Source organism: Rattus norvegicus, chromosome 1 (genome assembly GCF_021556685.1).
Source record: "Rattus norvegicus strain SHRSP/BbbUtx chromosome 1, alternate assembly SHRSP_T2T, whole genome shotgun sequence".
Taxonomy (NCBI): Eukaryota; Metazoa; Chordata; class Mammalia; order Rodentia; family Muridae; genus Rattus; species Rattus norvegicus.
In genome coordinates, this window is record NC_141534.1 from 252,104,228 (window position 1) to 252,208,492 (window position 104,265).

General features: G+C 38.3%; 1 protein-coding gene across 12 annotated transcripts; it reads right to left on the minus strand.

Annotated features, from left to right (window-relative positions):
- Positions 1-10,802: 10,802 nt before the first annotated feature.
- Positions 10,803-91,278, minus strand: Cyp2c13 (cytochrome P450, family 2, subfamily c, polypeptide 13). Of its 12 annotated transcripts, none has more exons than XR_015653155.1 (11): positions 91,026-91,278; positions 89,743-89,905; positions 89,434-89,583; positions 86,504-86,664; positions 85,208-85,384; positions 44,692-44,833; positions 35,057-35,244; positions 25,790-25,931; positions 24,991-25,048; positions 18,138-18,196; positions 10,803-11,221 (listed from the first exon to the last, which is right to left on the minus strand). XR_015653155.1 is itself a non-coding variant. In XM_087609100.1 (11 exons), exons 1-9 carry the CDS (start codon positions 91,191-91,193, stop codon positions 24,993-24,995), a joined length of 1,347 nt encoding a protein of 448 aa, XP_087465226.1. In that variant the 5' UTR covers positions 91,194-91,278; the 3' UTR covers positions 10,803-11,221; positions 13,151-13,187; positions 24,991-24,992. The 12 variants fall into 12 exon arrangements, 8 of the variants coding, with proteins under 8 accessions (XP_087465226.1, XP_087465127.1, XP_087464981.1 ...); XR_015653186.1 differs by lacking the exon at positions 18,138-18,196 and adding an exon at positions 13,151-13,187 and having other exon boundaries at positions 24,904-25,048; XR_015653163.1 differs by having other exon boundaries at positions 24,904-25,048.
- Between the last annotated feature and the right edge of the window lie 12,987 nt (positions 91,279-104,265).

Genomic DNA, 104,265 nt, shown 5'->3' on the forward strand with positions numbered 1-104,265 from the left:
TGGTCAATTTTGGAGAAATTACCATGAGGCAGTGAGAAGAAGGTATATCCTTTTGTTTTACGATAGAATGTTCTGTAAATATCTGTTAAGTCCTTTTGCTTCATGACTTCTGTTAGTCTGTATATGTCTCTCTTTAATTTCTGTTTCCGTGATCTGTCCATTGATGAGAGTGCGATGCTGAAATCTCCTACTCTTATTGTTTGAGGTGCAATGTGTGCTTTTAGCATTAGTAAGGCTTCTTTTATGTATGTAGGTGCCCTTGTATTTGGAGCATTGATATTTAGGATTGAGAGTTCATCTTGGTGGATTTCTCCTTTGATGAATATGAAGTGTCCTTCCTCATCTTTTTGGATGACTTTTAGTTGAAAATCAATTTTATTCGATATTAAAATGGCTACTCCAGCTTGCTTCTTCAGATCATTTGCTTGGAAAGCTGTTTTCCAGCCTTCCATTCTGAGGTAAAATCTGTCTTTGTCTCTGAGGTGTGTTTCCTGTAGGCAGCAGAATGCAGGGCCCTCATTCCTCATACGCATCCAGTTTGTTAATCTATGCCATTTTATTGGGGAGTTGATACCATTGATGTTGAGAGATATTAAGGAATCGTGGTTATTGCTTCCTGTTATATTCATATTTGGATGTGAGATTATGTTTGTGTGCTTTTCTTGTCTTTGTTTTGTTGCCAAGACGATTAGTTTCTTCCTTTCTCTAGGGTGTAGCTTGCCTCCTTGTGTTGGGCTTTACCATTTATTATCCTTTGTAGCGCTGGATTTGTAGACAGATATTGTGTGAATTTGGTTTTACCATGGAATATCTTGGTTTCTCCATCTATGTTAATTGAGAGTTTTGCAGGATACAGTAACCTGGGCTGGCATTTGTGTTCTCTTAGGGTCTCTGTGACATCTGACCAGGATCTTCTGGCTTTCATAGTCTCTGGTGAGAAATCTGGTGTGATTCTGATAGGTCTGCCTTTATATGTTACCTGACCTTTTTCCCTTACTGCTTTTAGTATTCTTTCTTTGTTTTGTACATTTGGTGTTCTGACTATTATGTGACGGGAGGAGTTTCTTTTCTGGTCCAATCTATTTGGAGTTCTGTAGGCTTCTGTTATGTTTATGGGCATCTCTTTCTTTAGGTTAGGGAAGTTTTCTTCTATGATTTTGTTGAAGATATTTACTGGTCCTTTGAGCTGGGAGTCTTCACTCTCTTCTATACATATTATCCTTAGGTTTGAACTTCTCATTGAGTCCCGTATTTCCTGTATGTTGTAGGCCAGTAGCTTTTTCTGTTTTACATTATATTTGACCATTGTGTCGATGATTTCTGTGGAATCTTCTGCTCCTGAGATTCTTCTTCTATCTCTTGTATTCTGTTGGTGATGCTTGTATCTACGGCTCCTTGTCTCTTCTTTTGGTTTTTCTATATCCAGGGTTGTTTCCCTCTGTTCTTTCTTTATTGCTGCTATTTCCTTTTTTCATTCCTTCAACTGCTTGATTGTGTTTTCCTGGACTTCTTTCAAGGATTTTTGTGATTCCTCTCTATAGGCTTCTACTTGTTTATTTATGTTTTCCTGTGTTTCTCTAAGCGAGTTCTTCATGTCTTTCTTGAAGTCCTCCAGCATCATGATCAAATATGATTTTAAATCCAGATCTTGTTTTTCTGGTGTGTTTGGATATTCAGTGTTTGCTTTGGTGTGAGAATTGGGCTCCGATGATGCCTTGTAGTCTTGGTTTCTGTTGCTTGGGTTCCTGCGCTTGCCTCTCGCCATCAGGTTGTTTCTGGTGTTACCTTGTTCTGCTAATTCTGACAGTGGCTAGACCGTACTATAGGCCTGTGGGTCAGGAGTGCTGTAGACCTGTTTTCCTGTTTTCTTTCAGCCAGTTATGGGAACAGAGTGTTCTGCTTTCGGGCATGTAGTCTTTCCTGTCTACTGGTCTTCACCTGTTCCTGTGGGCCTGTGTCCTGAGTCCACCAGGCAGGTTCCTTGGAGCAGAAAAGTTGGTCTTACCTCTGGTCTTAGGTCTGGAGTCACTTCTTAGAGTGCAATTTCAGCTCTGTGAGGGCAGCAACCAGAAGGGCCTGCCCTGCCTTCGCTCTGGACCCTGTGCACAGTTGGCTCAAATTGCACTGGGTGTTTTTCTCTAGTGTCAGAAATGTGAGCAATGAGTGGTCTCCTCTGGTTTCCCAGGCATGTCTGCCCCTCTGAAGGTTTAGCTCTCCCTCCCATGAGATTTGGGTGCAGAGTACTGTTGACTGGGTCCCTTCAGGTCCGGAAGGTGTCTGGGTCGCCAGTAAGGTTTTTTTATGTGTGTAGGTGTCCTTGTATTTGGAGCATAGATATTTAGGATTGAGAGTTTATCTTGGTGAATTTTTCTTTTGATGAATATTAAGTGTGGTTCCTTATCTTTTTTGATGACTTTTTTTGAAAATCGATTTTATTCGATATTAGAATGGCTACTCCAATTTGCTTCTTCAGACCATATGCTTGGAAATTTGTTTTCCAGCCTTTTTCTCTGAGGTGGTGTCTCTCTTTTTCTCTGAGGTGTGTTTCCTGTAGGTAGCAGAATGCTGGGTCCTTGCTGTGTATCCAGTTTGTTAATCTGTATCTTTTTATTGGGGAATTGGGTCCATTGATGTTGAGAGATATTAGGGAATAGTGATTGTTTCTTCCTGTTATCTTCATATTTGGAGGTGTGATTATGTTTGTGTGCTTCTCTTCTCTTTGTTTTGCTGCAAAAAGATTAGTTTCTTGCTTTTTCTAGGGTGTAGCTTTCTTCCTTGTGTTGGGCTTTGCCGTTTACTATCCTTTGTAGGGCTGGATTTGTAGAAAGATATTGTGTAAATTTGGTTTTCTCATGGAATATCTTGGTTTCTCCATCCATGCTAACTGAGAGTTTTGCTGGACACAGTAACCTGGACAGGCATTTGTGTTTTCTTAGGGTCTGCATGACATCTGTCCAGGATCTTCTATCTCTTCTTCATTGTCTTCTTTTTCTAGCTAGCACTTCATGCACTATATTGAATATATATGGGGATAGTGGGCATCTTTCTCTGGTTCTGGATTTTAATGTGATTGCTTCGATTATCTCTCCATTTAATTTGATATTGACTGTTGGTTTGCACTAACTAACTTTTATTATGATTAGTTATGGCCTTGAATTCCCAATCTTTCCAATACTTTTAACATGAAGGTGTGTCACCATGATTAAGTAGGCTTCATCCCAGGGATTCAAGATTGCTTCAATGTACAAAAATCCGTTAACCTAATCCTTTAAGTGAACAAACTCAAAGAAACAAATCACATGACCATCTCCTTATATGCAGAAAGGCCATTTGAAAAAATACAATACCCCTTCATGTTAAAAGTAATTCTTTAAAACCTCATGCCTATTGCTCACTTCAGGTCTAGAGTTCATGAACACTTTTTCTTCCCCATCCAGAAAAGAAGGTTGACTGGTTTATTCTTATGCAGATCTTGTGGTGATAAACTCAGAGTATGTGAGTTTGTGAATGCAATTGCTTTCATATGCAGAAGATAAAATACTAGGAAATACATTTCCAGATGAAATAGATATGAATTCATCATGATAATACTGTCTGTGATTCTCTTTACATTGCATTTAACATTTGCTGATTTGCATATGTTTTAGAACTAAGCTCTTTGATGAAACTGACTTGATCATTGTGTATAATCATGTTGAAATTATCTTTTTCTTTCTTTTATTGGATTTTTTATTTACATTTCAAATGTTATTCCCTTTCCTGGTTTCCTGGATATAAGCCCTATATCCCATCCCCATTTCCTTCTTCTACAAGGATGTTCCCCCTCACCATTCAGCCCCCTTTCCAGCCCCCACTGACATTCCCCTATACTGGGGGTCCAACCTTGGCAGAAACAAGGGCTTCTCCCTCGATTGGTGCCCAACAAGGCCATCATTTGCTATATATGAAGTTGGAGCCATGGGTCAGTCTATGCATAGTCCTTGGGTAGTAGTTTAGTCCCTGGGAGCTCTGGTTGGTTGGCATTGTTGTTCTTATGGAGTTGCAAGCCCCTTCACCTCTTTCAATCTTACCTTTAATTCCTCCAGTGGGGGTCCCTTTCTCAGTAAAATGTTTTGCTGCTAGCATATGCCTCTGTATTTGACATGCTTTGACTGTGTCTCTCAGGAGACATCTATATCCAGTTCCTTTCAGCATGCACTTCTCAGCTTCATCAATCTAATCAATCAATCTTTAGATAGATAGATGATTGATAGTAGATAGATAGATAGATAGATAGATAGATAGATAGATAGATAGGGATATGGATATAGACATAGATATAGATATGGATATAGATATAGATATAGATATGGATATAGATATAGATATAGACATAGACATAGACATAGACATAGACATAGACATAGACATAGATATAGATATAGATATAGATATAGATGACATAGATATAGGTGATATAGATATAGATATAGATATAGATGGACCACAAGTGAGGCAGGCTCTGAATGGTCATTCCTTCAGTCTCTGCTCCAAGCTTTTCCTCTATATCCACTCCTGTGAATATTTCTGTTCCCCCTTATAAGAAGGACTAAAGTATTCACCCTTCGGTCAGCCTTCCTCTTGAGCTTCATTTAGTCTGTGGATTGTATTATGGGTATTCTGAGCTTTTGGGCTATATCCACTTTTCAGTGAGTGCATACCATGTGTGATTTTTGTGATTGGGTTACCTCACTCAGGATGATACTTTCCAGTTCCACACATTTGCCTATGAATTTCAGGAAGTTGTTTTTTTTAATAGCTATGTAGTACTCCATTGTATAGAGGAACCACATTTTCTGTACCATTCCTCTGTTGAAGGTCATCTTGGTTCTTTCCAGCTTCTGGCTATTATAAATAAAGCTTCTATGAACATAGTGGATCATGTGTCTTTGTTGTATATTAGAACATCATTTGGGTATATGCCCAGAAGTGGTATAGCTTGGACCTCAGGTAGTGCAGTGTCCAATTTTCTGAGGAACCCCTAGATTGATTTTCAGAGTGATTGTACCAGCTTGCAATTCTACCATCAATGGAGTAGTGTTCATCTTTCACCACATCCTCACCTGCATCTGTTTTCACCTGACCATTTGGTCTCAGTCATTCTGACTGGTATGAGGAGGAATCTCAAGATTTTTTTGTTTTGTATTTTTCTGACAGCTAAAGACGTTGAACATTTCAGCCTTTTGATATTCCTTGGTTGAGAATACTTTGTTTAGCTCAGTACCCCATTCGTTTATTGGGTTGTTTCTCTGGATTCTAACTTCTTGAGTTCTTTGTATATATTGGATTTTAGCCCTCTAGCAGATGTAGGATTGGTAAAAATATTTTACCGGTCTGGTTTTGTCATTTTGTTCTAATGACATTGTCCTTTGTCTTACAGAAGCTTTGAAATTTTATGAGGTCCCATTTGTCAATTCTTTATCTTAGAGCATAAGCCACTGATGTTCTATTCAGAAAAATTTCCCCAGTGCCAATGTGTTTGAGGCTCTTCCCCACTTTTTCTTAGTTTGAATGTTTTTGGTTTTATGTGCTGATCTTTCATCCACTTGGACTTGAGCTTTGTACAGGGCAAAAAGAATGGTTTGATTTGCATTCTTCTACATGCTGACCTCCAGTTGAAACAACAAAATTTGTTGAAAATGCTATCTTTTTTCCACTGGATGGTTTAAATGTTTGTCAAAGATCAACTGACCATAGGTGTGTGCATTCATTTCTGGGTCTTCTATTCCATTGTTCCACCTATATGTTTCTGTACCAATACTATACAGGTTTTATCACTATTGCTCTGTAATATAGTATAAGGTCAGTGATGGTGTCTAGTCCCTGATTTTACTGGGATTCCTTCAAGTTTCTCTTGATTTAGTTTGATATTGGCTGGTTTGCTGTATATTGCTTTTACTATGTTTAGGCATGGGCCTTAAATTCCTGATCTTTCCAGGACTTTTAAGATGAAGGTGTGTTGAATTTTGTCAAATGCTTTCTTCACATCTAATGAGATAATCATGTGTTTTTTTTTTCCTTTGAGATTTTCTTGTAGATTATGTTGATGGATTTCCATACATTGAAGCATCCCTGTATCCCTTGGATGAAACCTATTTGATTATGATAGATGGGTGTTTTGATGTGTTCTTGGATTCAGTTTATGAGGATTTTATTGAATTTTTTGCATCGATATTCACAAGGGAAATTAGTCTGAAGTTCTCTTTTTTGTTATTTCTTTTTGTTGTTTAGGAATAAGATTAATTGTGGCATCATAGAAGGAATTGAGCAGTGTTCCTTCTGCTTCTATTTTTTGTAATAGTTTGGACAATATTGGTATTAGGTCTCCTCTGAAGGTCTGATAGAGTTCACCATAAAATGCATCTAGTCCTGGGCATTTTTAGTTCCAAGACTTTTAATGACTGCTTCCATTTCTGTAGGAGTTATGGGTTGTTTAGATCGTTTATCTAACACTGATTTTACTTTGATACCTGATATCTGACTAGAAAATAGTCCATTTCATCCAGATTTTCCAGTTTTGTTGAATATATGATTTTGTAGTAGGATCTGATGATTTTTTTAGTTTCCTCATATTCTGTTATTATGTCTTATCATTTCTGATTTGTTAATTTGTATACTCTCTCTGTGCCCTCTGGTTAGTCTAACTAAGGGTTTATCTACCTGGTTGATTTTCTCAATGAGCCAACTCCTGGTTTTATTGATTCTATGTATAGTTCTTTCTTTATCTACTTAATTGATTTCAGCCCTGAGTCTGATTATTTTCTGCCATCTACTCTTCTTGTGTGTATTTGCTTCTTTTTGTTCTAGAACTTTTAAGTGTGCTGTCAAGATTCTAGTATATGTTCACTCCAGTTTCCTTTTGGAGTCACTCAGAGGTATGACTTTTCCTCTTAGTACTGTTTTCATTGTGTCCCAAAAGTTTCGAAATTTTGTAGCATCATTTTCATTGAATTTTAAAAAGTTTTTAAATTTTTCCTTACTTCCCTGACCAAGTTATCATTGAGTAGATATTTGTTCAGCTTCCACGTGTATGTAGCATTTCTATTGTTTTGTTTACAATGAAGACCAGCCTTGGTCCATGGTAGTCCAATAGAATAAATGGGATTAATTCAATATTTTTGTATCTGTTGAGGTTGGCTTTATGTCCAAAACTATGGTCTACTTTTAGACAGTAATGTGAGGTGCTGAGAAAGTAAATACTTTTGTTGTGGGGTGAAATGTTCCATAGATATCATGGATCAATCCATGTGGTTTATGACTTCTTTTAGTTTAAATGTGTCTTTGTTTACTTTGTGTTTCAATGATCTATCCAGTGGGGGAGAGTGGGCTGTTGAAATTTTCTATTATTGTGTGAGGTTCAATGTGAACTTTGAGCTTTAGTAATGATTCTCTTACAAATGTGGATGTCCTTGCATTTGTGGCATAGATCTTCAAAATTGAGAGTTCATCTTGGCAGATTTTTTTGTTTGAGGAGTATGTAGTGTCTGTCTTCATCATTTTTTATAATTTTTGGTTGGAAGTCTATTTTGTTGGATATTAGAATGGCAACTCCAGCATGTTTCTTGGAACCATTTGCTTGGAAATTTTTTCCCATCCTTTTATGTTGAGGTAATTTCTGTCTTTGACTTTGAAGTGTATTTCCTGTATGCAACAAAATTCTGGGTCCTCTTTATGTATCCAGTCTGTTAACCTATGTCTTTTTATTGGGAAATTGAGTCCACTGATGTTGAGAGATACTCAGGACCAATGATTGTTTCTTCCTGTTATTTATGTTGTTAGAGGTGAAATTGTTTGTGTGTTCTTTTCTTTTGCGTTTGTTGTAAAAATATTAATATCTTGTTTTTTTCTTGGATGTAGTTTCCCTCCTTGTGTTGGACATTTTATTCTATTTTTCTTTATAGGGCTGGATTTGTGGAAAGAAATTGTTTAAATATGGTTTTGTGGGGAATACCTTCATTTCTCTGTATGGTAATTGCTAGTTTTGCTGTGTATAGTAGCCTGGTCTGGAATTTGTGTTCTCTTTCAGTCTGCATGACCTCTGCCCAAACTCTACTGGCTTTTTGTGTCTCTGTTGAGAAGCCTGGTGTAATTCTAATAGGCTGCCTTTATCTGTTACTTGACATTTTTCACTTACTGCTTTCAATATTATTTCATTGTCCTGTGCATTTGTTTTTTAATTATTATGTGATGAGAGGGATTTCTTTTTAGGCTCCATCTTTGGTGTTCTGTAGGCTTCTTGTATGTTTATGGGCATTTCTTTCTGTAGATTAGGAAATTTTTTTCTATAAGTTTGGTGAAGAAGTTTCCTGGTACTTTGAGTTGGGAATCGTCACACTCTTCTATATGTATTATTCTTAGGTTTGGTTTTATCATTGTGTCCTTGATTTTTTGAATGTTTTGAGAGAGGAGCTTTTGGCTTTTTGTATTTTCCTTGAGTGTTGTGTCAATGCCCTCTATTCTATCTTCTGCCATTAAAATTTTCTCTTCTATCTCTTCTATCACCTTCTGTTGGTGTGCTTGCATGTGTATTTCTTGACCTCTTTCCAAAGTTTTCCATCTCCATGGCTGTATCTTTTTGAGTTTTCTTTAATGATTCTATTTCCACTTTTAGATATTGGACCGCTTTTGTTCAATTCCTTCACCTATTTGATTGTGTTTTCCTCTATTTCTTTAATCTATTTATGTGTTTCCTCTTCAAGGGATACTACTTGTTTGCTTGTGTTCTCCTGTATTTCTTTACAGGGGGTATTTATGTCCTCCTTAAAGAAATTTATTATCTTCAAGAGATAGGATTTTAGGTGAGCTTCCTGATTTTCAAGTGTGTAGGTATATTCAGGTCTTACTGTGGTGGGAGAACTGGGTTCTGATGATGCCCATGTATATTGCCTTCCATTGCTTATGGTCTTGCACTTACCTCTATCCATATGGTTATCCCTGGTGTTTGCTGGTCTGGGTGTCTCTGTCTGGAATCTACTCCTTTTGTCCCTGGGTTGCTTCAGGTCTTCTGGTAGGTCTGTGGCCCTGACTGCAGTAAGCTTCCTGTGGGGCCTTCTGACTATGGTGTTTTCAGAGGGGCATAGAAACTGCTGGCCTGTTGCCCTGGCTTCAGCAAATCTCCAGAGATGCCTTCAGACTATTAGGTCTTCAGAAGAGCAGTGAACTTGTTCTCCAGTGTTGTCTACAGACTGGTTTCTGTTTCCTGTGTGATCAGAACTCCAGGGAGGCTTTTACTCTGTTGGGTCAGTTGCCTTGCATCCAGCAGAGCCACTGGGAGGTCATCAGACTGTGCTGTTTGTTTCCCAGTTGCCTTGTGTGCATTGGCACTCCTAGGATGCCTTTAAGCTGTGGTGTCTTCAGGACAGTAGACAAGTCAGTGATCAGGTGCCCTGTTTACAGCAGATCTCCTGGGATGCCATCAGGCTGTGGTGTCTTCAGAGAAGTAAACAAGCTGGCAGTCTGCATTGGCAGAAGGTGCTGGCTGGGAAGGGAGTGTAATTTGTTGGGCATTGCTTTTTTATTGGATATTTTATTTATTTATAATTCAAATGCTATACACTTTTCTGGTTTGCGCTCTGGAAACTCAACATCCCATCTTCCCTCCTTCTGTAGTTGTTACATGTAGAACATGACCATCAACATACCCCTAAGATATATTATATTCTATTGAAGAATTTTATTACAGACTACCAGAAAATCAGTTCCCAAATTGGGAAGTGACCTCCTCCTTCAAAAGAAATTATGTTGGCTACCAGATCTAGCCTCCAACTACAGTGGATACCCCTTACTCAACCTGAAAAGAAACAGAAACCAAGGAACAAAAGACCCATTCAGTAAAGAAAACCATAGAAATCCGTATTTAGATATATAATCACAACAAACGCAGATGCCTCGACACCAGGATAAAATTAAGTCAACACCTAAAGCATTATGTCACAAGTGGACCCCAGCTAGCCTACTACAGAAAGCTCTGAATATTCTAACATAGCTAAAGCACATAATGCAGAAAGTTGCTAAGAATAAAACCTGCAGAGACCAGAACCCAAAAGTTAGAGATAGGACAGTGATCGTAACAATCTGCTCAGCTTTGCTGGAACTGTGTAAAACATCTGAGCTGATTTCATGGCTCTTGCCCTTTCTAGCAGATTTGCTTTTGTTAATAACTTCTCATTTAATAAATTTCAATGCTGACCGAAGGTATTATAGCAACTCAAAATAATAAAATGTAATACTTTCTGTGACAGGTATTCTTGCTAGAATAAAGAAAGGAGCTTAGAGACAAGGTAAGCAATATGAAAGCAAAACACTTATTAAAGTTAACATGGAAGACAAATTTAAAATGCTTTTAAAATTTTAAACAGATTTAAAATGTTCTAATTTTAATCTGTGTAACAACAAAACAGAATGGTCCTCACCCTGCCAGTGTATCCCACCCTTGTTTTTGTAGAGTGTGAACCTACTCCTGGACACAGTCTCCTGGAAACAGTACATCTATTTCAAATGTAAATAGTTCCAGTAACTTTAGGTGATGCCTAGCTAAAGAGATTTCTCATATCTTCCTCACCAATAAATTTGCTTACATATATATTTACAGGAAAAGAAAATAGGCAGTGTGTGTGTGTGTGTATTTGTGTGTGTGTATTTGTGTGTGTGTGTGTGTGTGTGTGTGTGTGTGTGTGTGTGTGTGTAGAGGCATATATGGAGGTAAGAGCACAACTTGTTTTTTTCCCCTTAGGAGCTCCCAAAATGTGTTTATAAACAGGGTATCACAGTAGAACTCTTTTATTTGAAGTGGCTTCTTTATCAGGATCTTTTACATTGAGTTTAGGAACTATATAATGCAGAACTATTATCCTTGGACAAATAGAGAACCGAAGCTGTGAGAAGAAGGAAGGATACAGTGGCATTTCTATGACAGTAGTAAATGAAGGCTTCTGTGGGTACCTTCAGAAAACAAAACAGCAGGATCTTTCCTCATCTTCATTTCTGTTTTCTGGTTTTCATTAGAGAGGGATGAAGCGCATCTGGAAAGTGGGAGGAACTGAAGAAAGTGAAGAACATATTGGGGTTGTATTGATGTCCTTTGGGTCAACCAGAGATTTTAGTTTGAAATTCTGTAAAATGGTTGTCAGGAATAGAAACAGCTCCATGCGGGCCAGGCTCTCTCCCAAACACATCCGTTTTCCTGTGGGAAATAAAGAGGGAAAGAAGGTAACTATGCCAAGTACATAAGTGAGTTTGAGATTTTTTTCTGTGTTTTTAACTGACATCAGAGGATAAAATTTAATGAGTTATTGAATAAGCAGTTAGATGTATTGCTGGTTGAATGGAAAACTACTTAAACAAGTTAAAAAAGGTGAAAAATATATTTCCCTGATAACATATGATGTTAAGAAATAAATTTTTGCCAACAGTTTCCATATGTCACCAGAAAATGATCCTAGGCCACAGCCTTCCCCACCCCAATCCTGCCTAGAGATAACTTGTCCCCCATGAATGCTGACACACCTAAGCTCATAGGCTCACAGGCTCACACAGGGAATGAGCTCCAGTCAGAGACACGAAGACCAGCTAACACCACAGAAAACCAGATAGCAATAGGCAAGTATAAGAACATAAGAAACAGAAACAAAGTCTACTTGGCATCATCAGAACCCAATTCTCCCACCACAAGTCCTGGATACACCAACAAACCTGAAAAGAAAGATTCTGACCTATAATCATATCTCTTGCTGATGAAGATAGAGGACCTTAAAAAGGACATAAATATCTCCCTTAAAGAAATACAGGAAAATATAGGAAAACAGGTAGAAGGCCTTAAAGAAGAAAAACAAAACCTTTTAAAGAATTTCAAGAAGATACAACCAAACAGTAAAAGGAAATGAATAAAACAATCTAGGATCTAAAATGTGGAATAGGAACAATAATGAAACCACAAATCAAAAAACCCTGGAGGTAAAAAACATAGGAAATAGATCAGGAGTCATAGATACTAGCATCACCAACAGAATAAGAGTGATAGAAGAGAGAATCTCAGGGGCAGAAGATACCATAAAATACATTGACACAACAGTCAAAGAAAATGCAAAATTTAAAAAATTCCTAACCCAAACATCTAGGAATTCAAATACACAATGAGAAGACCAAACCTAAGGATAATAGGTATAGAGGAGAGTGAAGATTCCCAATTCAAAAGGCTAGTAACTATCTCCAACAAAAGCATAGAAGAATACTTCCCAAACTTAAAGATAGAGATACCCATAAATATACAAGAGGCTTACAGAACCCAAAATAGATATGACCAGAAAAGATATTCTACCTGTCACATAATAATCAAAACAACTAATGTACAAAACAAACAAAGTGGTAAGGGGAAAAGGTCAAGTAACATATGAAGGCAGACCTATAAGAATTATACCAGACCTCTTAACTAAGACTCTAAAGGGTAAAAGATCCTGGGCAGATGTCTTACACACCCTAAGAGAACAAAATTGCCACTGCAGGTTAATATACTCAGCAAAACTCTCAACTACCATAGATGGAGAAACAAGATATTCCATAAAAAAGTCAATTTACATAATATCTTTAAAACTCACAACTCTAATATAGATAATAAATGGACAACTTCAACAGAAGGAGTGAAACTATACAAAAGTGCCGGCATCTTCTTTCTTGTCAGTTCTTCTTGAGACAGCAGAGGGGGAAAAGAGTCAGCAGAGGGTAAGATTTTGTCTTACTAGATATTTAGGGTTGCAGAATAATAAAAAGTTTACTTATCTAAGTCTAAGTTACTGTATTACTGGAGCTGACCTGTCTTTTGTGTTCCTCTGAGGCCAGAAATTGCAATCTCTGGCACTTAGCATCAGCTTCCTAAAACAGCAAGGGATTAAGTAAATAGTCTTGGTACTATCTCAGCAGGAACTGCTGGGCTCTAACTTTCAGGCTGCTAATTGAAGGTCACAAGAAGAAAAGTTATGTATGTTTAATAATAACAGGAAAAACATTAATAGCAGGAATCTTTCCTAAAATATATTCCCTTACAGCCTTGCTGAGTAAGGGCAAACCTGTCTCAGATTATATAATAGCTCAAAGTAGGCCATCTCAGGGAGATTACCTGCTTCTTATTTGATTGTCACATCACATTACGGCTCCTGACACACAAGAAAAAGCATGAAATTAATCTTCTTGCAACAAACCAAAAAGAAGATAGCCACACAAACATAATTATACCTATAAAAATAAAAATAACAGGAAGAAAATAAAATTGGTTCCTAATATCTCTTAACATCAATGGACTCAATTACCCTATTAAAAGACATGAACTAAAAAAATGAATATGTAAACAGGGCCCATCATTTTGCTGCATACATGAAACATACCTTGGTGAAAAAGACAGACACTGCCTCAGAGTAAAGAGCTAGAAATTTTTTTCCAAGCAAAGGGTCACAAGAAAGAAGCTAGAGTAGCCATTCTAATATTGAATAAAATCAACTTTTAACCAAATGTTATCAAGACAAATGAGGAAGAACACTTCATACTCCTCAAATAAAAAATCTTCCAAGTTGAATGCTCAATTATGAACATCTATGCTCCAAATGCAAAGAAAATCATATTTGTAAAAGAAACCTTATTAGAGCTAAAGCACACATTGAACCTCACGCAATAGTAGTGGAAGACTTCAACATCTCACTCTCATCAATGAACAGATCATGGAAAGAGAAACTAAAGGCAAACACACTGAAATTAAAAGAAACTGTGAACAAAACAGAACGGATATCTGTAGAACATTTTACCCTAAAACAAAATAAAATACCTTCTTCTCAATACCTCATACCTTCTTGAAAATTGACCATATAATTTGTCACAAAATAACCTTTAATGAACACAAGAAGATTGAAATAATTCCATGCACACTATCAGATCATCACAGACAAAGGCTGGTCTTCAATAACAACAAAAACAACAGAAAACAAAAATATACATGGAAGCTGAGCAACTCTCTACTTCATGATAACTTGGTCAAAGAAGAAATAAAGAAACCAATTAAAGAATTTTTAGAATTCAATGAAAAAGGAAGATGCAAATTATCCAAAGTTATGGGACACTAAAGCAGTGCTAAGATGAAAACTCATAACTAGGAGTGCCTCTAGAAAGAAATTAGAGAGAGCACACACTAGCAGCTTAAGAGCACATCTGAAAGCTCTAGAACAAAAAGAATCAAAAACACTCAAGAGAAGTAAGTGGCAGGAAATAATCAAACTTGGGGCTGAAATCAACTGAGTAGAAACAAAAAGAATCATACAAAGAATCAACAAACCAAGAGCTGGTTCTTTGAGAAAATCACCAAATAAATAAACCATTAGCCTGTCTAAGCAGAGGGCATAGGGACAGTTTCAAAATTAATACCAATAGAAATGAAAATGGAAACTTAACAACAGAACCTGAAGAAATTCAAAAAATCATTAGATCCTACTACAAAAGCCTATACTCAACAAAACTGGAATACTTTGAAGTGGATAATTTTCTAGACAGATTCCAGATACCAAAGTTAAATCAGGATCATATAAACCATCTAAACATTGCCGTAACCACTAAAGAAATAGAAACATTCATTAAAATTCTCCCAACCAAAACCAGTCCAGGACCAGACAGTTTTAGTGCAGAATTCTATCAGAACTCCAAAGAAGACCTAATAACAATACTCTTCAAATCATTCCACCTAATAGAAAAATAAGGAACACTACCTAATTCATTCTGTGAAGTCACAGTTATTCTGATAACTAAACAACACAAAGAGCCAAGAAAAAAAGTTACCTTCAGACAAATTTTCTTTATAATTTTTGATGCACAAATAGTAAAATTCTCACAAACCAAATCCAAGAACACATCAAAATGATCATTTATTGTGAACAACTAGGCTTCATCCCAGGAATACAGGGATGATTCAAGATATGGAAATCCATCATTGTAACTCACATTAAAAAGAAAATAAAAGAAAAAACAAATGATCATCTCATTAGATGCTAAAAAAGCATGAACAATATATAAGTCCACTTCATGTGAAAAATCTTAGAAAGGTCAGGAATTCAAGGCACAAACCTAATCATGATAAAAGAAAAATGCAGCAAACTAATAGCCAACATCAAACAAAATGGAGAGAAACTTGAAGCAATCCACTAAAATCAGTGACTAACCAAGGCTACCCACTTGTTCCCTATGTATTCAATATAGTATTTGAAGTTATGGCCTGAGCAATTCAAAAACAAAAGGAGCTCAAAGGAATATAAATTGGAAAGGAAAAAGTAAAGATATCACTATTTGCAGATAATATAATGGTATACTTATGTGACCCCAAATATTCCACCAGAGATCTCCTATAACTAGCTGATAAACATCCTCAGTAAAGTGGCTTGAAATAAATAGGAAAACAAAACCCTTCACAAGAGTCATAAATACTATAAACTACCTTGGTGTGACTGTAACAAAGCAAGTGAAAGATCTGTATGACAAGAACTTCAAGTCTCTGAAGACCTCAGTCAATCAAAGAAGACCTCAGAAGGTGGGATGATCGCCCATGCTCATGGATCAGCAGAATTAACATAGTAAACAATGGCCATCATACCAAAAGCAATCTACAGATTCAATGAAATCCCCATCAAAATTCCAAGGCAATTCTTCACAGAAATAGGAAACAATTCCCAAATTTTTTGGAACAATGAAAAATCCAGGATAGCAAAAACTATTGTCAGCAATAGGAGAAATTCTGGAGGAAACACCATCTGACCACAAGCTCTACTGCAGAGCTTTAGTGATAAACTCTACATGGCATTGGTACAGTGACATACAGGTAGATCAGTGTAATAGAATTGAAAACCCAGAGTTAAACCCATACATCTATGATCACCTTATCTTTGAAAAAGAAGCCAAAATTATCCAGTGGAAAAAAGACAGAATATTCAACAAATGGTGCTAACTTAAGTGGTGGTTGGCATGAGGAAAAATGTAAATTCAACCATGCTTAATTCCCTGTACATAGCTCAAGTTCACATGGATCAAAGACATACACATAGAACCAGATATACTAAAACTAACAGATGACAAAGTGGGGAGGAGCCTTGGACATTTAGCACAGAGAAAAATTTACTGAACAGAACACCAATGGTCCAGGCTCTCAGATCAAATATAGACAAATAGGATTTTATAAAATAATTGAATAATTTCTGCAAGGCAAAGGACACTGTCATCAGGACAAAATGGCAACTTACTAATTGGGAAAAGACCTTTACCCATCTTACATATGATAGAAGGCTATTATCCAATATATACAAAGAACTCAAGAAGTGAAACTCCAGAGAACCAAATAAGCCTATCAAAACTGGGGTTATGGAACTATAAAAAGAATTCTCAAATAAGAAATCTCAAATGTCCATGAAGCACCCAAAGAAATGTTCAACATTCTTAATCATCAGGAAAAGGCAAATCAAAACAACCATGAGGTTCCACCTCATACCAGTCAGAATATCTAAGATCAAAAACTCAGGCAACAGCAGATGCTGGTGAGGATGTGGAGAAAGATGAACACTCCTCCATTGGGGGTGGACTTACAAGCTGGAACAACCTCTCTGACAATCAGGCTGAAAAGTTCCTTAGAATATTGAACATAGATCTATGTGAAGATCCAGCTATACCATTCCTGAGCATATATTCAAAAGATGCTCCAACATATAACAAAAACACATCCTCCACTATGTTTATAGCACCCTGATTTATAATTGACAGAAGCTGAAAACAAACCAGATGTCCCTCAAGAGAGGAATGGATACAGCAAATGTGGTACATTTACACAGTGGAGTATTACTCAGCTTTAAAAAATGACTTCATGAAATTCTTAGGCAAATAGATGAAACTAGAAAATATCCTGACTGAAGTAACCCAGCCACAAGAGAATGCACATAGTATGTACTCACTGATAAGTGGATAATATGCATAAATCTTGGAATAGCCACCATCCAACTCACAGACCATATGAAGCTCAAGAAAAAGGAAAATCAGCATTTATATGCTTCAGTCCTACTTAGAAGGGGGAACAAAATAATCCCAGGAGGTAGAGGGAGGGGGCATTTGGGAGGGAGAGAGGTGAGGGAGCAAAAAGGGGGAGTACAGGACTTGGTGTGGGAGGAGTCAGGGGAGATGTACAGAGAATCATGAAATTGAACTGAGAGGTATAGCAGTGAGAGATGGGAAACTGGGTGCAACTACCAGAAAGTCCCAGAAGCCAAGAAAGCCAGAGGCTCTCAGGACCCAACTGGGATGACATTAGCTGAAATAGCCAACAAAGGGGAAAGAGAACCTGTAAAGACCATATCCAGAGGTTAGGCATGGGGCCACCCACCCATCACAAAAATATAAAAATTTAGACAGATTTGCTGCTGTCTAAAGGTAATAAAGGGACAAAGAATGGAACAGAGTCTGAAGGAAAGACCATCCAGAGTCGGCCCCACCTGGGGACTTATCGCTATGCACATACCAAAGCCAGGCACTATTGCTGATGCAAAGAAGTGATTGTTGACAGGATCGGGATATACCTGTCTCCTGAGAGGCTCTGCCAGAGCCTGACAAATACAGACATGGATAATTGTATCTAAACATCAGACTGATCGTGGGGATCCAAATGGAAGATTTAGGGAAAGGACTGAGGTAGCTGAAGGGGTTTGCAACCCTATAGGAAGAACAATATTAATCCACCAAACACTCTAGAGCTCCCAAGGATTAAACAACCAACCAAAGTTTACACATAAAGGGATATATGACTCCAGCTGCATGTGTAGCAGAAGATTGCCTAATCTGGCATCAATGGGAGGGGAGAACATTGGTTCTGTGAATACTCAGTGCCCCAACATTGGAGAATGCTATAATGGTAAGGCAGGAATTGGTGGGTGGGTGGGTGGGAGAGCACTCTCATAGAAGCAGTGTAGATGAAAGATATGAAGGGAAACTGGAAATTGAACAATGCTCTACTCAATGATAACCTAGTCAAGGAAGAAATAAAGAAAGAAATTAAAAACTTTTTAAAATTTAATGAAAATGAAGGTACAACATACCCAAACTTATGGGACACAATGAAAGCTGTGCTAAGAGGAAAACTCATAGCGCTGAGTGCCTGCAGAAAGAAACAGGAAAGAGCATATGTCAGCAGCTTGACAGCACACCTAAAAGCTCTAGAACAAAAAGACGCAAATACACCCAGGAGGAGTAGAAGGCAAGAAATAATCAAACTCAGAGCTGAAATCAACCAAGTAGAAACAAAAAGGACAATAGAAAGAATCAACAGAACCAAAAGTTGGTTCTTTGAGAAAATCAACAAGATAGATAAACCCTTAGCCAGACTAACGAGAGGACACAGAGAGTGTGTCCAAATTAACAAAATCAGAAATGAAAAGGGAGACATAACTACAGATTCAGAGGAAATTCAAAAAATCATCAGATCTTACTATAAAAAACTATATTCAACAAAACTTGAAAATCTACAGGAAATGGACAATTTCCTAGACAGATACTAGGTACCGAAGTTAAATCAGGAACAGATAAACCAGTTAAACAACCCCATAACTCCTAAGGAAATAGAAGCAGTCATTAAAGGTCTCCCAACCAAAAAGAGCCCAGGTCCAGACGGGTTTAGTGCAGAATTCTATCAAACCTTCATAGAAGACCTCATACCAATATTATCCAAACTATTCCACAAAATTGAAACAGATGGATCACTACCGAATACCTTCTACGAAGCCACAATTACTCTTATACCTAAACCACACAAAGACACAACAAAGAAAGAGAACTTCAGACCAATTTCCCTTATGAACATCGACGCAAAAATACTCAATAAAATACTGGCAAACGGAATTCAAGAGCACATCAAAACAATCATCCACCATGATCAAGTAGGCTTCATCCCAGGCATCCAGGGATGGTTTAATATACGGAAAACCATCAACGTGATCCATTATATAAACAAACTGAAAGAACAAAACCACATGATCATTTCATTAGATGCTGAGAAAGCATTTGACAAAATTCAACACCCCTCCATAATAAAAGTCCTGGAAAGAATAGGAATTCAAGGCCCATACCTAAACATAGTAAAAGCCATATACAGCAAACCAGTTGCTAACATTAAACTAAATGGAGAGAAACTTGAAGCAATCCCACTAAAATCAGGGACTAGACAAGGCTGCCCACTCTCTCCCTACTTATTCAATATAGTTCTTGAAGTTCGAGCCAGAGCAACCAGACAACAAAAGGAGATCAAGGGGATACAGATCGGAAAAGAAGAGGTCAAAATATCACTATTTGCAGATGATATGATAGTATATTTAAGTGATCCCAAAAGGTCCACCAGAGAACTACTAAAGCTGATAAACAACTTCAGCAAAGTGGCTGGGTATAAAATTAACTCAAATAAATCAGTTGCCTTCCTCTATACAAAAGAGAAACAAGCCGAGAAAGAAATTAGGGAAACGACACCCTTCATAATAGACCCAAATAATATAAAGTACCTCGGTGTGACTTTAACCAAGCAAGTAAAAGATCTGTACCATAAGAACTTCAAGACACTGAGGAAAGAAATTGAAGAAGACCTCAGAAGATGGAAAGGTCTCCCATGCTCATGGATTGGCAGGATTAATATAGTAAAAATGGCCATTTTACCAAAAGCAATCTACAGATTCAATGCAATCCCCATCAAAATACCAATCCAATTCTTCAAAGAGTTAGACAGAACAATTTGCAAATTCATCTGGAATAAGAAAAAACCCAGGATAGCTAAAACTATCCTCAACAATGAAAGGACTTCAGGGGGAATCACTATCCCTGAACTCAAGCAGTATTACAGAGCAATCGTGATAAAAACTGCATGGTATTGGTACAGAGACAGGCAATGGAATAGAATTGAAGACCCAGAAATGAACCCACACACCTATGGTCACTTGATTTTTGACAAAGGAGCCAAAACCATCCAATGGAAAAAAGATAGCATTTTCAGCAAATGGTGCTGGTTCAACTGGAGGTCAACATGTAGAAGAATGCAGATTGATCCATGCTTATCACCCTGTACAAAGCTTAAGTCCAAGTGGATCAAGGACCTCCACATCAAACCAGACACACTCAAACTAATAGAAAAAAAACTAGGGAAGCATCTGGAACACATGGGCACTGGAAAAAATTTCCTGAACAAAACACCAATGGCTTACGCTCTAAGATCAAGAATCGACAAATGGGATCTCATAAAACTGCAAAGTTTCTGTAAGGAAAAGGACACTGTGGTTAGGACAAAACGGCAACCAACAGATTGGGAAAAGATCTTTACTAATCCTACAACACATAGAGGCCTTATATCCAAAATATACAAAGAACTCAAGAAGTTAGACCGCAGGGAGACAAATAACCCTATTAAAAAATGGGGTTCAGAGCTAAACAAAGAATTCACAGCTGAGGAATGCCGAATGGCTGAGAAACACCTAAAGAAATGTTCAACATCTTTAGTCATAAGGGAAATGCAAATCAAAACAACCCTGAGATTTCACCTCACACCAGTGCGATTGGCTAAGATCAAAAACTCAGGTGACAGCAGATGCTGGCGAGGATGCGGAGAAAGAGGAACACTCCTCCATTGTTGGTGGGATTGCAGACTGGTACAACCATTCTGGAAATCAGTCTGGAGGTTCCTCAGAAAATTGGACATTGAACTGCCTGAGGATCCAGCTATATCTCTCTTGGGCATATACCCAAAAGATGCCCCAACATATAAAAAAGACACGTGCTCCACTATGTTCATCGCAGCCTTATTTATAATAGCCAGAAGCTGGAAAGAACCCAGATGCCCTTCAACAGAGGAATGGATACAGAAAATGTGGTACATCTACACAATGGAATATTACTCAGCTATCAAAAACAACGGCTTTATGAAATTCGTAGGCAAATGGTTGGACCTGGAAAATATCATCCAGAGTGAGCTAACCCAAGCACAGAAAGACATACATGGTATGCACTCATTGATAAGTGGCTATTAGCCCAAATGCTTGAATTACCCTAGATGCCTAGAACAAATGAAACTCAAGACGGATGATCAAAATGTGAATGCTTCACTCCTTCTTTAAAAGGGGAACAAGAATACCCTTGGCAGCGAAGAGAGAGGCAAAGATTAAAACAGAGACTGAAAGAACACCCATTCAGAGCCTGCCCCACATGTGGCCCATACATATACAGCCACCCAATTAGACAAATGGATGAAGCAAAGAAGTGCAGACTGACAGGAGCCGGATGTAGATCGCTCCTGAGAGACACAGCCAAAATACAGAAAATACAGAGGCGAATGCCAGCAGCAAACCACTGAACTGAGAATAGGACCCCCGTTGAAGGAATCAGAGAAAGAACTGGAAGAGCTTGAAGGGGCTCGAGACCCCATATGTACAACAATGCCAAGCAACCAGAGCTTCCAGGGACTAAGCCACTACCTAAAGACTATACATGGACTGACCCTGGACTCTGACCTCATAGGTAGCAATGAATATCCTAGTAAGAACACCAGTGGAAGGGGAAGCCCTGGGTCCTGCTAATACTGAACCCCCAGTGAACTAGACTGTTGGGGGGAGGGCGGCAATGGGGGGAGGGTTGGGAGGGGAACACCCATAAGGAAGAGGAGGGAGGAGGGGGATGTTTGCCCGGAAACCGGGAAAGGGAATAACACTCGAAATGTATATAAGAAATACTCAAGTTAATTTAAAAAAAAGAAAAGAAAAGAAATAACATCCAGAAGATGTAAATGGGAAGAAACAATCAAATTCAGGGCTGAAATTAGAAAAAAAAAAAAAAACAACAACAACAACAACAAAACAATACCAAGGATCAGTGAAAGGAATTATTGACTCTTTGAGAAAAATAAGATTGATAAACCAATGACAAAACTAACCTAATGATGAAGGGACAAAATCCAAGTTCATAAAGTCAGAATTGAAATTGGGATATGAAAATAGACAGTGAGAATATCCAGAGAATTATAAAGGAATACTATGAGATACTGATGTGGACCTGAGAGAGGTAAAGAGGGTCAGCAAATAGAATGAAAATATGTAGCACTGGGGGTGAGGAACTGGGGATAGCTACTAGAGCGCCCATATGCCAAGGGAATGAGAGACTCCCAGGAACCAACAAGGATGAGTTTAGCTGAAATGCACAGAGAAGGTGAGATAAAAACTGTTGAGACCACCTTCCATAGATGGCCAGTTGAGAGATGGAAAACCCACCCATCTCAAAATTTTATACCAGAATATTCCCATCCAAAGGAAAGACAGGGACACAAATAGAACAGAGACTGAAGGAAGAGCCATTTGCAGACTGCCCCATTTGGATTTCCATCCTATCTATAGACGCCAAACATGACACTGTTGCCTTTGCCAAGAGGTACAAGCTGAGAGGAACTTGGTATGGTTGTTCCTGGGGAGGTACTGCTAGCAACTGAATAATGTAGATGTGAATGCTTAGAGCTAAACATCAGATTGTGCTCAAGGACCCAGTGGGGAGCTGGCAGAAGGACTAGAGGAGCTGAGGGGGATGACAACCCCCTAGGAAGAAATTGCCTGCCAGACCAACCACTGATCCTAGGGACTAGACCACCAACTAAGGGGGGGTATGGGGAGGGATCCATGTCCCGTAATTAAAAGTCTCATAATAAAACAAGCCCAGGGTCCGAGGGATTCAGCAAAGAATTCTACCAGTTTCAAAGAAAATTAAAGTCAATAATTCCAAAATCATTCTTCAAAATAGAAGCAAAAGAAACTACCTAATTCACGTTATAAGGTCACAATTACCTGGATGCCTAAACCACCTAAAGACCCAAATATAAAAGAGAATCATAAACTAAATTGTCTTATAATCATAGGTATAACAATTCTCAGTAAAATTACTTGCAAACCAAATACCAGAATACTGAAAAATATTATCAAGAAGGCTTCATCCCAGACATGTAGAGATGGTTTGATATATAGAAATCAATGTGAAGCACAACGAAAGCATATTAAAAGGTAAGAACATCATGATCATCTCATTAGAAGAGGCTTTCACTGAAACACAGTGTTCCTTCATGAGAAAAGTCATGGAGAGCTTAGAAAAAGAAGGAACTTTACTCAACACAATGCAAGTTATTTTAGAGCAAACCTATAGCCCAAACATCCTAAACAGAAAGTCTATAAGCATTTTTCGAAAAATCAGGAATAAGAAAAGAATGTCCATTATCTCAATATTCATTCAATATAGTACTTGAATCTATGCTAGAATAATGAGACAGTTGAAGGAGATCAAGGTATAAAAGTAGGAAAGGAATATTTCAAATTATCCTTAATTGCAGATGATAAGATTTTATCTATAAAACCCTAAAATCTATACTAGGTAATTTCAACAGCTGATACCTCTTTAAGGAAGGTACCATCATACAAACTTAACACAAAACCAACAGGCTCTCTTTATACAAACAACAACTGTACTGAGAATCAGAGCAACAATACTTTGCACAATTTTAACAACAAAAAACATCTTAGGGTAACAAACAAGTGAAAGAATTAAAAAACAGAAAATTAAAATATTGAAAAAAAGTTAACTGAAGAGATCAGAAGATGGAAATATCCCCAAATGCTCACAGATCAACAGGATTAATAGAGTGAAAAGTGATTATCTTACTAAAATCTACAGATTCAACACCAACCTCATTGAAATTCAAACACAATGAATTATCAGCATAATATAACAGAAACACAAAAATCCATGATAGCTGAAACAATCCTGAATGATAATAAATGGACAGTGACCATCACTATAACTGACCTCAAATTGTACTACAGAGCTATAGTAATAGAATCAGGATGGTGTTGACACAAAATCAAACAGACTGAAGGAATTAAGTTATGAGTTTGTTACCAAAATCACTTCATGACTGAACATGAGTCCACAGTCAACAGCCTAAACATAGACTTTAGGTAAGAAGATGTGATATTCATAAAAAAGTATCCTCATTGAGAGAGCAGTAGTGAAGCTCATGATCCCAGCGTAGTCTCCTGTCACAATTACAAGGACCTCATGGGGAACCTAGAAGTTTCTTACATCTAGACCTAGAAAGTATTGTATATGTATGTTTCGTTATCTTCTTTTGCAAAAATAAATGTATATAGCATTTGCATGTGTGGGTGACTGAATGTCAAAGTTAACTAGGGAGTTCAGAAGAGTCCTCAAGGTCTCCTGGAAGAAGAAATACAGGTTGTTGTTAGCACCCAAAATAGGTGCTAGGCATTCAACTCACATTTATGGAAAGAGCTGCGTGTTCTCTTAATAGCTGAGCCATTTATCAAGTCCTTTATTAGCTTTATAAGAAAGTCAAACACCAGCCAAATTTCTAGTAATTGCTGGGAATGTGCTCACAAAGCCTCTATCCTAATGAAGATTTACTGACAGCTGCATGCTACTAAGACAGGGAAAGCCAGTTTTATTCATCATAGGCCATTTGTGGGTTACTTATTATCCAGAGGTTGTCAATAAACAAATGAACTTATAACATGACATTGTGCACAAAGGTGTGCAAAATGCGCAAAAATGTGTTGAAGTTGGAAAGACAATTCTGCCGAACATGTATTAAGGACACATGAAGGTTGTGTACAAATATTGGTATTGTTTGATCTAAAACCTTCTACACATGTATGAAACTGTTGGGAGCATTTATCTATAGCACTGACATCTAGTGGTCGCTTGTATTACTACCGCCTTTAGCTTTCTTCTGACATCTTTACTAGGTCATAGTTGATAAGCATGTTAATAAGATGTCTTTACTCCACCAATCCCCCGAGGACAAGTCCTTAGCCATGCTGTCTGTTTTGTACTTAAGGCAAGTGCCTTTGTTCCCCGGGGTCCCCGTACTATCAATGAGGTGTTCCTGCAATAAAGGCTGATTGAGAAGGATCCAACGGTGTTGCGTCTTCCTTGCCGGTCGAGGTGGGCGCGACATGAAACCAAAACAGTAAAAATTAGATCAGAAAATATTATCCTTTTTTTCTGCTGTATATCACTTATATTCTTTTTGGCAGGTAGAAATTTCTCAATTATAGTGTTGATTCACTTTACCATTTTAAATTTGAGGTATCAGAGAGCAAAAATTATGGAGAATTCTCCCAAGTACCAGGGTTTTTCAGTCATATGTAATTCTTTCCAACCACAAGACCAACTGTATGAGCCTGTTTGCTCCTTCACTTCTCTACATATACTTTATGCATATTGGAGCATTTTTGATGTCTTTATCTTATTTATTTATTTTTTTACCTTTTTAATTTTTTATGGATAGCTGAGCCTGTAGTAGAGTGACACAACAAAGGCATGCACTCAAATTATGGTTGATTCTTTGTCTTAATGGTGATTGCTCAAAGGCTGAGTAGCATTTAGTCTCTAGAATAAGGTATTTTGCATACCCAAGATGTACATTAAGGAAAATTGCAGATGTATAATGACTAGGATGGCTAGGAAAGTTTGAACAAATTTAATCCCTAATATTTGATTCTGTCAAGGAAACAGTGTCATCATTATCAAGGACAGCAAATGGACACTGGGAGTAATGCTTCTGATCATGCACAAATTGCAAATCCACAAGCAATTGGGAACCAATATAGAAGTCACCACAGATCCTCACTCAAGTACTGGAGCCCTTGGAATGAGTTTCTATTACCTGCTGAGAAAGGAATGAAGTAGTCACTTTTCTTAAAGTTTCCATTCTCATCTAGAAAGTGACCTGGGTCAAACATCTCTGGGTTGGGAAACTCCTTGCTGTCATGCAGCACTGATGTAAGTGATGTTAGTACTGCTGTTCCCTGCAAAGAACACACAACAAAGAAAGCAATGTATGAATATATCAGAGTGCTAAAAGATAAGGGAAATAATATTGTTCACCTTCTCCTCCATAGAGGAAGTACAAAGAATAGTAAGGACATTTCAATATACAACATATGCAAGGGGCAGGAAGGATTCTGAGATTAGCCGCACTGGTGTGAGGAAGGCATATTCAGTGACATTTGAAGTTGGAATTGGAGATTTGGTGCTATTGTTGGTTACTCTTTTTTCCTGAAGGTTTATCTCATCACCTGCTGCTGATCTAGCTTTTCAACTGCTTTTCTTTTCTTTCCTTTTTATTTTCATCTTTATTAACTTGAGAATTTCTTATTAACATTTTGATTGTAATTCCCCTTCCTGGTTTCCAGGCCAACTTCACCCTAAATTCTCCCCCTCCCCTCCTCTATGGGTGTTACCCTCCCCATCCTCCACCCATTACTGCCCTCACCCCAGCAATCACATTCATTGGGGATTCATTCTTGGCAGGACCAAGGGCTTCCCCTTCCACTAGTACTCTTACTAGGCTGTTCATCGCTACATATGCAGTTGGAATACAGGGTCAGTCCATGTATAGACTTTGGATAGTGGCTTACTTCCTGGAAGCTCTGGTTGGTTGGCATTGTTGTTCATATGGGGTCTCAAGACTCTTCAAGCTCTTTCAGTCCTTTCTCTGATTCCTTCAACAGGGGTCCCATTCTCAGTTCAGTGATGTAATGATGGCATTCGCCTACGTATTTGCTGTATTCTGGCTGTGTCTCTCAGGAAAGTTCTATATCCGGTTCCTGTCAGCCTGCCCTAATTTTCGTCATCCATCTTATCTAATTTGGTGGCTGTATATGTATGGGCCACATATGGGGCAGGCTCTGAATGGGTGTTCCTTCCGCCTCTGTTCTAAACTGTGTCTCCATATTGCCTCCCAAGGATATTCTTGTTCCCCTTTTAAAGAAGGAGTGAAGCATTTGCATTTTGGTAATCATGCTTGAATTTATGTGTTCTGTTTCTCTAGGGTAATTCAAATATTTGGACTAATATCCACTTATCAATGAGTGATAACATGTGTGTTTTTCTGTGATTGGGTTACCTCACTCAAGATATTTTCCAGTTCCATACATTTGCCTATGAATTTCATAAAGTCATTGTTTTTGATAGCTGAGTAATATTCCATTGTGTAGATATACCACATTACCTGTATCCATTCCTCTGTTGAAGGGCATCTGGGTTCTTTCCAGCTTCTGGCTATTATAAATAAGGCTGCTATGAACATAGTGGAGCATGTGTCTTTGTTATGTGTTGGGGCATCTTTTGGGTACATGCCCAAGAGAGGTATAGCTGGATCCTCAGGTAGTTCAATGTCCAATTTTCTGAGGAACCTCCAGACTGATTTCAAGAATGGTTGTACCAGTCAGCAATCCCACCAACAATGGAGGAATGTTCCTCTTTCTCCACATCCTCGCCAGCATTTGCTGTTACTTGAGTTTTTGATCTTAGCCATTCTCACTAGTGTGAGGTGAAATCTCAGGGTTGTTTTGATTTGCATTTCCCTTATGACTAAAGATGTTGAACATTTCTTTAGGTGTTTCTCAGCCATTCGGCATTCCTCAGCTGTGAATTCTTTGTTTAGCTCTGAATCCCATTTTTAATAGAGTTATTTGTCTCCCTGCAATCTAAGTTCTTGAGTTCTTTGTATAATTTGGATATAAGCCTCTATCAGTTGTAGGATTGGTAAAGATCTTTTCCCAATCTATTCACTGCCGTTTTGTCCTAGCAACAGTGTCCTTTGCCTTACAGAAGCTTTGCAGTTTTATGAGATCCCATTTGTCTATTCTTGATCTTAGAGCATAAGCCATTGGTGTTTTGTTCAGGAAATTTTCTTAAGTGCCCATGTGTTCGAGATGCTTCCCCACTTTTTCTTCTATTAGTTTGAGTGTATCTGGTTTGATGTGGAGGTCTTGATCCACTTGGACTTAAGTTTTGTACAGGGTGATAAGCATGAATTAATCTGCATTCTTCTAAATGCTGACCTCGAGTCGAACCAGCACGATTTGCTGAAGATGCTATCTTTTTTCCATTGGATGGTTTTGGCTCCTTTGTCAAAAATCAAGTGACCATAGGTGTGTGGGTTCATTTATGGGTCTTCAATTCTATTCCACTGATCTTTCTGTCTCTTTTATTTTTGAGGATAGTTTTAGCTATCCTGGGTTTTTGTTATTCCAGATTAATTTGGAAATTGTTCTGTCTAGTAAAAGCCATATACAGCAAACCAGTAGCTAACACTAAACTAAATGGAAAGAAACTGGAAGCAATCCCACTAAAATCAGGGACTAGACAAGGCTGCCCACTCTCTCCCTACTTATTCAATATAGTTCTTGAAGTTCTAGCCAGAGCAATCAGACACCAAAAGGAGATCAAAGGGATACAGATTGGAAAAGAAGAAGTCAAAATATCACTATTTGCAGATGATATGATAGTATATTTAAGTGATCCCAAAAGTTCCACCAGAGAACTACTAAAGATGATAAACACCTTCAGCAAAGTGGCTGGGTATAAAATTAACTCAAATAAATCAGTACCCTTCCTCTACACAAAAGAGAAACAAGCCAAGAAAGGAATTAGGGAAACAACACCCTTCATAATAGTCCCAAATAATGTAAAATACCTCGGTGTGACTTTAACCAAGCAAGTGAAAGATCTGTACAATAAGAACTTCAAGCCTCTGAAGAAAGAACTTGAAGAAGTCCTCAGAAGATGGAAAGATCTCCCATGCTCATGGATTGGCAGGATTATTATAATAAAAATGGCCATTTTACCAAAAGTGATCTACAGATTCAGTGCAATCCCCATCAAAATACCAATCCATTTCTTCAACTGCTTTTTATAAGTCACATCGGTTATGTTTTCAAATGGAGACTTATTTTCTACGTAAAACAAATAGGAAGTCATTCATGTTGGTAAACAAGCAAGGTCTAGGAAGACAAATCTTACTCATTTTCCCTCACGAACATAGTTCATGTCTTACATGCCATGGATGGATGGAGAGAGAGTTTGCTCTCACGCACAGAATTTATGTATATAAAGGAACATGCAAGGGAGACTGTGGAATGAAAGAATCTAAACATAGGAAGCTATAGACCTGTCTTCCTCCTTTTTCTTTGTATTTATTCTTCTCTCATACTATACATCCTGACAGGATCCTCCCTTCCCTCCACTCCTAGTCTTCTCACTAGCCTCCTAAAAAGAACGTTTCTTCTTACTAAGTCGAACAGGGAAAAGTGAAACACATCCCAGTCCCACTGTTACAGGTCCCAGTAGAACACCAATCCAATCAACCATAATGTATTTTCAGAGTACCTAGTGCAGACCCATGCAGGCTCTAAGATTGTATCTAATATGTCTGTTAGTAAATAGGAGCCCCACTTAGTTGATTCTGTGTGTCATGTTCTCCTGGTGTGTTCATCCACTCTGTCTCCAACAATCTTATCTTGCCTTCTCTTGTGGTGTTTCCCAAGCCCTACATAATTTTTGATGCTGGATCTCTATGTCTCCCCTATTCACTGCCTTAGTAATCCTCAATGATGACAACTAGACTAGGTACTAATATAGCAGAATATTATTAGAAATAACTCAATTGATTTCTTTTTTGCCAGTTGGGTTCATCTTTACTATGGTTCCCTGGGATGTTCAACATTCAGGTTTGCCATCTACACCTAAACAGTATCCAGTCAATGCCTCCTGATTTGGCATGGGTCTCAATTTACACCAGCCAGTAGTTGGTTACATATTCTGAGTTTTCATTACTTTAGAACATTTCCAGGAGGACAAATTGTAGCTTGAATGTTCTATGTCTTGATTAGTGCCCTAATCCCATAGGAATTGTCTCTCATGCGATTGATATTGTGTATTCTGACAGATGTAAAATGGAATCTCAGAGCAGTTTTGATTGCATTTTCCTGATTGCTAAGGATGATGAACATTTATATTCTTCAACTGTTCTTCAGCCATATAAGATTCCTCTACTGAAAATTCTTGGTTTAGATCCTTGCAGTTTTTTTTTAATAATTTCATTATTTGGTTTGTTGATGTCTAGTCTTTGTTTATACATTTTAGATATTAGTGCTCTGCCAGATGTTAGGTCTGTGAAAATCCTTTTCCCATTTAGAAGGCTGCCATTTTGTCCTATTGACCATGTCCTTTGCCTTAAAGTTTTCTTTTACTTTCATGAGGTATCATTTATTAATTCTTAGTATTAATTCTCAATTAAACCTGCAATATCAATGTTCTGTTTAGGAAACTGTCTCCTGTGCCAAGGCATTCGAAGTTATTCCCTATTTCTTCTTCTTTCAAATTTACTATGTCTGTTTGCACGGTGATGTGAGTCCACATCTCCACTGTTGCTAGGCACAGCCTTGTGAGTAGGTGGAACATGGGGAGTTTGTCTGTGCTTATCCCACTCCATTGCCAGAGCAGGTGCTGGGCTGTAGGGAAGCACCAAGACACCAGGGTGGGAAATCACAGTCTGAGATGCAGCACCCTGGGGCCTAGGGGATTCTCTGACTCTTCAACTTTCAGTTGCAGAGAGCAGAATCAGTGCCCACAAGCTGCAGGCATTTTCTAGCCTGGGGCCTGGGGAAAGAGGAGATCAGACTTGTTCCAGTGTTAACTCCTTAGCTTGGTGGCATTTGTTGCTAGGAGCACAGAGAAGCCTTCTACTGGAAAATTAAGTTGAGGTTCTGTAGGTGAATGCCTTCTCCATAGCTCCTCAAAATGGAACTTGATGAAAGAGACAGTCCACAATTCAAAACTCTTTATTGACTGTTTATTGTGTAGAATGGTTACATGCCAGGTAGTTCCCACTTCTTAGAGTGGGACTGAGGAAAAATAACTTTTGCAGGGAGGAATGTATGGGAAGGGAAGCTTACTGGATAAGCCCTCTGGACCATTACCTGCCTGATTACCATGGAGAACTCTGTTCTGTGTCCATGTGACCACAGGTCACATTTCTGTCTGTGAGGAGTGTGGCACATGTTCCATGCCAGGAATCTGACAGAGGGTGAGGAGTCACCTAAGTCTCTGGTGTGTGCCCACTGAATCTCCAGGTCTCAACAAGCTCTACAATTACCAAGGGTCCTGGCATGGGTTTGCCATTCAAAATTTACGTTCACTCTTGTAGGGTGATAAATATGGATCTATTTGCATTGTTCTATGGTATGGCAGCAATTAAGTCAACACCATTTATTAAGGATGTTTTCTTTTTCTGTTGTATGTTTCTAGCTTCTTTATCAAAAAGTCAGGTAGTCATAGGAATATGAATTTATGTCTGGCTCTTCAATTTGATTCCACTAATGAACATGTCTGTTTTATATAATTACCAGATGTATTAATTACTATTTCTCTGTATTACAGCTTGAAGTAAGGAATGGTGATAACATTAGAGGTTTTACTATTTTTCAGGATTATTTTAGCTCTCAGGGGTTTTTTGTTTTTCTATATGAAATTGATAATGGTACTTTTAAGAACTGAAAGGAATTGAGTTGGAATTTTGATAGAGAGTGCATTGAGATTGGTCTTTTGTGCATTGGACATTTTTACTGTGTTGATTCTAGCAATCTGTAAGTATGAGAAACCTTTTCATCCTCTTACAGCTTCTATTTCTTTCTTCAAAGACATGAAGTTTATCATAGAAATTTTTTATTTACTTGGTTACAGTTAGCCCAAAGTTTTAATATTGTTTATAGCTATAGTGAAAGGTACTGTTTCCCTATTTTCTTTCTCATTCCATTTGCACTTGTATGAAGGAGGGTTACAGATTTGTTTCCAAGTTAATTTCATATCACTTCCCTAAAGGATTTTATTAGATGTAGGAATTTCCTTGTTGCTTATACATCCTATCATGACAACTTCAAGTAAATGTAAACTGCTTCCTTCTTTTCCAATATATACCCACTTGATTTCCATATTTTATTATTGTGCCTAGATCTAGTTCCTCATTCTAGTGGGATTTCTTTTAGATTCCCTACCTTTAATTGGAGGATAACTATAGGCTTGATATAAATTTCATTTATGTTTTTGTATGTGCCTTGGATAGCTAATCTCTCCAAGACTTTAATCATGGAAGGGTGTTGTTTTGTCAATGTCTTTTCTGGTATCTAATGGGATGATCATGGGATTTTATCTTTCTATTTTTTAGGGTAGATAATTTTGTCTAATTTTTGTATGTTGGACCATGTTTACATCCCTAGTATGCAGCCATTCATAATGGTGAAAGATCTTTTTTAGTTGATCTTGGATAAATGTTACAAATACCTTATTGAGTATTTTTACATCTATATTAATAAAGAAAATTGTCATATAAAACTATTTGTTAAATTTTTGTGTGGATTTTATATCAAGATGATTGTACCCTCAAAACATGAATTTTCTGATGTTCCTTCTGTTTCAATTTTGTGGAATGATTCGAGAGTATTTGTATTAATTAGTTTTTGGATGTCTTTAAAATTCTGTGCTAAAACACTTTTAATTAAGACCTCTATTTCATTATGTATTATAGGTCTTTGTATATTGTATATCTGATCTCAATTTCACTTCAGTAAGTGATTTCTATCAAGTAATTTTGTGGAGAACAGGTTTTTTTTTCTTTTCTTAAATTTTTTTATTAGATATATTTCTTTACTTACATTTCAAATGCTGTTCCCCTTCCTGGTTTCCTATTCATAAGACCCCATCCCCTATAATCCCCCTCCCCCATATGGGTATTTCCCCCGTACATCCCCTTACTGCCCCCCATATTCCACTGCACTGGGGGTTCAACCTTGGCAGGACCATGGGCTTCCCCTTCCACTGGTGCCCCAAAAAGGCTAATCTATGCACATATGCAGTTGGAGCCCTGGGTCAGTCCATGTATAGTCTTTTGGAAGAACAGGTTTTTAAAGTATGACCTGATGAGTCTTTGAACTTCCTTGCTATCTGTTGTCATGTCTCCTGTCTCATTTCTGATTTTGTTAATTTGGATAGTAACTCTCTTTTTTTTTATCTTTATTAACTTGACTATTTCTTATTTACATTTCAATTGTTAATCCCCTTCCCGGTTTCCTGGCCAACATCCCCCTAACCCCTCCCCTTGATGAGGACTTTTCTATGTTCTTGTTTTCCTCAAAGAACGAAATCTGTTTCATTGTTTCCTTGTATTGCTACCTTTGTTTTCATTTTACTAATTTCAGCCCTCAGTTTTATTATTTAATTCCACCTACTCCTTTTGGGTTTGCATACATTCTTTTCTTACTTTTATACTTTTATTTGTTCTAGAGGTTTCAGATGTAATGTCAAATTGATAGTGGGAGATCACTTCATTTTTTTCTATAGGCACTTAGTGCTATGAATTTTCCACTTAGCCTTCATTGTGTCCCATATATTTAGGTATGTGGGGCATGTATTTCCATGGATACCTAAAAGCCTTTAATTTCTTTCTTTTTTCCTTCTTTCTTTCTTTCTTTCTTTTTTGTCTTACACACTTTTCAGTCAGTAAAGAGTTCTTCAGTTTTCAGGTGTTTGTAGCCTTTCTGTTGTTTGTGCTGCTGTTGAAATCAAGCTATAATCTATAGTGGTTTTGGTTAAATTTAATGTTTTTTATCTTTTGAGACTTGCTGTATGAACCAATATGTGTTCAATTTTGGAGAAATTTCTATGGGGTGTTGAGAAGTCTTATACTTTTGTGTTTTAGGTAAATGATCTTTAGATTACTTGTCAGGATTGTTTAGATAAAACAAAAATCTCTTAGCATTACTATTTCTTAATTAGTGTTCATCTGAATGGCCAGTTACTTGGTAAAAGTTGGATATTAAAAGTCTCCTACCACCAATGTATGACTGTTAACATGTTGGTTAAACTTTAGAAATTTCCTTTAACAAATAAGGTACACTTTTGTTTGGGGCATAATAGTTAAGAAATAAAACGCCATCTTGGTGCATTACGCCTTAAATGAGTAGAAAGTATCCTTCTTCATCCCCATTTGAGTCTATTTGTTAGATATTAGAATGTCTATACCAACTTGCTTCTTAGGTCCCTTTGCTTGGGAGATATTTTTCCAATTGTTTATTCTGAAGCAATGTCTGTCTTTGATGATGAAGGGTGTTTATCATATGCCCCTGCAGAAGGATAGATCCTGCTTTTTCATTAATTCTGTTAGTCTAAGTCATATGGATGAGGGTTGAGTCCATTAATATTGAGAGATATAAGTGACCAATGATTGTTAATTATTGTTACTGTATTGTTGTGTGGTGGTATTCATGGTGTGTGTGTGTGTGTGTGTGTGTGTGTGTGTGTGTGTGTTTCTGAGATGGGAATCTTTCCTTATTATGGTTTTGCTGGTGTGAGGTTATATATTTTCTGTGTTTTCATGGGTATAGTTAACCTCCTTGGCCTCGAATCTTCTTTTTAGTATCATCTGTAAGACTAGATTTGCACATAGATCTTGTTTGAGCTAATTTTTAGCATAGAATATCTTGTTTTCTTTATGATGACTGAAAGAATTCCTAAATCTAGTAGTTTGGGCTGAAATCGTTGGTCTTTTAGCTCTGCAGTATACTGCTCAGTCCATTCTCCCTTTTCTCCCTTTTAGAGTCTCCACTGAGAAATTAGATATAATTCTGAGAACAAGTCTATATTTATAGGTTACTTGCCTTCCTTGACTGTACCTCTTAATATTACTTCTTTATTCTGCAAATTTAGCATTTCAATAATTATGTTGAGAGTAAATTTTCATTTCTGATGAAATATGTTTCATGTCAGATTCCTTGTCTTCTTGTAAGCATCTCCTTTTTTAAGTTAGGAAAAAAATTCCTCTGTGATTTAGTTGGAAATATTTCCAGGGGTGATGGTCTTTGCACTAATTTTTCTCCTATTCCTATTATTATTTAGTCAATTACATTTAGCCTTTTTATACTACTGCAGAATTCCTGAATGTTTTGTTGTAGGAATTTTTTTATAAATTTTACCTTTTCCTTGACTGATGAACACATTTTTATTGTATTGCCAATGCCTGAAGTCCATTCTCCCACCCTTGTTGGTGAGAACAACAAGAGCACAGAAGCATAGCAGAGAGAAATAAGCTTACCTTCGGTATGAAGTAGTTTCTGAATTTAGTGTCACAGGTCACATCATGAAGCAGACCATTTGGACCAATGTCAATGTATCTCTGAACCTCGTGGACCATGGCATTTGTGTAGGGCATGTGGCTCCTGTCCTGCATAGAGGGGCTGCGGTGTCTCCCAATCACATGGTCAATCTCTTCCTGGACTTTAGCTGGATAAAAACAATGACAAATATTGGAATAAGAAAAATGTAGCCTGTATCTCCCATTAATGCCCATCTAACTAGGCCATGGAGAAACTGGCCCAATAGTATTTTCAACATATATTTCACACTGAGGAGTAAACTTAGATACATAGGATTATTCTAAGGTAGATTTCTACCATTATATTATAACATAGCTAACATGATTCATTATTATATGCTAATTGTTTTATTCATGATATCAAATAATGAGATATAGTTAAATATTGATAACAATAAAAAAGGTTCAATTAATTTGACATTATAGACATTAATAAAGATATCAGAAATAATATATTAAATTGAGGAATATATTACTGAATATTTTCTTTTATTGGATATTTTTATTTACATTTTAAATGTTATTCCCTTTACTGAGGTATGTGAAGGTCTTTATGCAATTTTATTCTGCCCAGCTCATTTTTTATGGCAAAATATTATTTTATTTTATTTTTTATTAATTTTTTATTAACTTAAGTATTGCTTCTATACATTTCGAGTGTTATTACCTTTCCCAGTTTCCAGGCCAAAATCGCCCTAACCCCTCCCCCTCCCATTCTTTATGGGTGTTTCCCCTCCCCATCCTCCCCCCATTGCCGCCCTCCCCCCAACAATCATGTTCACTGGGGTTTCAGTCTTAGCAGGACCGAGGGCTTCCCCTTCCACTGGTGATCTTACTAGGCTATTCATTGCTACCTATGAGGTCAGAGTCCAGGGTCAGTCCGTGTATAGTCTTTAGGTAGTGGCTTAGTCCTTGGAAGCTCTGGCATTGTTGTTCATATGGGGTCTCGAACCCCTTCAAGCTCTTCCAGTTCTTTCTCTGATTCCTTCAATGGGGGTCTTATTCTCAGTTCAGTGGTTTGTTGCTGTCATTCGCCTCTGTATTTACTGTATTCTGGCTGTATCTCTCACGAGAGTTCTACATCCGGCTCCTGTCGGCCTGCACTTCTTTGCTGCATTCATCTTGTCTAATTGGGTGGCTGTATATGTATGCGCCACATGTGGGGCAGGCTCTGAATGGATGTTCCTTCTGTCTCTGTTTTAATCTTTGCCTCCCTGTTCCCTGCCAAGGGTATTCTTGTTCCCCTTTTAAAGAAGGAGTGATGCATTCACATTTTGATCATCCATCTTGAGTTTCATGTGTTCTATGCATCTAGGGTAATTCAAGCATTTGGGCTAATAGCCACTTATCAATGAGTGCATAACATGTGTGTTTTTCTGTGATTGGGTTACCTCACTCAGGATGATATTTTCCAGTTCCGACCATTTGCCTATGAATTTCATAAAGACATTGTTTTTTTTTTCTTTTTTTCCGGAGCTGGGGACCGAACCCAGGGCCTTGCGCTTGCTAGGCAAGCACTCTACCACTGAGCTAAATCCCCAACCCCAAGACATTGTTTTTGATAGATGAGTGATACTCCATTGTGTAGATGTACCACGTTGTCTGTATCCATTCCTCTGTTGAAGGGCATCTGGGTTCTTTCCAGCTTCTGGCTATTATAAATAAGACTGCTATGAACATAGTGGAGCACGTGTCTTTTTTATATGTTGGGGCATCTTTTGGGTATATGCCTAAGAGAGGTATGGCTGGATCCTCAGGCATTTCAATGTGCAATTTTCTGAGGAACATTCAGACTGATTTCCAGAATGGTTTTACCAGTCTGCAATCCCACCAACAATGGAGGAGTGTTCCTCTTTCTCCGCATCCTCGCCAGTATTTACTGTCACCTGAGTTTTTTATCTCAGCCATTCTCACTGGTGTGAAGTGAAATCTCAGGGTTGTTTTGATTTGCATTTCCCTTATGACTAAAGATGTTGAACATTTCTTTAGGTGTTTCTCAGCCATTCGGCATTCCTTAGCTGTGAATTCTTTGTTTAGCTCTGAACCCCATTTTATATTAGGGTTATTGGTCTCCCTGTGGTCTAACTTCTTGAGTTCTTTGTATATTTTGATATAAGCCCTTTATCTGATGTAGGATTGGTAAAGATCTTTTCCCAATCTGTTGGTTGCTGTTTTGTCCTAACCACAGTGTCCTTTGCGTTACAGAAGCTTTGCAGTTTTATGAGATCCCATTTGTCGATTCTTGATCTTAGAGATAAGCCATTGGGGTTTTGTTCAGGAAATTTTTTCCAGTGCCCACGTGTTTGAGATGCTACCCTAGTTTTTCTTCTATTAGTTTGAGTGTATCTGGTTTGATGTGGAGGTCCTTGATCCACTTGGACTTAAGCTTTGTACAGGGTGATAAGCATGGATCAATTTGCATACTTCAACATGTTGACCTCCAGTTGAACCAGCACCATTTGCTGAAAGTGCTATCTTTTTTCCATTGAATGGTTTTGGCTCCTTTGTCAAAAATCAAGTGCCCATAGGTGTGTGGGTTGATTTCTGGGTCTTCAATTCTGTTCCATTGTTCTATCTGTCTGTCTCTGTACCAATACCATGCAGTTTTTATCACTATTGCTCTGTAATACTGCTTGAGTTCAGGGATAGTGATTCCCCCTGAAGTCCTTTTATTGTTGAGGATAATTTTAGCTATCCTGGGTTTATCGTTGTTCTAGATGAATTTGCCAATTGTTCTGTCTAACTCTTTGAAGAATTGGATTAGTAATTTGAAGAGAATTGCATTTAATCTGTAGCTCGCTTTTGGTAAAATGGCCATTTTTACTATATTAATCCTGCCAATCCATGATCATGGGAGATCTTTCCATCTTCTGAGGTCTTCTTCAATTTCTTTCTTCAGATTCTTGAAGTTCTTATTGTACAGATCTTTTACTTGCTTGGTTAAAGTCACACTGAGGTACTTTATATTATTAGGGTCTATTATGAAGGGTGTCATTTCCCCATTTTCTTTCTCAGCTTGTTTCTCTTTTGTGTAGAGGAAGGGTACTGATTTATTTTAGTTTATTTTATACCGAGCCACTTTGCTGAACTTGTTTATCTGCTTTAGTAGTTCTCAGGTCGAACTTTTGGGATCACTTAAATATACTATCGTATCATCTGCAAATAGTGGTATTTTGACTGCTTCTTTTCCAACCTGTATCCCCTTGATCTCCTTTTGGTGTCTGATTGATCTGGCTAGAACTTCAAGAACTATGTTGAATAAGTTGGGAGAGAGAGAGCAGCCTTGTATAGTCCCTGATTTTAATGAGATTGCTTCAAGTTTCTCTCCATTTAGTTTAAGGTTAGCAACTGGTTTGCTGTATATAGCTTTTACTATGTTTAGGTATGGGCCTTGAATTCCTATTTTTTCCAGGACTTTTACAATGAAGAGGTGTTGAATTTTGTCAAATGCTTTCTCAGCATATAATGAAATGATCATGTGGTTTTGTTATTTCAGTTTATTTATATAATGGATTATGTTGATGGTTTCTGTATATTAAACCATCCCTGCATTCCCGGATGAAGCCTACTTGATCATGGTGGATGATTGTTTTGATGTGCTCTTGGATTCGGTTTGCCAGAATTATATTGAGTATTTTTGCGTCGATATTCATAAGGCAAATTGGTCTGAAGTTCTCTTTCTTTGTTGGGTCTTTGTGTGGTTTAGGTATAAGAGTAATTGTGGCTTCATAGAAGGAATTCAATAGTGCTCTATCTGTTTCAATTTTGTGGAATAGTTTGGATAATATTGGTATGAGGTCTTCTATGAAGGTCTGATATAATTCTGTACTAAACCCATCTGAACCTGGGCTCTTTGTGGTTGGGAGTCCTTTTATGACTGCTTCTATTTCCGTAGGAGTTATGGGGTTGTTTAACTGGTTTATCTGTTCCTGATTTAACTTCAGTACCTGGTATCTGTCTAGGAAATTGTCCATTTCCTCCAGATTTTCAAGTTTTGTTGAATATAGGCTTTTATAGTAAGATCTGATGATTTTTGAATTTCCTCTGATTCTGTAGTTATGTCTCCCTTTTCATTTCTGATTTTGTTAATTTGGACACACTCTCTGTGTACTCTCGTTAGACTGGCTAAGGGTTTATCTATCTTGTTGATTTTCTCAAAGAACCAACTTTTGATTCTGTTGATTCTTTCTATGTTCCTTTTTGTTTCTACGTGGCTGATTTCAGTTCTGAGTTTGATTATTTCCTGCCTTCTAGTCCTCCTGGGTGTATTTGCTTCTTTTTGTTCTAGAGCCTTTAGGTGTGCTGTCAAGCTGCTGACACATGCTCTCTCCTGTTTCTTTCTACAGGCACTCAGAGCTATGAGTTTTCCTCTTAGCACAGCATTCATTCTGTCCCATATGTTTGGGTATATTGTACCTTCATTTTCATTAAATTCTAAGAAGTCTTTAATTTCTGTCTTTATTTCTTCCTTGACCAGTTTACATTGAGTAGAGCGTTGTTGAATTTCCACGTATATGTGGGCATTCTTCCCTTATTCTTATTGAAGACCAGCTTTAGGCCATGGTGGTCTGATAGCATACATGGGATTATTTCTATCTTTCTGTACCTGTTGAGGCCCGTTTTTTGACCAATTATATGGTCAATTTTGGAGAAAGTACCATGAGGAGCTGAGAAGAAGGTATATCCTTTTGCTTTAGGATAGAATGTTCTATAAATATCTGTTAAGTCCATTTGGTTCATGACTTCTCTTAGTCTGTCTACGTCTCCGTGTAATTTCTGTTTCCATGATCTGTCCATTGATGAGAGTGGGGTGTTGAAATCTCCTACTATTATGTGTGAGGTACAATGTGTGTTTTGAGCTTTAGTAAGGTTTATTTTACGTATGTAGGTGCCCTTGTATTTGGGGCATAGATATTTAGGATTGAGAGTTCATCTTGGTGGATTTTTCCTTTGATGAATATGAAGTGACCTTCCTTATCTTCTTTGATTACTTTTAGTTGAAAATTGATTTTATTTGATATTAGAATGGCTACTCCAGCTTGCTTCTTCAGACCATTTGCTTGGAAAATGTTTTCCAGCCTTTCACTCTGAGGTAGTATCTGTCTTTGTCTCTGAGATGTGTTTCCTTTAGGCAGCAGAATGCAGGGTCCTCATTGTGTATCCAGTTTGTTAATCTATGTCTTCTTACTGGGGAATTGAGACCATTGATGTTGAGAGATATTAAAGAATAGTGATTATTGCTTCCTGTTATATTCATATTTGGATGTGAGGTTATGTTTGTGTGCTTTTCTTCTCTTTGTTTTGTTGCCAAGACGATTAGTTTCTTGCTTTTCTATGCTGTAGCTTGCCTCCTTATGTTGGGCTTTACCATTTATTATCCTTTGTAGCGCTGGATTTGTAGAAAGATATTGTGTAAATTTGGTTTTGTCATAGAATATCTTGGTTTCTCCATCTATGTTAATTGAGAGTTTTGCAGGATACAGTAACCGGGGCTGGAATTTGTGTTCTCTTAGGGTCTGTATGACATCTGTCCAGGATCTTCTGTCTTTCATAGTCTCTGGCGAAAAGTCTGGTGTGATTCTATTAGATCTGCCTTTATATGTTACTTGACCTTTTTCCCTTACTGCTTTTAACATTATTTCTTTATTTTGTGCATTTGGTGTTCTGACTATTATGTGACGGGAGGTGTTTCTTTTCTGGTCCAATCTATTTGGAGTTCTGTAGGCTTCTTATATGCCTATGGGCATCTCTTTTTTTAGGTTAGGGAAGTTTTCTTCTATGATTTTGTTGAAGATATTTACTGGTCCTTTGAGCTGGGAGTCTTCACTCTCTTCTATACCTATTATCCTTAGGTTTGATCTTCTCATTGAGTCCTGGATTTCCTGTATGTTTTGGACCAGTAGCTTTTTCTTCTTTACATTATCTTTGACAGTTGAGTCGATGATTTCTATGGAATCATCTGCTCCTGAGCTTCTCTCTTCTATCTCTTGTATTCTGTTGGTGATGCTTGTATCTATGGCTCCTTGTCTCTTCCTTTGGTTTTCTATGTCCAGGGTTGTTTCCATGTGTTCTTTCTTCATTGCTTCTATTTCCATTTTAAATTCCTTCAACTGTTTGATTGTGTTTTCCTGGAATTTTTTCAGGGATTTTTGTTATTCTTCTCTGTAGGCTTCGACTTGTTTATTTATGTTTTCCTGTGTTTCTCTAAGGGAGTTCTTCATGTCTTTCTTGAAGTCCTCCAGTATCATGATCAAATATGATTTTGAAACTAGATCTTGCTTTTCTGGTGTGTTTGGATAGTCCTTGTTTGCTTTGATGGGAGAATTGGGCTCTGATGATGTCATGTAATCTTGGTTTCGGTTGCTTGGGTTCTTGCACTTGCCTCTCGCCATCAGATTATCTCTAGTGTTACTTTGTTCTGCTATTTCTGACAGTGGCTAGACTGTCCTAAAAGCCTGTGTGTCAGGAGTGCTGTAGACCTGTTTTCCTGTTTTCTTTCAGCCAGTTATGGGAACAGAGTGTTCTGCTTTCGGGCGTGTAGTTTTTCCTATCTTCAGGTCTTCAGCTGTTCCTGTGGGCCTGTGCCCTGAGTTCACCAGTCAGGTCGCTTGCAGCAGAAAAGTTGGTCTTACCTGTGGTCCCCAGGCTCAAGTTTGCTCGTGCGGTGTTGCTTATAAGCTCTCTGTGGGGACAGCAACCAGGAGGACCTGCCCTGGTGCACCAGAGTCCCAGATGGCGTTTGGTGTTTTCCTCTGGAGTCAGAGATGTGGGCAGAGTGTAGTCTCTTCTGGTTTCCCAGTCGTTTCTGCCTCTCTGAGGTTCAGTTCTCCCTCCCACAGAATTTGAGTGCAGAGAACTGTTTATCTGGTCGGTCCCTTCAGGCTCCGGCAGTGTCTCAGATGCAGGGGACCTGCTGCTCCTGTCCCTTATCTCCAGGAACCCAGAGGCACTATACAGTTTCCTCTTGGGCCAGGGATCAGGGCAGGGGTGGGCAGTGCTGGCGGTCTCTTCCACTCTGCAGTCTCAGGAGTGCCCACCTGTCAGGGCGGAGATCTCTCTCCCACGGTGTTTGGGAGCAGTGAGCTGGAGGCAGGGAGTGTGAGATTGGGACTCCCGCTAAAAACTGGAAGTGTCCAGTCCTAGAAGAATTTTGCCTCTGTGTGTCCCGAGGCCACCAGTCAGGTCACTTGCAGCAGAAAAGTTGGTCTTACCTGTGGTCCCCAGGCTCAAGTTTGCTCGTGGGGTATTGCTTATGAGCTCTCCGTGGGGACAGCAACCAGGAGGACCTGCACCGCCCTTTCTGGGAGCCCCCGTGCACCAGAGTCCCAGATGGCGTTTGGTGTTTTCCTCTGGAGTCAGAGATGTGGGCAGAGTGTAGTCCCTTCTGGTTTCCCAGGCGTGTCTACCTCTCTGAAGGTTTAGCTCTCCCTCCCATGGGATTTGGGTGCAGAGAACTGTTTATCTGGTCGGTCCCTTCAGGTTCCTGCCTAGCTTATTTTTAATTATCAGTGTGCAGGTTCATCACAAGCAACTACTTAGAAATATATTTTAAACAGTAACTTTGCTAAGTACTCAATCATATACAATCATACACAACTATTGAGATATTGGTAGCAGAAAATAACATAGCAGTTATGCCTGTATCTTATTTATAAATATATATCTGCAAGTAGATAATGAACATATATACATACATATATACATACCATATACACATGAATGCACACACATATATCATTCTTAGATTACCATATTTAGTAATATGGAAAATTGTGGAAGGAGTTGAAGATATATAAAATGATTCTCTATCTCCAATATAAGAGATAGTTTACATTATTTGTATACTTTTTGATTAATGCATGCTGTTCACTTTAGGTTGTAATTTTCCCTTTCATGATTTAGAATTACTTGTCAGTATTCAAGGAGTGTTTCACTGCCTAGAATAAATGTGCATTTAATGAAGACATCAGAAGACACATTACTTCTGTGCTGTTCCTCATTTTCTGTTCATTCCTGCAGCATCTATCAGGTAAATACCAAATCTGGGCTTTTCTAATTCTAGTGCTCAGAGCACTCTCTGAAAGTATCAACTTCTCTCATAAATTATACAGGTACCTTTAGTTAATTGCTTCCTAGAGGAAAGTTGCACTAGTCAATTGGGTGAAAAATCTCCTCCAAGGATTCATAAAGAAAGCAAAATAGGGAGCAAAATTTACTGTTGAAGATCTATCTTTACATTTTTGCTTTTTCAATGCAGAAGACGATCACCACCCGCTCTTGAGAATTCTGTTGTGTTGTCAATATTTTAAGTGTGGTTGGGGATAAACTTGAACATCTTTGTTCATTCATTCCATTTTTTACATTCTGGTCTTTACATTATTTCTGATGGATATGTGGAGGAAAAAGTCTATGCAAAACACAGAGATGTTTAGAGTGCATTGAACGTGGGTGGTAGACCCAGATTGTTATATTCATGAGAGAATGGAGAAAAGAATTTTGAGATTCTATTTAACATTGTCAGTTTTCCACTTTCAGCCTCTACATTATTCTTTCCCTGTCAAACATTCAATGTTCTTTTAAATATGGATTTCTGTTTATTTTTTATATAATTCTGTTTATGTGTTGGAAACTCTCACGTGAAGGATAAAATAATTAAGGTAAAAGTGGGCTGAGTAGCTTCCGTTTCCCAACCTGGTTTTCTACTTAAAAATGTTCAATACAAAGAAGGGCCCTTAGGGACACTGGAGAGGCACAGTATGCTTTTCTTATTCTATGGCAATTCTTCAAGAGTATGTTAACCTATCACCTTCCAGGATCTTCACCCCACCCACTCTTCACTACTAATGTATTTTAGTTATATTATGAAGGATTCTGTTCTCTACTGTTGTCTTCATTTGCTAGCCTAAATGAATAAATTCTGTCTCATAATTATGCTATTTCTGCAGATATTGACAGACAGTTGAAGGTATGTTTAATGTCGAACTACTGGCTCAACTTAAATTTACAATAATGTTATTTGTAAAATGAAACTTTTTCATATTTTGTGGAAAATATTATTGATGATAATTTTTATTGGCCATAATAAAGTATTCTATAACTTTGACATCATAACCTTGACATGAAGAGCAATACAACTATTATGAACCAAACAATTTAAAATGCTTCACAGAGTAAAATATTTTCCAATAAAACACATTAAATACTGGACTTTATTCTATACTTTAATGATCTGAGTTTTTTTCTACACAAGAATTATATTTATCAAAATGAAGTAAGCAACTGCAAGAATTCACCTGCTCAGAAGGCCTGATTTAGGTGAAGAAAACATGCAATCATGGCCCAGCATTTGCTCAAGGTGCTTACCACAGACCATCTACTAGAGAACTCAGACAAAGGACTAGCCTTGATGGCTTTTTCAACAGCTAAGTTCTCTTAATTTTATTCAGTCCTCATTCTTATTGAACCAATGGAACAGAAAGGTAAATACTGACATTTTGAATAACAACCTGGAGGATACAAGCTGCATCTTCCCAGCATCTTCCAGGTCTGCTGTGCTTCAGCACCTATGTGCTTACCTGTGACGTGTGGGTACTTCATCAAGAGCAGGAGAGCAAATCTCATTGTTGAGCTTACTGTCTCTATTCCAGCAAAAAACAAATCAGTCACCATGATTGCCAGGTGTTCAAGTGTATAGTTCATCCACTGATTGGCATTTTCCTAAGAATGGATTGGTACAATTTTGTGATAAATATTGTTCTTGAACAATCAACTACAATTGAATAGACAAGATTGGACAAATCTATATTGTTGATTACACAGAATCTAGAATGTTCATCAGTGTCAAACTATTATAGCATTTTAGAAACTGTGATATAAATGGTCTAAACTTCATTATCTACACTTATTTCTCCTGTTTGTCAAAACTGCATTCCCAAGTTTATGTTCTCTCTCTCTCTCTCTCTCTCTCTCTCTCTCTCTCTCTCTCTCTCTCTCTCTCCTCTGTATTTACATTACATAAGTATACAGAAAATATGAAGAGAAGCTATTTTGTTGTCTATTTCTCAGAATGAGAATATTTCATTTCTCAAATAAAAGCAAATGTAAGGAAAGATTTAGATTTTATTTGGGCACAGGACATGCATTTATTTAAAGAAAGCCTACACACTTAACATGGGAAAAATATTGAAAGGCACTTGACTCTATTGCTTTACATCTTCTTCACTATATCAACACAGGTTACAATGAGTTTCTTTGTACCTGACTTCCATTAATCCTTTATAATTTAAGGTATCTAAAGCTAGACTTCCCCTTATTTGTTAGGAAGCATAAATTATTTTTTATTATTTACATTTCAAATGTTATTCCCTTTCCCATTTTCCTGTCCATAAACCCTCTATCCCCTCCAACTCTCCCTCCAGCTCCCCCATAAAGGTTCCCCCATCCATCTCCCCTTACCACCACCTTCCCCACGACATTCCCCTGCACTGTGGGTCCAACCATGGCAGGACCAAGGGCTTCTACTTCCACTGGTGGCCAGCAAAGTCATCCTGTGCTACATCTGCGGTTGGAGCCATGGGCCAGTTCATATCTAGTCTTTGCGTAGTGGTTTAGTTTCTGGAAGCTCTGATTGGGTGGCATTGTTGTTCTTATAAGGCTTAAAGCCCCTACAGCTCTTTCAATCCTTTCTGTAATTCCTCCACTAGGGATCCTGCTCTCAGTTCAGAGGTTTTTCTCTTAGCATTCACCTCTGTATTTGATATGCTTTGTTGTATCTCTCAGGAGAGATTTATCTGGTTCCTGTCAGCATGTACTTCTTAGTTTCATCAATCTTATCTAGTTTTGGGGTGTGTGTGTGTGTGTGTGTGTGTGTGTGTGTGTGTGTGTGTGTGTGTGTGTGTCTGTGTGTGTGTGTGTGCCACATGTGGGGCAAACTCTGAATGTCCATCCCTTCAGTCTCTGCTCTAAACTTTACTTCCACATACCCTCCTTTGGATATTTGTGTTGCCCCCTTTAAGAAGGAGTGAAGCATCCACATTTTGGTCATCCTTTTTGAGTTTCATGTGGTCTGTGGATTGCATCTTGGATAATTCTAGTGTTTGAGCTAATATCCACTTATCAATGAGTGCATACCGTGTATGTCTTTATGATTGGGTTACCCCACTCAGGATATTTCCTAGTTCCACCAATTTGCTTATGAATTTTATGAAGTTATTGTTTTGATAGTTGAGTAGTACAACATTGGGTAGATACACCACATTTTCTGTATCCATTCCTCTCTTGAAGGGCATCTGGGTTCTTTCCAGCTTCTGGCTACTATAAATAGGCTGCTAGGAACATAGTGGAGCATGTGTCCTTGTTGTATGTTAGAGCATCATTTGGGTATATGCCCAGGAGTGATATAACAGGGTCTTTAGGTAATACAATGCCCAATTTTCTAAGAAATCTGCAGACTGATTTCCAGAGTCATGGTACAACATTGCTATCCCACCAAAAATGGAAGAATGTTCCTCTTTCTCCACATCTTCACCAGCATCTGTTGTCACCTGAGTTTTTGTTCTTAGCTGTTCTGACTGGTGTGAGGAGGAATCTCAGGGTTGTTTTGATTTACATTTCCCTGATGGCTAAATGTTGAACATTTCTATAGGTACTTCTCAACCATATGATATTCCTCAGCTGAAAATTCTTAGATTAGCTCTGTACCCTACTTTAATAGGGCTACTTGGCTCTCTGGAGTGTAACTTCTCTGTATATTTTGGATATTAGCCCTCTATCAAATGTAGGATAGGTAAAGATCTTTTCCCAATCTGTTGGTTGCCATTTTGTCCTAATGATGGTATACTTTGCGTTACAGAGGCTTTGCAATTTTATGAGGTCCCTCGTGTCCATTCTTGATCTCAAGGCATAAGTCATTGGTGTTTTGTTCAGGAAATTTTCCCCAGTGCCCATGTGTTTGAGGATCTTCCCCACTTTTTCCTCTATTTGTTTGAGTGTATCTGGTTTGATGTGGAGGTCCTTGATCCACTTGGACTTAAACTTTGTATGGGCAATAAGAATGGATCAATTTGAATTCTTCTATGTGCTGACCTCCAGTTGAACCAGCACCATTTGTTGAAAATGCTATCGTTTTTCCACTGAATGGTTTTAGTCCCTTTGTCAAAGATCAAATGACCATAGGCGTGTGGGTTTATTTCTGGATCTTCAATTCTGTTCCACTGATCTATCTACCTATCTCTATACCAACACCATGCAGTTTTTATCACTATTGCTCTGTAATACTGCTTGAGTTCAGGGATGGTGATTACTGCAGAAGTTCTTTTATTGTTGAAGATAGATTTTGCTATCCTGGGTTTTTTTGTTCTTCCAAATGAATTTGCAAATTGCTCTTTCTAAGTCTATGAAAAAATTGAGTTGGAATTTTGGTGGGGATTGCTTTGAGTCTGTAAACTCCTTTAGGAAAAATGGCCATTTTTACTATATTAAACCTGCCAATCCATGAGTATGGGAGGTCTTTCCATCTTCTGAGATTTTCTTCAATTTCTATCTACAAAGACTTGAAGTTCTTGTCATGCATTTCTTTCACTTGCTTGGTTAGAGTCACACTGAAGTATTTTATGTTATTTGTAACCATTGTGAAAGTTGTCATTTCCCTAATTTCTTTCTCAGCCTGTTTATCCTTTGAATAGAGGAAGTGTGATGATCTGTTTTTATATTTAGCCACTTTCCTGAAGTTGTTTATCAAGGTTAGTAGATCTCTGATGAAACTCTTGGGGTCCCTTATGTATACTATCGCATCATCTGCAAACAGTGATATTTTGACTTCTTCCTTTCCAATTTGTACTCTTTGACCTACTTTCATTGACTGATTGTTCTGACTAGGATTTCGAGTAATATATTGAATAAGTAGGGAGGAAGTACATGTGTCCTTTTTTTCTCTCAATTCAAACATCTATGCTCCAAATGAAAAGGCATGTAAATTCATAACAGAAACCTTATTAAGCCTCAAAGAAGAGACACCGCCCAGACCTGAAGGGATCAATCAACAGTTCTCTACAAACAAATCACATGGGAGGGAGAGCTAAAATTTGAGAGGAACAGACACGACTGGGAAGCCAGAAGAGACTACACTCTACCCACATTTCTGACTCCAGAGGATAACACCTAACACTATCTGGGACCCCAGTACACGGGGGCTCCGGGAAAAGGTGGTGCAGGCCCGCCTGGTTGCCACATCCACGAAGAGCTCAAAAGCAGCACCCCAGGAGCCACTTCAGCCATGGGAAGCAACCTGCCTGGTGGACTCAGGGCATAGTCCCACATGAACAGCTGAAGACCAGTAGGCAGGAAAGGCTACACGCACAAAAGCAGAACACTCTGTTCCCACAACTGGCTGAAAGAAACCAAAAAAAGAGGTCTACAGCACTCCTGACACACAGACTTATAGGAAGGTCTAGCCACTGTCAGAAATAGCATAACAAGGTAACACTAGAGACAATCTGATGGCAAGAGGAAAGCACAGGAACCAAAGCAACAGAAACTAAGACTACATGGCATCATCGGAGCCCAATTCTCCCACCAAAGCAAACACTGAATGTCCAAACACATCAGAAAAGCAAGATCTAGATTTAAAATCACATTTGATCATAATGATGGAGGATTTGAAAAAAGACATGAAGAACTCACTTAGAAAAACGCAGGAAAGCGTAAATAAACAAGCAGAAGCCTATAGAGAGGAATCACAAAAATCCCTGAAAGAATTACAGAAAAACACAATCAAACAGGTGAAGGAATTAAAAATGGAAATAGAAGCAATAAAGAAAGGACACAGGGAAAACACCCTGGATATAGAAAACAAAAGGAAGAGACAAGAAGCTGTAGATATAAGCATCAAAAACAGAATACAAGAGAGAGATGAGAGAATCTCAGGAGCAGAAGATTCCATAGAAATCATCGACTCAACTGTCTACGAAACTGTAAAACTGAAAAAGCTACTGGTCCAAAACATACAGGAAATCCAGGACTCAATGAGAAGATTAAACCTAAGGATAATAGGTATAGAAGAGAGTGAAGAATCCCAGCTCAAAGGACCAGTAAATATCTTCAACAAAATCATAGAAGAAAACTTCCCTAACCTAAAGAGAGATGTCCATAAGCATACAAGAAGCCTACAGAACTCCAAATACACTGGAGGAAAATAGAAAATCCTCCCATCAAATAATAGTCAAAACACCAAATGCACAAAACAAAGAAAGAATATTGAAAGCGGTAAGGGAAAAAGGTCAAGTAACATATAAAGGCAGACCTATTAGAATCACACCAGACTTCTCACCAGATCTATGAAAGTCAGAAGATCCTGGATAGATGTCATACAGACCCTAAGAGAACACAAATGCCAGCCCAGGTTACTGTATCCTGCAAAACTCTCAGTTAACATAGATGGAAAAACCAAGATATTCCATGACAAAACCAAATTTACACAATATCTTTCTACAAATCCAGCGATACAAAGGATAATAAATGGTAAAGCTAAACATAAGGAAACAAGCTACATCTTAGAAAAAGCAAGAAACTAATAGTCTTGGCAACAAAACAAAGAGAAGAAAAGCACACAAACATAATCTTACATCCAAATATGAATATAACAGGAAGCAATAATCACTGTTCCTTAATGTCTTTCAACATCAATGGTCTCAACTCTCCAATAAAAAGACATAGATTAACAAACTGGATACTAAATGAGGACCCTGCTTTCTGCTGCCTACAGGAAACAAACCTCAGAGATAAAGACAGACACTACCTCAGAGTAAAAGAATGGAAAACAACTTTACAGGCAATTGGTCTGAAGAAGCAAGCTGCAGTACCCATTCTAATATCGAATAAAATCGATTTTCAACTAAAAGTCATTAAAACAGATAAGGAAGGACACTTCATATTCATTAAAGGAAAAATCCAACAAGATGAACTCTCAATCCTAAATATCTATGCTCCAAATCCGAGGGAAACTACATACATAAAAGAAAGCTTACTAAAGCTCAAAGCACAGATTGCACCTCACACGATAATAGTAGTAGATTTCAACACCCCACTCTCATCAATGGACAGATAATGGAAAAAGGAATTAAACAGAGACATAGACAGACTAAGAGAAGTCATGAACCAAATGGACTTAACATATTTTTATAGAACATTCTATTCTAAAACTTAAGGACATACCTTCTTCTCACCACCTCATGGTACTTTCTCCAAAACTGATCTTATAATTGGTCATAAGACAGGCCTCAACAGAGACAAAAAAGACAGAAATAATCCCATGTGTCCCTTCAGAATACCATGGGCAAAAGCTGGTCTTCAATAACAATAAGGGAAGAATGCCCACATATACATGGAAGTTGAACAATGCGCTAATCAATGATAACCTTGTCAAGGAAGAAATAAAGAAAGAAATTAAAGACTTCTTAGAATTTAATGAAAATGAAGTACAACTACCTAAACTTATGGGACACAATGAAAGCTGTGCTAAGAGGAAAACTCAAAACTCTGAGTGTCTGCAGAAAGAAACAGGAGAGAGCATATAAAAGCAACTTGACAGCACACCTAAAAGGTCTAGAACAAGAAGAAGCAAATACACCCAGGATGAGTAGAAGGCAGAAAATAATCAAAGTCAGAGCTGAAATCAGCCAAGTAGAACCAAAAAGGAACATACAAAGAAACAACAGAACCAAAAGTTGGTTCTTTGAGAAAATCAACAAGATAGATAAACCCTTAGCCAGTCTAACGAGAGTACACAGAGAGTGTGTCCAAATTAACAAAATCAGAAATGAAAAGGGAGACATAACTATAGATTCAGAGGAAATTCAAAAAATCATCAGATCGTACTATAAAAGCCTATATTCAAAAAAACTAGAAAATCTGCAGGGAATAGTCAATTTTCTAGACAGATACCAGGTACCGAAGTTAACTCAGGAACAGATCAACCATTTAAACAACCCCATAACTCCTAAAGAAATAGAAGCAGTCATTAAAGGTCTCCCAACCAAAATGAGCCAGGTTCCAGGCGGGTTCAGTGCAGAATAATATCAGACCTTCATATAAGACCTCATACCAATGCTATTCAAATTATTCCACAAAATTGAAACAGATGGAGCGCTACCAAATTCTTTCTATGAAGCCACAATTACTCTTATACCTAAACCACAAAAGACCCAACAAAGAAAGAGAACTTCAGACCAAATTCCCTTATGAATATCGACACAAAAATACTCAATAAAATTCTGACAAACCGAATCCAAGACCACATCAAAACAATGATCAACCATGATCAAGTAGGCTTCATCCCAGGCATGCAGGGATGGTTTAATATACACAAAACAATCAATGTAATCCATTATGTAAACAAACTGAAAGAACAAAACCACATGATCATTTCATTAGATGCTGAGAAAGCATTTGACAAAATTCAACACTCATTCATGATAAAACTCCTGGAAAGAACAGGAATTCAAGGCCCACAACCTAACATAGTAAAAGCAATATACAGCAAACCAGTTGCTAACATTAAACTAAATGGAGAGAAACTTGAAGCAATCCCACTAAAATCAGGGTCTAGATAAGGCTGCCCACTCTCTCCCTACTTACTCAATATAGTTCTTGAAATTCTAGCCAGGGCAATCAGACAAAAAAGGAGATGAAGGGGATAGAGATTGGAAAAGAAGAAATCAAAATATCACAATTTGCAGATGATATGATAGTATATTTAAGCGATCCCTAAAGTTCCACCAGAGAACTACTAAATCTGATAAGCACCTTCAGCAAAGTGGCTGGGTATAAAATTAACTCAAATAAATCAGTAGCCTTCCTCTACACAAAAGAGAAACAAGCTGAGAAAGAAATTAGGAAACAACACCCTTCATAATAGACCCAAATAATATAAAATACCTCGGTGTGATTTAACCAAGCAAGTAAAAGATCTATATGATAAGAACTTCAAGCCTCTGAAGAAAGAAATTGAAGAAGACCTCAGAAGATGGAAAGATCTCCCATGATCATGGATTGGCAGGATTAATATAGTAAAAATGGACATTTTACCAAAAATGATCTACAGATTCAATGCAATCCCCATCAAAATACCAATTCCAATTCTTCAGAGAGTTAAACAGAACAATTTGTAAATTCAACTGGAATAACAAAAAACCCAGGATAGCTAAAACTATCTTCAACAATATAAGGACTTCTGGGGGAATCACTCTCCCTGAACTCAAGCAGTATTACAGAGCAATAGTGATAAAAACTGCACGGTATTGGTACAGAGACAGACAGATAGACAAGTGGAATAGAATTGGAGTCCCAGAAATGAACCCACACACCTATGGGCACTTGATTTTTGACAAAGGAGCCAAAACCATCCAATGGAAAAAAAGATAGTATTTTCAGCAAATGGTGCTGGTTCAACTGCAGGTCAGTATGCATACAGATCCACGCTTATCACCCTGTACAAAGCTTAAGTCCAAGTGGATCAAGGACCTCCACATCAAACCAGATACACTCAAACTAATAGAAGAAAAACTAGGGAAGCATCTCAAACACATGGGCACTGGAGAAATTTTCCTGAACAAAACACCAATGGCTTATGCCCTAAGATCATGAATCCACAAATGGGATCTCATAAAACTGCAGTGCTTCTGTAAGGCAAAGGACACTGTTGTTAGGACAAAACGGCAACCAACAGATTGGGAAAAGGTCTTTACCAATCCTACAACTGATAGAGGGCTTATATCCAGAATATACAAAGAACTCAAGAAGTTAGACCGGAAGGAGGCAAATTACCCTATTAAAAATGGAGTTCAGAGCTAAACAAAGAATTCACAGCTGAGGAATGCCAAATGGCTGAGAAACACCTAAAGAAATGTTCAACATCTTTAGTAGTAAGGGAAATGCAAATCAAAACAACCCTGTGATTCCACCTCACACCAGTCAGAATAATGGCTAAGATCAAAAACTCGGACAATAGCAGATGCTGTCGAGGATGTGGAGAAAGAGGAACACTCCTCCATTGTTGGTGGGATTGCAGACTGGTACAACCATTCTCGAAATCAGTCTGGAGGTTCCTCAGAAAATTGGACATTGAACAACCTGACAACCCAGCTATACCTCTCTTGGGCATAGACCCAATATGCCTGAGTATACAAAAAAGAAACATGCTCCACTGTGTTCATAGCAGCCTTATTTATAGTAGCCAGAAGCTGGAAAGAACCCAGATGCCCTTCAACAGAGGAATGGATACAGAAAATATGATACATCTACACAATGGAATACTACTCAGCTATCAAAAACAATGTCTTTATGAAATTCATAGGCAAGTGGATGGAACTGGAAGATATCATCCTGAGTGAGGTAACCCAATCACAGAAAAAACACACATAATATGCACTCATTGATAAGTGGCTATTAGCCGAAATGCTCGAATTACCCTAAATGCACAGAACACATGAAACTCAAGAAAGATGACCAAAGTGTGAATGTTTCACTCCTACTTTAAAAAGAGAGCAAGAATACCCTTGGGATGGAATCAGGAGGCAAAGTTTAGAACAGAGGCTGAAGGAACGCCCATTCAGAGCCTGCCCCACATGTGACCCATACATATACAGCCACCAAACTAGATACGATGGATGAAGCAAAGAAGTGCAGACTGACAGGAACTGTATGTAGATCTGTCCTGAGAGACACAGCCAGAATACCGCAAATACATTGGTGAATGTCAGCAGCAAACCACTGACCTGAGAATGGGACCCCCGTTGAAGGATTCAGAGAGAGGACTTGAAAGAACTTGAAGTGGCTTGAGACCCCATATGAACAACGATACCAACCAACCAGAGCTTCCAGGGACTAAGCCAGTACCCAAAGACTATATATGGACTGACCCTGGGCTCCAACTTAGGTAGCAATGAATAGCCTAGTAAGAGCGCCAGTGGAAGAGGAAGCCCTTGATCCTGCCAAGACTGAACCACCAGTGAACGTGATTTTTGAGGGGAGGGCAGTAATGGGTGGAGGATAGGGAGGGGAGCACCCATATAGAAGTGTAGGAGTAGTGTTTAGGGGCAGGTTGGCCTGGAAACCATGAAAGGGAATAACAATTGAAATGTATAGCCAGTTGTGGTGGCACACGCCGGTAGGATTTGCTGATGGAGGCAGAGGCAGGAGGATCGCGATTTCAAGGCCAGCCTGGGCTACACATTTCGGGGTTGGGGATTTAGCTCAGTGGTAGAGCGCTTGCCTAGGAAGCACAAGGCCCTGGGTTCGGTCCCCATCTCCAAAAAAAAGAACCAAAAAAAAAAAAGAGAGAGAAATGTATATAAGAAATACCCAGTTTAATAATAATGGAGAGAAAAAAGGATTAAAAGCTGCTTTTTAAAAAAAGTTCTTTAGAAAGTCTTTCTAGACGCTCATATTCCGGTTAACATGGGCTCCACAGAAATTTTGGTTTGAAATCCTAGTTAGACAAGCTACTTCTTAATGACAAGAATTACTAAAAGGTGATGTAATTTCTTTTTAGAAAGAAGAGAGTAAAAGGATTGCCTAAATCAGGTGAAGATTTTCACCCATGGTTCAGAGCTTAGATAAGGAGAAATTAGTCACTAACTCCAAGTAGAAAGTTGTGATAAATGTCTGTAACACCAGGCGCAGTGAATGCAGACATATATTGTAAAAGTTATTAAGGTTAAATAAAAAAAATCTGTGGCTCCGGGTAGAGAGCTTAGCCGATTCATATATTTTGGGCTAAAGCCCTGAGTTTTAAGTTGCTTATTGGTATTATAATTGATAGAAGGTGTTTAGCTTGTTTTAAGGAGAGAACAGTGATTACCTGAATCACATAGGGATTTTCATCCATGGTTCAGAACTTAGATAGGAAAAAATCAGTCACTGACTCCAAGTAGAGTATTGTGATATTTACAAGTTATTAAGGCTAATTAAAAATCTGTGGCTCCGGGTAGAGAGCTTAACAGATGGATATATTTTGGGCTAAAATCCTGGTTTGATATGTTGCTTATTGATATTGTAATTGATAGAAGGTATTTGGTTTGTTTTATAAATTACCCTGCTTAAGGTTATATGTCTTCTTGATGTGGGCTAGCAAGGGTTTGTGCTTACTTTTGATATTTACCACAACAGGAAGCTTGGATTCTCTTAACATGGGCTCCACGGGAATTTTGGGTACATTTTCTGATATCATAAAGTACAAAAGCCTAACAGGTTCATTGTTTAGCTTACTTCCTTTTTTAAAAAAATTGTTTAATCTTCATAATGGGTGTGACTTTGAGTTTTATGGTTATATTATTACTCTGGGAAAGAGTGCAAGATATAAGCTTATCTGGTTACAGACTAAGGAACATAGTATTTTGGGAAAAGATTTTTGTCTTTGTGTTTTTAAAAAGTGTGATTAGGCTCTGGAAACCTCACAGAGTCATACTGATCAGATTTGATAGAGTTAGACCGCTTGAAAAAAGTAATTTATGAGAATCAAACAAAAAGATATCTCAATTCTAAACTTTTGTCTTGAGAGTTTTATTTTACAGAATGTGCCTACTTGGATTCCTGGTCTCAAGGACTTTCAGCTGGGTCCAGTCAGGACACATCGGCTACAGCATTTGCTTCATTCTTCCTACTCCCTACCCCCAAGGATATCTCAACGACCATGTACAGCTTGAAGAAGTTATGGAGGAGTCATTGCCCCAATTCCCTGGACTTTTGGAGGGCTGAAAATGGTTATTCTAAAGTTGTTTTTATGAGGAATTTAGAAATGGTTGCAATTTAACAGGGAGGAATCAGCTAGATTGAGTTGTACAGTCATAATCTCATTTGGTAACTAAGCTAAAATCCTATCTTTGCTTTGGTATGGAATTTATTTGACAAAGTTTAAAAGTACAAGGTCTAGAGTCAGTCTATGGATGTCACTACAAATTTCTGAGTTGATTACACCTGTGAGTTAAGAGCCAAATAACAAATGCATGGCTCTGAGTTTGTGAGAATATTTTCAAGATAATATTTAGGATATGGAGACAATAGTACAGATTACTTTATATAAATAGATGGTTTTCAAAAACATCATAAATCCACAAAATTTGAGATTTAAAGTTATTTATCTTTTGTTGAGACATATCTGCTCCTAACAAAGGGGAACCATTGGTGGATTTAATGAAGAATTTAAACATCTCTACCTCCAGGTGAGGCAATACTTTGTGGCTAGGCAGCCACTGGACAAAGCTGCCTGTTTCTTCTGCAGATTAATACTGTCCAGAAAAGGACAAATTATGCAGAATTGTTGAGTGATAAGCTCTGCCAAGACAGGGTGATCAGCCCTTCAAAATCTGTATTTCAAGAGTTTGTCAGTTGATTTTGGGCCAGAAGACTGAAGACTTGCGCTCACATGTTGCTAACAGGGGACTATGCTAGAGGAGATTTGTCTCTACAACCTCTCAGTTCTGGAGGCCATGTTAGGCTTCCTATGTGTATAGATATTTGGTCATTCTCAGATTTCTGACAGGGTTGAAGACTGATTATAACCTCATAGTCTATCAGACTAACTCTAGAAATACATATTTTATTGGAAAGTTATCAGATAGTATACAAGCTAGCCAAGATATATAACATAGGTTTTAATTAAGCCTTTCTTAAGCTGGAATGGATAACTAAATGTACTGCTTAACTGAAAGTGTTGGACTGGGTGTTAGTTATAGTTTATGCTTTTAATTACAAAATAATAATAGTTGTGCTCAACTTATATTTGAGAAAAACTTTTTTTATTGGACAAAAAGGGTGAAATGTGGGATGATGTCAGAGGTGAGGCAGGTACAAGATAGAATGAAGCCTGTCATTGGACAAGAAGGAAAGATGGTCAGGAGAAAAGTTTGAAGGAAGAGGAGGAGACTAGAACAGAAAGAAGAAGAGACAGGAGGGAGAGGGAGAGAAGCCATGGCAGGTGATGTTAAGATTCCACTCTGTGTATTTACAGGTTGTTATTAATGTTCTTAAGGGATGGATGGCTCTGCATGTTTAGGTGGGCAATTATATCTATCAACTGGATCTAAAAAAAAAGAAAAAGAAAAAAGAAGGGAAAAGAAAGCCTACTGACAATAATTGGGCAATCAGAGCAAGGGTACATATGGAGCTGCATGCATTATATGACTGAATAGTTACAAAGTATTAACCCCAGTAACGAATTAGTAAGATCCAAAATACATTCACAAACACTACCTTTTATCTTGGTAAACAAAACTTTATGATCACAAAGTTTCAAAATTGCTGTATTTGAATATTAAACTTCCAAAATAAATCAGTATTGTTCTGGCTTTATCCCTTGATGGATTGGTGATATTTAGGTGAGTAAAACAATACAGAAATACTTTATTAATTGCTGCCTGTTTATTTCATGACTTCCTTGCTTACATTTCATCAATCACTAATCTCATTATTATAGTCAATATTTTCATCAACTTTGAGAGAATTATTATTTATACTAATGACCGAATCCAAAATTCACTATTGTAATTAATGCTGAAGGAAAGTACTGGCTGAGACTGTCCATAAAAGCTTAAGTTACCATGTACATTAAGGCCTGGAACCTTCATTCCCAAAACAGAAAAAAAATTCACAAAACGTCAAGCTAAATAAATCATAATTATTAAATATTATAGTAAAAATTTCAGCCTACAAATTAAAAAATAAATAACATTAAATATTTTAGGAATTTAAATCTAATTATCTATCATTGAATTCCACTTAGTTTCAAATTGAAAGAATTGATAACTTACTTGACATACTATGTTGAAATAAATATATCAAAAAAACTTGAGAATAGTAGAAATGACAGCATTCCAAATTCCCTTCAAGTGCCATGTTGCAATTATCACTCTAATTGATACTTATTTCTAAAATGAATAGTGCAAGAAAGAAAAACTGGATTCTCAGTTTTTCTGGGAGATATTTTAAAAGGCAAAAATCTAACTGCAGATATGTGAGGTAGACAGACTCAGATGGAGGAGTTAAAGAAAGGACTATAGGAGCTGAAGGTATTTTCAACCCCAAGGGAAGAACAATATTCAGCAACCAGACATCTAGAACTCCCAAAGACTAAACCACCAACAATAGAAGAAACATGGAGGGACCCAAAGTTCCAGCCACATATATAACAGAGAATGGGCCTTGTCTGGCATCAATGGGAGGGGAGACCCTTGTAAGTGGGAAGGCCCTGTGGCCCAGTATAGGGGAATGTCATGGCAGGGAGACAGCAGGGAGTGGGTGGATTGATGGGGGAGCACTCTCAAATAAGCAGGGTGAGTGAATGGGATAGAGGTTTCTGGAAGGGAATAACATTTGAAATGTAAATAAAAAATTCAATAAAAAGAAGAAAAAGAAAACATTCCTCTTGTCACATAATAATCAAAAGATCAAAAGCACAAAACAAAGAATATTAAAAGCAGTAATGACAAATCCTGGTATGCCTTCAAGCTGTGGTTTCCTGAGTGCAGTGGATCTCATGAGATGTCTAATGCTCTGGTGTCAGGTTCCCCGAGTGCAGCAGATTTCCTAGGATGCCTGAAATGCTATATCAAATACCTCAAGTGCAACAGATCTTCTGGGATATCTCCAGATATGATATCTTGCAGGGATCAGACTACCAACCAATCTGCTAGCAGAAAGAACCAAGTGTAAAAGGAGTTGTATTCGAAGGTCAAGGGTTATGTGGTATGATGAGTCCCTGAGACCATTGGGATCCCAGTGGCAGCTGTGAGACTTTGAGAAAATTTATACCAAATGCTCTGAGTGCATTGGATCTTCTGGGATGCCTTAGGATATTGTCTTCCAGGAATCAGACTAGCTAGCTGTCTGTCCCAGCAGAAAGGCCCTTTAATTATATTTCTCAACAGAGACACTAAGAGCCAGTAGAGCCTGGACAGAGGTCATGCAGACTCTAAGAGAACACAAATGCCAGCCCAAGAAACAATACCCAGCAAAACTCTCAAGCAACATAAATGGAGAAACCAAAATATTCCAGACCAATACCAAAGTCAAACAGTATCAACCTACCAATCTAGCCCTACAGAGGACAGTAGAAGGAAAAGTACAACACAAGGAAGGTACCTATACAGAGGGAAAGACAAGATATTAATCATCTCACAACAAAGCCAAAAGGAAAGAACTACAAATACATAAAGCCACCTACATAAACAAATAAAACAGGAACCAACAGTTCTCTGTCCTTGATATCTCTCAATATTAATGGACTCATCTCACATATAAAAAGACGTAAGCTAACAAATTGGATAAGCAAACAATGTCCAGCGTTTTGCTGCATGTGGGAAAAACATCTCAATAACAAAGACAGGCACTATCTCAGAGTAAAAGGACTTTTAAAAAAAAAGACGTCCAAACCCTCGGTTCCCTGTCCGCAGCAGCTCGCTCCTCCCAAACCCCGTGGGAGAGAGACCTCACTGCCTGGATAGGTGGGCACTCCTGAGACTACAGAGTGGAAGAGACCACCAACACTGCCCACCCCTGCCCACATCCCTGGCCCAAGAGGAAACTGTATACTGCCTCTGGGTTCCCTTGGATAAGGGCACAGCAGCAGCAGGTCCCCTGCATCTGAGACACTGCTGGAACCTGAAGGGACCGACCAGATAAACAGTTCTCTGCACCCAAATCCCGTGGGAGGGAGAGCTAAACCTTCAGAGAGGCAGACACGCCTGGGAAACCAGAAAAGACTACACTCTGCCCACATTACTGATTCCAGAGGAAAACACCAAACGCCATCTGTAACCCTGGTGCACGGAAGCTCCCGGAAAGGGCGGCGCAGATCTTCCTGGTTGCTGCCGCCACGGAGAGCTCATAAGCAACAACCCACGAAAAAACTTGAGCCTTGGGACCACAGGTAAGACAAACCTTGCTACTCCAGGCAACCTGCCTAGTGAACTCAGGACACAGGCCCACAGGAACAGCTGAAGACCTGTAGATAAAAAAAACTACAGGCCCGGAAGCAAAACACTCTGTTCCCATAACTGGGTGAAAGAAAACAGGAAAAGAGAAACCCTAACACACGGGCTTATAGGAGAGTCTAGCCACTGTCAGAAATAGAAGAACAAAGTAACACTAGAGATAATTTGATGTCGAGAGGCAAGCACAGGAATCCAAGCAACAGAAACCAAGACTACATGGCATCATCAGAGGCCAATTCTCCCAACAAAGCAAACACGGAATATCCAAACACACCAGAAAAGCAAGATCTAGTTTCAAAATCATATTTCATCTTGGTGCTGGAGGACTTCAAGAAAGACGGGAAGAACCCCCTTAGAGAAACACAGGAAAACATAAATAAACAAGTAGAAGTCTATAGAGAGGAATCACAAAAATTCCCTGAAAGAATTCCAGGAAAACACAATCAAACAGTTGAAGGAATTAAAAATGGAAATAGAAGCAATCAAGAAAGAACACAGGGAAACAACCCTGGATATAGAAAACCAAAGGAATAGAAAAGGAGCCGTAGATACAAGCATCACCAACAGAATACAAGAGATAGAAGAGAGAAGCTCAGGAGCAGAAGAATCCGTAGAAATCATTGACTCAACTGTCAAAGATAATGTAAAGCAGAAAAAGCTACTGGTCCAAAACATACAGGAAATCCAGGATTCAATGAGAAGATCAAACCTAAGGATAATAGGTATAGAAGAGAGTGAAGACTCCCAGCTCAAAGGACCAGTAAATATCTTCAACAAAATCATAGAAGAAAACTTCCCTAACCTAAAGAAAGAGATACCCATAACCATACAAGAAGCCTACAGAACTCCACATAGATTGGACCAGAAAAGAAACTCCTCCTGTCACATAATAGTCAAAACACCAAATGCACAAAATAAAGAAAGAATATTAAAAGCAGTAAGGGAAAAAAGTCAAGTAACATATAAAGGCAGACCTATCAGAATCACACCAGACTTTTTGCCAGAGACTATGAAAGCCAGGAGATCCTGGACAGATGTCATACAGACCCTAAGAGACACAAATGACAGCCCAGGTTACTGTATCCTGCAAAATTCTCGATAAACATAGATGAAGAAACCAAGATATTCCATGACAAAACCAAATTTACACAATATCTTTCTACAAATCCAGCGCTACAAAGGATAATAAATGGTAAAACCCAACATAAGGAGGCAAGCTACACCCTAGAAGAAGCAAGAAACTAATCGTCTTGGCAACAAAACAAAGAGAAGAAAAGCACACAAACATAATCTCATATCCAAATATGAATATAACAGGAAGCAATAATCATTATTCCTTAATATCTCTCAACATCAATGGTCTCAATTCCCCAATAAAAAGACATAGATTAACAAACTGGACACGCAAGGAGGACCCTGCTTTCTGCTGCCTAAAGGAAACACATCTCAGAGACAAAGACAGACACTACCTCAGAGTGAAAGGCTGGAAAACAAATTTCCAAGCAAATGGTCGGAAGAAGCAAGCTGGAGTAGCCATTCGAATATCAAATAAAATCAATTTTCAACTAAAAGTCATCAAAAAAGATAAGGAAGGACACGTCATATTCATCAAAGGAAAAATCCACCAAGATGAACTCTCAGTCCTAAATATCTATGCCCCAAATACAAGGGCACCTACATACATAAAAGAAACCTTACTAATGCTCAAAACACACATTGTACCTCACACGATAATATTAGGAGATTTCAACATCCCACTCTCATCAATGGACACATCATGGAAAGAGAAATTAAACAGAGATGTAGACAGACTAATAGAAGTCATGAGCCAAATGGACTTAACAGATATTTATAGAACATTCTATCCTTCTTCTCAGCTCCTCATGGTACTTTCTCCAAAAGTGACCATATACTTGGTCAAAAAACGGGCCTCAACAGGTACAGAAAGATAGAAATAATCCCATGCATGCTATCAGACCACCACGGCCTAAAGCTGGTCTTCAATAACAATAAGGGAAGAATGCCCACATATACGTGGAAATTGAACAATGCACTACTCAATGTAAACTGGTAAAGGAAGAAATGAGAAAGAAATTGAAGACTTCTTAGAATTTAATGAAAATAAAGGTACAACATACCCAAACTTATGGGACACAATGAAAGCTGTGTTAGGAGGAAAACTCATAGCGCTGAGTGCCTGCAGAAAGAAATAGGAAAGAGGATATGTCACCAGCTTGACAACACACCTAAAAGTTCTAGAACAAAAAGTAGCAAATGCACCCAGGAGGAGTAGAAGGCAGGAAATAATCAAACTCAGAGCTGAAATCAGCCAAGTAGAAACAAAAAGGACCATAGAAAGAATCAACAGAACCAAAAGTTGGTTCGTTGAGAAAATCAACAAGATAGATAAACCCTTAGCCAGACTAACGAGAGGACACAGAGAGTGTGTCCAAACTAACAAAATCATAAATGAAAAGGGAGACATAACTACAGAATCAGAGGAAATTCAAAAAATCATCAGATCTTACGACAAAAGCCTATATTCAACAAAACTTGAAAATCTGCAGGAAACGGAAAATTTCCTAGACAGATACCAGGTATCGAAGTTAAATCAGGAACAGATAAACCAGTGAAACAACCCCATAACTCCTAAGGAAATAGAAGCAGTCATTAAAGGTCTCCCAACCAAAAAGAGCCCAGGTCCAGATGGGTTTAGTGCAGAATTCTATCAGACCTTCATAGAAGACCTCGTACCAATATTATGCAAACTATTCCATAAAATTGAAACAGATGGAGCACTACCGAATTCCATCTATGAAGCCACAATTACTCTTATACCTAAACCACACAAAGACCCAACAAACAAAGAGAACTTCAGACCAATTTCCCTTATGAATATCGACGCAAAAATACTCAATAAAATTCTGGCAAACCGAATCCAAGAGCACATCAAAACAATCATCCACATGATCAAGTAGGCTTCATCCCAGGCATGCAGGGATGGTTTAATATACGGAAAACCATCATGTGATCCATTATATAAACAAACTGAAAGAACAAAACCAGATGATCATTTCATTAGATGCTGAGAAAGCATTTGACAAAATTGAACATCCCTTCATGATAAAAGTCCTGACAAGAATAGGAATTCAAGGCCCATACCTAAACCTAGTAAAATCCATATACAACAAACCAGTTGCTAACATTAAACTAAATGGAGAGAAACTTGAAGCAATCCCACTAAAATAAGGGAATAGATAAGGCTGCCCACTCTCTCCCTACTTATTCAATATAGTTATTGAAGTTCTAGCCAGAACAATCAGACACCAAAAGGAAGTCAAGGGGATACAGATTGGAAAGAAGAAGTCAAAATATCACTATTTTCAGATGATATGATAGTATATTTAAGTGATCCCAAAAGTTCCACCAGAGAACTACTAAAGCAGATAAACAACTTCAGCAAAGTGGCTGGGTATAAAATTAACTCAAATAAATCAGTAGCCTTCCTCTACACAAAAGAGAAACAAGCTGAGAAAGAAATTAGGAAAACGACACCCTTCATAATAGACCCAAATAATATAAAGTACCTCGGTGTGACTTTAACCAAGCAAGTAAAAGATCTGTACAATAAGGACTTCAAGAATCTGAAGAAAGAAATTGAAGAAGACCTCAGAAGATGGAAAGATCTCCCATGCTCATGGATTGGCAGGATTAATATAGTAAAAATGGCCATTCTACCAAAAGCGATTTACAGATTCAATGCAATCCCCATCAAAATACCAATCCAATTCTTTAAAGAGTTAGACAGAACAATTGGCAAATTCATCTGGAATAACAAAAAACCCAGGATAGCTAAAACTATCCTCAACAATAAAAGGACTTCAGGGGGAATCACTATCCCTGAACTCAAGCAGTATTACAGACAGATAGACCAATGGAACAGAATTGAAGACCCAGAAATGAACCCACACACCTATGGGCACTTGATTTTTGACAAAGGAGCCAAAACCATCAAATGAAAAAAAGATAGCATTTTCAGCAAATGGTCCTGGTTCAACTGGAGGTCAACATGTAGAAGAATGCAGATCGATCCGTGCTTATCACCCTGTACAAAGCTTAAGTCCAAGTGGATCAAGGACCTCCACATCAAACCAGGTACACTCAAACTAATAGAAGAAAAACTAGGGAAGCATCTGGAACACATGGGCACTGGAAAATATTTCCTGAACAAAACACCAATGGCTTATGCTCTAAGATCAAGAATCGTCAAATGGGATCTCATAAAACTGCAAAGCTTCTGTAAGGCAAAGGACAATGTGGTTAGGAAAAACAGCAACCAACAGATTGGGAAAAGATCTTTACCAATCCTACAACAGATAGAGGCCTCAAGATATACAAAGAATATACAAAGAACTCAAGAAGTTAGACCACAGGGAGACAAATAACCCTATTAAAAAATGGGGTTCAGAGCTAAACAAAGAATTCACAGCTGAGGAATGCCGAATGGCTGAGAAACACCTAAAGAAATGTTCAACATCTTTAGTCATAAGGGAAATGCAATTCAAAACAACCCTGAGATTTCACCTCACACCAGTGAGAATGGCTAAGATCAAAAACTCAGGTGACAGCAGATGCTGGCGAGAATGCGGAGAAAGAGGAACACTCCTCCATTGTTGGTGGGATTGCAGACTGGTAAAACCATTCTGGAAATCAGTCTGGAGGTTCCTCAGAAAATTGGACATTGAACTGCCCTAGGACCCAGCTATACCTCTCTTGGGCATATACCCAAAAGATGCCCCAACATATAAAAAAGACACGTTCTCCACTATGTTCATAGCAGCCTTATTTATAATAGCCAGAAGCTGGAAAGAACCCAGATGCCCTTCAACAGAGGAATGGATACAGAAAATGTGGTACATCTACACAATGGAACATTACTCAGGTATCAAAAAGAATGACTTTATGAAATTCGTAGGCAAATGGTCGGAACTGGAAAATATCATCCTGAGTGAGGTAACCCAATCACAGAAAAACACACATGGTATGCACTCATTGATAAGTGGCTATTAGCCCAAATGTTTGAATTACCCTAGATGCCTAGAACACATGAAACTCAAGATGGATGATCAAAATGTGATTGCTTCACTGTTCTTTAAAAGGGGAACAAGAATACCCTTGGCAGGGAATAGAGAGGCAAAGATTAAAACAGACGCAGAAGGAACACCCATTCAGAGCCTGCCCCACGTGTGGCCCATTTATATACAGCCATCCAATTAGACAAGATGGATGAAGCAAAGAGGTGCAGGCAGACAGGAGCCGGATGTAGATCTCTCCTGAGAGACGCAGCCAGAATACAGCAAATACAGCGTCGAATGCCAGCGGCAAACCACTGAACTGAGAACGGGACCCCCAAGGAAGGAATCAGAGAACGAACTCAAAGAGCTTGAAGGAGCTCGAGACCTCAGATGAACAACAATGCCAAGCAACCAGAGCTTCCAGGGACTAAGCCACTACCTAAAGACTATACATGGACTGACCCTGGACTCTGACCTCATAGGTAGCAATGAATATCCTAGTAAGAGCACCAGTGGAAGGGGGAGCCCTGGGTCCTGCTAAGACTGGATGCCCAGTGAATGTGATTGTTGGCGGGAGGGCAGCAGAAATGGGGGGAGGATGGGGAGGGGAACACCCATAAAGAAGGGGAGGGGGAAGGGTTAGGGGGGTGTTGGCCCGGAAACCGGGAAAGGGAATAACACTCCAAATGTAAATAAGAAATACTCAAGTTAATAAAAAAAAAAGGACTTCCAAACAAATAATCCCAGGAAACAAGCTGGAGTTGCCATCCTAATATCCAATAAAATAGATTTTCAACCAAAAATTATGACATATGATGAGGAAAGACACTTCATACTCATCAAAGTAACAATTCATCAAAAGAATGTTTCAATTCCTAACATCTATGCCCAAATGCAAGGGTACAAATATTCATAAAAGAAACTTAATTAAAGCTCAAAACACACACTGAACCCCACATAGTAATATTGGGAAACTTCACTACATGACTCTCACCAATGGATACATCATTGAAACAGAAAATAAACAGAGACAGGTGAAACTAATACAGATTATGAACCAAATGGAATTGACAGATATCTAAAGGACATTTCACCTTAAAAGAGAAGAATACGACTTCTTCTCAGCCCTTCGTGGTTACTTCTCCAAAATCAACCATATAATTGGACACAAAACAACACTCAACTAATACTAGAAGATTGGAAAAAATCCCTTGCATCCTATCAGACCACCATGGCCTAAGGCTGATGTTCAATAACAGCAAAAACAACAGAAAGTCCACAGACAAATGGAAAAAGAACAACTCTCTACTCAATGTAACTTGGTCAGGGAAGAAAGAAAGAAAGAAATGAAGAATTCCTGGAATTTAATGAAAATTTTGACATGTCACATCCAAAATTATGGGACACAATGAAAGCAGTGCCAAGAGAAAAACTCATAACACTAGCTCCCCTGGTAAAGAAACTGGAGATTTTACACAAGCAACTTAACAGCACTCCTGAGAGCTCTGGAACAAAAAGAAGCAAGCACACCCAAGAGGATTAGACAGCAACAAATTGTCAAACTCGGGCCTAAATCAACCAAATAGAAACAAAGAGAATGATAAAGAAATAACAAAACCAAAAGCTGATTATTTCAGAAAATCAACAAGACAAATAAACCCCAAGGCAAACTAACTAAAGGGCCCAGAAACAGTATCCAAATTAATAAAATCAGATTAAAAATGAGACCTAATAACAGAAACTGAGGAAATTGAAAAAAAATCAGATCCTACTACAGCACATCTGAAAGCTCAAAAATAAAAATTAGTAAATAGTGTGAATAGCAGTGAATAAAAATAATCAAACTCAGGATAAAATCAACCAAGTAGAAGCAAAGATAACTATACAAAGAATCAACAAAACTAGAAACTGAATATTTAATAATATCAACAAGATCCTTAGCCAGAATAACCAGGGGTCACAAAGACAGTATCCAAATTAACAAAATCAGAAATGAAAAGGGAGCCATAACAACAGAAACTAAAGAAATTTTAAAATTCATTAAATCCTACTGCAAAAGCCTATACTCAACAAAACTGGAAAATCTTGATGAAATGGGTAATTTTCTACAAAGGTACTAGGAACCAAAGTTTAATCATGATTAGGTTAAACCATCTAAACAGTCCTATAATTCTGAAAGAAATAGCAGCAGTCATTAAATCTCCTAAAGAAAAAGAGCCCAGGACCAGACAGTTTTAGTACAGAATTCTATCAGAGCTTCAACGAAGACCTAATAACAACATTCTTCAAACGAGTCCACAAAAGTCTTGGAAAGATCAAGAATTCAAGGCCCATACCTAAAGTTAATAAAAAGTAATATACAGCAAATCAACACCCAACATAAACTAAAGGGAGAGAATCTTGAAGCAATCTCTATAAAATCAGAGATTAGACAATTCTGCCCACTCTCCCCCTATCTATTCAACATAGTACTCGATATTCTAGCCAGAACAGTAAAAACTAGACAGTAAAAATAAGTCAAAGGGATAAAAATTGAAAAGAATAAAAATATCAATAATTGCAGATGATATTATACTATACTTAAGTGAGCCCAAAATACCAGTATAGAACTTCTAAAGCTTATAGACACCTTTTAGCAAAGTGACTGTATATAAAATTAGCTGAACCCTTCCAGCCTAAACTAGTGCCTGAGCAGACCTTGGGCACTGACTCGAAACCTAGTCCCACAAAACCCAGAGAAAGACCAACTCCCAGGTGCTCTAACATAAAAGTGATCGCAGAGGCATGCCTTTCTTCAAGTTTCAACCTGCACCCAGAGCAGACCTGGGACACTGGCTCTGCATCCACTCTTATAAGGCCCAGAGGGAGCCCAAATTCCAGGTGCTCTGAAATGCCCAGGATCACAAGTTCACCAAGGAAGACGTAAACAGGAGCACTGGAACTCCACCAGACTCAAGATCACAGTTGAGGCCACATCTTTCCAACACCCAGCAAATTGGGACTCCCACCAGCCAGAGTCATGTGTTCCTTCCAGCTTGCACCTATGTCTGTAGAAAATCTCTGGCTCTGGCTTCCCACCCACTCTTGCAACACCCTGAGAAAACTTGAGGACAACAAAGTATGACAAAACAGGATCTCAGGAGCTTGATCACACAAGGATTTCAGAATCCTAGAGGCATCTGGACTCCCAAGAGCTCTGACACACCCAGGATCTCAGTACCCCAGAATCATAAGATCACAGAGAGAGCAGGACTTTGAGGAGTTCTCAAACAACAAGGATAACAAGAGGGACAGACATTCTAATATCAAATAAAGTAAACTTTCAAACAAAAGATATCAAGAAGATAAGGAAGGACACACCATGTTCTTCAAAAGAAAAATCTACCAAGATGAATTCTCAATTCTGAACAACTATGCTCCAAATGCAAGGGTACCCACATTCATAAAAGAAACTTTACGTACGACCTATGGGAACCAGTAGATAGGGGCACTGGAGCTGCAAGTCCCATGCGCCCCAGATGCCACTGGAACTTGAAGGGAACGGATCAACAGTTCTCTGCACCCAAATCCCATGGGAGGGAGAGCTAAACCTTCAGAGAGGCAGATACGCCAGGGAAGTCAGAAGACACTACACTCTGCCCACATTTCTGACTCCAGAGGAAAACACCAAATGCCATCTAGGACCCTGGTGCACGGAGGCTCCCGGAAAAGGCAGCACTCCTGGTTGCTGCCCTCTCAAAGAGCTCAAAAGCAACACCCACGATCAAACTTGAGCCGCAGGACCACAGGTAAGACCAACTTTTCTGCTCCAAGCGACCTGACTGGTGGTCTCAGGACACACAGAAGCAAAATTCCTCTGGACCGGACACTTCCGGTTTTTAGCTGGATTCCAACCTTACTGATCCCCGCCTGCAGCTCACTGCTCCCAAACCCCGTGGGAGAGAGAGCTCACCGCCCTGACAGGGGGGCACTCCTGAGACTGCAGGGCGGAAGAGACCGCCAGTACTGCCTACCCTTGCCCACATCCCTGGCCCAAAAGGAAACTGTATAGGGCCTCTGGGAACAGGAAGATAGGGGCACTCAATGCTGTGGTCCAGACACTGACCGGATATGAAGGAACCTGGTCAAACAGCACCCAAATCCCATAAGAGGGACAGCTAAATCTTCAGAGAGGCAGACGGCCTGGGAAGCCAGAAGATACTACACTCTGCCCACATTTCTGACTCCAGAGGAAAACACCAAAAGCCATCTGGGACACTGGTGCATGGGGGCTCCCAGAAAGGGCAGCGCAGGTCCTCCAGGTTGCTGCCCTCCCGGAGAGCTCATAAGCAACACCCCACGAGCAAACTTGAGCCTCAGGACCACAGGTAAGACCAAATTTTCTGCTCCAAGAGACCTGCCTGGTGAGCTCAGGACACAGACTCACAGTAACAGCTGAAGACCTGTAGACAAGAAAAACTACACGCCCTAAAGCAGAACACTCTGTTCCCATAACTGGATGAAAGAAAACAGGAAAACAGGTCTACACCACTCCTGACACACAGGCTTATAGGACAGTCTACCACTATAAGAAATAGCAGAACAAAGTAACACCAGAGATAATCTGATGGTGAGAGACAAGCGCAGGAACGAAAGCAACAGAAACCAAGACTACATAACATCATCGGAGCCCAATTTTCCAAGCAAAGCAAACACTGAATGTCCAAACACACCAAAAAAGCAAGATCTGGATTTAAAATCATATTTGATCATGATGCTAGAGGACTTCAAGATAGAAATGAAGAACTCCCTTAGAGAAATGCAGGAAAACATAAATAAACAAATACAAGCAGACAGAGAGGAATCACAAAAATCCCTGAAAGAATTCCAGGAAAACACAATCAAACAGTTGAAGGAATTAAAAATGGAAATAGAAACAATGAAGAAAGAACACAGGGAAACAACCCTGGATATAGAAAACCAAAGGAGGAGACAAGGAGCCGTAGATACAAGCATCACCAACAGAATACAAGAGATAAAAAAGAGAATCTCAGGAGCAGAAGATACCATAGAAGTCATCGACACAGCTGTCAAAGATATTGCAAAACGGAAAAAGCTACTGGTCCAAAACATACAGGAAATCCAGGACTCAATGAGAAGATGAAACTTAAGGATAATAGGTATAGAAGAGAGTGAAGACTCCCAGCTCAAAGGACCAGTAAATATCTTCAACAAAATCATAGAAGAAAACTTCCCTAACCTAAAGAAAGAGATGCCCATAAGCATACAAGAAGTCCACAGAACTCAAAATAGATTGGAATAGAAAAGAAACTCCTCCCATTACATAATAGTCAAAACACCAAATGCACAAAATAAAGAAAGAATATTAAAAGCAGTAAGGGAAAAAGGTCAAGTAACATATAAAGGCAGATCAATCAGAATCACACCAGACATTTTGCCAGAGACTATGAAAGCAAGAAGATCCTGGACAGATTTCAAACAGACCCTAAGAGAACACAAATGCCAGCCCAGGTTACTGTATCCTGCAAAACTCTCAATTAACATAGATGGAGAAACAAATATATTCCATGACAAAACCAAATTTATACAATATCTTTCTCCAAATCCAGCGTTACAAAGGATAATAAATGGTAAAGCCCCACATAAGGAGGCAAGCTACACCCAAGAAAAACCAAGAAACTAATCGTCTTGGCAACAAAACATAGAGAAGAAAAGCACACAAACATAACCTCACATCCAATTATGAATATAACAGGAAGCAATAATCATTATTCCTTAATATCTCTCAATATCAATTATCTCAATTCCCCAATAAAAAGACACAGATAAAAAAACTGGATATGCAATGAGGACCCTGCATTCTGCTGCCTACAGGAAACACACCTCAGAGACAAAGACAGACACTACCTCAGATTGAAAGGCGGGAAAACAATTTTCCAAGCAAATGGCCTGAAGAAGCAAGCTGGAGTAGCCATTCGAATATCAAAAAAAATCAATTTTCAACTAAAAGTCATCAAAAAAGATAAGGAAGGACACTTCATATTCATCAAAGGAAAAATCCACCAAGATGAACTCTCAATCTTAAATATCTATGTTCCAAATACAAGGGCATCGGCATACATAAAAGAAACCTTGCTAAAGCTCAAAACACACATTGTACCTCACACAATAATATTAGGAGACTTCAACACCCCACTCTCATCAACGGACAGGTCACGGAAAAAGAAATTAAACAGAGACGTAGACAGACTAAGAGAAGTCATGAACCAAATGGACTAAACAGATATTTATAGAACATTCTATTCTAAACCAAAAGGATATACATTCTTCTCATCACCTCATGGTACTTTCTCCAAAATTGACCATATAATTGGTCAAAAAAACAGGCCTCAACAGATACATAAAGATAAAAATAATTCCATGTGTCCTATCAGACCACCACGGGCTAAAGCTGGTCTTCAATAAAAATAAGGGAAGAATGCCCACATATATATGGAAGTTGAACAATGCTCTACACGACAATAACCTAGTCAAAGAAAAAATAAAGAAAGAAATTAAAAACTTCTTAGAATTTAATGAAAATGAAGGTACAACATACCCAAACTTATGGGACACAATGAAAGCTCTGCTAAGAGGAAAACTCATAGCTCTGAGTGCCCGCAGAAAGAAACAGGAAAGAGCATATGTCAGCAGCTTGACAGCACACCTAAAAGCTCTAGAACAAAAGAAGCCAATATACCCAGGAGGAGTAGAAGGCAGGAAATAATCAAACTCAGAGCTGAAATCAACCAAGTAGAAACAAAAGGGAACATACTAAGAATCAACAGAACCAAAAGTTGGGTCTTTGAGAAAATCAACAAGATAGATAAACCCTTAGCCAAACTAATGAAAGGACACAGAGAGTCTATACAAATTAACCAAATCAGAAATGAAAAAGGAGACATAACTAAAGATTCAGAGGAAATTGAAAAAATCATCAGATTCTACTACAAAAGCCTATAATCAACAAAACATGAAAATCTGCAGGAAATGGACAATTTCCTAGACAGATTCCAGGTACCAAAGTTAAATCAGGAACAGATAAACCAGTTAAACAACCCCATAACTCATAAAGAAATAGAAGCAGTCATTAAACATCTCCCAACCAAAAAGTGCCCAGGTCCAGACAGGTTTGGTGCAGAATTCTAACAGAGCTTCATAGAAGACCTAACACCAATACTATCCAAACTATTCCACAAAATTGAAACAGATAGAGCACTACCGGATTCATTCTATGAAGCCACAATTACTCTTATACCTAAACCACACAAAGACCCAACAAATAAAAGAGAACTTCAGACCAATTTCCCTTATGAATGTCAATGCAAAAATACTCAATAATATTCTGGAAACCGAATCCAAAGGCATATCAAAACAATCATAAACCATGATCAAGTAGGCGTCATCCCAGGCATGCAGGGATGGTTTAATATACGGAAAACCATCAACATGATCCATTATATTAACAAACTGAAAGAACAAAACAAGGCCCATACCTAAACGAAGTAAAAGTCATATACAGCAAATCAGTTGCTAACATTAAACTAAATGGAGAGAAATTTTAAGCAATCCCACTAAATCAGGGACTAGACAAGGCTGCCCACTATATTCCTACTTATTCAATATAGTTCTCGAAGTTCTAGCCAGAGCAATCAGACAGGAAATGGGGGATGAAGATTGGAAAAGAAGAAGTCAAAATACCACTATTTGCAGATATGATAGTATATTTAAGTGATCCCAAAAGTTACACCAGAGAACTACTAAAGCAGATAAACAACGTCAGCAAAGTGGCTCGGTATAAAATAAACTCAAATAAATCAGTAGCCTTCCTCTACACAAAAGAGAAGCAAGCCGAGAAAGAAATTCGGGAAACAACAACCTTCATAATAGACCCAAATAATATAAAGTACCTCGGTGTGATTTAACCAAGCAAGTAAAATATCTGTATGATAAGAACTTCAAGCATCTGAAGAAAGAAATTGAAGAAGACCTCAGAAGATGGAAAGATCTCCCATGCTCATGGATTGGCAGGATTTATATAGTAAAAATGGCCATTTTACCAAAAGCGATCTACAGATTCAATGCAATCCCTATCAAAATACCAATCCACATCTTCAAAGAGTTAGACAGAACAATTTGCAAATTTATCTGGAATAACAAAAAACCCAGGATAGCTAAAACCATCCTCAACAGTAAAAGGACTTCTGGGGGAATCTCTATCCCTGAACTCAAGCAGTATTACAGAGCAATAGTGATAAAAACTGCATGGTATTGGTACAGAGACAGACAGATAGACAAGTGGAACAGAATTGAAGACCCAGAAATGGACCCACACACCTATGGGCACTTGATTTTTGACAAAGGAGCCAAAACCATCCAATGGAAAGAAGATAGCATTTTCAGCAAATGGTGCTGGTTCAACTGGAGGTCAACATGTAGAAGAATGCATATCAATCCAACCTTATCACTCAGTAAAAAGCTTAAGTCCAAGTGGATAAAGGACCTCCGCATCAAACTAGATACACTCAATCTAATAGAAGAAAAAGTGGGGAAGCATCTCGAACACATGGGCACTGGAAAAAATTTCCTGAACAAAACACCAATGGCTTATGCTCTAAGGTCAAGAATCAACAAATGGGATCTCATAAAACTGCAAAGCTTCTGTAAGGCAAAGGAAACTATGGTTAAGCAAAACGACAACCAACAGATTGGGAAAAGATCTTTACCAATCCTACAACAGATAGAGGCCTTATATCCAAAATATACAAAGAACTCAAGAAGTTAGACCACAGGGAGACAAATAACCCTATTAAAATCATATGCATTCAATATCTTGCTTCTCCCTGCTGCCACCATTGGGAACCACCACTCTCCTCTCTGAATTTATTGGTTTCATTTGTTAGATACTTCTGACAAATATAAATCTGTCTTCTTCATCCCAATGAGACAAGGAGGTGAGTAGGTTTTCCCATCTACAACTAGAATTCTTAATTGTCTATTCATAAGAATTAAATCTAATAACAAGTTTTATGAAGACCTCAATTAGCTACTAATTATAAATTACATTTTGCTCAAGGATTTTCCTCTGTTCTTCTAACAGTATAATGCTCAATGAACATTATTATTTTTGCCTATAGCCACCCTAAGACAAGCACTATACTTATTCTCTTAATTTTCCTCTGCCATAATGCAGTCTAGTACAGTACCTTGGAGCCAGTGTTTTAATGAGCGTTTGTTGATCTGACTTGGTCTTCAATAGTCTAAGAGAAAAGACCTATTTTTTTCTTCTTATCGCTTCATTCAGAAAAGTTCAAGTACTTTTTTTAAACATGGTGTACGACAGGAATTTTACCCTAATTCTGTGTTGTTTACTGGTAGGCTACAGAAATGCTTTATTTCTGCTGACAGATCTTATATTCATTGATCTTATATAACTCACTGTTCTGCACTAAACTTTAGCAGATTCCTTAGGGTCTCTTCCATTTATAATAAAATTCCATCTACAAAACAAAAAAGAAAAAAAGAAAAGTTCAAGTACCTGGGGAGAGGTACAAGCTGTCTATGTCATATCAACATTTTAAAGATATTTAGGTTTTACTCTAGAAAAGTAAAATTACTATTTTTTTAATTCATTGGTAACTCTGTAATTTGGGAACTTCTTACAATACAAAGAAAGATTTGAATTTTACTTTAAAGAGAAAAATACTGTCTTACTTTTAAAAAGAATGATTTTTAATTCTTTGTCTGAGTAAGTATTGCTGCAGAAGCCAGACAAGAACAAACGTGCACCTGGACTGTCAGGTATACATGACTCGTGTAACACAACTGCCATGAGACATATCTGTGAAATGGACGGTGTCTATCGAAGAGTTAACTGAGACTGCGGCCCATCTTGTAAAAAACAAAAAATTTATAAAGATGCCATCTGGGGAAAAAAATCCCCACTCTCTTAACATTTTCCTAAAAACCAAGTATGTACTGAACGTTGTATTCTGCTCTCAAAAGTTGCATCTTGATAAATACTAGCAACCTGCGAACACGAAACCTCGAGGCCCCATATGAACAACAATGCCAACCAACCAGAGCTTCCAATGCCAAACAACCAGAGCTTCCAGGACTAAGCCACTACCCAAAGACTATACATGGACTGACCCTGGACTCTGACCTCATAGGTAGCAATGAATAGCCTAGTAAGAGCACCAGTGGAAGGGGAAGCCCTTGGTCCTGCCAAGACTGAACCCCCAGTGAATGTGATTGTTGGGGGGAGGGCGGTAATGGGGGGAGGATGGGGAGGGGAACACCCATCGAGGAGGGGAGGGGAAGGGGGATGTTGGCCCAGAAACCGGGAAGGGGAATAACAATTGAAATGTAAATAAGAAATACTCAAGTTAATAAAGATGGAAACAAAAAGAAAAAAAACAGTTCACTCCATTACCACTAGAGGGAGGAAGAGCGTCGATTTCCCTCATTTGCAGGGGAGCTGCTCTGTTTGCTTGATAACCACTCTCCTCATTACACACAAACTGCACAGCCGGGAAAAACAACAGTAGTTCCTTTCATTTTTATTTAAATGCCGTCTCTAATGGGAAAACAAAGGACAGACTGAAGAACATTTCTAGGTCAAAGTAGCAAGTCTTTCGAAGTGGCTAATTTCGTGCTTCAAGAATTCTAAATACAGCCCTGAGGTCAGAAAAATATTCAAAGAAAGGCCATGGTGATCACGGGGCTCAATCTCTTTAATAGTTGTGGAAAATGAGGCCCAGAGAGAGACCTGCCCTGCTCTGGGTCATATAATTTGTAACAGCAGATGCATGCCGGAGTAATAAATTCTGCAACTCATAAAAAAAAAAAAATGGAGTTCAGACCTAAACAAATAATTCACAGCTGAGGAATGCCGAATGGCTGAGAAACACCTAAAGAAATGTTCAACATCTTTAATCATAAGGGAAATGCAAATCAAAACAACCCTGAGATTTCACCTCACACCAGTGAGAATGGCTAAGATCAAAAACTCAGGTGACAGCAAATGCTGGTGAGGATGTGGAAAAAGAGGAACACTCCTCCATTGTTGGTGGGATTGTAGACTGGTACAACCATTCTGGAAATCAGTCTGGAGGTTCCTCAGAAAACTGGACATTGAACTACCTGAGGACACAGCTATACCTCTCTTGGGCATATACCCAAAAGATGCCCCAACATATAAAGAAGACACGTGCTGCCCTATGTTCATCGCAGCCTTATTTATAATAGCCAGAAGCTGGAAAGAACCCAGATGCCCTTCAACAGAGGAATGGATACAGAAAATGTGGTACATCTACACAATGGTATATTACTCAGCTATCAAAAACAATGACTTATGAAATACATAGGCAAATGGAGGGAACTGGAAAATATCATCCTGAGTGAGGTAACCCAATCACAGAAAAACACACATGGTATGCACTCATTGATAAGTGGCTATTAGCCAAAATGCTTGAATTACCCTAAATGCACAGAACACATGAAACTCAAGACGGATGATCAAAATGTGAATGCTTCACTCCTTCTTTAAAAGGAGAACAAGAATACCCTTAGCAGGGAATAGGGAGGCAAAGATTAAAACAGAGGCAGAAGCAACACCCATTCAGAGACTGTCTCACATGTGGCCCAGACATATACAGCCACCCAATTAGACAAGATGGATGAAGCAAAGGAGTGCAGGCTGACAGGAACCAGATGTAGATATCACCTGAGAGACACAGCCAGAATACAGCAAATACATAGGTGAATGCCAGCAGCAAACCACTGACCTGAGAATGGGACCCCCGTTGAAGGAATCAGAGAAAGGACTGGAAGAGCTTGAAGAGGCTCGAGACCCCAGATGAATAACAATGCCAACCAACCAGAGCTTCCAGGGACTAAGCCACTACCCAAAGAGTATACATGGACTGACCCTGGGCTCCAACCTTATAGGTAGCAATGAACAGCCTAGTAAGAGCACCAGTGGAAGGGGAAGCCCATAGTCCTGCTTAGACTGAACCCCCAGTGAACGTGATTGTTGGGGGGAGGGAGGCAATGTGGGGAGAATGGGGAGGGGAACACCCGTATAGAAAGGAAGGGGGAGGGGTTAGGGGGATGTTGGCATGGAAACCGGGAAAGGGAATAACATTCAAAATGTAAATAAGAAATACTCAAGTTAATAAAGAAAAAAAGGGGAAAAAAACTTTACTAAACTCAAAGCACACATTGCACCTCACAAAATGATAATGCTAGACTTTAACACCCCACTTGCATCAACGGGCAGATCATGGAAACAGAAACTAAATAGAAACACAGGGAAACTAACAGAGGTTATGAAGCAAATGGATTTAACTGATATCTATAAAACATTTGATCCTAACACAAAAGAATATACCATCTTCTCAGCATGTCATGGTATCTTCTCCAAAACTGACCATATCATTGGTCAAAAAACAGGTTTCAACAGATACAAGAATGCTGATAATCCCATGCATCTTATTAGACTAGGACAGACTAAGACTGGTCTTTGATAACAACAAAAACAACAGGAAGGCCACATGCACATGGAAGATGAAAACCATTCTAATCAAAATAACTTGGTCATGGAAGAAGTAATGAAATTAAAGACTTTTTAGAATTTAATAAAAATGAACGCACAACATAGCCAAACTTATGGGACACAACGAAAGCAGTGCTAAGAGGAAAACACATAATTCTGAGTGCCTCCAAAATAAAACTGGAGACTGCATAAGCTAGTAGCTTTTAGAGCACGCCTGAAAGCTCTAGCATAAAATGAAGCAAATACAACTAAGAGGAGTAGAAAAGGAAATATTCAAACTCAGGGCAGAAATCAATCAAGTAGAAACAATAAGAGCTATACAAAGAATCAACAAAACCAGGAACTGGTTCACTGAAAATCAGCATAATAGATAAACCTGTAGTCAGACTAAACAGGGGGCACAGAGACGCTATCCAAATTAACAAAATTAGAAATAGAAAGGGAGACATAACAAAAAAAGCCGAGGAAACTAAAAAAAAATTAGATCCTACTACAAAAAACTATACTCAACAAAACTGGAAAATCTGGATGAAATTGACATATTTTTAGACAGATAGCAGGTAATAAGTTAAATTAGAATCAAATAAACCATCTAAACAATCCTATAACCACTAAAGAAATAAAATCAGTAAATTAAAAGTTCCCCACCCAAAAATGCTCAGGACAAGGTGGGTCTAGTGCAGAATTCCATCAGACCTTCATAGAAGATCTAATACCAATACTGTCCAAACTATTCCACAAAATATAAACAGAAGGAACACTACCTAATTCATTCTATGAAGCTAAAATTATGCTTATTCCTAAACCACACAAAGGCCCAACAAAGAAAGAGAACTTCAGACCAATTTTCCTTATGAATATTGATAACAAAATGTTCAATAAATTTCTCCCAAATCAGATGCAAGTATGCATTGAAATGATCATCCATCATGATTAAGTAGTCTTTATCTCAGGGATGCAGAGATGGTTCAATGTACTGAAATCCATCAATGTAATCCACTATATAAACAACTCAAAGAAAAAAACCACATGATTATTTCATTAGATCCTGAGAAAGCATTGGGCAAAATTCAACACCCCTTCATATTCAAAGTCTTGGAAATAGAAGGAATTTCATACCTAAACATACTATAAGCAATATAGAACAAAACAGTAGCCAACATCAAACTAAATGGAGAGAAAATTGAAGAAATCCCACTAAAATAAGGGACTACATAAGGCTGCCTACTCTCTCCCTACCTGTTCAATATAGTGCACAAAGTCCTAGCCGAAGCATCTAGACAACAGATGGAAGTCAAAGGGATACAAATTGGAAAGGAAGAAGTTAAAATATCACTATTTGCAGATGATATGATAGTATACTTAAGTGACCCCAAAAGTTCTACCGGGGAACTATTAAGCCTGATAAACAACTTGAGCAAAGTGGCTGGGTATAAAATTAACTCAAACAAGTCAGTAGCCTTACTCTACTCAAAGGATAGACAGGCTGAGAAAGAAGTTAAAGAAATGAAATCCTTCACAACAGTCACAATTAACATAAAATGCCTGGCTGTGACTCTGACCAAATAAGTGAAAGGTCTGTTTGACAAGAACATTAAGTCTCTGAAGAAAAATTCAAAGAAGATCTGAGAATATGGAAGGACCTCCTATGCTCATGGATTGGCAGGATTAATATAGTAAAAATGCAATCATGCCCAAAGCAATCTATGGATTCAATCCAATCCCTATCAAAATTCCAACTCCATTCTTCACAGACTTAAAAAGAGAAATTCACAAATTCATTTGGAATAGCAAATAACGCAGGATATAAAAACTATCCTCAACAATGAAAGACCTGGTGGACACAGCATCCCTAACTTCCAGCTGTCTTAAAGGGCAATAATGACAAAATACTGTGTGGTATTGGTACAGAGACAGGCAGGAAGATCAATGGAATAGAACTGAAGATGCAGAATGAACTCACACACCTATGGTTCTTCGATCTTTGAAAAAGGAGCTAAAAGTATCCAGTGGGAAAAAGATATTTTCAAGAAATAGTGCTGGTTCAACTGGTAGTCAGCATGTAAAAGAATGCAAATCAATCCATCATACCTCATTATACAAATCCCAAGTCTAAGTGGATCAAGGACCTTCACATAAAAACAGGTATACTAAAGTTAATAGAAGAAAAAGTGGGGAGGAGCCTTGAGTACACAGGTACAGGGGAAAATTTCCTAAACATAGTACCAAGGGCTTGTGCTCTAAGATCATGAATTGACAAATGGGACCTCATAAACTTGTAAAGCTTCTGTAAGGTAAAGGACATTCTCATTAGGACAAAATGGCAGCCATTAGATTGGAAAAAATGTCTTTACAATCCTACATCCATAGAGGCCTGATATCCAATATATACAAAGAACTAAAGAAGATAGACTCAAGACAATAAAAAATCCCTATTAAAAATGAGGGACAGAGCTAAACAAAGAGTTCTCACATGAGGAATATCGAATGGCAGTTAATTAGCTAAAAAAAATCCATATCCTTAGTTATCAGGGAAATGCAAATCAAAACAAGCCTGAGATTCTACCTCACACCAGCTAGAATGGCTAAGATCAAAAACACAGGTGATATTAGATGATGGTGAGGATGTGGAGAAAGAGGAATACTCCACCATTGTTGGTGGGATTGCAACCTGGTACAACCACTTTGGAAATCAGTCTGGCAGTTCCTAAGAAAATTGGAAATAGTACTACCTGAGGACCCAGTTATACCACTCTTTGGCATATACCCAAAAGATGCTCTATCATATCACAAGGAAATATGTTCCACTATGTTCATAGCAGCCATTTTATAATAACCAGAAGCTGTAAAGAATCCAGATGCCCTTCAACAGAGAAATGGATACAGAAAATGTGATACATTTATACAATGAAATACTACTCAACTGTTTAAAAAATGAATTCATGAAATTCTTAGACAAATGGATGGAACTGGAAAATATCCTGTGTAAGGTTACCCAATCACAAAAGAACACAAATGGTATGCACTCACTGATGAGTGTATATTAGCCCCAAAACTCAGAACACCCAAGGTACAATTCATAGACCACATGAAGCTCAAGATGAAGGAAGAACAAAGTGTGGATTTTTCAGTTTGTTTTAGAAGGTGGAACAAAATGCTCATGAGAGGAAAGAAGGAGACAAAATGTGGAGCAGAGACTGAAGTAAAGGCCATCCAGAGACAGCCCCACCTGGGGGATCCATCTCATATACAAACAACAAACCCAGACACTACTGCAGGTGCCAAGAAGTGTTTCCTGACAGGAGCCTGATAATAGCTATCTACCAGAGTCTGACAAACACAGAGGCGGATGCTCACAGCCAACCATTGGACTGAGCATGGAGTTCCCAATGGAGGAATTAGAGAAGGGACTAAAAGAGCTGAAGAGATTTCTAACCCCATAGAAAGAACAATAATATCAACCAACCAGAAAACCAAGTGCTCCCAGGGACTGAACCACCATCCTTGGACCCATGTCTCCAGCCATATATGGAGCAGAGAATGACCTTGTTGGTCATCAATGGGAGGAGAGGCTGTAGGTCCTATGAAGGCTTGAACCCCAGTGTAAGGGAATACTAGGGCAGCAAAGAGGGTGGGAGTGTGTGTGTAGGTGGGTGGGTGGGTGGGTGGGTGGGTGGGTGGGTGTGCGTCCTCCTAGAACCAGGGGGAGGGTGAATGGGAGAGCAGGTTTCTGGAAGGGATACTTGAAAATGGGATAACATTTGAAATGTAAATAAGAAAATACCCAATAAAAGATGAAAATAAAAGTTAAAAATAAAATTAACTGAAATAAATCAGTGGCCTTCCTCTATACAAATGATAAATGGGGTGAGAAAGAAATTATGGAAACAATACACTTCACAGTAGTTACAAACAATATAAAATATCTTGGGATAAATATAATGAATCAAGTGAAAGATCTGTAAGATAAGAACTTCAAGTCCCTCAAAAAAGAAATTGAAGAAGACATCAGAATATGGAGAGATTTCCCATGTTCACGGATTGGTAGAAATAACATAGTAAAAATGGATATTCTACCCAAAGCAATCTACATATTCAATGGGATCCACATCAAAATTTCAACACAATTCTTCAAAGAAATGGAAAAGAGCAATTCTTGAAATTATCTAAAAAACAAAAAAAATGATAATAATGAAAACAACTTTTAAAATAAAAGAACTCCTGGGGGAAATCACATCTTGGATCTCAAGCTATACTACAGAGCGATAGTGACAAAATCTCCATGGTACTTGTCCAAACTCAAACTGATTGACCAATGGAATAAAACTGAAGACGAGGAATAAAACCACACACTTACAGATGCTGGATCTTTCACAAAGAGTTAAAAAAAATACACAATGGAAAAAATAAAGCATCTTCAAAAATTTTGCTTCTCTAACTGGCAGCCTGTGTACAGAAAAATTAAATAGGTTCATATTTGTCATGTTGCACAAAGCATACATCCAAGTGAATCAAGGACCTCAACATAAAAACTTGATACACTGAATTTAATAAAAGAGAAAGTAAGAAATAATCTATAACTCATTGGTATGGGAGAAGGGGAATTTTTCATAAACAGAACTCCAGTGGCTCACGCTCTAAGAACAAGAATTGATAAATGGGGCCTCAAGAAACTGGAAAACTTCTGAAAGGTAAAGGATATAGTCAATCAGCAACTTACAAATTGTGAAAAAAATCTTCACTAATCCCACATCCAGTAGAGAGCTAATATTCAAAATATATAAAGAACTCTACCCACCAAAAAACCCAAACAACCCAATCGAATCATGGGGTATAGAACTGAACACAATTCACAACAGAGGAATCTTGAATGGCTATGAAGACCTAAAAGAAATGATAAAGATCCCTACTCACCAGGAAAATGCAAATTAAAATGACCCTGAGATTCCACCTTACACTAATCAGAATAGCTAAGATCAAAAACTCAAGAAACAGTCCATGTTAACAAGAATGTGGAGAATGTGCTGGTGGGGTTGCAAACTGGTACAACCACTCTGGAAATCAATCTGAAGTTTCCTCAGAAGTTGGAAATAGATAACCTCAAGACACAGCTATACCACACTTGGGAACATGCCCAAAAGATGCCCCACCATACCGCAAAAGCACATGATCTATTAGGTTTATAGCACCCTTATTTGTGATAGCCAGAAGCTGGAAACAACTGAGATGTCCCACAAAAGAAGAATGGATGCACAAAAATGTGCTTCATGCACACAAAAGAATACCACCCAGGTATTAATAATGAGGATATTATGAATTTTTTGGGTAAATAGATGGAACAAAAAAATCATCCTGAGTGCGGTAACTAAGACCCAAAACCACATGCATGGTATAAACTCACTAATAAATGTATATTAGCCCCAAAAAGTACAGTATACACATGATACAATCCTCAGAACACAAGAAGGTTAACAAGCCAAAGGGTCCAAGTGAGGACTCCTCAATCCCACTTCGTAGGAAGAAGAAAGGAATCATGGAGTTGGGGGTGGGGAGGTGTAGAGGGAGGGAGGGACCTGGGTGGGAGAGGGCACAGAAAGGAGAAAAGGGGAACATGATCAAATATTGGGGTAGAAAGCAAGACTGGAGCCCTGAGGGCCAGCAGAAAGAATGAACAGGTATCCTCAGGAGGAAAGAGGTAGGGTATCCTTAGAATGTAGCAGAGACCTGGGAGGAGAGAGACTCTCAGGACTCAAAGGGAGAGACCTTAGATGAAATTCCCTACAGTGGGAAAAGGGAACTTTTAGAGTATACCTCAAATAGAAAGGAAATCAAGTGTAGGGACGTGGTGGCCATCCCACAGTCAAAAATTCTGACTTAAACTTTTTCACTTCTAAAAGATTTGCAGGGTCAAAAATTGAGAAGAGTATAAGGTAAAGGAATTCCAGTGATAGGTCCAAATTTGGACTGAGCTTAAGGGGTGCTCCAAGACCTGACATTTTACTGATGCTATGGTGTACTTACAGACAGGAGCCTACTAGCATGGCTGACCCTTGAGAGACCCAACAATGATCTGACCTAGACAGAGGCAGATACTTACACCCAACCAATGAACTGAAGTTGGGGAATCTTATGATCGAATTAGGAAAAAGCTAGAAGAAGGTAAAGAGGAGGATGACCCCATAGGAAGACCAGAAACCTCAACTAACCTATATCCAGGAGATCTCTCAAACACTGAGCCACTAACCATGCAACATACATTAGCTGATCTAAGGCCCCTTACACATATACCAAAGAGGACTGCCTGGTCTGGTCTCAGTGAGAGAAGATACCCAAACCTTCTAGAGACTTGAGGACCCAGGGAGTGAGAGATTCTAGTGAGGTGGTGGGTAAGAGGTGGGAACATCATGTTGGATTTAGGGGAGGAGATATAGGTTGAGGAACAGTCAGGGGAAGACCTGGAAAGGGATAACTATAGGACTGTGAAGAAATAATAATAATAATAATAATAATAATAATAATAATAATAATAATAATGAATAAAATTTGACATACATAAAAATGAGAAATCTCTGTATGGCTTCTTACTAGCCTCCTTACAGAAATTGACAAGATATCTTAAAATTCATATGAAAGCTTAAAAGATGCAGATTGGTCAAGCAGCCTTAAAAAATAATATCAAAATCTAGGGACACACAGTCTTGAATATTTAAATAGAGTTGAAATGTTGAACTAATGGGGAACTCTTACACTGCACCACCACTAGTAAAGGATAAAAACAAAGACAAAGGGAGAAGAGCTGTTTCATAAAAACAAACCTGAAGGTCATCAATTGTTTTATAAATTATAGTATCAAAGAAATTGTGGGAAAACAGTTTTTCCTAAATTACATAATGCCAACAGTTAACCCTGACAGCACATCCAATAGACACCTATCATTAACCCAACTATAGCAAATTCATCAAAAATTGTTCTCAAAACTTTCATCCACATACTCTTTCCAATGGTACAACACAGTGATCCATTTAAAAACCTCTATAGGGTACAAATAGGCCCATATCCTTTTAAATACATATGATATACAAGTGATCCACACACTGGCTAATAATGGTGAAAATGTTCATGTTATTACAGAACTATTTATGATTTATAACTAGGTTGGAATTTATTTTACTTTATCAGCCATTTGCTTATCATTATATTATGATTGATTCTTTCAATTATTCTTCTCGCTTCTAATTGAAAGAACAGGGCAATATGCTGAACTTAATTTTACAATATTTCTCCCAGCCATAATTATACATGTAATAAAAATACATTGTTTTTTTAAATGATACTTATATGACTTTAAACATCGCTTGTAAATCAGTAAGTATCCAATGACCATTAAAATCCACAACAAATTTGCTAAGTATATAATTTCATATTAGAACTTTACCTGATTTCTTTCAATTAGAAAATAATCAATGAAGTCCCGAGGATTTGAAACATCCAACGATTCTTCATGTTCTTTTATTTTCTCCAAAAGGTAACTCTTAACCCATGTATAATTTTTTAAATATATGTTATGATTTCCCGGACAATAATCAAGAAGTATAGGAAATATATTGAAAACCTAAAAAAAATGCAAGAAATTACTAAATATATACACTGTAATAAAGTAATTAAGATATATTTATAACATTAAACATAATTTTTCCATTGACAGATCAAGATATGAATTAAATTCATCATAGGTAGGTTGTTTACATATATAATAATTTTCTATTTTAATAGAGAGATTAGAAATTTGATGGGCAAATTTCTACAAAATGAACAAAGATCATAATAAAATTTTCCACATGCACATATCTTTTGAGTGTAAAGAATGTTCATGTTAGTTACTCAATGATTCAGATAAACTCTGTTCTACAAGTTTGAATAACCATGTGACATAAATTACTAACTCTCGCTCTTTTAAGGTGTAGTGGAAGTTTAAATCTGGGGGTAAGCTGATTTATAGAATAAATCTACTGCCTGAGTTTCATGTCTATCTACCAACTTCTGACATATAATATCTACTTAGAAGTAGGTGGGCCTTTAAGATGCCCTGAAATAAATAGCACATCATATAATTTTATAATTTCTGCACGATTACATAATCATTTTATTTGGAGTGTGCTGTCAATGCCAGTTAAAGCTCAGAGAGTTGTGTATGTACATGGTCTATACAGCATTAAAATAATCATCTTTTTGTTTTGGCCTTTCCCCTGGTCAGCTACAATCCCAGCTGACCCATTAATCAACTGTAATAACTCAGTTTTCCTTAAAGCTTTCATTACCATTAACACTCTTCCTTATTTGAGAGACCATTTTTTCTATACTGAGGTGTTCCTGCCTAGTAATATAAAGAAAATGTGTTTAATTGTTTGAAAGTAGCAAAGGAATTTCAACAGTAGAAAAATGTCCTTACTATAACTACCCACACTTGTAGTAGTGAATTGAATTATTTTAAAAACAATTCAGTAGTAGTCACTGAATAGGCAGCTAGCAGGCTTGAGGCATCCTGGCATTTACCACTTAGTTTTACTGCTTGTATAGCTAAGGTCATAGAAACTCTTCCAGATACTCTTTGCATAATATCATAGTCAGAATTGTGGTAGTGGTCACCTGAACACTATGTCCCTATTGATTTTGACCTGTGAGAAAGAAAGATGGTTCATGTGTTTTCAGAAATAAAAGACCTTTACTTTACCTGAATCCCAGGAGAGCTTATAATTTTAACGGCCTCATTCACTTTTTCTATCAAGTTAAGAAAATCCTTATCTTCATAATCAAAACGATTCTGCAAGATAATGCAGCAGATGACATTGCCAGGAGCACATCCCATGATGAATTGGGGATCACAGGGTGAGCCTGAAGATTGGAAACAAGTGTAAAATTCTTTGAAAAATACATACATTTTGACCTTGTAAACAGGTTAATGTACTTTAGAAATTGTAACAAATAATTATGAATATGCTTAACTGCTAGGTCTTACCTGGTGAAGAATCATGACCATCTTGACATTAAACCTGACTTAGATTTCATTTTCACTAGTTAAATAAGACTGTTCACTACCACATTCAAGGACCTTAATTTAAATCATTTAACATCATGAAATTTAGCCAATTACTTCAGCATATGTTATTCAGGACCTAAAATCTGAAGAATGACTAGAATAAATCTTTATTTTTGTAACTGTGTAAATGTAGCCCAAATGTACCCCCAACTGGTGTTCCAATAGAAACACATAATAAATAAGCAAACACCAGTTGTTCGATGATATGTATGGACTTCCTGGAAGTCTCTGTGCTTATTCATAGACCACTCACTCACACTATACGCTTTTTTGGATTAAGTGTGTGAGACTTCTGACTGATATTGGAGAATGGTTTTCAGCATTACACTGTTAAGCTAAGTTGCATCTGTCTTTTCAAAAATGGCATCAATATAACTCTCTTCATCTCCCTTGTCAAATTTCATAGATTCTCCCTTTGGTACCCTGACAGCCTTAGAATATACCACTTAAATATTTTCACAATCAGTTTCTCACTCCCATAAACTTGGTCCTTTACTTATACCTAACCTTTTATTAAAAAATCGAATTTGACATAAATCTCTTTGACAGTTTTTGATGGCCGATTTCTTAGAGACCTTTTCTGTTCACCTGAAGAAGACTTGTGCCTCTCAAAGGTCTGCATCATACATCTCCTTCAAGATATATAGAATCCTTTCCCTTTCCATTCATATTTTATATTTTTGTATTGTCACAGTTTCACATGTTTCCTTATTCTTTTTCTTTTGATTTTGAATGAATGTACAGAATTTGTGATAAGTATGACATGGTCCACTTATATGAATAAATGGTGTGAGAGCCTTTATTTGTAATGTCCATGTAACTTGAAGTCATCCCTATGATAGAACAAATGAACACTTTCCTTTTCACATATTCATATTTCAAAAAATGAATTTTACTATCTATGAAGTACATTGTTCATTGTAATATTCATTGTGAAATTATAATAAAAGCAAATTTGGGGGTAACTATAAATAATGGGAGAAAATGGAGGAGAAAATGCTCTAAGAGCAAGCAAAACAAATGCATAATCTACAATTACAACATTTTCATGATCTCAACCCAGCATCTAGTACAATTGCAATAATAACATTTACTGAAAAGAAAGTAAATATTCATCATGGCCAAACTTCACATTTAATGTATTTAAGCAAAACCTAAATGTGTGGATATTTTCCATCAAGTAAATATCAAGATATTATATTACAAATATATTTTAATGTATGCATTATATTGGTCATGTGATTATTTTTCATGTAAGTAAAATAAATAATCAGCAAAAGAAGAAAGAAACTCAGTCAAGTAATTGTTCCAGGAATCTAAGCTGGGGTCATGTCTCTCTGTTCTCTTCCTTCATTGCTGATGATGGGGACATGAGCTAAATCCACTATGGGCAATGTCAGTCTTAAGCATGTGATTCTGGGAAGTAGAAAAATAAAAGTGCAAAAGACAAGTGGAATAGGCCACTGAGCAGCTATTCTTCATGTTTTCTGTTGCAGTTAATGGCTCTCAGTTCCTTCTTTGAAGTCCTGCATTGGTTTTCAGGTCAGCTGGAACCTGTAAACCAGCTGGACCCAACATCAGCTTAGTTGTTTTATGACAGAAACAAAACCTATAACAATCTATGAGAGCATGATTGTTTCTTTATATTACTTTCAGTAGTAAAATTGCTGTGATCAAAGGATCAAAATTGTGATGTTGTGGGTGATGTTAAATTCTGTATACTCAAAGGACATATGAGTTAAGGAAGTTGGATATTGAAACATGTGGAAGTCCTTGAGATTACTGATGCTCTACTAGGATATTAAGACCTTTCAATATACTAATATATCCATTCATTTAAGAAAAGAGGATGAACTTAAGTACATTGAGATTACTTTTTGCAGTGTGCATGATATTCACATGAAAAATCTGATTGTGCCTTACTATATTTAGAAAAAGTCTTAAAAGCTATTCAAGAAATAAAAAACAATACAATACAGTTCTTTCTTTGAAAGCACTAGGTGAGTAGTGCCAGAGTGCTAGCACAGTAACAGTCATCGATTTTTTTTCTAATACAAAAATCTATAAAGCTGAATATGGCTTCCACAACTCAACACACAAAGGGAAATACTAGAGTCGATGAAACTGTTTCTAGTTTCTTTAAATCAATCATTTTAATAGTTTCCATGTGTGCATACATTTTGAAGTGTATTTATTAAAACTAATAAATAAAACTATTAAATGCACAATGAAAAAGAAAGAAAGAAAGAAAGAAAGAAAGAGAGAGAGAGAGACAGACAGACAGACAGACAGACAGACAGACAGACAGACAGACAATAACACATGGTCTAGGCTCCTTACTTTTACATGGTAGCCATTATCATTGACAATCATCTGCTCATGATGGAATGCAAAAAACAAATAACATTTGTGATTACGGGATTTTATAGTTCATAGGTTATCATGAGACCTATATTCATGACATCTCATTAGAAAAAAGTCTTAGAATAATATAGAAACAACATGATTCACACCCAACAATGCATAGACTAAGATGTAAAAGTCAGATTCTGACATACACTTACCATTGGTTTTCTTCAGTTCTTTCACTAGCCACTTTGCTTCCTCTTGCACTTTGTCTTCAATGGTCCCTTTTCCCATGCCCAAATTCCTCAGGGTTTTGACTGTGAAATGCCTTGTGGCTTTCCATACATTTCCATGGCTAAAAGCAATGCCTGAAGAAATTGAAAAATACACTGGAAATCCCAGACAGAGAAGGAGCTGACAGGTGGCAGTCAAAGAGTCCCAACCTATGCCAGAAAAGCAAGCATGACCTCTACTCTCTGCCTTTCAGTTCACTCTGGAATCTACCACATAAGCACATATACACTTACCCTGTCCTTTAGCAACCTTTTCACAAATTGGTAACCTTCCTCTTCCAGAGAATTCTTCCCCATGATCAACAAGAGCTTCTTTCAATGCCTCATAGCCATGCAATACCACAGTAGGCTGTGAGCCAACATACAGAGTATACACAGGTCCATAGGTTTTAGAAAACTGAACATATAGCAAACATAAATATTAGTGAAAATGTCATTGTATTTTCCATAGAGTCAGTCTATTCAGTTTGATGATAGTACTGTGTTATATAATACTTTTATTCTAAAAAATTCAGTTTAAAGTTTATATAAGTCTTTATATTATAACTGTTATCATATATTAATGGAATACAGTATGCCAAAAAATTTCCCAGGCTGTTGACACAAACCCAAAGATTTATCACACTAAGTTATTAACCTCATCTGTTCATCATATTACACAATGAAACCGAAGTAAAATATCCACACTTATTTTCAGAGTTCTATTGCAAACAATTGGACTCAAATCGGACACTCTGCTTATTCATTATTGAATATTGAGCATCACTTTCATAATATATCCATACCGAAATGGATTTCAATAATCAGATGATTGCTGCAGAACCAGCTGGGAAACACTTCCTGTTAATAGTAGAAAGCTGTGAGATAAAAACGTAGAAACCTAAAACCTTAAATTACCACAAATGTTTGGCTTCCATTCTCATCAATTGTTAGAAATGTACATAGAGTGGGCATCATAAAAAAGTACACCATAGCAAGAACAATCATAGAAAAAGTGCATTCTCACTAATCAACATTCTAGGTTGAACTCACAGGCTATGAATGGAATAAAAGGTGATTGGGAAAATACCACATACTATATGGCTTTTATTTCATGTATGAGCTCATGCACATTGGATTTACTTCAAATAAAACACCAGTAAATTCTTCAGAGTACAACATTAATGTCAAATCCAAGAACAATGCATGCCTAAAATTATGATTCATTGAATGAAATATTCCTTACTCTTAAACTTTAGACAAAGTAATAGAAAATGTTTATAAAAATTAATATATAATTACCTATATTTGTAAAAATAGTATATCATTACCTACATTTCAGGTACTTCAGTCTGAAACCTAGAGCATTACTAATTTATTGACCATAACTACAGGCAAAAATCCAAAAACCATAGGACTTTACAACTTGCTTTTTACGCTCATTTTCACGATATTTTTCCGAGTAATAGCATTTCATGAAAGCAACAAAACTTACATCTCCCTTTTTAATGTAACTGAAGAGCATAAGGCATACTTACATTGGTTAAGGATTGCCGAATGTCCTTCATATCAACCTGAAAGAAATTTCCAATAATTGGGAGAGGAGTTGGGCCAGGAGGGAGTTTCCCTCTCCCAGAGCTCAGTCTCCATAGAGACAGGAAAAGCAGAAAGAACAGACTGAGCAACAAGACCACAACTGGATCCATGGAGACCCTTCTTATGGACACCACTGTAATGAGGGACTCAAGAAATTTTATAATGCACCATCAGAATCAATATTTTGTGATTTGCAATGTTTGCACAGCCAACTAGTCACTGTTTAACTCACTTCAAAATGAACTTTGTGCAGATGATAAGATTTTTTCATTTTTGTAGGATGTCTATAAATATATTGACTTAATTGCTGATACTATGATCACTCAAATCTTGAAATATCATCCTGAGTGAAGTAACCCAATCACAGAAAAACACACATAGTATGCACTAATTGATAAGTGGCTATTAGCCCGAATTCTTGAATTATCCTAGATGCACAGAACACATGAAACTCAAGAAGGATGACCAAACTGCGAATGCTTCACTCCTTCTTTAAAAGGGGAATAAGAATACCCTCGGGAGGGAATAGGGAGGCAAAGTTTAGAACAGGGGCAGAAGGAACACCCATTCAGAGCCTGCCCCACATGTGGCCCATACATATACAGCCACCAAACTAGATAAGATGGATGAAACAAAGAAGTGCAGGTCCACAGGAACCGGATGTAGATCTGTCCTGAGAGACACAGCCAGAATACAGCAAATACATAGGCGAATGCCAGCATTAAACCACTGAACTGAGAAAGGACACCTCATATGAACAGCAATGCCAACCAACCAGAGCTTCCAGTGACTAAGCCACTACCCAAAGACTATACATGGACTGATCCTGGGCTCCAAACTCATGGGTACCAATGAATAGCCTAGTAAGAGCACGAGTGGAAGGGGAAGCCCTTGGTCCTGCCAAGACTGAAACCCCAGTAAACGTGATTGTTGTGCAGAGGGCGCTAATGGGGGAAGGATGGGGAGGGAAACACCCATAGAGAAGGGGAGTGGGAGGGGTTAGGGGGATGTTGGCCCTGAAACTGGGAAAGGGAATAACAATAGAAATGTAAATAAGAAATACCCAAGTTAATAAAGATGAAAAAATAAAAAATAAATTAAAAAAATCTTGAAATATACTTGAGTGAAATTTTAAACTATTTATTTATGAGATTGTACTAAAAGTATGTTAACTTCCTCTTTCCTTTTATAACCAAAGCATCCAATATTTGCATTTCCTTATTCTCTTTCTAATCCATGAAATTTTTCTTTTTTATTAGATATACTTCTTAATTTACATTCCAAATGTTATTCCCTTTCCCGGTTTACTGTCCATAAGCCCCCATTGCCTCTCCCTCTGCCATACAGGTGTTCCCGCCAAGTCCACCACTCTCACTGCCCCCTCCACAACCTCCTGCTCTGGGGGTCCAACCTTGGCAGGATCAAGGGCTTCCCCTTCCTTCCACTGGTGCTCCAACAAGGCTATTCTCTGCTACATATGCAGTTGGAGCCCTGGGTCAGTCCACTGATATTGGGAAAATACGACATACTCTACCACACACTGTTTATGGCTTTTATTTCATGTATGAGCTCATGAACATTGGATTTACTTCAAATAAGACACAAGTAAATTCTTTAGAGTACAACATTAATGTCAAATCCAAGAACAGTGGGTCTTTGGGGAGTGATTTATTCCCTGGAAGCTCTGGTTGGTTGGCATTGTTGTTCTTATGGGGTTGCAAGCCTTTTCAGCTCTTTCAATCCTTCCTCTAATTCCCCCAAAGGGGGTCCTGTTCTCAGTTCAGTGGTTTGATGCTAGCATTCACTTCTGTATTTGACATGCTCTGGATGTGTTTCTCAGGAGAGATCTATAGCCGGTCCCTTTCAGGATGCACTTTTTAGCTTCATCAATCTTATCTAGTTTTGGTGGCTGTATATATATGGGCCACATGTAGGGCAGGTTCTGAATGGCCATTACTTCAGCCTCTGCCCTAAACTTTGCCTCTATATCCCCTGCTATGGATTTTTTTTGGATATACTTTTAAGAAGGAGTGGGAGCAACTAAATTTTGGTCATCCTTCTTCTTGAACTTCCTGTGGTCTGTGGATTGCATCCTGGGTAATTCAAGCTTTGTGGTAATAACTGATTATCAGTGTGTGCATACCAAGTTTGTTTTTCTGTGATTGGGTTTTCTCACTCAGGATAATATTTTATAGTTCATTCCACGTGCCTATGAATTTCATGAAGTCATTGTTTTTGATAGCTGAGTAGTACTCCATTGTGTAGATGTATCACTTTTTTGAATCCATTCCTCTGTTAAAGGGCATCTTGGTTCTTTTCCAGCTTCTGGCTATTATAAATAAGGCTGCTATGCACACAGTGGAGCACGTGTCTTTGTTATATGTTGGAGCATCATTTCGGTATATGCCCAGGAGAGGTATATCTGGGTCCTCAGGTAGTAGAATATCCAATTTTCTGAGGCCTCTCCAGCTTGATTTCCAGAGTGGTTGTACCAGTTTGCAGTCCCACCAACAATGGAGGAGTGTTCCTTTCTCCACATTCTCCCCAGCATCTGATGTCCCCTGAGATTTTTTTTTCTTGGCCATTCTGACTGGTGTGAGGTGGAATCTCAAGGATGTTTTGAATTGTATGACTAAGAATGTTGAACATTTCTTTAGGTGATTCTCAGCCATTCAATATTCTTCAGCTAAGAATGTTTTGTTTAGCTCTCTACCCCATTTTAATAGGGTTTTTGGCTCTCTGGAGCCTAACTTCTTGAGTATTTTGTATAATTTGGATATTAGCCCTTTATCAAATGTAGGACTGGTAAAGATCTTTTCCCAATCTGTTGGTTGCCGTTTTGTCCTAATGACAGTGTCCTTTCCCTTAAAGAAGCTTTTCAGTTTTATGAAGTCCCATTTGTCAGTTGTTGATCTTAGAGCATACATCATTGATATTTTGTTCAGGCAGTTTTCCCCAATGCCCATGTGTTCAAGACTCTTCCACATATTTTTTTCTATTAGTTTGATTGTATCTGGTTTGATGTGGAGGTTCTTGATCCACTTGGACTTAAGCTTTTTACAGGGTGATAAGAATGGATTGATTTGCATGCATTCTTCCACATGTTGACCTTCAGTTGAACCAGCACCATTTGTTGAAAAAAAGCTATCTTTCTTCCATTGGGTGGTTTCTGCTACTTGTCAAAGATTAAGTGATCAAATGTGTGTGGGTTCTTTTGTGGTTCTTCAATTCTGTTCCACTGATCTATCTACCTGTCTCTGTACCAATACCATACAGTTTTTATAAAAATTGCTATTAATACTGCTTGAGGTCACAGATGGTGACTCATCCAGAAGTTGTTTTATTGTTGAGTATAGTTTTCTCTATCTTTGGTTTTTTGTTATTCCAAATGAATTTGCAACTTGCTCTTTCTATCTCTATAAAGAATTGAGTAGCAATTTGGATGGGGATAGCATTGAATCTGTAGATTGGTTTTTGCAAAATGACAATTTTTCCTATATTGACCCTGCCAATCCACAAGAATGGGAGATCTTTCCAGCTTCTGAGATCTTCTTTAATTTCTTTCTTCAGAGACTTCAAGTTCTTGTCATACAGATCTTTCACTTGCTTGGTTAAAGTCATACTGACATATTTTATATTATTTGGGACTATTGTAAAGGGTGTCATTTCCCTAATTTCTTTCTCAGCCTGTTTATCCTTTGAGTAGTGGAAGGCTACTGATTTGGTTGAGTTAACACTTTGCTGATGTTGTTTATCAGGTTAAATAGTTCTCTGGAAGAACTTTTGGGGTCCCTTAGGTATACTATCATCTCATTTGCAAATTTTTACTTCTTCCCTTGCAATTTGTATCCCTTTGACCTCCTTTCATTGTCTAATTGCTCTGGCTAGGATTTCGCGTACGACAGAGAATAAGAAGGTAGAGAGCGGGCAGCCTGACTAGTCACTGATTTTAGTAGGGTTGTTTCTAGTTTCTCTCCATTTAGTTTGATGTTAGTTGCTTTTACTATGCTTACATATGGGCCTTGAATTCCTGGTCTTTCTAGGACATTTATCATGAAGGGGTATTAAATTTCGTCAAGTGCTTTATCAGCACCTAATGAAATGATCATATGGTTTTTATCTTTGTTTGTTTATATAGTGGATTATGTTGATGGTTTTCCGTATATTAAACCATCCCAGCATACCTGTGATGAAGCCTACTTGATCATAATGGATGATTGTATTGATATGTTCTTGGATTTGGTTTGCAAGAATTTTATTGAGTATTTTTGCATCAATATTCGTAAGGAAATTGGTCTGAAGTTCTCTTTCTTTGTTGGGTCTTTGTGTGGTATATGTATAAGAGTAATTGTGGCTTCATGGAAGGAATTTGGTAGTGCTCCGTCTGTTTCTATTTTGTGGAAAAATTTGGACAGTATTGGTATGAGGTCTTCTATGAAGGTCTGATAGAAATCTGCACCTAACCTATTTGGTCCTCGGCTCTTTTTGGTTCAGAGGTTTTTAATAATTGCTTTTATTTCTTTAGGAGTTATGGAGTTGTTTAAATGGTTTATTGGTTCCTGATTTAACTTTGGTACCAGGTATCTGTCTAGAACATTCTCAATTTCCTCCAGATTTTCTAGTTTTGTTGTATATAGGCTTTTGTAGTAGAATCTGATGCTTTTTTTAATTTCTTCAGATTCTGTTGTTATGTCTCCCTTCTCATTTCTGATTTTGTTAATTTGGATACACTCTCTGTGACCTCTGGTTACTCTGGCTAAGGATATATCTATATTGTTGATTTTCTCAAAGAACCAGCTCCTGGTTTTGTTGATTCGTTGTATAGTCCTTTTTATTTCTACTTGGTTGATTTCAGCTCTGAGTTTCACTATTTCCTGTCTTCTACTCCTCTTGGGCTTATTTATTTATTTTTGTTCTAGAGCTTTTAAGTGTTCTGTCAAACCGCTAAAAAAATGTTCTCTCCTGTTTCTTTCTGCAGGCACTCTGAGCTATAAATATTCCTCTTATCACCACTTTCATTGTGTCCCATAAATTTGGGTATGTTGTATCTTCATTTAAATTAAATTCTAAGAAGTCTTTAATTTATTTATTTCTTTCTTCCTTGGTCAAAATGTCATTGATTAGAACATTATTCAACTTCCATATATATGTGGGCTTTCTGTCGTTATTGTTGTTTTAGAAAACTAGCCTTAATTCTTGGTGATCTGATAGGATGCATGGAATTCTTTCTATCTTCCTGTATCTGTTGAGTCCTGTTTTGTGACCGATTATATGGTCAATTTTGGAGAAGATACCATGAGGTGCTGAGAAGAAATTATATCCTTTTGTTTTACAGTGGAATGTTCTATAAATGTCTGTTAAATCCATTTGTTCCATAACTTCTGTTAGTTTCTCTATGTCTCTGTTTAATTTCTGTTTCCATGGTCTGTCCATTGATGAGAGTGAGGTGTTGAAATTTCCTACTATTATTCTGTGATGTGTAATGTGTGTTTTGTGCTTTAGTGAGGTCTCTTTTATGAATGTAGGTGCCCTTTTATGCCACACCCAACCTCGACCAGCAAGGAAGACACGACCACAGGAGATCTTCTTCAAGCAGTTTTACTCAGGAATCTTGATACAATCTTCTGACCTCTATCTCTTCTGGCTCTCTCCCCCGGGGAACGCCCTGCACCACACTTAAATAGCTAGCACTGGCCAGTCCTAACAAGCCACGTGGGTCATGTAGATAGGCTGTCACTATGCGGAAGCTAGCAGGCCAGGCAGACATAGCCAAATAAGGACTTGTTTACTGCAAGGAGCACTCACCGTTGAGAGGGTGTAAGGCGGAAACCACCGCCATCTTTGAGGCATGGCACGTCGCAGCTCTCTACAGTTCCCCCTTTTTGTTTAATTAATCAAGCAGGCAAAGGCACCGCTATTATACTTCTATCGGCCCCTGTATCCAACAGTCCTAGGATCCTTTTACCATCTATCCTTAGCTCCATTACTGGGCGTTGGTCTAAACCCAAAGCTAAAAATGTAAGGTCGGAGCCTGTGGAACCGAAAACCTTCTCTGCCCTCTCTCTAGACTGGGCGGCAAATCTTTCATGAAGGGTAGGCAAAAGTAACAACTGAGCTATTCTATCTCCAGGGGAAATAGCAGTAATTCCTTTTGGTGATTCTACCATGATCTTGACAACCCTGGTATAATCTGGGTCAATAACTTCTAGATGGACATGTAGTCCTCTTAAAGCTGTAGATGATCTCCCTATAAGTAACCCTACTGTGCCAGGCTCAAGGGGTCCTTTAAAATCAGTTTCTATCAACTGGACCCCCATCTGAGGAGTTAGTACGAGTCTGGTGGTGGAGCGGAGGTCCAGTCCTGCGGAGCCCTTAGTGGCTCTCCTTGGCCCCTTGGATGGCGAAGGGACGGCCATCTCGAGTGACTCTGTTCTACATCCTGATTCTCAACTGCCCCATATATTTGTGAGCCCTGGGGTCAGGGGCCCCGCTATCTGTTTTTTGGATGTGCTCCACCAAAGCCCAAGATGAGAGGCTGCCCATTGATGTCTTTTACCAAGCGCCACTCATTAGCCCAATGATTCCCCTTTTTGCACTTGGGGCACAGCCCTGGTTGCCTTGGGCATTGGCCACTTCCTGTACTAACTAGACTTCCCCTTTCTGGACATTGCCTTTTTAGGTGCCCCTGTTTACCACATTTAAAACACGCTCCTGAGCTTCCTCCTTTTCTCTGCATCATCTGCATAACAGCAGCCATAAGTCCAGCATTAGTCAAAGGTCCCCCTATTTCTCTACAGACCTTCATCCAAGATTCAAGTCCCTTGTTCTTGTAAGGAGTGATAGCAGCTCGGCATTCCCTTGTGCACTGTTCATAAGCCAACTGTTTAATCAAGGGCATAGCAGTTTTGGGGTCTCCAAAGACTTTCCCCGCTGCTTCTACTAATCGGGCTACAAAGTCAGAGAATGGCTCCATAGATCCTTGAAGGATCTTGGTGAGGTTTCCACTCACTTCTCCCTTACTAGGTAAGGATTTCCATGCCTTTGTTGCAACTTCATTAACTGCTGGTACACCTGTCCTGGACACCCTGTCTGAGCATTGGCAAAACATCCCTGACCCAGCAGCATATCCCTATCCCAGGTAGCCTGGCAGCCCCCTGCTGCCAAGTTAGCGGCAGCCTGTTCATTGGCAAACTCAATAAGAAAAGCTTTCCAGTCCAAATACTGTCCCAGACTAAGACAGGCCCAAGCAAAGTTAGTCCAATCACTAGGAGTCATGCAAAATCTGTGTAAGGCCTCAACCTGAGCTATGGTAAATGAGGCCGTAATGCCATATGTCCTGACTGATTCCACCAGGGACTTGATCACCTTAAAGTCTAAAGGCTCATGATACCTTTGTTGATTAGCATCCACATAAACAGGATAGGCCAGATGTAGTTCTGTGCGGACTGCTTTCCACACTTCTGGGCAGAATGTACTACCCAAAACTCTACTTCCTCCCTCTAAAACATTGCAGGGAGAAGGAGCCTAAGGGAACCACCCAGGAGGTTCCTCCACCATTTTCGGCTTTTTCCTTTTCTTCTTCTGTCTATCCCTTAGAGACTGTTTCCGCATTTGATCTATCAACTCTTGTAACTCTTCTTCTGAATCTGTTTCGTCTGTTTCCTCCTCTGTATCTGTCTTTTCTGAGTCTGTCTCCTTTGCGCTTCCCTCCTTTTCTGACCTCTCCTCTTGAAGCATTTCTAGGGCACCTTGCCCCTTCTCTATAGCTGCCTGACAACATTTCTGATCCTCAAGGCAGCTACGCACTAAGCGCCATACTGTACGGACCCCAGGTCTTAGAGTCCCCTGTTTCCGGGCAAAATCAAGGTCTTTCCCTAACTTGTCCCAGCTCACCACTGTGAGATTACTAGAGGCTGCGAACCAGGGTGCAATGGCATCGCATTCGCTCAAAAAATCTCTCTATGGTGCTTCTTTTTATTTTTAGTTTCTTTCGCTCAAACAGCTCTTGAAGAGCCAGAAAAATTGGACGAGACTGTGAGGTCCCCATGACAAAAACTTTCTATGCTGCTACGGCTAAATTCATCGTGCGTCTTGCTACTTTTGGTTCGCTGCTATCGTGAACTTTACTTGCTCACTACCCAGAGACTTTATAGCTGTGGTCCTATTGTCCCACCTTACCTTGGGAACTTTCCAGCGCTGCCCTGACTGCAAGAAGTTCTGATCTCAGAGAGAGTTGAATCCCTTTATGGTGGATTCGAGGATTCCCCATACAGGCCACCACTTGCCCGCGCCCAACCTCAACCAGCAAGGAAGACATGACCACAGGAGATCTTCAAGCAGTTTTATTCAGGAATCTTGATACAATCTTCTGACCTCTATCTCTTCTGACTCTCTCCCCCGGGGAACGCCCTGCACCACACTTAAATAGCTAGCACTGGCCAGTCCTAACAAGCCACGTGGGTCATGTAGATAGGCTGTCACTATGCGGAAGCTAGCAGGCCAGGCAGACATAGCCAAATAAGGACTTGTTTACTGCAAGGAGCGATCACTGTTGGGAGGGTGGGAGGCGGAAACCAGCGCCATCTCTGAGGCGTGGCACGTTGCAGCTCTCTACACTTTTATTTGGAGCATAGATATTTAGGGTTGAGAGTTCATCTTGGTGGATTTTTCTTTTGCTGAATATGAAGAGTCCTTCCTTATCTTTTCTGGATGACTTTTGGTTGAAAGTCAATTTTACTCAATATTATAATAGGTATTCCAGATTGTTTATTTGGGCCATTTGCTTGGAAATTTGTTTTCCATCCATTTACTCTGAGGTAGTACTGTCTTTGTCTTTGAGGTATGTTCACTGAATGCAGCAAGATGCTGGGTCCTCTTTACATTTCCAGTCTGTTAGTCTATGTCTTTTGATTGAGGAATTGAGTCCATTGATGTTGTGAGATATTTAGGAATATTGATTGTCATTTCCTGTTATTTTCATTGTTAAAGGTGGAATTATGTTTCTTGTTTCTCTTTTGGTTTCATTGCAAGATTATATTCTTACTTTTTGTACAGCGTAGTTTCTCTTCTTGTGTTGGAGTTTTCCTTCACTTATCCTTTGTAGGGCTGGATTTATAGAAAGATACTGTGTAAATTTGGTTTTGTCATGAAATACCTTGGTTTCTCCATCTATGTTAATTGAGAGTTTTGCTGGATATAGTAGCCTGGGCTGGCATTTGTGTTCTCTTTGGATCTGTATGACATCTATCCAGGATCTTCTGACTTTCATAGACTTTCACAGTCTCTGGTAAGAAGTCCGGTGTAATTCTTCTAGGTCTGCCTTTATATGTCACTTGACATTTTTCCCTTACTGCTTTTAATATTCTTTCTTTATTTTTTGCATTTGGAGTTTTAACTATTAGTTGATGGGACGAATTTCTCTTCTGGTCCAATCTGTTTGGAGTTCTGTAGGCATCTTGTATATTTATGGGCATCTCTTTCTTTAGGTTGTAGAAGTTTTCTTCTATAATTTTGTTGAATATATTTACTGGCCATTTAAGTTGGGAGTCTTCACTTTCTTCTATACCTATTATCCTTATGTTTGATCTTCTCATTGTGTCCTGGAATCCTGGAGGTTGTGGGCTAGGAGCCTTTTGCATTTTATATTAGCTTTGACAGTTGTGTCGATGTTTCTATGGTATGACTCCTGGTCCCTTCCTTAGGTTTTCTATCTCCAGGGTTGTCTCCCTTTGTGCTTTCTTTATTGTTTCTATTTTCATTCTTAAACCCTGAATAGTTTTGTAGTTTCTTTCAGGGATTTTTGTGTTTCCTCTTTAAGGATTTTTACTTGTTTTCTTGTGTTGTCCTGCATTTCTTTAAAGGAGTTATTTATGTCCTCCTTAAAGTCCTCCATCATTATCATAAAATGTGATTTTGAATCTAATTCTTGGTTTTCTAGTGTGTTTGGCTATCCAGGATTTTCTATGGTGGTAGAACTGGGCTCTGATGATACCAAGTAGTCTTGGTTTCTTTTGCTTATGTTCCTGTGTTTGCCTCTCACCATTGGGTTGTCTCAGTGTTTGCTTGTCTTGCTATTTCTGAGAGTAACTTGACCCTCCTTTAAGCCTCTGTGTCAGCAGTCCTGTACAACTGTTTTCCTGCCTTCTTTCGGACTTTTCCGGGAACAGGTGCTCTGATCTCAGGTGTGTAGGTGCTCCTGGTAACTGTCTTTCAGCTCTAGGCACAGACAGGAATCAGAAGGGTCCTGCCCCTGACTGCTCCTAGGTCCTTGCACCCAGGGGGCACAGTTGGCTCAAGATAATTCCCTTTGGGTCAGGAATATGGGCAGAGGGTAGTCTCCTCTGACTTCTCAGGAGTGTCCTCACTTCTGAGGGTCCAGCTCTCTCCCCCACAGGATTTGGGTGCCAGGAGCTGTTTGTCCTATTCACTTCAGTCCTGGTTGCAGACCAGAATTGCAGGTACCGGCGGCTGACTATTCCTATATTCCTGTGTCCAAAGGCACTGTGCAGTTTCCTCTTGGACCAGGGATGTGGGCAGAGTTGTACAGAAGTGGCAGTCTGACCTGTGTTCTCAAGATGTCTGCACTTCTGGGTGTTTAGCTCTCTTCCCCATGGGATTTGGGTCAGCATTTTTCTTTAACAGTTTTAATATACATATATACTTACAGATATACATAATTGCATGTGTATATATAACACATGTATTATATATATTATACCTATAGTACACATATATCTTTATGAATCTATTTGTAAAGATGTTAATGCCATCTGCTAAACTTGTGTTATGTGGATTATAAAAATATGAATTTCTTTTGGTAGAATTGAGATCTATGGCAATTTCCCTACCCATGCAAGTCTTTCTGTAAGTGTTATCCTTCTAAGATATTTTTCAGCCGAAATTTTGGGTAAATTTTATGGGTAGACATGCTTACATTACCAGAATATACAATCACTTTTCTTTTAGATAAATAAAAATTCCTCAAAACCTTAACTTGTAAGGTAGAGTCCATGTGGGATTTGAGTTTTATGGATATTTTGTGTTTGCCATGATATGTGCTTATTTAATAAAATCCTACTTTGGAGCTCAGGCTGGCTCAAACTTATGCCTCTTCTAGTACTTCCTTAAAAAGCTAGAAATAGTTTATGGTTTTTGCCTGCACCCAGAGGTAACCTGGTTCCACAGTTCTTTGTACTCAAATCACATGGGGCAGAGGTGGGGGAAGAACTGGATTCTCAGAAAATCCTGAGAGCTCAGGGGAGAACACCACTTCTGCTCATATTACTGGCCAAAGAGGAACCTGTCTAGGGTCTTCTGGACAAAGTAACCTAGAAGTGGTCAGAGAGAGGATCCTGCCGGTCCTTGCCTCCAACCAGAGCTGAAAATCAATTCAACAGGAGCACTGACAAACCTAAGAACAGAAGTAAGACCACCACTTCTACTCTGAGAAACCTGCCTAGAGCCCTACACACACACAAACCCAGAAGAAGTTTGGGACAGGAGCCGCCCAATTTCTGCCTGCACCGGGAACTGACCCAGTCCCACCACTCTCTGAACCCACATCCTGCTGGGGGAAAGCCAGCCTTCAGGAGTGCTGTCACATGGGCTTACAAGAGGGTCAAGCCACTGACAGAGAAGGCAAGACCAGCTAACACCAGAGACCACCAGATGGTGAGCAGAAAATGCAGAAACCTAAGCAACAGAAACCATGACATCATTATCAGAGCTCAGTTCTCACACCAAAGCAAGTACCGGACATCCAAACAGACCACAAAAGCAAGATTTGGATTTAAAAATCACATCTTATGATGATGCTAGAGGAATTTAAGAAGGAAATAAATAACTCCCTTAAAGAAATACAGGACAAAACAAGTAAACAAGTAGAAGTCCTTAAAGAGGAAACACAAAAATCCCTGAAAGAATTACAAAAAAAAAAAAAAAAAAAAAAAAACACAACCAAACAGGTGAAGGAATTGACAAAACCATCCAAGAGTTAAAAATGGAAATAGAAACAATAAAGCACAAAGGAAGACAACTCTGGAAAGAGAAAACCTAGGAAAGAGATCAGGAATCAGAGATGCAAGCATCACAAAAAGAATATAAGAGATTAGAATACAGAACCTCAGGGGCAGAAGATACCATAGAAAACATTGACACAACCATCGAAGATAATGTAAAATACAAACAGCCCTTAGCCCAAAATATCCAGAAAATCCTGGGCACAATGAGAAGATCAAAACTAAGGACAATAGGTATAGAAGAGAGGAAAGATCCCCAAATTAAAGGGCCAGTAAATATCTTCAACAAAATTATAGAAGAAAACTTCCACAACCTAAAGAAAGATATCCATGAACAGACAAGGAGCCTACAGAACTCCAAATAGATTGGACCATCAAAGAAATTTCTCCTGTCACATAATACTCAAAATACTGTATGCACAAAACAAAAAAAAAATGAGTATTAAAAGCAGTAAGGGAAAAGGTCAAGTAACACATAAAGGCAGACCTATCAGAGTTATACCAGACTTCTCACCAGAGACTATGAAATACAGAAGATATTGTGAAGAGGTGAAACAGACCCTAAGAGAAGACAAATGCCAGCCTAGGATACTATTCCCAGCAAAACTCTCAATTAACAAAGATGAATTAACCAAGATTTTCCATGACAAAACCAAATTTACACAATATCTTTCACAAATCCAGCCTTACAAAGGATAATAGACGGAAAACTCCTATGCAAGGATGGAAACTACACTGTAGAAAGGCAAGAAAGTAATCTTCTTGCAACAAAACTAAAGAGCTACACAAACATAATTTCATTTCTAAAAAATAACAGGAAACAAAAATCACTATTCCTTAATATCTCTTAACATCTGGACTCAATTCCCCAATAAATGACATAGACTAAAATACTGGATACAGAAAGAGGACCCAATGTAGGGAGCGGCACATATAGATAAAGATGGCACTGACATCTAGGGGTCGTTTGTGGTATACAACCATTACAGCACATGTGTTGACATACCTCCAACATCTACAAGGCCAGGGTGATATTCATGCTACTAAGGTACTTCATGCTCCACCAATCCCTAGAGGACAAGTTTACAGCCACAGCCTGTTTTGTATATAAGGTGAGTGACTTTGTTCCTCGGGGTCCCCTGTACCAACAATGAGGTGTTCCTGC

Excerpts from the sequence above, each read along its gene's own strand:
- Cyp2c13 (XM_087608828.1), bottom strand. The coding sequence starts at position 91,193 with ATGGATCCAGTTGTGGTCTTGTTGCTCAGTCTGTTCTTTCTGCTTTTC. Across the intron at positions 89,906-91,025 it reads TTCGGCAATCCTTAACCAAT|TTTTCTAAAACCTATGGACC; the intron begins GTAAGTATGCCT and ends CTATATGTTCAG. Across the intron at positions 85,385-86,503 it reads TAAGCTCTCCTGGGATTCAG|GTTTTCAATATATTTCCTAT; the intron begins GTAAAGTAAAGG and ends CATTTTTTTTAG.